Source organism: Stegodyphus dumicola, chromosome 9 (assembly GCF_044657685.1).
Source record: "Stegodyphus dumicola isolate Sdum_Otavi_A_Nest chromosome 9, ASM4465768v1".
In the NCBI taxonomy this organism is placed as follows: Eukaryota; Metazoa; Arthropoda; class Arachnida; order Araneae; family Eresidae; genus Stegodyphus; species Stegodyphus dumicola.
Genome location: NC_140776.1, coordinates 121578724 through 121693234, shown reverse-complemented (window position 1 = coordinate 121693234; position 114511 = coordinate 121578724). Strand labels below are relative to the sequence as shown.

Here is a 114511-nt window from a genome sequence, read left to right as displayed (position 1 = left end):
AAATAGTTTCAAAAATGATTTTCATCATTAATATGCAAACCGTTCATCTCTCAACAAAGGTTAACTTCAGTTCTTTGATATTTCACAATATTTAGGAAAAAATGACGATATATCAATATATATTTTTAGAACAAAGGCTCCTACAGAAAATGACAATGCAGTTTGAAATGAGCGGTCGATGCCAGGACCAGATACAGAAAGCTGGCTTACGCTACCTGCTGGTAAAAGGGGACAGAGGAATCGAGGAGGTTAGAGGAAAATTTCTATTTTAACCGCCGATTCGCCCACCACAATCCGTGGGTGGAAAGTACATGTGTCAAAAGTGGAGATAAGAGTTAAGCTTGCTGCTTTCATCTGGATTTTAACATCTTTCGCAAGTATCGTTCTCTAATAAAAGGAATGACAATCAGTGATTCTTCCATTTGCAGATTAAACTTAACAATTTATTTGCCAATGACAATGCATTGGCAATTTTTTGCCAGTAACTACTGCTAATTTAATTATTTGCTAAAGCAGTGCATTTTAATTATTTGCTAGAGCTTTTGCCTCCCGCTAAAATAGCTCTAGCAGATAATTAAATTACATTCCTAAAGCAGTGTAATTCAATTATTTGCTAGTAAGCTAGCGTGCGAGTATTCAAATGAAGTAGAAAGAAGTAGTATTTAGGGGAAGGCTTTGAAAGGTTATTTTAGACAGTAAGAGACTAAGACAGTGTGTCTTATTCTCCACCCCACATGCACTCTCACTCGCTTCGAGACCAAAAAAGGAATTTTTCATCGCAAGGCCCGCAATAGGAATACCTTAGGTTACTGGGAATTACTGCCTATCGCAGTAGAAACCCAGTATAACCACCTATATATCGAGGTGATTTTAGAGCTGTTATGCCTGCTTGAAAGCCACTTTGCTGAGCGATTAGATTTTTGTGGCGTTGCGTGCTTCTAGCCATTAAGCTTGTTTACGCCAACTTTTACGAGTCAGAGCCTTCCTCCCCGTTAAATTATCCTGTGAGAGTTGTTAGGCTAAACTTACTATATTTATTTCCAAGTTCATCGTTACCTGTTTGAGTTAAGCCAGAAGTATTGGCTTCTGTGCACGCCCAGGTAGGGCCATCTGTAACCTTATAAAGAATCAATAAAGGGTTCTTTACACCTTTTTTTTTTTTTTTTTTTTTTTTTTTTTTTTGATTTCATTTGACTTGAGGATAATTGTTCATACAGTCTTCTAGGTTTCGCTAGTTTATGCTTCCCAAGTCTACGAGACGTTAGAACACATTCGACTGCCTATCACCAGTAGACCTAATTATCATTGACCTCCTATTAAACTTCATCGACTCCCAGGTGTCAATACCGACCCGTTGGAAGCCGCTGTTCTAGTAAGAGTCTCTAGCTGTCCAATAAAAGTATATTTTGGTTCAGTTTGGAAAGAATAGGATCTCCAGATATCCGTATCGGTAGTTTATTCGAATATTTCAAAACGTTATTCAATAATTAGATCTCTCTATTTCTGTATTTTCGGAGGGAAGGGCTAGGCGAAATACTTATTTAAGTAAAGAATAATAAAGGAAATTTATTTTTATTTCAACAGCGATCATACAGTTTTAAAAAATTAATACTATAAACTCTCTGTTTCGCTTATTTCAACACATTCCCCCCCCCCGTTTGCACTGAGTCAGGTTTTTGCCAACGGTCAGTCACTTTTCATTGGCTCTTTCCAAGTGACGTATTTCCCCCTTTCTACGTCATCCTGCCAGTTGGTAAGCAGTATGCATTCTCGGGGTTGCCCCCCCCTTTTCGAGTTTCATCGTTTGCCGAAGAAGACGGCACGTCTCCAGGTCTGGTTTTTAACAATATATTTTTTCTCTTAAAAATTTCTTGGTCTTGGCAAGACCCTTGCTTCAATTCTTCTATTTTATTATCATTTCAGTATTAAATTAAAATTAATTTTCGGTACTTTTACAAAGTATTAACTCTTTAAGCTAGCAGGTCCACCCATAAGATCTTGTATATTTTCACTAATAGCACATCGCTATTTATTTTATTCTGTACATCGGCATTTCCATTCCATTATTTATTTATTATCCTTATTACACCTTAATGTCTTTCTTCAAGCGGACGCGTCGGGAAATTGGAACAGAGAATTGAGACTCAAGATTCTGACAAAGTTTATTTAATTCATTAAAAAGTTATCAATTGTCTGTTTCGGCGAAACGCGTGATGGAGTTAGCTTAGTTCGAAATTCATTAAAAAATATTTCCCCTGACGTGCCTTAATGAAGTTCGAATTGGGCTAATCTGCCATTTACCACTTCTTAATTTTTATTTTTAACTCGAATAATTAGTTAATACTTTTACTAATGTTTTAAATATACCTTAATTAGATTAGAATATTGCTTACTATTAGTATTGATTTTTACTTGTAAATAATCAAATGTTATTTTTTTCTCTTATAACACATTTCATTGCTACTTATTTTGCTTATGTTAAAGTTTTTACGGAACCACAGTATTTCAGCGGCTTTTTAGCATTCGTACTAGAATTTTTCTTTTAATTTTGCAGCACAAAATGCGCAAAGTATTTGACCACATAGGTCTTTTATCGTTTGGTTCTTTCTACTTTACTTTAAATTATTTCTCTCTCTCTCTCTCTCTATATATATATATATCTGATATAAAAAATAAAAATCAATAACTGACTTTGAAAACTACAGATTGGAGACTACCACCTCAAAAAAGAATTTACTAAGAAACATTTTAAAAGTAGTTTAAAAAATTTTAAAAAGTTTTCAGGAAATTGATCATCAAATTACATATGAAATATCCGTATTATTTTTCATTCAGTCTTTTAAATACCGGCGCAAAAGTAACAAGTAATATTATTTAAAATTATTAAAATCCCGTTTATTTTTAAAAATAATTCGAAATTATGATTGTTTTGAATATGAAATGTATATTCCTGTTCCCGCTTTGCAACAAAATTCTTGCCTATGAGTAAAAGGAAGCAGTGGTAGAAACATGCGAATAAAGTTCTTTTTTTTATCTTCTAAATATAACAGTAAGTTTCTTGTCAGTGTAGCAAAGTAAACCAATTGAAAACAATCTATCTATCTATATATATATAATTTTCAAAGAAATACGAGGAGAAAAACTTTACAAATTAAGGAATTTCAAAATTTATTTTAAAAGGACTTAAAAAGTCAAATCATTCGCTAGTTTTGGCGGAAAATGAAAATAAATTCACTTTTTAGTCATGGCCGCAAAAACTGCTGCGTAGCTGACTGGAAATGCGTAGACCGCAGGGTATGACCGGATGGAATTTTGGAAGAAGCTTGACCAGCTTGGTAGTTACACATAATTTATTTTTGCATGACGAATTGCTTAGCATATAGCTCCTTAACTGGTTAGGGATGCTAACGCGCCCCACGGTTTTATATACGCAATTACGTCCTAAGTAATGTAGAATAGCTACCAGAGACTAAGAGACACATTTCCAGTAGGAAGGCGAAAAAATATAAAGAGGCTGATTACTGCGATACTGCAGTATTATTCCGGGGCTCTACTGGCTAAGCTGTACTGTCTCTTGAAGGAAGTCGTGAATGATGAAAAGAAAGAGCTACTTTGCCTCTATAAGCAGCTAGAATCGTCCCTCATCTGGTGTCATCCACAGCACTAGAAGAAAATCTAGGTAGGTGGCGAGGGAGATGAGTGTTTCCCATTGTGAAAGTAGCGTCAACTTCTAGGTAACCGTGTCCAATCCGGGCAACACAAGAGAAAGGGAAATATACAGTATTTAAAAATTTACAATCATGAAGCGCAATAGGCAGTGCGGATACGTGTAAGTGAGGAGGGAAACCGCATGTCGGAGGATGTGTAGTTACTTGCAGTTCTATTTATAAGCTCGGAAATTCTGAATAGCGAGTGGGCAAAAGTTTACAACAATGCAGATATTGAAGGGAAAAGGCGACGTCAGGGAGGCATGCGTTGAAGGAGGTTGTGTGTTAATTAGAAATTTAAATGTCTATTGCCAATTAAGTGTCTTTCAAATTTTATATTTTGCATACACGCACATACAGACATGAAATATATATATTTACTTGTAATAATTTTGTGCATTTTTAAAGCAATTTAAATCTGCCATATTTAGCTTTTGATTGAAATAATATCTATATTTTTACCTAAAAATTCATATTTGTAATTACGCTTCAATTACGTCGGAGCCCACCAGAGCCCTAAAGTAAAAGGCCTGAGCACTTCTTTTATTTAAATAAACCAACCATAATTTCAGAAAAAAAAAAAAAAAAAAAAAAATCTTTTCATGTCGAAAATTTTATTTTTAGTAATAAAATGAAATTAAAAGTCGATTCTAAATGCATTCTAAATTCATAATTCTTCTGAATGCATATCTTTCTTTTCATGAGAAACAAACCCTTAAACGGAGGTTGAGCCTTTTATGGAAAGAAAAGTCATCACCCACGCGACAAACATGGCCCTCACCCACATAGTTTATTCTCCAGGAAGTGCAATGATTTTATGTCAGCGGATAAATTTTTCGTTTGCTAGTGGTTTCTCTCGTTAGAGAGCAACTTCAGGCTTTTTGGAACAATGTAACCAAATACGGGGGTCGAAAATTGTAACTTTGTTCTCAACTAACTCTAGGATTCAGAGTAAATTTGTTCTATTACATACTGCTTGACAACTAGAATTATATCGACAGGAGATTGTGATCAGAGAGTGTTGGACTCTTCACTCTTTGTTTTCCCACTAACACATTCTCCGTTAAAATTTCCTCTATATTCTATTACTGTTTATAGCATTCGCTCCATTCTCTTAGTGGTACTTTAACCGTTTTAACGTTTTTCATTGATGTACTGGAAAAAGAATGGACTCTGTTTCTATCATCCCTTGAAGTAGTACATACTGTATATTCAGAGCTTAAATTAAACCAGAGACTGGTGTAGCAATTTCTTAGTTTTTGGGTGAAACCGTAATTTCTGCTGGAGCCCTAAATAAGTCAAGGCCCAGTATTTTATGTTATTATTTAATTATTAACCACATATTTAATAATTTATTAAATTGTCATTTATCTCTTTACATTTTACTGAATTTTAATTATGACTATTTAATTATTTTAATAATAAATGATTTTATTTATTTATTTAATCTTATTCCTCTATCCTGACAGTTTTTTACAGGGCTCCAGGTTTTCTGTTTTTAGAAATTAAATCCTACATTTAATGCTCACTTATAAGACACTACGATAATTAACAAAAGATAATTTTGAACAACATTTTATTATCTATCTCAGGTATGAAGTTTTCTTTTTTTATCCCAAACGAGCATCCGTCCAGATGGGCTATTAGTCTTGAAACGACATTTTGCGTCATTTCACTATTAACGGTGAATCACTTTTTAAATTGTTGCCATCAAATATTATCGCCCTGTATTATATTTAAAGAAATTAAATAATGAAATATCTACGTGAGTTTCTCGCAGTGTTAAAAAACGACGGTGCCTAGAGCCATCAAATTTTGAATAACGTAATCCTCCACCCGAACGTGGGCAACTGGAGACCTGAATTTTGAATTTGTTTTACTGTCTATTTCATATCAAAGGATATTTTATTAACAAACTCAACGATTTTAAATAGAGCAGCGGCAACACTGTACGAAAAAAAAAAAAAAATCTCCAGTGCGCGAGACTGTCTATAGGAAATTCTAAAATATGCTGTTTGTAAATATTTTCTCTGTTTTGAAATATTTCTGTTGAATTGAATTTTATGTGGTTAAGTGCGAAGAACATGATATTTAATAAATAAAGGTAAGACACAAAACGTTAGCAAAATAGCCCCTTTGGGCGTTATATAAAATCTGAAAGCTTTCAGATTTTTATTTTTTTTAACATCTATGTTAGTGTTTGCATAAAAATTTAAAATCCAACTCTAACAAAAAACTTTTGTACAGATACAGTGGCTCCCAAAAGTGTTCGTACACTTATGATTTTCATTGAAATAGGGCTCTATCCATTGATTAAAAGTAAACTTTCTGAATGAGATTTTAATAATAAGATCTATAATCTATTCGTAACAAAATTACATGAAATATTTTTAAAATATAGCGGAACTTTATTTTTAAGAAATTAATAATAAAAAAATGACAAACATTTTTCTCTCAAAAGTCTTCGTACACTTCAAAAAAATCTTGACATATAAGTAATTATTTTCATTTTTTGTTAAATTAATATTAGTAGGATATCCTTTAGCATCTACAACAGCTTTTAAACGTCTGGGAATAGATTTTACTAGTTTTTTTTTTTTTTTTTTTTTTTCGTAATTTCTGTATCAATGTTCAGCCATTCTTTCTTCCATCATGGCTGCTTTGAGTTCGCTTTCCGTTTTGATGTCGTGTTTTCGTAAACCTCCAGCTCTTTGCAAATATGTTCTATGGGGTTTAAATCTGGCGATTGAGGTGGTGTTTTTAAAACCTGTGGACAATTATAGAGACACTACAGGTGAACGTTGAGAGCCGTATACTTAGGATCGTTATCATGATTAAAAATAAAGTTGTTTAAAATACCCAAATTTTGGGCTGATAATTTTAAATTGTCTCTTAAAATATTTAAATAAAGAGAATGATTCATTATACCATCAATAAATACCAAATTACCTAGTCCTGATGCTGTCATGCCCCCCCCCACACACACACACAAGAACATCTCCACAGCCATGCTTAACTGTTCCAACTAAGTTCTTAGAATGAAGTTCTTCATTTTTTTTTCCTCCATACAATTATTCGACCATCGGAACCAAAAATCTTAAATTGGCTTTCGTCAGCAAATAGAACATTATTCCAGTACGCTTCGGGTGTATTTATCATTGATTTTGCAAATGAAAGGCCTAAGCTCTCTGTTTTTCTCACTAACAAAAATTTTTTTACGGGCAGCACGCTCATGTAATCCAGGTTCTCTGAGAACTCGTCGAACAGTTTAAGGTGAAATTTAAGTAGAAAACTTTGCATTAAATTCTGCAGAAACTTTTACAGCACTCAAACGTGATTTTTTTTACAAATTTTCTAATAATAAATCGCTCATTACGTTTAGTCAACTTTCTCGGTCGACCTTTCTTACCTTGTTTTCAATCCGATTTTTTTCTTTAAAGCGTTTTATCACATACTGCACTGTAGAATGGGATAAATTAACTAATTTAGCGATATTTCGAATTGATTTACCACTACTATGGTGAAAAATTATCAATTTTCGAATGCTGTTTGTAATTTCTGTACGACTGCGACCCATTTTTCAATAATAAATGGAATATTATGAAGTAAACAATAAAAAATTAAAGCAAACGATTTTTTAAATGCCACCACAATGAAAAATTAAAAAAGCGGCAAACGATAATTCTAACTTTGATTTTATCCAAAAATATTTCAGTGTACGAAGACTTTTGTGAGATAAAATGTTTATCATTTTTTGATTATTAATTTCTTAAAAATAAAGTTTCGCTATATTTTAAAAATATTTCGTGTAATTTTGTTACGAATAGATTTAGATCTTATTATTAAAATCTTATTCAGAAAGTTTACTTTTAATTAAAGGTTAGAGCCCTATTTCAATGAAAATCATAAATGTACGAACACTTTTGGGAGCCACTGTATGTAAGATTATATTAACAGTCCTCAAACGCATCTTAGTTTCATTTAAATTTTACTTACTTTTAATGGATGACAACTCTAAATATTATTTTTGTGAATCTGAAACAAGAAATGAAACTTACCTTAACTGGCCTGAATTTCAGCAAAGTTTGGTCAATACCATTTAGAATCTCTGAATCTTTGCACTTGCTACTTAGTTTTCTTGTTTTAATGTTATAAACGGGCAAAAGTAAATATTTTTCATAATAAAAAAATTTTTTTGCCCTTTTTTATTACTTACAGAGAGTATATGTGCACAAGTAAATATTTTTCATAATGACAAAAATGTTTTTGTCCTTTTTTATTACTTACAGAGGGTGTCTACACATTTCTAGAGTAACTTAGATAAAGATTTAAAAAAAAAAGAGTTGTTTGGCAGTTGTTTTGGAATAAACATGTCTGACAAAAGCTTACTATTTGAAATGAGAAATATCGTCTGCTACTTCTAAATTTATTCTTCTTTCAAAATATCGCATATAAACAAGCTGTGGATTAAAAGATATTCTTTAGCGCTTTCCTAAGAGAAATAATTCTATTCCATAAATCAAAAACTTTGTAAAATGTATGGAATTAAAGTTTCTAAGTGTAAAATAAGCAACATTTTTAATCTGAAAGGGAAAAGTCATCAAGCATTTCTTCTACAAGTGTTAAGTCGTTGGTAATAACAGAAAATCCTCTGACTCAGAAATCAATTGCAAAGTCTTTAAATACATCTGTAACAGCAATAAGTAAAATAATTATGCAAGATTTATGATACAGTTTCTCACAAAAGTGATGGGACACTTGTACTTTATAAAAGGAAACTGCAATAAAATAAATTTAAAAAATATGTAAAATTTTTTGTAGGTGTGTTTCATACTTAAATTTAGTAACAATTATTACATAACATACATTTTCTCAAAATATTAAAATATTAATTTAATAAAAATACAATTGTTTAGAACGGAGCAGAAAATGGCTTACTTAAGTGATGGGACACTTACTTTTCCATCAAATATTTATCCAAAAATTTTACTTTTTAAAAGGTTTTTTAATATTTTGTTGGATTTCTTTTTACTTTTAAAACATGATTTAATCTTCTTGGGATGGATTCGACTAACTTTTTTGTGATTTCTGGAGTGATTTTACCCCATTCTTCTTGAAGCACCGATTTTAATTGCTGTTTTGAAGAAATGGTGTGTTTGCGAATTCTTGATTCCAATTCTTGCCAAATATTTTCTATGGGATTTAATTGTGGAGATTGTGGGGGTGTTTTTATTATTTCAGGACAGTTATACAGCAGCCAGAGTCTAACGTTCAAAGCACTGTGCTTGGGGTCATTGTCCTGGTAGAATTTAAAATCGTTATGAAGGTTCAATTTTCGTGCTGAAGATTTCAAATTTTGATTTAAAATGTCAATATACTTGTATTGAACCATTATACTGTCAATAAAAACGAGATTACCAACTCCAGCGGATGGCATACACCCCCATACCATAACTCCTTCTCCACTATGTTTTACTGTTGGCACCAAGTTCTGTTTGCGAAATTCTTCCCTGGGTTTTCTCCACACCAAGATTCTACCGTCAGAACCAAATATATTAAATTTACTCTCATCAGCAAATATTACTTCATTCCAGTAATCAGAATTCTTATTTATGTTGGATTTTGCGAAAGCCAGTCTGAGTTTTCTATCCTTTTCACTTACGAAGAATTTTTTCCTGGCTGCTCTACCGTGATATCCGCAGATCGAATTACTTTTCTAATAGTCTCAGGATTACCAATTACTCCATATAATGCTTGTAAATCAGCAGCAATTTTAGGAGCACTCATTCTTGGATTTTTTTTTTTTTAATATTTCGAACGATAATTCACTTTATTCCATTGGATAGCTTTGATGGCCGGCCAAATCTTTTATCCTGAAGCATATGATTCTTTTTATATCGTTTAATGATATTGAAAACTGTTGAATAACTGAAGTTAACTGTTTCAGTTGTTTCTCTAATAGATTTTACACGTTCAATATGCAAATTAATAAATAATTTTCAAATTCCAGGCAAAGTTTCTTTTCGTTTAGCATTCATGGCTGCACAGAGCTAAAAAACACAAAAATTCCAAAACAAACTGGAGAGAAATACTGAAGACGATTTTATAAATTATTGGCAATTGCTTTTGAGTAAAAATAAATACCCCAAAAGATATTTTTATTGCTTACTTCAGACGATTTTTGTTGCATAGTACGTAGTGTCTCATCACTTAAGTGAGCCATTTTCTGCTCCTTTCTAAACAATTGTATTTTTATTAAATTAATATTTTAATATTTTGAGAAAATGTATGTTATGTAATAATTGTTACTAAATTTAAGTATGAAACACACCCACAAAAAATTTTACATGTTGTTTAAATTTATTTTATTGCAGTTTCCTTTTGTAAAGCACAAGTGTCCCATCACTTTTTTGAGACACTGTATATGAAAAATCTAAAAAACATAATGTTCACCAGTTTTTACCAGTGCATATGACATCAACGCAAAGCAGTTTGACAATGACATTTGTTTGAAAACTATGAATCATGAGTTAGCCAAATGATTGCAACAAAAGAGGCATACCGAAAACGAAGAGAAAAAATATACAAACCTGGCTCCGTCAATGCAAAGAAAATTAAAATAATAAGTGTGGGAAAGTATTCAATTCAATTCGACCTAGTATTAAAGGCATGTTACACATCCACTCTAGAGAATAGTGGAAGAGGAATGGAAATCAGTGCCCCTGGAAATTTTACGAAAAGTTGTTCTATCATGGAAATCGCAAAACAGATATTTTAGTCCAGAAAAAAAAAAAAAAAAAAAAAAAAGCTATCAGATCGAACATTAAAATTTGAAACGGGTATTAGATCAACATACATATGACAAAAATCAAGAAAGAAACACTTGTTATTTAATATGAAACAAAATGCATAAAACTGATGCCTGCTAGAACATAAGACGCCGTATATCTCCAATAACGATTTTGTATTAAGTTTCAAGCGGAGTCGTATACAATTCAGGTTTAGTCCTTTAAAAATGGGAATTAATGATGTTGCATACAGTTGGCAATAAAAAGGTTCGTATACATTCAAGTTATTTAATCCTTTTAAAATGGGAATTAATGATATTGCATACAATTGGCAATAAAAAGGTTCTTCACGCGTAAGTTTGGTATCTTTAATAGAGCCACACTAAAATAATATCATCCTGTAATTTTTAGCTATTATACTTGTAGGTAAGTAATTCTTATATTTTTAATGGGTATATTTTGCTCATCCACCTAACACTACGTTTACACAGCATGAAAAATCTAGAGATGCATTTTAAGCAAGTAATATAAATTTAATTATTTCTTTTAAGCTTAAATTTTGTTATAATTTCAAACTGCTCACGAGGCAAAAAGATTGCAGAGGTTTCCCCCTGCAGTAGAAGGGAAATAATAGTTGTAGTTTCATCTATCGTTCTTTTCAGTAAAATGGCTGAGGCTCTATTCTTGAAGTCAACTTCGCCACGCAACGACGAATGTGGCTATGATGAGACGAACATCTGGAATGCTAAGATTCTTATTCTTTGTTTCTATCTGCTTCTCAGTTGGAAAAGCTCTGCACCCACAAATAGGTTGAAGGAAATGTAAAATCTTAGAATGGCAGTGTCGCCCTGTTTAGTAATCTCATTGTCTGCTCTTTCACAAAATCCGTAATTCAATAGGACTGAAGATTTTCAAGCTTTTTTACCTCTCATTTCAAATAATTAATTCCATAATTTAAAAAAATAAAATAATAAAAAAAACCGCCTTAGAGTTATGTTCCTGTACAATTTAGAAAAATTCGAAATCATATTATACTGGAGTTAATACATTTTTAGAAAGATTTTAAAAAAGATTGGGGAAAAATATGTAAATGGTTATAAAGTAAAAATTTTTGAAAAGAATATATGCAATGGCTCATATTTGTTTTCAAACACTTGTATTTTTGAAATTTATTTATATAGGTTTTGTAGTAAATATCGAAACTTATGCTTCGAATTTTTTCTAAAATATTATTTTTTTTTATCTCTTTTGAGTTTTGTTTCTTGCAAAAAAAAATATCATCAAAATATTGCTTGTAATAAAATATTTTATTAAAAAATGTTAATTAGTAACTCATATAATAATTCGGCCACTCGAAAGCTTCGTTGTTATATTTTGACAAACATGTTTCTTGTCATAATTTTTTGTTTCAAATAAAAACACATTACTAGAATTATAGTCTGCATTTGGAAATTACTTCTTGTTTAGTAAAATATATTAATAGTTCCATATATGAATATTAAAAGGTCCATATCATGACAAGACGCTATGAATTAATGACAAGCTCCACTATAAATTTAATAATTCATCAGTTTAACTATCTTTGATATTATAAAGCACCTGAAGCTGCAGGAAAATGTTGAAATTGCATTAAAGTCTGGACTATATTCCAAGTTAAAACTAAGGAATCGGACATTTATTCTATGAAAAATCAAACAAGACTGAAACGAACCTGCAGCGGATTTAGAAGAACGTTTGCGATAAAAATTAATCTTGAAGCTGTAAGCACATTCATTAAAGCACATGGATATAAAAGTCGATGAGCAAGAAGACAATTTTCTCGGCAGCAAAAATGAATTAAAATATGCCTGCAATTAAAATATACAGATTTATCATATTGGAACAATATTTGCAGACCGAGTCAAAATTTAATATATATAGGCGCCATAATTGAATTCCAGTGTTCTGAAAGCCGAGTGAAACATTTAATCTGAAAAACCTTTTGCCTGCTTTTAAAGCACGGGGGTAGAGGCATAATGTTTTGAGGATATTTTCCTGCTTCTGGAATGGGAAATTTAGTCAAAGCTCATGAAAAAAATAAATTTAGTTAAAGGATATCCAACGAAATACTAAATATCCCTTTATTTTCAGTTTTCATTAAATATAAACTGTTTATTTAACGTACCCGATTACTTAACATGAATTTATTTTCAGAAATTTTCAATTTAATTTAATTTCTTTTTTAACCAGAAACGGTTTTAATAACATTTTTCAAAATAAGCAGGTTTTTAAAAAATATGATCAGTAATAATGTGAGATAAAAATGAAGTCATTATAACATTTGCTGATATTTAGTAACTAATATTTCAAATAAAATTGAAAAACACATGTCCGAAAAAAAGATATGAGCCATCGTAATTTGAAACAAGAAATATCAATATTCCCGATAAAATTATTCTTGTTCCGCAATTCAAAACAATTGTGAAACGCGTGATATTGAAATTTTGAAATGCAAAATTAACAACATTATTAAATCGAAAAGCTAAAAATTTGCAAGGATTGTGTTTATACGGCAAGAAGCCTTCAAATAACTCGAAATACCAGAAAAAGCACACACTGTTTTTGATGTTTCTGAAGACTGTGTTAACAACTCGACGTACATATCAGTTACAAAGATTTTAAATATATCTGTAGCAACAATAAACCAAGATTTACATTTTAAAAAGTCTGGTGAAAAGAATGTTCACTGCTTTTTGCCTAAACGTGGCTGAAAAAAGATGTTATAGAGATATGTCTGAGTATCATTTGGCAAGAGACAAATAGAAATAAATTATCACATTTAATACATTTTTCCTCTGGAGTCGTGTTTAATTTATTGGCTGAGATCTGTGGCTGCGGGCGTAGCCAAGATTTCTTGAGAAAATTTTCAGTGCAAAATGAGATCAATTATAAGCATAATTATATATGTAAGTAAAAGAAGTCTTACCTTTTTTATTCAGTCTATACTATAATAATAGCTAATGCACAATTTTATTCAAAGTGAACTTTCCTAATTTGCATTCCTGCACATTTAGTGTATTAAATTTCATATTAATAACTGTTCACTGAAAGAATGCATTTAAAAATGGACAATACGCACTGTTCGAGAAATACTCTTCAAACAGAATGAATTTATCTTATTCACAACGAATTTATTAAAATTTTTTCATATATAATTTTTAGTGTTTGTTCACAATAGGTATAATCAGAACATTCACAATATATATTTTGAATCTTACACTCTCAAAATCAAAGGAATGCAGGCATCGAGATAAGAAAATATTAGATTCATTGTAACACTTCCAGTTATTCTCAGCTGAATAATACTCTTGAATTCTCTCAATCTGCAGGTGTTAGTAAACGCATAATTTTCGAAGCTAATTGTAGCTTCATTTTCTCGATATAAAAAGCAATAATATGCCCCGAACATTAATCCGAATATTATTGCGTTATAAGTTTCGCGAAAGTGAAATATATGCCGATTAAAAAAACTTATAAAATGAAAGCACAGCGAGATTTTCTACTAAAATGCAGCAGCATTTATACGCCATACATTTATAATTGCGAAACGAATGCAAAATAAAACATACGCAATGACATGCCCTCTTATGCACAGTTTCAAAGATCCAGAGTCACAAGAACAATAGAAGCTCATTGGCCAATTTTTGAAGCCCCTCCCTCAGTGGCGATACTAATTTGCACTTGTGAATTATGCTGCCGGGCTGGGGTGTTAAGTCGCTATTTCATCTTTGATGAAGTCTTAAAGAATTACACATATATTAAAATTTGATGGCTGTATAAGCCATTGTTTATCCATAATCCAAGGAACATATATGCATACATAAATGCATACAGTTTCTTGATTCCTTAATAAGACATGAAATTAAGTTCCAATATACACTCTATCACAAAAAAAAAAAAAAAAAAAAAAAAAAAAAAAAAAATCGACGTACCAAGTGGAATCATCCGACTGCTTTGAAATTTCGTATGCGTAAATGTTTCGTCGAAATATGCAAATGATTAAAATTTGGTGTCCAATGAATGAATAGTGCGATCTCCAGCGCATCGGAACTGCGCACCCAGCAGATGTACATAAGAAGCTGTTTTTGAACTGTTGTTAAAAAATTCTGCTGTATTACGATTTAGGATAATTCTCAACGACTGAAAAAAATACCTCGCCGAAGGATTCAAGCTCATTACGGGCAACTGTCAGAGTATGAAAGAGTTCGTATCATTGGATTGAAAGAGGCAAGTTAGGCAAATCAGAAAATCGCTCGTCATATGAATCAAAGCAATAAGGAGATTAGATGATGCTGGCAAGAATGGGTGGCAATGGCAGATTTCAGCGTCATGATGATAGCGGTCGACCTAGGGCCACAACATCCCGAACTGTTATGAGACCAACTGCTTTGTCTTACAACAGATCGAGAGGACAGAGATCAGATTATCAGATCAGCTGTCACAGCGCCTGATTCATCGCTATCAATCATTAGACATGCGACCACACACGAGTTCCCGCCATGACCATTCACGGACGGCTGATAGAGCAAAATCTACGCTCGTACAGACCGTTAAGCAACCTGCCACCTACGCCTGCACACTGTCGAGCCAGATTACAGTGGTGCTTGGCTCGACCAGGTTGAAATGATGCTGACTGGGGACGTATAGTCTTTAGCGACAAATCCCGCTTCCAACTGTGACGTGACGATCAGAGGTCCAGAGCAGAGTGCCGATCCTGCATTCACTATTGCACGCCACACAGGCCCTCAACCAGAAGTTATGGTCTCCTCAACCAGGAGTGCCATTTCCCTTGATAGCCGGACCCCTCTGGTTGTCATTAGAGACACGCTTACATTACAGCGGTACGTCGACGACATTCTGAGACCTGTTTTGCTACCGTTCCTTTTGCAGTACCCTGGCCTTATTTTTCAGCAAGATAATGCCAGACCACATACGGCACGTTTTGTTATGAACTGCTTTACAGCTTGTCAAACACTTTCTTGGCCAGCCAGATCACCAGATCTATCTCCCATCGAGCATATCTGGGATATGATGGGAAAGCGGCTGTATCTACCAGGCAATGTTGATGAGCTAGCCCAACAATTGAAGCAAATTTGGCAAGAAATTCCGCAGGAGACCATTCGCGAGTTTTGTCAGTCTATGCCACGCCGTGTGGCAGTTTGCATCCAGGCTAAAGGTGGGTCAACACCTTATTGAACACGTTACTTTGTAACTATGTAACTCTGAAATAAATCATTCACAATTGTCCTGAAACTTTAGTCATTTTCGATTCTGTACATAATCTTTCTATCCACCAATTGTTTGTCTGCATCGGACAACTCCTTCTTGGTGCGTCGATGTTTTTGTTATAGAGCGTAACTTTAAAAATCGTCATTTTTGCCATTTTCTGAGCCAAGTTTATTTTTAAAAAATACCTGCAGATGGTAAAGGACTTTAATAGAATACTAGTGACAACAATAATAATTAGAACCTTTCCGCAGAAAGCCCTTGTAAGAATTAAAAGTTTTAGCACTTTTACTGAAAGTTCTCATATGACCAAAACTGTTGTCTTAAAGACTATCTTGTTTGTTTTCTTAACCCAGTATTTGGATTTCTCACTTACAAGAAACGTGCAAGTTCTTCGAAAGACATACGTATGCGCATATACGTAATTGCTGTAACTAATACTAATCTGTAAAGCATAATTATTCAGTGTTAGCTTATGTTCTTGTTTTATATTAATTATACTGCATCGCTAATGTGATCGCGGTTAATGTTTATCTTTCGAATATTGTTATCCAATTGCCGAAATGCCGCCCGTTTGTATACGAAAGCAATGAAAATACTCCGCTTACTGGGATCAACAGTTAGGTTAATATGATCAATAACAGTATATTTTTTTTAACTGAAGTGAAATCGTCAAATGAGGTCAAAACAGATTATAAAATTTGGCAAGTGACAGAGAAATGTCGCCAAATAAGAGATATAGCAAAGAGCTGGGTTTCGATTTCAATCAATTTAAAATTATGCAAAAAAGCAATCCTAGATTGTGAAAGTGGTCGATATAGGTCCCTCTATTTCAGGATTTAAAAAAATTTTTAAAAAGTCTGCAGAATCCTCCCCTTTTGCTTGCTCCTTAAAAAAGGGGAGGAATCAATGAAAATGCATACTCAGTTTGTCTTTTTTGTCTATTTTTAATTTTATATTGTCATGTTTTCTTCCAGCGAGGGATACTCTCAAAGTATTAAGATTAGAGCTTTGGCATCGATCGAATAATTTCCAGAAATGTTATGAGCAGTTCATAATTAGACTCTTATTATAAAAGACATTCTGAACGGTTTATAAATATTTTTTTCTTATTCTTAATTAAAATACTGTGAAAGTGCCTATTTGTAAGTGTCTGGTTATATTTATGTTAAATTAGTAGTTAAATTCCACTGCCATTGTAAATCACATTTTTCTCTCATCGTTTAATGTTGTCCTTCGGTTAATGCAATCAAGATAATCCTGGAAAAAAGTGATCACATTTAACGGCGCCGACAATAATTAAATTTCGCTCTAGTTAAGACAGGCTTTATAACGAACTGCATCAAAAAATCAGTTTTGAATTTTTGATTAGCTGCCATTCCTTTGTTGAAATAAGTGGAACCCGATTGTTCCGCGTTTATGGTTAGTCGCACTTTCCTTCTGAAACATCTTTGCACAACTATGCTTCAAAAAATATTATTGGTAGTGAATTCTTAAACGGGGTTTTACCAAACCGACCCTGTGTTGTTACCTGAAGTTGTTGAACTGAAATAGGTTTGGTTTGGTTTATTTCATTATGGAAAAGCACTCGAGGGCTATTTGCTTATGGAGAGGGATGACTTCGTGGAGGACTTTTCGGACCTCGAGACGAACTACCAGTGTTCAGCGACTTTACCGCTCGGCCACTGGTGAGCAGAATAGAAATAGAAAGGTGTTTTAAGTAATGCATGAGAAAAAGATATATATATACAGTAAGACCCCGCTTAACGCGGGGGATACGTTCCATCGAAGTAGAGCGTAATGCGAAACAGCGCTAAGCGAGGCTATCTTAACATGTAAATAATGGGGTTAGGGGAAGACGGATAAAAAATGGTTAGGCATTAAATTTAATAATGTTTTTTTAATAAAAATAAAATCAAACATTTATTTCTTACAAAAATAAAAACAATATAAACGCATATACTTTTAAAAACAAATAAAATTCTCAGTCAGATCATTCAGTTTATTCTGGGTTTCCAATTTTCTGCCTTTTTGTCAAGAAGGCATTATGATAGATTGGCTTAATGGCATATTGCGTTCAATTTCGTCGTCAATCCATATAGACAGTCGTTTTTCCATTTCCTCTATAATGTTATTTCTAGAACGGGTAATTCTAGTTGCAGAGCTTGACGTAGTTGCAGTTGCCGATGACAGTATTTTTTCTTTATTCTTAAGAATTGTCCTTATTGTTGAAGTTGCCAAAATCAATGCAGCACTAATTTGAGATTGACGTTCACCAGAATCTAATCTTCTAATCACTTGCATTTGAGTTTCCAGTGAAATGCTTTTTCTGGTTGCTTTCTTTTCTTGTTTTTTATTATCACCCATGATAAAAACTAAAGATCATAATATTTGTCACTGTATTAATCGTTATAGTATTATACAAATTTAAACTTACAATAATGTCAACAAATGTTTCAAATGATAAAAATGCGTCCACCAAGCAAGAAACACAACTACACTGTTTCGGATATGTTATTTGGAAACCTAGCGCTGCGCACAATTTCGGAGAATCCCCGGGTTGAAATAAAAGATCGCTAAACCGAAACAACGCTAAACGAAACAGCGTTAAGCGGGGTCTTACTGTAAATCATAGTTAGATTTTTTTTATGGGCTTGCCTAAAATGGTAATACTAACCGCTTACGCAGCCAGACGTCTACGACAGTTATTATAACAAAGAAAAATATGTAAATATTGTATGAAGGTATGAAAAATATGTAAATTTTAACGAGTTCAGCTACTAATGAATACACATTCTTTTTAATAATTGAATTTGCTGATTAAAATTTAAAAAAAAAAACATGTTTCATTTTGCCAAATGGCAACAGTCTGGCGCATCGGAAATAAAAAATAATTTATTTCGAACATGGTTGCCACTACTTGCTTTTAGATTGCTGAATTTGTTAATCATAATTTACTGAATTCGAACAAAATATAAAATAATAATAATAATAATAATAATAAACTTCGAAATTCAAGATTCGGGCTTTGAGGTGCCCATATTCGGCTGCAGGACTACACTGGTGTGCAAAAATTAAGGACGAGACGGTTTTTTCAATATAACTTTGTACAAAAGATTTCCAAATCAACACATTTAATACCGTAAGATCCCCAATACGTAAGGACATGAGTAATGTAAGCAACACTTACTAAAAGAGAAATCAGAGGGATAAAAAGAAGCTTTATTGAAAAAGTAGCATGGAGCGAAATGCGACTGAAGGCCGAAACATCCCTGTGATGGGTGTCCAGCAAGAAACATCCGGTCTTTAATAGGGGATATGATCTTCCCTGACTGCTAGGCAGGTTTCACAGCGTCTGCCCATGCTGAGAACGAGGGTGTCAATGAGTTGTTGAGGCATTGCTGCCTATTCGTCTTGCAGCGCCAATCGAAGCTCCGGAATCGTTACTGGTGGTAAGGTACGAGCTGCCAAGCGTCTGCCTAGAAAATCCCATAGATGCTCGATAGGATTGAGATCCGGAGATCGTGCCGGCCAATCCATACGTTCAATATCCTCACTCTCTAAGAGCTGTTCGGCAGCTACTGTGACATGGTGCATTGTCGTCCATGAAAAGGAACTGCGGACCCATAGCGCTCTAAAAAGACGCACATATGGAAGAAGAATCTCGTTACAATAACGGGTGCCGTTGACTGAACCTGCGTCGAAGATGTGAAGGTCTGTACGACTACCAAGCATGATGCCTCCCCAAACGAGAATACCGCCACCTCCATACCTGTCGCTTTCAATAATGTTCGAGGGACAATTGTGGCTTCCCCGCTCTCTCCAGATGAGTATGCGATGAGAATCGCTACTCAGACTGAATCTGCTCTCATCTGTAAAGAGTACTCGTCCCCATTCATTGTCTCTCCAATTCAGGTGTTCCCGGCTCCACAGAGAACGCCTTCTCCGATGGGCAGGCGCTAGAGGTACACACCGTGCAGGGCGTCGTGCAAACAGACCACCACCGTGCAGTCTTCTGGCCACGGTAAAACGCGATATCTGTCGTCCAGTGGCCTGTGTCGTGTGTCTAGCGATTTCTCCCACTGTCTGCCGCCTGTTTCTTCTGGCCTGTAAGGCAATATACCGGTCATCTTCGGGTGTGGTTCCTCGTGGACGACCACTACTAAACCCCCGGATAGCCGTTCCTGTAGTTTGAAATTGTCTCCAAAGTCGTGAAACGATGCTGTGAGCAATTCCGAACTCTGCAGCCACACTTGTCACACTGCGGCCTTCCTCCAACTTCCCAATGATTCGACTAAATCATTGGGTAAAAGCGTCCAGATGTCGTCTAACAGATTGATTATTCGCCATTTCTCGCTGAGGTAGCAACTCGGAGTGATTTTAACTGCTATACGGCGTGCAATCTCTTTGCCAGAAATACTGATCTTAACCGACAACATGCTTTATACTACTCAGACACTCCCCTATTACTTCTACCTGCATATCTGCGCATGTGCTACCGTACATCACCTTACTTAATCTCCTGATTGGTCTTTCTGTCCGCTCTGACTCTTCGTTCAGCTGATATGCTAATTTTTCGACTTCGTCCTTAATTTTTGCACACCAGTGTAAGTGTATTCAAAGTTGGTGGCTGTAAGTGCATCGCTTTTTCCGTCGTTTGCAAGAAACATTCAAACGTTACATATATACAGATTCTTCTGTGTTTAACATTGCAGAGATAAAAGAACAAAAAAGCGAAATCGTTTTTCAGTATTTTATTTAAGCATAAATCATTATAACTTCTATAAAATACACATGTACTAATTCCACTCGTACCAGACGGTGTTTTACAATTCTTTACACGGGAACCGTTGATACATCATAAGGAAATACACAGCAGAGTAAAGAAAAAGAAGGTATAGGACAGGATAAGTTAAAACTAAACCGATACAAAGACAATCCAAAACAGTATTTATCAACTTTCGTGCATCCTTTTCGTTGACACCTAGAACACCCTTGGACAAGATGTGTTTGAAACAGGAAGATACAGAAACAGGATGAAGTTTAGAGTACTAGATATTTTTAAAAAAACCTTTTTATTTATAAATTTGCTTTAATGGACTCTCTTGTTTTTCAAAATGTTAATGTATGTAAAATGATCGAATTAGTTTAAGAAATTAAAATGCTTAAAATTAAATTAAAATTTTAATAAACGGCAGACATAAAAGAAGGAAAATTAAGTTCTGTGAATACTGTACGAGAATTAAACTGCTTAGTACTTGTAATCAAACCGAAAGTAAATCAAATTCGAATTTTGTGACGAAAGTGCAAGCCAAACGATTTCTTTCATTAAGATTAAATTCTTTTCATGTTTATTTGCTACTAATTTAGCTGTAGAAGATTTTCATAGGAAATTAAATCTGTTTTTAGACTAAATATCAGATTTTGAGAATTTAATTTTGAAAAAAAAAAAAAAAAAAAGCAACATTTTATAACTTACATTTTACGAATCCCATTTTTACACTAATACTAGATTTGAAAAAGCTATATTATTAAAAAAAGGAAAAAGAAAATTATGTTTGAAAGCTTACGTTTCCAACTAATTTGATTTCTTTGATTTCTTTTCTTTTCATTTTCTGTTTCTTTTTTTATTTATTTATTTTTTTTTTATTTATATTTTCAATGCTAAATGATTAATTTAGAAACGTCCCTGCAGCTTGCTCAGTCTGGGGTTCAATGGGCATTGCTCCCAGATCGAAAAACAATATTCGAGTATAGAGCGAGGCATGAAAGTCTATGTTCATTTGGAGTGGGGGCACTTATAAGTACATTGGCACCAGGGTCCTCTCAACAGAATCCAAAGTAAGAGTTAGCTGAATAAAGGCATGTCTGCTGATGTCCAAAGTTTGTAACTGATGAGAGCTATATCATCTGCTTATCCATTATTACTCATGGACTTGTTTCGGTATGAGCAATATCAACAACAGAAACGTTTCTAATTCCTTCAATGACAGACACTCTTTCGTGATTTTAAAATGACAGAGGATAAATTAGGAGAAACAAAATTAGAATCACAGTATAAATGGAAAGTACAAAGTGAAGAGAACATGAATTCAGAGAGTAATAAATCCAAGTCTAGAAGAAATATCATTCCTATTTCAAAATCGAAAGCTTAAAGAAAAAAAAAAAAAAGAAAAAAAAAAGAGGAATATAAAAAAAAAAAAGGAACGAAGTTATCAACTTTAGGTTTCAGGTACTAAGTTTATATGCATCGGTTTTATTTCATTCCTGTGAATTTATAATGAAAATTGTATTTTACGTACGACAACCTGGTTATAGCTGAAAGGCTGATACCAGACTAGCAATTACGATAATGGTACGTATAAAAGGTTTAGCATCCTATAACAATGACATCCAAACTAGCTCAAAAACAAGCCATAACTTTTTTTTTTTTTTTTTTTTTTTTTTTAATTTTAGATAGGTCGTTTTCAGAATAAATTCGTCTTTAGGTTTAAAAAAAGCTTATTTAAATAAATGCAATATTTTTTAACTAATTGCATATTTTTTTTTCTGATCTTGTAAAGTTTAATGTTAATTCAGAAAATACTTATAATTATCAACTATATCTAACAGTATGATAGTATCATGTAAATTAATTGCAGAAGTATTATTCTTCCTTCGATTATTCATTTATTTATTTTTAATTTATAGCTTGAGGAGGTAACTTAGAAGATTTTTACTTTTAAATTATATTGCTTTCTAATTAAGAAGAACTTTTTAAAATTTAAAAGTAATGATTATTATAGAATCTTAAATTTAGAATTTCATTAAATTAATGTAAAATTACGAACACCAGAATTTAAAAATATTATTAAAATATCATTATGTAAATTAATTGCAGAAGTACTGTTCTTTCTTAAAATGCAACGAGTTAATGTTTACTTTCATTTCAAATTCGAACGCTGAAGGATCTTGAACCGATTAATGATGTATAATATAATGAGGCACCACTGTATAAGGAAGTTCCTGACACGTTCTACATATCGCGTATGGCTTGTCACAGTTTGGAGATCATCAACTAAATAAACAATGAATTTCTGTTTACAGGCCTGCATGAGTTCATACACTTCATACATCTGCTGCACGAAATGCACATATTAGGCACATCTACAGTGCAGTGGATACTAAAAAAGCATTTTTTCCACCAATAGGACAGGCTAGAAGACACGATGTTAACAGGAAACTGTATATATAATATACAGTTCCGTTTACTCCGGTCTTATTTCACTTACACTTATACCCTCAAGCGTCTTCCTTCAAATCACACCCGAGGCAAAGAAGGAAAATATTAATAACACAGGAACCAGATTTTGAGGTAAATCAAAGGAAAGTCTGTTTGTGGAACACAGCCATGATTACCTCAAAATATAAATAGGGGTTCTTCGTCCAGAATAACTCGAGCACTTTGTACACACAGCGAATACCAAAATAATACATAAATATTAATTACATTGCTTTGGAAAAGGAAGAAGAAAGGACAAGAAAGCACGATTCTTTGAAGACTTGAGAATGTCGCCCTTGATGTGCGGTCTTTCTGACAGGTGGCACCAGGAGATGGGATAATCAGTGATGACAGGTCAGAAATCTGAAACAACAGGAAAATAATAATAATAATAATAATAATAATGTAACTAATGGAAGGAAAAGCAAAACTATTAAATATACTACGCGCTTGTGAGCCAGCCGCCTAAAATGGTTATTATATATATATAAATATAAATTTAAAAATTTGAAATTAAGATCATAAATCAGGCATCAGTAAGCTGTTTCAGCTGCGGGTCATAATCAGCCAAAACGTGTGTATTAAGAAGACATTTCGAGTCAGTGGTATTTTCATTTTAAAAATCTTTTTTGGTGAATAATAAAATAAATTTTGTTGAAAAAATAATGACATTACGCTTGAAACTTTAAACACAAAAATTAAAATTATAATTACTATAAAAACAAACATAAATGAATTAATTTTATTTTGCTCTTCAATATCAGTGGCTTCCTTGATACTGAACTTGTGACGTCAATTTAGTCAAGTCTGGCGTATAGTTAGTTGTCTTATGAGGAATAACAAGCATCTGAATTCACTGCTACCCTTCTTTCTTAAAATAAATTTCATGTGTGAGGTTATTTGCTCTCATTTATTAGTTGAACCGAAGGCGGACAATATGGCAAATTCAATTTTTTTTGGAGTTATGGATTATGAATCGGCGTTGTCAAATTTATCGATTTCTGTTTGAAATTGTGTTACAGTTTTTAAAAATGCATGCTCGTTACTGCAACTTTGTAATCAAACAAAACTGGCATCGTTATTATTTATTATCAGTATATTTTTAAGTACTCTTCAAGTTTTCATTTTATACTTATGGTTTATAATTCCTTTTTATATATTATACTTTACTTTCGGAACTCAGGTGGGTTACTTGAAATTATGAAGTGGGTCACTCGGTGACCCGAGTGTCATAAGTTGCCGAAGCCTGTCGTAAATCATTAAAGTCATTCAGTACACTGCGAAATTAATTGAATAATCAAGGGATAATAATTGATTCAAAAATTAAATCAAGAAAGCTGAAAATTTGAAGCCAAAAAAGCGTCAAAATTGAAGCCAAAACTAATTCGATAAAATACTGCGATTAAATGAATTAATATAACATTACTCTTTCAACAATTTTTATATCAATGTTATATTAATCATTTTTATTGCGTTATTTTATTGAATTGTTTTTGTTTTAGTTTTTTTTAATGAGTGTTTATCTTGTTAGACTGTTAACATTTTTCTTGATTTAATTATTACGCCTTCGCTATATTTATATTTAAAGATTCTAATAAGTCCATCCAGCAATTATTAACAATGTAGATGAAGAACTTCGGTTATTGATTTTTTAAATCTAACTTGTTAATCAATAACAGACAAGTTAGATTTGAAGGAAAAATTAAATATCATGTTTTGCCGAGTGGCAATACACAGGCAGGCTGGAGATAAAATTATTTATTTGCTGGAAATAGTAACACATTCCTTCCAAATCGCCAAGTTTGTTGAATAACTTTGAAAGACAAATATCTTACGCTTTGACGAGTAGCAACAAATTTCTTTCTTTAGAGATTTCTGATCAAATTTGAAAGATAACGTTACTGTTAAAACAGAAGTCTAAATATTATCTAAATCCTACATGATAAATAAGTCGACATAATAAGACATTTATTATCCAAAGAATACATCTATAACAATAGTGTTCAAATTTTTTTGCTCCATGCCCCCTTTTCCACCCTTACACTAGACCAGCGGTTCTCATCCTTTTGACTAACGCGCACAATTTAAACAAAAATTGAAAACCTTTAGTACCACCGCTACAAAGTACTACTACCACCACCACTCTTGAACAAAGCTCAGATCGCACAAATTTACGAATGTTAGAGAAAAAATTCAATCAGGATCTTGGGTTTTAATTTTTGAATTTAATAGTTAAAAATACTTTGCTTCTTTGCGTACCACCTACTTATCTCTTCGGTACCACCGGTTGAGAACCCCTGCACTAGACGATCATTCCCCCGCCTCCTTTCCAAACTCGAACAAGTACACATTTATAAAAATTTAGATTAATTTTGAATTGTGTTTTATAAATTAAAAAAGAAAACGTTGATGAAAAGTATAAGAAATGTTGATAAATACCAAAACATGAATAAAAGTAGTTTTTTATATCCATAAACTAAAACTAAATAAAAGTTAAGAAATAAAGTACTAATACTATTTTATAAATACTTAACCAGAAGATAAAAAGCTGATCGTATTCCTCCCTGAAACTATGAAATTCCACTCCTTTATAGAAAACCCGTGATTTATAAGATGCAACAAAGTTCCATGAAGCGAAAGACAGGTAAACAAAACAAGCTATTGCCAATTCGTGGAAGCTAAATTAAAAATTTAGATACGTTCACTTCCTTGCGAAATGGCACTTAAGACAACCTGGTGCTCAATCCCAAATCGAAATGTTAAAAGATTTCGCAATTAATTTAATATATAATTAATCCGGAAAGTAATAAGTTTCGTTTTTTAAACTATTGGAGGCACCGCTACTCATATATTGGAAGGACATTTGGAAAGCTGTTGGAGCTGGGACTAATACAAGGAAATTAGCGTAAAATTCTGTGCCAGTAGTCAAAAGACAAAATACAGAAAATACTAAAGGAAAGTTTTTCGTGTTTTACATCTTTAAAATCTACAATTTAGAAATATTACTTCCACAACTGAAAGATGAGAGTATGTAAAGGACAATTGAATGCGAGACTGCATCGGCACCTTCAGGATTTTCCCAACTTGGATAAGAGACAGTTTCTCTTACAACGTCCTCCACGAATGCATCTTCCTCTTAGGCAGATAATCATCGCGTGCATTTCTCTAATCAAACAAAAAGTAATAAATACAGCATTCCCGCAAAGGATATAAAAGTCGTTTGGCTAAATTTAATTTTAATTTAATCAATATCGAAAAAGTCTGCAATATGACGAGAATTACCGGAATGTGGGGGAAAAAAAAATCTCGATTTGGATAAAAGCGAATTGGCAAAATTCAATGCGGTATTGTATTATTTAAAAGTAGCTGTTAAAAGTTCACAGAATGCAAAGGACAAATTGAGTATTTTACTTCTTATAAGTAACTTTGAAGAATGAACTGTTGACAAGCCTCAAATATGAAACTTTTAATAGGCTTCGACTGTGACAAATACTACTAATTTCTCTTCGAAACGTGTGCCCGCTCGCCTGATATAATTCCGATTCTGAGATAATTTTGCTGTCGATACACTTGGTGCGATTGGAAGTGGAAGGTGTTTCTGTTTCAAGTTGTTGTCCTTCGGCAAAATGTAAGATCAAATGTATTTTTCAAATTTAATATGCCTGCTACTGATGAATAAACTGTGTTGTTTAAAAGCAATAGATGCAGTTCTTAGGATTGGATTATTTAATTATTCAGGATTATTCAGGATTGGATTATTTAATTATGGCAAAGCACATGAAGGCTATCTGCCTAAAGGGAGGGATGCCTTCGTGGAGGACTTTCTAAGGGAAACTGGCTCGTATACACATTACACATGGGGAAAATCACGAAAACGCCCATGCAGCCGGCCCGTTCGCGGAATTGGAACCTCGGACCAAACTAACAGTTTTCAGCGTCTTTACCGCTCGGCCGCTGGTAAGCCTGCAATTAAGTAGTATATTTTTACTTAAGAATAGTATATTTTTACTTTGGAGCTTGAGTCAGTTAAATAAAAAATGCATTTAATTCATGATATAGGTAATTAAAAACATACGTTATATATATATATATAATATATACATAGCCCAAGAAGTTATTAGTCTCGAAATACGGTTTAGCGTTTTTTAATTTTCATCGAAGTTTATTTACATTCGATAAAATGTAAGATATTTTTCTTTCAAATTTAATCTGTTTTTTATTTATTAACAGACTAGGTTATTTAAAAACAATGGTTGCTGTTCTTAAGAATATTTATTTATTTTTTCGCTTTTTAATTCGATTGATTAAAATAAAAATGTATTTAATTCGTGATAAATCTAAGTTAAAACATTAAATGCATTAAACGGAACCGTTTCATTAACATTAAATTAAGTTAAAAACATTAACGCTACTCCACTTGGGTCATCTCAAACGATAATCCCTACTGATAAACAATATTGAACTTTAAAGAGCGCTTTTGGGTAACCCTTTCAGTCTTTTTGTTTCAATTTGACTCAGGGCTTAATTTCTAAAATTAGAAGTGCCGGAGCCCTATGGAAGACTGTGAGGAAGGAAAGAAAAAAAATTAAAATAGCTAATAATCAAATAATAAATCTAAATTAAGATTAATATTAATTTGATTAAATTACGTAATTAAATTAAATTAATTATTTAAATAATAAATTTTAATAAAGAAAAATGTAAAGATAAAGAGAAATCTAATAAATTATTAAATTAATTTAGAATAATTAAATAGAAAAAAAAGTATGGGACGTCGTGAATTTGAGGCATCGTCTGTTATTATAATTCCACTTAGATGCTAAGAAGCAGCTCAGCCGATCTCTGTCTGAGTTTAAGCCCTGATTATACATAAAGTGTACTATTCCAAGGGACGACAGGTATATCAGTCTTTTTTTTTTTTTTTTTTTTTTTTTTTTTTTTTGCAGCACACCAAGAAAAAAAGATAAAACGATTAAAGCTCTACTAAGGAGAATAGTGAGAATTCTAGAAATAGTATGAGGGTATGGAAAGAAATTTAACTGAAAAGTGTAGCTTTGAAAATAAAGAGGGAGGAAATCAAGACTACCTGATCGCGATGCCCTGTCGATATAATTCTAGCCATTAAGCAGAAAATTTCCCTGTTTACTTTTCCTGACTACAACGTGAGAATAAATATAAGACTTCTCGATACAAGTGGCAGCAGTGGTTATATCATTCAGAAAGTCTACAGTTCTGCAGAAAGAAGTCCCTAGCATGGAAGGGTGTCACTTTTTCGTTCTTTGAGGAATACAAAATTTACCCGCTCTCATAAATTCATTGCATAGCCTGGAAGAATAAGCCTTTGACATATACTAATTGGGAGCTTTTCTTTCCTCAAAAGTCTCAACCTCTGTGCAAGGCTTGAGTGCGATGGAAAGATAGACTTGCATTCAGAAGTTAGAATCGGATTTTTAAGACATGTTTACTATTAAAACAAAATTTTTGTGCTAAAATTGTGGTTCATTTGCACAAAAAAAGTGCCGGCTAATCTTTGGAATATGATAACAGGTAGTTTGGCGACATTTTGGTAAGGTGATAAAGGTTACTAGCTAGGACTTTAGCAGTGTACATGGATAAAGTCAAGAGTGTGCGCAATGCCATTTTTGTGCAATTCTGGGATGTTTTTTTAAGTGAAAATAGGTCGACGTGTACATGGATTCCGTGTATGTGTAATTCTTAAAAACGCGGTAAGCAGTTTGCGATTCTGCACTTTCTCGCAATTTCTACCTAATTTTGGTCATGATTAAGCACTTTTGTTCTATAAAAGTTCTAGCATAAGCGTAATTCGGCTAGCAGATTGTTGGAAAAAAAATGTTGAGTAAAAAAAAAAAAAAAAAAATTAAAAAAATTGCCTTTACTTCGTAAAAACAAAATGGCGTCCAAACAAAAACTAGCAGGTTGCTGTAGCAGGGTTGGTAGCCAAAATTTCACAAAAAAAAAAAAAAAAAAGTTACCATAATCCAAAGATTAACCAAAGTGCCTGAGACCTTTTATTTAGGGTTTCGGTGTGCTCCGGCTGAAATTATAATTTATCTCGAAAACTGAGAAGTACCGGAGCCGGGCTCCGGCGCAATTTAAGCTCTGCTTTGACTTTAATTTTAATAATTTAAATTCAAATGTATTTATAAATTAGATACAGGGGATAACTTCTGTGGTTTTAAATAAAATATTCTTGTCCCACGCAGACGGAAGTTAACGGGCGAATAATAAATGAAGTAAGATTTATATTGTTGTATTTAATTTTTTTTCAATTTAATTAAATCCATAATTTTTTAACTAAAAAGGTTCTTTACTTTGGCCCAGAATTTGACTATTTAAAATTTTACGTATTCTTTATTTTTACGTGAATTATTATTATTAATCGCATAAAACTTGTCTTATTGTGGCTTTTATGCTATGTTTACTGCTCTTTTATTACTTCAGCTAACGCTCACTGAAACCTGATGAAGCTATTAGGTTATTAATAGAACTAGTCTGCGAATAATAAAGCTTAGACTTGTGCTGCCATCTGTTAGTAAAATATTGTACTTTTTGTCATCACTTCAAAATTAGACGTATTATAAAGTACATACAGTATCTATATATTATAGCTACATTTTAAGAAAAAGGTATCTAACAATCTAGTGAATGTCACTAGAAAAAAGATTTATAATTTGTGTTTATTTCGGCGAATGTTTTATTATTTTGAAAACTGCTAAAGAAATCATTAGGCATATGTGACGACTGAAACATGAAGAGAATAATGAAAAAAAATTTAAATAATTTATTTATGAAATATTTCTCCTTGTAATTTAAACACAAAGTTAACTATTTCTAGCCACTGAAATAAAAATATTGACTACGTCCGCGACAGGACTCGAACCTGCAATCTTCTGATTCGAAGTCAGACGCCTTATCCATTAGGCCACGCGGACCACGTTAAAAAGCGGGTCAAGTATTGATCTATTTCGTAAAGAAAAATTTATTAAATTGAGATAAAACTTTAGCTTTTGGACGTTTATTTTTACAAGTAAATTCATTACATAAACAAAAAATATTTTTTTGTGTGTGTCTGTATTTGCATAATGTTAGATATAATGATAGATATTTGTATGTTAACACAGTTCTTCGAAAAGATTGTTTGGTTGATTATAAATTTATTTAACGAAGAAAAAAAAATGTAGTGACATGCCAGTTTACGGAATTTTAATGCGTGCTCTATGCATGCAGATTAAAAAAAATAGACTTTATTATTAAAATATTGATTTTACCAATATTTAGGTTCGTTCAAGTGTTTAAACTATAGCCCAAATTGTGATCTTCGCCAACGGGCCAGCGGAATATTCTTTGCTGCTTCTTATTTTTAACTATTTAGGGCTGTACTATTACTATTATTATTAATATTTATTCTTTAACCCTTTTACGACGTTCTGAAAGACGTCAGAAGATTAAATGAATTCGCTTTCTAGGCATCAACATTTTCAGATTCTCTTACGTAAAATAAATAAATAAATAAAAATATATAAATAAAATTCATAATATATAGTTTCATTTTATTTTTAAGAATGAATTAATTTAACCCAATGCAGCTCTTTTGTTGAAAGAAGGATCTAAACGTAAGTCTCATTATTGAACGAAGTATAATATTTTACAAATTTAATTTTGTAAACAGTAAATATCAATAAAACATTTTTATGCTCATTCATGAAACGGGACCGTTTCATTTTTCATATATTATATTCATGATCCTGGATAATGAATACATTATCATTACTGTACTATTATTAACTTCATATTAAGTATTCAATACTATTATAGCAACTCTGAAAAATAATACGGGCAATGCATATTTCACATTCTCTCGATGAGCTTAAATTATCGCTTTTTTAGTTAGATGAGCTTAAATTATCGCTTTAAAAGTTTTATAACAATTTTCATACGTGTTGATTTCGAAATCGAATGAGAAATAAACTGAATTTATTTTATCTGGTCAGTAACTGGCATTTAAACTGCAAAGTGTATTATAGAAATATTCAAAATGTCTCGTGCTCCTTTTACAGAATGGGAATAAATGCAACGATACCATACAGGTAAATTGTTTAACGAAAATCGAAACTGAACAAAATATCAGAGTTTTTCTCTCTTATTGTCCTTAAACATCACCTCCTCGTCTGCAATTATTTTCGCAACAGTTGGGCATAGACATACTCTTATAGTTACAAAAATGTTGTAAATTATGCAAATATCCATGTTTTGGCATTTCTAAATTTCTAAAATATTTTCATAAAAATTACGAAATCTAACGTTTCGTACGGTCACTCAGTCCCTAAAATAAAAATTTAAAAAAAAATCTGATGTGGACATCACATGATCTCCTTGTACCGACCTGTTGAATTATACACGTGTTTTGCTGCACTTCATTTAAACTTATTTCCTCAAATTATGTTACTTAACGATCCCTCAAGGCAAGTGGAAAATGACATGAAAAACTGCAAATTTTGAAATCAAATATCCCGCCCAATTTTTGTCGTATGGGAGTCAAACTTCTTCTAATATTTTTATTTTTTTATAACGAGCATAAAACTTTCCCAAATATAAGTATATAGGAACCGGGACACCGCATCAAAAATTAGACTTCGTTATTTGTCGAAAGTTAATTTTTTTTTTTTTTTTTCATTTGAAATTGTTAAAGCATCAATATTTTCGTCACTTCTGTAATCAGAAGCATGTGTCTATAATCAACGATTGCGAAAATAAAGGCCGGGTAAGAATTTTCAAGGTTTGGGTAAGGGGTTTAACAGGTTATCCCTGGGGTTTAAGGGCTAAGAAGTTTAAGGGGTTTGGGTAAGAATTTTTTTAAGACGGCTAAGAGACGTATTTACAGTGATCACAAGTCTCGTTTCCTCCTAAGTATTACATAGATATTAATGAATTGTTGTTTCGTATAGTTACAAGTGCTTATATACATCTAAATCATGTCCGATAAGTCACGTACACCATGGAGGAACAGATGGTAATGAACATGTAAGCTCGCAAACGGTTCCATATGGAAAATTCAATGGGAGATATTCAGCATGATTTCACTGTGAAATTTAAAAAACCTTCCTTTCGAAAACCAGCAATTTTACGATGGAAGAAAAAAATCTTTGCAACTAGTTGCATAAAAGATAAGCCCCGCTCAGGACCGCCACTAACACGACTGGAAACATAAACATTCGCCAAAAGAGTTTATTTGTAAGCGGTCACAGGAATTAGGTGTTCCATATTCGATGCTACAAAAAGATATGACGAAGGATTTGCAGGTATTTAAACCTCCGTTTGTAAACGAATTGAGTAACAGTGACATGCAAAAACGTCAGCAGGCTTGTGGGCGAATACTTGATGTCTTTACAATTCTTCCCTGAAGGGGGAAAGTGTTTTTCCCGGACGAGTGTGTAATATAAGTGCAAAAACCAGAAACATTTAATTCCATATCTGCAAGATCGTGGACTGTTCGATCATGCACGGTTCTAGCAGGGCTGAGCACCAGTCTATTATGTTACTGCCATTAGATAATACCTCAGTGAGGTATTCTCTGATATAGGGATTGGACAGGGCTCTGTCCATTTGCCTGCTCCTTTGGAGAGGCCATCTCGAAGTCTTGATCTGATATCTTGCAGCAATGTATCATGGGTATTTATCAAACAAAAGCTGCTGCCACACGAGACAATTGATGAACTTAAGGATGCTGAGCGATGGCCATTTGCTGCCATCATGCTAACAGTGTTGAGGAGAATTTCACATAGTACATGGAGGAGAATCATACTCTGTTATGAAAACGATGGTCTACACACAGACTCTCTGGAATAAATAGTAAAGAATAGTCACACTACCTCAAAGTTGTCTACTGCCATGATCCCACATTAATACAATAAGACCATCTATGAATATGTGGACAGGCAACGGCACTTTGTGGTTACCTGTATATATACGTTGGTATTGCCGATTGTAATAAAAAAGGAATAAGGAATACACAGGACTAGATGTTATGGCACTCACATACAAAATTTCAACGTTCTACGACTCATAATTTTTCAGTTATGCGAGATAGATATACAGGTAGGTACGTACGAAATTTAAAAAAAAAAAAAAAAAAATTAAATCCATTTTAAATTTATTTTACAGTCCGCTTTGCGACAAAAGAACCCTTCATTCTGTCCATGCCTTTACACTTTACACAAAAAATAGTCAAAATGGAATCGGGAACGGTCAAAATGGGTATTGAATATACACCTAGACTAAGATGGCAACCCTCTATATCATATCTAAATTTAAAAAGCGAAAAAATATGTAATGTAACTCTGTAAAAATATTGATTGTTTTTAATTATATATATCATAAATTCAATGCATTTTTTATTTAAATTAGTCCGATTCAAAAGTAAAAAAAAAGTACTATTTTTAAGACCTGCATCTATTGCTATTCAATTTGTTAAGTAATAATAGACAGATTATATTGTAAGATCTAACTCTTTTAGCTATCAAGCAAATATACGATCTTAGTAATAAGCCAGACGACTTCTCGCACAGGCGTGAAGAAACAGCACACAGGGAAAGGGTTTAAATTGCCTTTTTATTTGATTAAACTCTAAGAAAAATGCACATTCTTCGTGCTCGCAATAACACCGACTTCTTGCGGTGGGGACTTGAGAATAATTTAACAATAATTTTAAGTAGCAAAGAGTAGTGTTGGACTATTTAAAAGTAACAGACTGACAAGAAACCTACACCGGCGATAGACTTTAATAAACGGTCAGAAGGCGTATCGGCAACGAAAATTAACAGCAGGAAGGCCAGAATAGCTGTGTGGTCTGTGCTGGCGAAATCGCGATTTGTCTCACTTTCGCGTTTTCGCCTGTTTAAATACTCTTCTTTAACTTAATCTGCATTTTGGCGAGGAAATGAGGAGTTCAACAAAGATAACAGACATTAAAATAATTGGTTATTCAGACTAAGGGAAGCCCTACAAAATGTGAAAGAAAAATAACTTACGTTTTTCTGAATTGCAATAGACTCGAGTGGAAAGTGAAACGATGCGTTGAAACAATCAAACCAAAATCGCGTTTCGAGACTAATAGAATTTTTGGGCTGAAAATTATAAAATCGGGCTACGCGTCTGAATTGTAAATAATTTACATGATTTTCGATATCATTTATTTGACTGTGGCCAATTGAGCAAAAACAGTATCGATGGACAATTTCTATAGATGTAATCACAAAACGCGAATAAGCACAGTATACAAACACAGTATACAAATTTCCCAGTGCTCTCTCAATGCTCGGAGTTAAACTCAATTCTAAACTGAACTAACAACTGATGCTAGCCCTGCTCTTACATAGCCTTCGTGCGGCCGCCGAAAAGTTTGCAGTACCTTCAACTTCTCGAAACTGCTGGAAGGCATACACAATTACAATTACATTTTTTAAAGGGCCGGATACACTTGCAGTTCCATATAGGGATCTGACCAAAGTGTCGCCAAATAATCACCATGTTTGGCGAGTTTTGGCTATTTCTCGCCAAATTTGGTCACAAAAATTAATCGCCAAAACCATCACCAGCTTGGCGTTTGCTGAAATAGCCATTGACCTCAATGTTAAATGGACTTGCTTCTGTAGCCTTATTTTTCCGGCAAAGCTTCACTCTATTGAGGCCTTTCATGTTGTTACATTATACAAGAGATACTACAATTCTACATATAGTTTTACTAAAATTATTTACATACACTAGAATTGGCAACAGTATATTCAATTATACAGAAAAATCTCTTAGGCGGTCCAGTTGCAGCCGATAACATTTTGGGACTATTTACAGAACCTGAAGAATGAAGTGTAGTTTGTGTATTAAGGGGTAGCGATGGCTTTTTGCTATCCCGTGCATTTTCTGCTAATCCAAAGTTCTACTGTCCAGTGTCTTTCTAGATTCTAAAAATTTGCCATCCCTAAATTTTTTAAAATTATCTAAAGCTTTTGTCGCCCTAAATTCGGATACCCGGTGTCTCCATAAATTCTAAAATTCTGATGCTCCGTGCTTCTCTAAATTCTAAAAATTTTGCCGCCCCTAAATTCTGCCTCTGCTGTTATGCCTGTTGCGTGCTAGCCCTACGCATGGATGAGTTTTTTTTAATAATAAGCTTAATATTAATCAATACCATAGCTTAAAATCTACGAATTCCAACTCACCAGTCTCAAAAGACTTGTATGCGATGATTTTCCCTGTCACAGACAATGATACTTCCTCCGCTGGTGACGGCAAGACCTTCTAGTCCTTTGAATTCGCCATCTCCTGCGCCCCAAGTACCGAAGCATCGCAGAAACGTGCCATCTGGCTGGAATATTTGGATCCGGTTGTTGCCACTGTCACCGACAATGATGAACCCTTGGTCATCGACGGCGATGCCTCTCGGGAATTTGAACTGGCCTTCCTCTGACCCCTCGGATCCAAAGGTGGTCAAGCTCCGGCCATTGACATCGAAGATCTGGACCCGGTGATTGTTGGTATCTGTGACCACGACCCGATTCGTGTTGGTGACAGCGATATAATGAGGGTGCTCGAGTTGGCCTGGACGACTGCCCATGCCACCGAACTTGCCTACGAAGGTGCCATCTGATTGGAACACCTGCAATAAAGAAAGCAGCAAAGAACATGATTAATGTGGTGAATTAAATAAGATTCGAGAATAATATTTTCATAAAAACTTTTTAAAAAGGAAACTTCCTCGTGTATTTTAGCACGTGGACAAAACATTCAGGAACACCATCTAATTAAGTTTTTCTGTCTGACGTAAACATAAAATGGAACTACAGAGGGTGTTTACACAATTTTAGAACGATTTCGAGGCCGTTTATCAGAAGCGCTTAAAATGCAAAGAACACTTTTTAAAATCTTTGATATGTTAGTCTATTTCTGGACAATAAATTTGCATTGTGATTTCCATGAAAGAAGGGCTTTTCGTAAAATTTCCAAAGGTATTCCAGAGGTATCATTCCTCTTTCACCACTGGTTTATCATTTTATTTATCGTTGCTAAAGATGTATTTAAAAACTTTACAACTGATTTCTGCGCCGGCGGATTTTCTCTTGTTATCAACAATTTAATTTCAGAAACATTAGTAGCAGTACGCACGTTTTTGGGGTACTCGTTTGGAGTCTTCTTTCCATGCAGAAGTAATGACTGACGACTTTTCACTTTCCAATAAATAATGTTGTTTACCATGGCCTTAGAAATTTTAATATCAACGTTTTTGAACTATGAAATAGGAATATTTCTCTTCAGAAAGCGCGAAAACACATCTTAAAACCCACCGCTTGTTTAAATGCGACATTTTGAATTAAGAACAAACTTAAAAGTAGCAGTAAAGGTACATTGCTATTCCAAAATATATTGTTACGAAATGTCCAGGCGCGGTAAGATGGCTTTCCCGCAAAACAGTTTTAGGGCTCCCACATTTGGCGAGAAATCGCCCATTTGGCGATATTTGGCGAAAAAATTGGCGATATATCATGGATGGATGGAGAACCTTCTGGAACGAATTCTTACCGGTTTAGCCCAGAATGTTCTCGATCACAAGCCGAAAGCTATATAAACCCTGCTGGTTCGCAGTCAGAGTGTGCCTCTCGAGAGGGCGAGTGAGTGCCTCACATAGTGCGAGATAGTTAGTCTCGAGTTAGTCAGTCCGTGCGAAGTCGATCGAGTTGACTGGCGGGCAGTGAGTGCCGAGTGGGTCGTCGAGTGCATAGAGTCTCTTAGTGTATCGCGGTTAGTGCATCGTCGGTAGAGTGCGTTAAGCTCCGGGAACGACTGAACAGAAGAGTCGGGAGCTGTGCTTTGTGTGTCGTCGAGTGCATCGAGAATTGCAGCGTGGAGAGTCTCGAGAGTACGTGGAGTTTCGAGAACAACCGAGTAGAGTTGAGAGCTGTACTCTGGTGCTTTGCAGTGAAGCTGTCTCGACTGTTATAGCCTGATAGTGTGAAGGCTGTGTCGCTGAGTTTCAGCGTGTTTACAGTAAATCTTCGACGACTGTAAAAAGTGATTTTGGAGCTGTCCTGATTAGTATTGGCTAAATAAAGTGTGTTTCGATAATTCATCAAGTGTCGTCGTTATTCACTCCAAATCTACGAACCCCGTACGAAACTTAGGGAAGAAAATAACGTAACAACTGGTGTCAGAAAAAAACGTAACAATATTTTTAAAAATTCTTTACCAAATTCGTTTTAAAATGTTTAAACACCCTGAGCATAAAGTCCTGCATTTATTGCTAAATCTCAAATATGAACTTCCGACTTCCAATATTTGCTTTTAAACTAAATTTCTTAGTCTGTTTTTATAAGCCTTGTTTGAAACAACAGCTTGATAATTGGTAGATTAAGTTGCTAATTAAAGTAATGTATTCGAAAATATTATCAGCCAAAGGTAGGCTTCTTTTACAAAACTGTGTGTGTGTGTGATTATGGCAAAGCCTCGAGGGCTATCTGCTTAAGAGGAGGGATGCCTTCGTGGAGGACTTTCTAAGGGAAACTGGCTCGTATATACGTTACACATGGGGAAAACCACGAAAACGCCCATGCAGCCAGCCCGTTCGCGGGATTCGAACCTCGGACCGAACTACCAGTGTTCAGCGACTTTACCGCTCGGCCGCTGGTGGGCTCTTTTACAAAACGCTTTTCGACAAAAACTGGCTCTTACTCATACTGCATTTAGAGGAAAGCTCAAAATTCTCAAGGAAACTTCATGGAACCGTTGAAAATGCACTGAAGTCTGAATTACATTTCAAGCTAACACCAAAGAATCGCAGATTTATTCTATGAAAAATCAAACAACAGCAAAAATTATTGTTGTATATCTTTCAGCAGATTTAAAAGACTGGTTTTCAATAAGAATTAGTCTGAAGCTTTTAAAACAGTCATTTAGAACTTACGCATACAGTGGACTATCAACAATTTTGTCAAGAAGAAAAATATGCCTAGCGTCCTCAAAATCTATAGTAAGCAAAGTTTTGGTATATTGGAACAATGTTATATTTGCAGTAAATTCAAAATTTAATATATTTAGGTCAAACTGACGAATTAATGTATGGCAAAAGTCGAATTAAGAATAAGAATTGCATTCGAGAAACCTAGTACTGTTACGAACGGCGGTATATAGTAGCGTGAGGATGCGTCACTGCCTTTGGAATAAGAAGTTTTGTTTTTATCCAGAATAATACGTATTGGTATGAATATGTAAGTACTCTGATCTGAGAAAACACTTGGAATGCAAAATATATTCAAGTTCTATCAAGATAATGTTCATAAACATATAGTCTTAAATAAGTTTTAGGTTATTATACAGTGTCCTGAAATTTAAAAACTTATCCATATTCCCAGTTCAAGCGAAAAGCATTCGCAATTATCGGGTACCCGCCTAAAGTCGCTAAGCCGGTATAACAGCGTTAACGATTTTCTAATACATGTGAGTTTCGAATAAGTAGCAGATGGGGAAGATGAGTAAGATGATAATGAAGCAATTGATTAGGTCATATCATAATTTCAAGGTTGAAAAGTGAAACCAATTCGTCCTAACTTCTTCAAGTGAAGACAATATAAAACCGACAGAGACTCCTAACTGCCACTAGTCAAATCTGCATAGGCAAATTTGGGAGCGTCAATGTAATGGAGTGTGCGATCAACCATTGCCAAGCAGAGTTTTAAAAAGGAAATGCCAGTGATTGTAAAAAACAAATTTCTTACAATAACTTCGAAAATTTGTACAGTAAAAAACCTGTATATGTAAATACATAATAGAAGCAAAAGCAAAAACAAAAACAAAAGCAAAAGCAATGGGAGAGGGGTAGGTATAACACGCATATTAGATATAATAACAATAATCCATATTCTTCGGACTTAATCCTGTACAGCATGTATGAAGTGAGTTGGAGAAAAGAATAAGAAGCATGATATTCCTGCGGAAGTTCTACTAAAAGCAATTTTTATGTACGAATGGAATAAAATGGAGCATCCTTACACGAATATGCCAAAGTGCATGAATGTAAATTTAGCGAAAGGATATTTAAAGAAATATTGAATGACCCGTTACTTTAATGTTTTTATTAAAAATTATATTCGTTCAAAGTGTTCGAATACTTATGTGAGTTCATTTTCAAAAATTTTTGAATAACCTTATTATTATATTTTATAATACTAAAAACATTTTGAATATCTTCTTTCAAAACAACCAGTTTTCACATTAGATTATCATTAGTATATGTGAAAAAATAATAAAATCATTTTACTAATCTTTAGTAATTGTTTTTTGCAAATAAAACTGAAAAACACAATTCTCCAAAAATAAATGTGAGTCACTGTTTTTGTTCGTTAACGAAAGAGGGATTTGTGACAGATTTTCGGGAGATTTATGGAAAGTTACGTTTATGTAATAATTATGTGAAGCTGCTTATTTTCAAGCTCCGAAAACCAAAGCTGAGGTTATTAAAAATTTAAACTCTTGTTTTCATATTTACGTATTTACTTAAGACAACTCTGATATAGTTAGGTAACTATGTCTGTAGTGGTAGTATCCTAAGCAACAGTGAATTAGCAGTTTTAGAGATGAAATGTTTGTAATCAAGCCATTATTACCTACACATAAGTTACGAAATGTAAGAAACGTTTCTAAAACTATGTTAAAGAAGTTAGGAAACTTTTTATTATTCTTACCTAGTGTTTTCAAGAACCACTAAGCTACGCATTTAAGTTTTAAAGAAGAAAAGAATCTAAGAAGTTGAGTAAAAGTAATGTTTCACAGTGACTCGCAATATTTTTCGGATACTGAAATTTGGAATTTTCTTTGGATCTTGCACTACGAGTCAATATTAAAACGTAGACATTGTTTTCTCTTTTAAACCTTTCTTGTTGTAAAATAAATATTCCTTGCAATAAAATAGTTTGTTTAAAAATGTTAATCAGTAACTCACATAACAAATCTAACTCTCCAAATTTTTGTTGAAATATTTCGGTAGATAATGTTTCTTGTTAGTCCAAAGGGATTTCAGTCCCGAAGGACTATTGCTTTCGTTTTGGCATTTTGCGTCGGACTCATAAACGTCGGTTCACTTTTCAAACTGTTGCCACAAAATGTTAGAGTCCTGCATTATATTTGAAGAAATTAAATAATGAAAAATCTGCATAAATGATTGTCTATTTCTCGCATTGTGATAAAACAATGGTACATAGAGCCATCGAATTTTGAATGACGAAATCCTACTGCGAATATGGGCATCTGAAATCCCAAATTTGGAATTTGTTTTATTATAGATTTTATATTTTGTAAAACTTTAACGAATTTTTGATTTACAAACTCAATGCTTTAAAAGCGAGAAATGGCAACGTTATATAGAAAAAAAATACTTTTATCTCCAGCTCGCGAGACTGTGTATATCGGAAATTCTAAAGATATGCTTAATTTAACATTATTTTGCGATATTGCTCTTGAACTGAATTTTATGGTTTAAGTGCAAAGAACATGATATTTAATAAATAAAGGTAACACTCAAAACGTTAAAAAAACGCCCCTTTGGACGTAATTTAAAATCTGAAAATTTTCAGATTTTTTTTTTTTTTTTTTTTATTATTATTATTTTTTTTTAATGAAAATAAATGACAAGAATTATCGTTTATACTTCTTTATCAAAATATATTATCAGTTCCATATCTGAAATGAACATGGCAAGATGCTGTAAGTTAACGACCAGTTCTATTAGAAAATTCATAATTCATCTTTTTAAAAATAGTAAAACTCTGGAATACATCTCAAGCTAACACCAAGGAAAAGCCGATTTATTCTACGAAACCATACACTGTTTTGATGGTACGATCCAATAACTTTGAAAATAATCCACTGCTTATTCTGAAGAAGACCGATTCCAAGTTTTAACGTTTCTTTTTTAAATGTAGGAAAAATACAGGAATGATAGCTAATTTAAATCCGTCTTCATAACAACAAAAGATTGTTTATCGAGAATCAATCGGGGTTACATTATACGAAAGCTCAGATGTTATGAGTGTATTGTCACAATATGCTTATTTATAAATGCCGCCAAATCGCACTACTTGACTGCAGTTTAACGGTAGACGAGAAAATACGTAAATACCATAAAATATTCAAACGTATTTAGTTGAAAAGCTAGAAACTAAATAAAACCCATATTCCAAGTTGAGAGTTTCAGCAAAATATTTTTATAATTGGAAACTCAAATGTATGACTGATGATCAAAGAAGGAAAAAATTCATTGTACTCTTTAAGCATTTTCATCCATTAAGCCAAATTAGCAGCAGAAGTCTGCTGCTATTACGTTTTTAGATACTCTTTTGCGGGCATTATTCCACGTAACTTTCCAACCTTCGCGTAAGAGCAGAAAAACATCCCTTGACGTTAAGTTACGTAAGATTTGACTTGAACTCCATCCAAAATCCGTGCGCATTAGCTACTTTGTTAGAAATTGTTTGGAGTAGGAGTAGAAAAGATAGCAAAAGACACGCTTCAAAGTATAAGTGAATGTATAAGGGCAAAATATAAAGTACTAATGTTGCTTAAAATGGTGATTACGTTCTTGTTAAGTGTACTGTTCTTTTATTGGACTTCATAAAATCTGCTTTAATGAATTTAAAGAAGAAAAAAAAATATTTTATCATGTAGTTTAAATGGAAATGAGATATTAAATTATTCTAATTATAGAATTTATTTATAATTTTATATCGCGAATAATAAAAGCGTGGGACGTGCATGATATATTAAAAAAGATAATGAAGCCATTATCTTTTTACATTTGACAAAGCAATTCAAATAATGGAAAGTTTTTAAAAACAATAGCTCATGCTTTTGACAGTGCAATTAAATTAATAGATTTCGTTACTTTGGCGCTTTTATTATTCGCGATATAAACTTCTAGACGAATTATTTAAATAAATCTATTATTCCCTTTAAAATGCATGATAATTTTTTTCTCCTTTTAGTGCAATCATTAATATACGCGTATTACGTAAAATCTTACTGTATAAACCTTCTATTTAAAATAAATGTGATAATGATGTTGCGGCGAGCATTTGAAGCTAAAAGGGGAAAAAAAAAGAATATTGTCAATTTGTTACCAAGTACGGAAAAAAAATTGTAAAATTAAAAGCAGTTTTCCCGCGAGAAACTCTTTTTCCTCCCGTTTGCTTCAGACTGCAAGACTTTTTTTAAACGTAGAAAATCAATCAATTAATTATTTTTTCCCCTATTCTGTTAAAAGAGAGCAAAAAATTAGTTTTGTAACCCTTGAAAATTTCAAAACTTTATATCCGATACATTTTTAGTTAAAATTCTGATAGGTTTAGTTTGTTCGTTAAGCGAAGATATGCGCAAAAAAAAATTTTAAACATTAAATAAAAAAATATAAATTGCATTTTGAAAATATGTCTTCACCACATTGCATTATCATCGACCAACAGTACAAGTGCAAAATTTGAATTCATTAGCTTATCAGGAAGTAGGTTAAAATCCATGATAAAATTACTCCAACCGCAGGGAAACAACATGAGTGTGTAAGGTGTCTTTTAATTTTATAACAGCTATTTTAATTTTTAAACCCTTTCCTTTCAATTCTTGTTTCCCACTTACAACTCCCTTCCAGAATAAACTTATACAATCGTTTTGAATGCAAATGAGTTAGGAGTAGTAATTATTGGAAGTTCAAACTAACTTCGATAGAAAGTGACTAGGATCCCTTAGTGGCGCATGTTTACCTTTTGGCTAATTCATTATGGAAGCTGTTACGTTGGCTAGTTTAATTGTGTCTAGCTTTGGCTAAGTCTAGTTTAGTTAATATTAAATTAGTTCTTATTTTCTTATTATGTGTTAAAGTCCGAGTAGATGCTTACCTTAAGCCCGAGAAGGGGCCAACTGTATTATTTATTTGAGTGAATAAACAGGTAATTTAACCCTTCTAGAGTCTACGTCTTAGTTGCCTGAACTCAGCGATAAGTCGCTACGTAGTTCAATAGGTTCCTCGACGTTTTATCATAGACAAAGGGAGAGGAACATCACAAGTAATCTAAAGAAAAGCTTTTAAAAAAGGCACTATAATATGTCCGTTAACTGCTGTGGTAATTTGACTGTTAAACTAATTATAACAATTTTTATTAACTCAAATATTAGAAAGACATATGAAAACTATAGAATCATTATTGTCATAAAAGCCAGCAAAGTTATGATAGTTTCATTAAATATTGCCAAGAAAAAAGAACAAAAACGGTGAAGATTTTTTTAATGATAAAAATATATAATGCTGCATTTTTTCATATCTCCGGTCTTTGCACTTTTCTGTCGATCAATTTCGAATGTTAAAATCTGTCGCCAAACAGCACGATTTAGCGCCAATGAGCAAGTGCGACATCGGCAACGAGTTTTCAAGATATTCGCTTTGGTTTTGTCTAACCCTGATCTTCAATAAACCACTTTAGATTTTTGTAAAAAATACAAACGAACTATTTCTTTCTTTTCCTCCCTCTTGTATTTGGGGAGGGAGATTAAAATTTGGAACTTATCTTCTGCAGAAAACAAGCAGGGCGGTACAGTGATACGTCGCTAAATGTCCACTTTAGAATAAGTCCAAGTTTATATACTTCCTGTTTGGAAGAGAAAATTTTTGCTTGTTGTATGAGATTTGTTTGGGGTACGATATAAGTTCGGAGACGGGACTGTACGCACTATTTTGTTTACATCTCTCGGGACAATGTTAAGACCAACTGTGTACTAGAACGTGGTAATAGATAATATATGTAGAGCAAACTCTAAAACCAGATCTTATGCCATATCTTCGCCAAATAAATAGATGTCTAAAGCCATGCAGGAAAGTACAGTCCCAACAAGCTCAACTGAGCTTTAACAGCATTGTATAGAATGATCAACAGTATCACATTTCTGAAACATGTACTTATGTGTTATCCCATTGACGGAAATTTCGGCAGCGGTTGCTACCCTCCAATCGTTACAGTGGAATTCTAAAAGACACAGGCATCCATAGCTGGTTAGTCGACGGGATAATACGCAAGTACCCTGAAACATTTTGAGGAAAAGGCATAGGCAAAGTTCAACTAGGTGAAAGTAGTGACCTGACAGAAGAAAATTGGTAAACAAGTACGGCAAATTTTTACTTATGTATAGTATATATTTCTCCCACTGTGTTTGTATTTTCGTATTAAACAATGTTATAATAATAGTAATAGGATTTTTATAAGACCAGATAATTACTTTCCCTTTATTTCTTATTGGAAAAGTTCGTTCGGTATATTCCCAGTTTGGTATTAGCCCAAATATCTGGAATGGATTAATGACGTATACCAATGTAACATTGTACTTTCAAAGTTACAGAATTGAGTATATTGGTGCCAAGGCCAGCGCTTAGCTTCTAGGTGAGAAGGCAAAATACTTAGAATTTAGTGAAAAACTGAGTGGCAGAATTTTGAAGTCGCGGAGTTTTGCATCGAGCGGCAAAATGTCTAGCGCCGTCCCTAACTGGTGCTTATTCTCGAAACTTTGAAAGAATTAGGGGTTGGCAAAACTGCGCTATTAAAGAAACGGTGGAATCCCACAACACAACTTGGTTTTCTTAGCGTAAATTTGTGGCAACGAATTCACAAAGAAGGTGGCAATTTTGTTGCTCCTTTAAATGTCAGTTAAGATTTTTTCCGCTTGAACGACTGGCGCTAATTTTAATTAATTTGTTCGTCATATAATTTCACGTCTTTTGATATGTGTCATATAATTTCACATTTATGATTTTATGTGCTATATCAATGTGTTGATGGCTTGTGTGGCTTGATATCTAATAAAATAAAAAACGATCTGTGATTATGTAATTGAAAAAACAGTGACTTGTTCTTTCAGACTTCCGTCGAAATGTTTAGTGCAAGTTTTGCGGCATCTCAGCTGACCTTTCACTTTCGACGGGAAAATGCGTAAGTATCTAATCCTTATACTAAATTGTTGCCCATCATTTACTAAAAAATCCTCTTTATTCCGTCATAGCTCTCAAAATACAATTGAATAAGTGTATTTTTCGATGAAAAGAGGTTGTGCGCCCAGAAATTAGATTTTTTTGCCACTTACCGGTTATCCGCACCCCCGCTTTTAACATTTGGCAGAACTGTCATGTTTTGGAGGCATATTCAAGTATGCACATGACAGCAGTCAATTCATGCATGCGGTATACCACACATGAGTTTGAGTATATACGTGGATTTACACATTTTATAATTAGCTGTCATTCGCTAAACAGCATCCACCGGTTGTAAAAATGTAAATATCAGCCATTTTATTTTCCATATTGTAGTCTTTCTCATACTATTTCTTATAAAATGGTTGTTTTTATTACCTTTTTGTGTACGGAATGTATGTATGAGACATAAAGATAGCCAAACAAATGTCTCCAGCTTTTTGCAAGGGTGCGGATAGTTAGAAGATACTTTTTTCGCTTACATTTAGAAGGTTGCAGATCGAAAAGAAAGAGAAAAGAATTATATTAGGTTGGTATACATGTATTGCTTCAATTCAAACATGACGTGCAATCAATGGTAAGCGATTGTGAGAATTTGACACTTCTACCGCATATGTGAAAGTTCATACACTACCGAATATGTAAAAGTTTGAAATTGCTTACCTGTATTCGGTGATTCTCTTTATCACAGACATAGATGAAGCCCAAGCTGTCGGTGGCTATACCCCACGGGTAGTTGAATCGACCATCTGTCCGGCCTTCGCACCCGAAAGCCCGGAGAAAGCGGCCCGTCGGATCGAACAGTTGGACGCGGTGGTTGTAGCGGTCCGAGACGATAAACTGACCGATCCGGTTCACTGAGACCCCCGCCAGGCAGTCGAAGTCCCCTTCGCCACTACCATAAGCCCCAAACTCGAATAAGAATTTACCGATGGAATCAAACACCTGAGAACAAAAAAATACAAACGGTGGTGGTTCGACCAAAAAAAAAAAAAAAAAAAAAAAGGAAACCTATCCTCCCTACTTACGATAGCGATCGAATGAGAATGGAAATAAGTATACTAGTACGCAAAAACCTATCTCAGCGAAATCTGGATGCAAGCAGAACTGCTCAACTGCAGTGTAGTATTAAGAGACAGTAACTGAGCAGCTCATCATCTGCTTGAAAGTAGACTAGAATCTAGTTTGCAACAAATCGCAAGGCGTTGAAAAACTTTAGTTTTGGCAAAAGCCTGTATAAAATCTTGTTCGGATTCTACATGGTTTCTGCTTGGATTCTATATGGTCCCTAAATGGTTTCTATATGGATTCAGCATGGCCGTAAGTGAGACATGGCGTAAACAATAGCTGAGCAACTTGGCTTAGATAGTAACTGTAACTCTGATGTGTAACTTAACATGTGTAACGTATATTACATAGAGTAAATGAGCAACTCATCATCTGCCCAGATATACATGAAAAGCTAGTTTGCAACAGATCTCAAGACGATAAGAAACTGCGTTCGAGACAGAAGCTCGCACAAGATCTTGTTTCTGATTCTACGTAGATTGCACACGGATTCTACGTGGATCCTACTTGGTTTCTACATGGATTCTATATGACTACAACTGAGACATGGCGTAGACAAAAACTGAGTAAGAAATATGTCCAGGAGTAGATAAGAGGCAAGTTTGGAAAAGATTTTAAAATGGTAAAAAATTTTGGCAAAAGCTTGTACATGATCTCGTTTCGCATTGTACCTGGTTTCTACATGGATTCTATATGGGTCCTACATGGTTTCTACATGGATTCTACATGGCCGTAACTAAGACATGGTGTGCACAGTAACTGAGGAACCAACTTACCATCTGTCCAGAAGCAGACAAGACACTAGTTTGTTATAGATCTAAAATTCATGAAAAATTGTGTTTGGGGAAAAGGCTCGTACAAGATCTCGTTTAGAATTCTACATGGATTCTATATGGGTGTCACACGGTTTCTACATAGATTCTACATGGCTGTGTTTTTCCCATCCAATCGCTATCTTATGAAGCGAGAATGAGTTCCCATTTCTCGAGAAGAAAAAATAGGAAATAAAAAATTTTTACTTGATATAAAATGATCTAAAGTTGTTCACAAGTACTTTTATAATATTTCTATGAAATAACTTGTAACAAGAATCTTTTAAGAGACACATAAGGAATTCGTAAGTAACAGTATCTGAGCACGGCCAAATTTGATAATAAAATGCAAGATTCCTTTTTACATTTTAATTAGAAGGGCGAAAATCTAAGTAATTTATAAGGTATCAAATAAAAAAATTTGGTAAATGAGTTAGCAGATGACTAATTTTAGAAATAATTAGGAAATTATTTCTGAACTTTTGCTTTAAGAAGCTGTAGTCTGTACGAAAGTAATCAAAGCTGGTATCTGCTCATTTAAAATAATAGTTAACAGCAATTTTATATTTCTGAAACGGACAAAAATTTCTTGTAAAATTTCGTATTGTCTGTTTAGCAACTATGCTTGCATAGAATATTACTTTGTTAACATGAGAACATTGCACCTAATGGTATACGTGATCTTCCTAAATAAATACCTTACAAACTAAATTATAAGCTCATATCATTTAGGATATGAGCATTTTATGTAACATTTTAGGACTATTTATTATTCAGCTTAATATGAAATTTATGTTTAACATTCGAACCGAAAATGAGCCAGAAACCCTAAGACACGACACACACAGATTACGCTTATTTTAGTTAAGACATTGACTTCTGTTAAAGAAAAATAGGCATCATAGGCAAAAATTTAAATGAGTGTGCATGTGCCCAAGATATATAGAAAACTAAAACTTGTGAACAACAAAAGATGATTTATGTCACCATTTCAGATTACAGTTAGTTTCTCTGAAGCTTGCAAGCAGCAAAAGAGAGAACATGAGTTTGCAGAAGAAAAGCAGTTATTAAAATTAAAAATAAAAATCATTCCTAGAAAGTTAAGGAAGATAATGAAAAATGTTGAATTATTAAATATATATATCCACCACAGTTTTATTTTTCTGTGCTCTTGCACACATACACACAAATCATAAGCAAAGAAAAGCAGGCAATAAAATAAATGTTAAGCATAATATAAAAAGCAAGGCATAGAATATTAAAAAGTTATTAAAAATCTCAAATCAATCATTTAAGCATTTTTTAATATTTCTTTGGTCATGGAAAAGTAATTCAAATAAAAATTCGAACAGTCAGCTTACTTGAAGATCACAAGAAGTTTTGAAGTCCATTAAAATGTTTTGCCGTTAATAATTAACGTAATTTATTAATTTTGTTGTCTTTTTCACCCAAATTAAGAGTAAAAAAAATTAAAACTATTTTGCCATCACTTTCAAATACAATACTGCTTTAAATTTCAAAGAATGCTGATAACTTTCGAATAATAAAAAATTTTAAACAATTATATAATTCTAAGTACACTTATAATTAATATTCAGTTGGGGAAATAGACAGACTTATATAGGCGAAATTTGGTGACAGTTGGACAGGTGCCAACAAGTATTTGTGTTTCTTTAGCATTGAAACAAGTTACCGTATTTGACCAATAATTGTATTTGCAATTGTCACCGAATAAATATTTCGCCAAGTTCGGTCTCCAGCTAAAGATTAGCCTCAGTTTCACATAAATAATCGAACAAGATTGTTTTTAAATATTTTAATAAAAAATAAGATTTAAATAGCTTACCTTGGTTCTTTTAATGTTCTGATTAATAGAAGTCTATTTTTCATTGCAATGATCAGTTATAGACAGCAAAATTCTTAACCGGTACTTGCAGCGCCACCTTACAAACTTAGAATTTGAGTAACACTAAATTTGAACTGCATTAGAGAAGGCAGTATATGTTATAAATTTTCTCTCTTCTTTCCGCATGCCTTCGTGGTATAATTGTTAGTATACTCGACGCGTATTCGAGAGGTCTAGGGGTCGAGTCCCGGCGAGGGCATTGCGCATTTCTTCAGTATTCTGACTCTAAAAGGTTCTAAAAGACTCTGTTAAAGATAAAAAGAAAAGGTAGTGAATGATAATTCGTCACCACTAGCATTTGGCGACTGGGTCCCCTAATCGCCAGTCGCCCTTTAAAAGGAGGAATATATAAAGTATTTTTCCCGTCGTTTTCGCATGCATTCGTGCTGCAGTTGGAAGCATACTCGATGCGTATTCGAGAGGTCCAAGGTTCGAGTTCCAGCCAAGGCACTGCACATTTTTTACATCTCCTGCTTCAAAAATCTTAATGATTCTACAAAGTAATTAAGTGAAATTTCGATTAAATACTAAGTCTTGTACTCTTATTATATTTTAATAATAATCTTTTAGAATAAAATTCAGCTCCTTTCTACGTCGACTCCTATTGCGTTTAATATAATATGAAATTTAGATTCACAACTGTTTATCTCTTTATTATATTTAGTTATGAAAGATGGAGAGGCATAATTAATTTTATATTCCATCATTCCTGCAAACAAGACAGAAATGAACTATGTTAGAAGTAAGTTGGTGAAAATGTTTGCAAAACTTCCGAAGAAAAATTCTATAACGTCATGCAGTTCCTTCTTGTAACACAGGCGCGATTAAGAATTCCTGGAGCGGGATTAAGCGGTTAGTGTCCCATTTCAAGCTTTTTCGATGGTGTAGGTAAGACCCATTTCAGCCCTTTCTTCTAAGGTCAACATTAACTTTGAAAAATAATGCGTAATTAGGAAATACATGTGAACTAACGATGACGCTTTGCCTCTCATGAAATTAATACTGTTATCACAGTTTTTTAATAAAACAGATTCATTATTTTAGTGACTAATCGTTTAAAACTGTTCGAGGAGACTAATGATCTGCATATTAAGAATTGGAATTTTTACGCCATTTGTCAGAGTTCCTGTTTAGTGTTAAATTAAAAAAATATATTCTGTTTCCTTGTCTAAAACCAGTTCTGTGCTTTCACCTTAATAAGCTCTCTCTCTTTTTTTAAATAGCCCAAAAGAGGGAGTCTCAATAGACTAATAGCCCATGGGCTATTAGCCTCGAAATCGGATTTTGCGTTGAATTACTATAAAAGTCTACATCACTTTTCATATTGTTGCCTCCAAATATAACCGCCCTGTATTATATTTAAAGAAATTAAATAATGAGAGAATCTGGATAAATATATGAATATTTCTTGGTGAATGAATTCTTGATATATGAATTGTGAGAAAAAACGATACTTAGAGCCGTCAGATTCTGAATAACATAGTCCTCCACCGGAATATGGGCCCGATTTTTGAAGGAAGTTCGAATTGGGAATTTCCAATTTGTTTTATTATCTATTTTATATATTGTAAAACTTTAATGAATTTTTTATTAACATACTCAACGATTTCAAAGCGAGCAGTGACAACACTATACGGAATAGAACATTTTTATTTCCAAAACGAAAGACTATCGGAAGTTCTAAAGATATGCTGTTTTTAAATATTTTATGATTCTGCTGTTGAATTGAATTTTTTGTGGCGTAAGCGCGAAGAAAGTGGAATTTAATAAATAAAGTTAACATGAAAAACGTTAGTAATAAAAAGATGAAGAAAACTTTTATACGCCATCTTACTAAGAAAGCTAAACATTGATATGATAAACTGAAAAAAGACTGAAAAAAATAGAAAAATGTATGCCGACACTTAACACTGCATCGAGAATTCTAAACGTATACTACTTTTAAAATTTTTGCGGTTTTGCTTTTGAATTGTATATGATCTGAGGGAGAAGGAAACGATGCTTAATAATAAAACTAAAAAGACTGGGGGAAAAGGGGGTTAGCAGGAGTGCGCACAACAGCAGACGGGCAGACTGTGAGCTCAAGTGAGGCGTAACAAATCTCAACAAACTCTTTTAAGAGACCCTTCAAATTGAAGCCTTTCAATTTTTTTATTATGTATTTATTTTCCCTCTTTGTTTCATACATAACATTATTTATTCCACATTACTTAATATATGTTCATTTTATTAAAAAACTTGTGCTTCTAAAGCAAACAAAGAAAATCTCTTCGTGAATAAACATCAGACAGCCAAGAAATTTAGCAGATTTAATATATGGTCAAAGATGTTAAGTCTCGTACGCATTCAATACAATTTTCAACCATGACGTAGGTTTTTTTTAAATATTTATTTAACAAAGAAACAAAAATTCCTTAATAATAGTAAATAAAGACTGAAATGGCATGATTTCTGATATTCTCACCGCGAAAACCTGCCAAAGCAAAGAAAAGGCTTGAAATGATACGATTTTTGTGTTCATCTCCAGAGTACCTGACATGACATAAGCTGAAATGGGACATCATGGATTAAACTGCGGCTAACAGAATGAAAAGTATAAATTAATATCTCTGCAACGTAATGTTGAATATAGAGCCATTTGTCACTGGAAGAAATAGCACTGAAAGTAGCAAAACAAGCATATTCTGTTAACAAAAAAACTTCAAGAGGTATGCCAATAGCCGTTATTCTAGTAACATTTCTCTCTGTCAGAAAGAGATAGTTTAACCCTATTGTCTCAATGCAGTCTCAATAATTTAATTTTTAGTCTTAAAAGGGTTAAATGCATGGGTGAGCCCTTTTTACTCGCTTACTTGCTAAGTATTTAAAATGGAATTTAAATTTTAATCCGTAGCTAAAATTCAGGAGATTAAGAATGGCAAAACAGTCTAATGGACTTACTCGCTCCCAGTAATATGCAAAACTGTTTAATTGATTGCATTTTAAAATGAAAGAATACTCATCGCAATAAAACTAAACTTACTTGTATTCGATGATTACTACTGTCAGCTACGACTATCGAGTTATCGGGGCCTACTGCAACTCCTCGAGGCCATGTGAAGTTGCCAGGTTCTGTACCCCTCGATCCTATCTTCAGCATCATTCGACGCTTCTGCAGATACGTACTCCTAGGATTTGAGAAGCCATAGGAACTACTAGACAATACTGGATCTCGACCAGAGGGTACTTCGTCATCAGATGTCTCACTATCACTCCTCTGATACAGGGAATGCGAACTACGACTTCGGGGCACAACGCGACCTGCCGCATTGCTGCCATATTTATTCTTTAAATAATTTGCCCAACAGCTGTTACTGCTGTTAGGTGTGTCGATCAAAGAAGACCTCGTCCTAGAATTGTCCTCGGACATTCGTTCAGATCGAGTCCGATATGTGGGAGGAGAAACTGGAGGTTTCTCCTCTTCCTCGTCATCTAAACCTAAGTTGGAATCATAACCCAGTCCTATTTCATGCGAACTCTTACTTCTTGCTAAGAAAGGACGCCGTCGAAATCGACTGGTATTGGAATCGTTTCCACTGCCTTCCGATGACAGCCGATCTTCTGTTGAATTCGGTGACACGAGAGGTGTTGTGTTACGACTTAGGCTATGATAATTTGTAGAGGAACTCGCAGAACTGCTATCGGTTGTGTCCGTGTCATCTGACCTTTTACGACTTCTGTGCCCGTTCGTTACACTTGTATCACATAAATTAGAGGATGATTTTGGATTCGTTAATATAGTATCATTCGAATGAGTTTTAGACTTGAATTCTTCGGATTCTTCTTCCTCTTCATCTTCAGAAGTTCTCTCACTTTCTTCTTCTTGATCATCGGAATCGATGGACAGTGCTGTTTGTTTCTTGACCTCAGTATTCTTGGAATCAAGAGAAGATGGCAGTATTGCGGTTTGGTCTGATGTGTTTGGTCGATTTTCAAACACCTGATCTGTCGATTCTGCAGTTTCACTTTCTTCACTGCTCTCACTGCTAGATTCGTCTTCTTCTTCATCTTCTTCGTCCTCTTCATCTTCATTACTTTCAGGAGCATTACTAGCCACTTGCGGGATGTCTTTCACTTGTGTTCCATTAGCAACAGCTGGCTCTTGGTCTTCTTCTTCTTCGTTCTCTTCTTCACTCTCTTCTTCAGATTCCGATTCTTCCTCGTCTTCGCTTTCGTGCATCTCTAGAAGACGCGGTTCGGGTTCCGGCAGCCTTCTCTGTCGGCTGAAGAAAGAAGACTGCACAGGCTTTGGAGTCTCCCGAGCTGTTTCGTACGCCTCATCCTCGTCTTCCTCATCGTCAGAATCGCTGTCGTCTTGACGCGCGGGAGTCGCTGCTCGTGGGGGCATTTTCTTGTCCAAGGGTTTTCTAACGCTGTCTCCAGTATCTAATGATGAAGTCTTGACCAACGACGCACGACCGTACCTGAAATAAATAAAATTAAAATAACAACACATTTTAAAAGGCGTGACTTCCTTGAAGTAATAAAATGATAATAATCCTGTAATCTATATATCCAGAAAAGATATAATCGAAAACATTTTCATTTTTAGGAAGGCAATTTAAAACTTGTTGCTTAGTGTAATAGGATAAGCTAATATAATAAAGTTAATGGTAGGTATCCGAGGTCAAGTGAGCAAAAAAAGAATAAATAAATAAATAAATATGTAAAACACATATTCTGAGTTATTCGTACCCAAATATTTAATGCGCTGCTAAGCCAAATAAAACAGTCATATTTAACACTGTAGAAAGCAGTTTGTTTCTTTGATGAATTTTATTTGCGGAAATGCATTGTTAAAGTCTTCAGTTAGCTGATGATATCATTGAAACTTTTAAATTTATTATTTAATCTTTATGTTATTTTGTATTTATTGCTATCAAATTTTGAAGACACTGTTCTCTATAGTACATACTATAAGTTTATTAAAATAATTAAACTTTGTAAAATGGTGCGAAAATTAACTTGTATTTTTAAATGTGATATATTATCATTAAAATATATGTTTATTTTAGGTCAATTTATTTACATAAATTATTTTACATAATTACATAAATATAAATACATATTAATATAACATATATATACATATATTTTACATAATTACATGAATTTATTTTAGATAAATTTGCTTTAGTTATCGCAATAGTGATCTTAATTACGGCTAAGCACTCCAGTTCTCTGTGCTTAAGTGAAGGGATCTTTTACATAGTTTTCTAGATTTGTTTGGTTTATCTGATTTTGAAAAGCACTCAAGGAGTATCTGGACTAAGAGGAGGGATGACTTCGCCGAAAACTTTATGAGGGAAACAGGCTCGTAACCACGTTATATAGTATAAGCCATCTGGAAGAAAATGGCTCGATTTTCACGGTAAATGAAACAGCACTGGGAGGATGTGGAATTAAATCAAAGATCAATTAATAAATTTCGGTAGTCTTATTCGTTGCTTATTTTATTTAGTTAAATGTATCTATAAAAAGATGCATAATTTCAAAAAAAATATAGATGATAAAATATTTGGTTATGCGTAAAAGTGATATTCGGCAAGCCAGTTTAGTTTTGGTGAAAATGATTTAATGATTAATTTGGTTAATTTTAATGACTATTTCTCTTCTTCTGTTGCATTGAAAAAAATAAATGATTTTGTCCTGCGTTCTGCAGAACAGCAAGCAGTGCAGTATTTTCAAAATTACGGGACTGGTTATACAGGTGTGCATACTCAAGATATCGAAAGGCTCTGATGTTCGTAAAAATGGCGTAGTGATAAAACACCGAGCAATCACCATGTAGGAATGGAATTGAATTAGGACTAAAGAGTTTTGCCCCTCTCCCTGAATGACTGGGAAAAGTTTTAATGAATTTGTCAGCTAATCTGCATGCCTGAGCTCATATTCATTTCAACTTTTTACATACTCGTATCCATAGTTTTTATGTATTGATTAAAGCATGAAGAATCTATATGCATCTATGTATGTTCTTCGGACTGTGGCAAAACGACAACACTTAGAAATACCAAATTTTGAACACAACATTACTTTAAGTTTAAATATTTAAATTACATTGAAAGATAATTATTTATCTACAATCAATACCCAATTTACAGAGTTCGATGTTTACAGTTAACTCAAAATAATTGTAAATATGAGGGTAGTTAAAAACACAAAAAATAACCCATGTTATAATTAAAATAAAATACGGTACTTGTGTATTATCCGTCGATTATGAAATTGTTGCCAAGTAGCGCAAATTAGCTCTAATTCTAGGTAAGCGTGAGGTAATAATACATTCAAAATATATGCGCTTTCGTGTGATGTTACTCCGACTGGTTCTCAATATAACGTTTTGTTTTTAAGAACTGTTGTTGCTGTTGTTCGGTATTTGGGTGTTTTCCCCCCCCCCATCCTTTTGTAAAATATATATATATATATTGAGTTGGAAATAAAAGTAATGTCGTTTTTCTACTGTGAAATTAAACTTTTTTTTCCTACACAAAAAACTAATTTTAATCAATCAAATATCTCCTGTTCTATTCGATGATCTTTTGCCATCTTTCTGCTATCTTCATGATTCTGCGCGTATATAAAGTTTCATCTTTAACAGAAAAAAACCTCAACCAGATGCGATTTGAGGTCATCGTTATTTTTGAATTTTTTTCCATTTAAGATGCTTTGCAAGCTTCGAAATAAAAGATGATCCGATGGTGCAAGGTCGGGGCTTTAAGAAATGGAGAGTGAACATTAATGCGGACAAATCCCAAATTCTGCTCATCCGGCGCTACAAGAAACTGGATAATATCTCCACTACTGTTACCCTATTTGGCACACCAATCCCGCTTGTAACTCAAGCTAAATATCTTGGAATCACCTTCAATTGAACTTTCACCTGGTCAACGCACATAAATATTACAAGGGGGAAAATCTTCGGAATCATGTGCAAGCTTTCTCACCTCCTAGCTGAATCTTCAGGTCTTAGCCTAAATAGGAAGAAAAGAATTTACACGGCGATCATACGACCCATTATAACTTACGCATCTCCAGTCTGGGCAAATGCCAAACAGAACGATTTTAAAAAGCTGCAAGTTATCCAGAACAAGTTTCTCAGGATCATCACAGGAGCTCCGTATTATATCAGAAATAAAAACCTGCACCGAGACCTAAAAATTGAATATGTGAAAACTTACATCAATAAGCTCAACGAAAATTTCTACAGAAAAGCAAATCAAAATAGCATAGCGGACTTTCTAATATTTTAAATTACGAAATCATAGAGGATGATTATTACAATAGGCCCTTCACTGCCCACACCATTAATATGTTAAACATCTCAAAGTGCCTTGCTTCTATCCACCAGCGCTGCCTCCTGATTCGCCAGCCCCTGATCCCGGCTTTCCACCTCCGGACTTTGAATTTCTTTTAGCCCCCATCACCGCCACCAGAGGGCGACACACCTGACTGCTGTTATTTTCTTCTTTTTCCTCCCGCTCACTGCTCACTCCATGGGATTTATTCTGGCATTTTTCATCACCAAGCCCATTGTGGAATTACATCAGGTTTACAGGGAAGTACTGCGAATGCAGTAGACCCCCTGTATAAATACTTCTGTATCAAAGTATCAAGGTCGGGGCTATATGCGGGATAGACATAACTTCCCAACCAAGCTCCAGTAATTTAGCATGCGTTATTAAAGATATGTGATACCTCTAATTGTCATGGTGAAACATGATTTTTTTTTTTTTTTCCAATTTCAGCTTTTTCTCTTTGATTTCTTCTTCCAGTTTTATAAATTGTTGGCAGTAAACATCTGAGTTGTAATTGTAACCAACTGATAGCATGATCTTTTTCTGATGCACTTTAGCTTCGATATGATTGGCGCTGATTCATCATGCTTGGATCATGATATTTTTCCGTTAATGCTATTGTAGACGACCCATTTTTCATAATAAGTAATAATTCGTTTCAAAAAAGGTCGACCACATTACGCTTGAAATGCGTATTGCAAATACTGATTAAGTGTTCTTTCAATACATGCGGAACTCAAATATTGAGCTTCTTAACAAGTCTAAGACATGTTATGTAATTTTCAATTGCTGTTTGTGATACGCTCAACCTTTTTTGCAATCTCTCCCACAGTAATATAACAATTCGATTCAATTATGGCTCTAATTCTGTGATCATAAACTTCAGAAGGTCGGCCAGAACACTGGTCATCTTCGAGTACAAAATGCCAAAAATGAAATTTTTTAAACCAACTCTGAGACATGCGTTCTGTTAAGCAATTAACGCCATAAACTTCCCATATCTCTTTGTGAGCCACAGCCGCTTTTTTACCTTTATGAAAATAAAAAAGTTTAATATATTGGAAATGTTTATTATTTAGTTAAATATCGAAAATGTTTATTTTTAGTGTCGAAAAGATTTGTTTTATTTCAGAATGTCGAAAATGTTTATTTATTTTTATTTTTTTTTTATCCTATGTTAAAATTGATCATAAACTAAAAGTTGTAAACAAAAATGCACGGAATTTGTTTCTAACAAAACAAAAATGGACGAAAACCTTTTTACTAAGAGGAAAATCGAAGCGGGTCAAATACTGATTGTTCATTAAATAAAGAGAAGTCAGGTCCTTCGGAATTCCGGAGAAACGATTGGTACAGCTTGGTGAGGTCTCAGCCATCTTTCTTGGTTCGATGGTAGCCAACTTTCATGGTCGACGGGGTAATACGTAAGTACCAAAAATACTATTTAAAATTTACCCAAATCTTTAAGCATTTATTGTTTGGTTATGCATATTAAGTCAGCATTCAAATCAAGAAGAACACTATGTAAATGTTCGGATAATAAATGTTATTCAAAAATTTTTAAAAAAAGTTATAACTGGCATTACAGAAGATTTAGAAATAGCCATACACTTGATTTATTTTTACCACTAGCTGCCTGAAATATTTATTACAGGAAAGGGAAAAAAACATATAATCATTTTAATGAATGCAGATAGCGTCATTTAATGGGTCCAGATAGTGATTAATAATAATAAATACAAAAAATGCATTTATTGCTTTTAAATCGTTAAGTTTATTTAACGGAGAGATTAAATACAAAAGAAAAATGAAATTTCTTACGTTTTGCGGAATGTCATTACACTGGGAGAAGAAGATAAAAAAAAAAAATGTTTTATTTCTAGTAATGGCAATATATTTCTTTTAAATCGCCGAGTTTGTTGATCAAAATTCCATTAAGTTCACTCAGAACATAAAATAAACAAAAAAGCAAATTGAAAATTCGGGTTTCGAGTGGAGGACTATCTTTAACCCCTTAATGCATTCAACTGAGTTAACTTGGTTACAGCGAACTAAATTATTTCAGCTCACTTGAGTAAATACATACAAGAACTCCCCGTTCCCCACCCAAGGTATGAATGCAGTAGAATATAACCCCTGAAGTTTTCAGTAAAATAAAGAAAGAGTTTAAAATAAAGAATAAAAAATTGGCGTAAAGAAGACCCTTTTCTGAGGGACTAAAATTTGGTGGCTCTGGGTGTCGCCATTTTCACACTGCGAGAAAAAAAACGTAACTACGCACGCAGATTCTTATATTTCCTTATAGAGATTGAAAATTTACTTTTAGTGGATGATTTAAGAGTTTATACATTCAGTATTACATACGATTATCTATCTTTAACCCCTTAATGCACTCAACATGTCATTGCGAAGAAAGTCGATTTTTCAAATATCATCTGCCTCCTCACTAATGTTATCCCGAGCATTTTGCTTTTCCTTTGTATGGTGTTTTCTATAGACAGTTTGATTTTACGCTAATGATTTATTAAAGTAATTTTTCCATCATTTTGCGATAAAAATTTTAATTCTTTTAGACAAGCCCGGTTAATCGGATGTTGACTGTATCTAAATTTAAATATATGTTTGAGCATCATTATCATATAAATACAGTTTTTGGAAAATGTTAAGATAAGGGTAAGATATTCAAAAACATCAGAATATCATTTATAATGCTTAAATTTGAAAAAATAACAAATTATTATTTACAAAAATCTTACAATTTATTAATTTAAGAATTTTTTATAAATACATATATTTAAATAATGTCAATAATATAGCTCTCTAATATTATGCTTATTAGAAAGATAGACATAAAGAGACAGTACATATAAATATTATAAATATAGATAACAAAAATATTTAAAGGAATGATATTACCGAAAACTTGTCTTAACGGCAGGATACATGTCGATTAATGACTCGTTGGGGATGGTGAAACCAGTCAATTGTCTCATGACAAATAACCTTACCTGGTATGCACCACAGAAGAGTGACCGATATTGCACACGCAAGATGATGCGAAGGAGAATACATATTGCCAAGCGTTACTCGAGAATTGGTTTCGAGTCTGCTTACCTCAAACATTACACCACCTCAAACAACTATTATCGAAATTTAGACTTAAAAACGAAAAATGAGGTCTTGGATAATAGAAGAGTACTTGGATTTTCTCACGTTCCCAACTAGTTAAGTAATTAAACATAAGCGATGGACAAAGACTAAACTACTGAAAAATGAATAACATTCATTAGAGAACGTCATTTGAACTTTCGAATGCACTATCAGGCTCTTGATAAAGAATAATTTAATGTGTACAAATGTTCTAGACTTTTCACATATGTCATACATATTTTTATAATTAATCGATCTTGTAAACTTGCCAAAACAACAAAGTATTGTATCCTCCTGTGATTATATTTTATATCAGTTGAAAACGTAAGAACAAGAAGCTTATACTTCATGACCCACTGCCGCTCGAATATTGGGCTTTTAACCCTTTCCGGCATGCTACCTTTTAAAGTCAGAGTTTTGATTTTAAAAAAATGTCCGCGTCTAATTAGGCCTAGAGGAGTACACAAGTAAAATTTTGTGAAGATAGCACTTATCGTTTTAATTCTGTGGGTGTGCCCAAAGTGGCACACTGATTGAATACAGCTTCGAAAAGAGTGCTGAAACTAGCATTGTTGTCAATGAACTGACCGATGAAATGCTGAGAAACAAAGAATACAGACTTTCAGTTATCCCAGATTATCGGTGAGCCCCGTCTGGGCACACCTAGGGTTCGCCGTTTGATTTTAGGCAAGATTTCAAGGTAAAAATTTAAAACTAATATAGAATAAGGAGATTAGCATACAGTCAGAAAAATAACATAGGAATTTCTTTTCAAACAATTCCTTTTATACCCTAAAAAAAATCTGGAAGGTTTCTTTGAAAAATGAGGGTCTTAAAAAACTAAACATGGCTAAAATATATGGACTGGTTTGTGTTGAGCTGCCATCTACTATAAATAAAGAAGGTTCAGACCTATATGTCCTTTTTTATTAAATTTTTCTGTGCGTACAGAAGGAAATTTTTATGTATATCCAGACCGGACACACTGCGCCGCAAAGGGTTAAAACTGGATTCTGAAACCTTTTTCTTAGTTATTAATATTATTACTCAGTTATTAGATAGTAGGGACAAAATATCAATCTACCGTATGAATGGCTTTGAAATAAAAGTGTTTCAAATCTAGGTTAAAATCTTAACAAAAATATCTTATGTGGACACCAAACTTCCTTGTACGCCTATCAAATTATACATATATATATTGCTGCACTTTATTTAAACTTATTTCATTTGAAAGTGAGCTATGATCCCTCAATTCAAAGTGCCCTTTTGGCATTACTGATTGCAATAAAAAAGAAATGTGCACAACAAGATGTTATAGAAGTCCCCCATGTACCAAAATTTCAACATTCTATGACTAATAGTTTTCGAGTTATAGGAGATACGTACGTACAAACGGCACACTAAAACTAGTCAAAAGTCCCAAATACAATATTTTACGGCGAACCGTTTTTGAGTTATGCGACACAGTACGCATGGAGGTCAAGACGGAATTAGTCAAAATGCATTTAGGAATAGTCAAAATAAATATTTCCGTTGAAATCTGAAAACAGAAATTTTTTCCCGATTACAATACTTCCTTTACTACAAACAAGGAAGTAAAAAGAAGACAGCTCTTCAAATTGGCCATAATGATAAAAATTTGTTGTTCAGTATCAAATCATCCAGAGCAGTGGGCAAAATAAAATATTCTTGAAACATGCAAAATAAATTTTAATGCAGAGGACTCAGCCCTGAATATCCTTAGTAAGTTATTTCTATTAAGGACAGACTTTTCATAAAAGATTTTAAAATTCCATTCGTATGAAATTTGTTCGTGAATTTAAAGGCGAATAATATCTGGAGTGAATAATTTTAACATTATTAAATGGAATCAATTAAATGGAATCGAATCAATATTTTGGTCCAAAAGGAATTACTACTGATTTCATAAAAGCAGACTATCATGGATCATGCTAAATAGACCATGGCTTACCAACCAGGGAGGAAACAATTTAAAATGACCACAGCCATGTTATGTACAAAAAAAAAATCAGACATTTGTTCCTCTACCATGTTAGAGTTCGGTGAATGATATCTTATGATGAGTATCGAACAACGTAATAGGAGTAGGTGAACAGTGAAGCGTGGAAAAGGAACTTCATAACATGTTTGAACATGTGTGTGCGCGACGTAAAAATATGCTGTGGCGTGAGGGTAGGCAGTCCTGGGCCTCTGATCGGAAGAGGGCTCCGAAGAACCTTAACGTTACACCTATATGCAGGAATGTAAAAAGAGGTACTTTATATTCTGGAAAGTTAATTACTTATACATGTACCGTGTTTATATATATAATTTTAGTCGAAGGAATACAAATTTATTCTTCTGATTTTAAGACTACGCGCTCACTAAGGCTAACTCTACTTAAATGGCCTTTTACAGCGTGGTAATCGTGACAGCAAAATAACTTTCTGATAAGGCCAATATTTACTTATACCGTACCAGCTCGGACTCTCAAAATTCAATGGATAAAATTATATGTAAACAAGTTGCTAAGAAACATAGTCAGTGCGCCATGGTTTCTGCGTTACATCATTATATTAGATGATTTACAAATAGTGCACTTGCATGACTATATTTTAACAACTCTCCATAACTTCTTTAATAAGACTTCATTACGAAGTTCATTAAATGAGTATCCTGCAAATTACTGCACTCATAGAGCATGATTGTACAATATTAAATAAGTTTAAATGACTAAGGACAGTGTATCACGATCTCAAGAGGTGAAATTTGGCCAAAAGTAATAAAGAAATTATTTTTAGGGCTTCAAATTTTAATGTAATATATCGTTTCTTTGTGTTTGCACATACATGGGATCGAGCTCATACTTGTTAGTCATTATATATACATAACTAAATTAATATCAAGTGTACATTTATTGATGACTCTAGCTAGATTAGGACTATATTTGATTCCAGGTTCATTTTATCATTTATATCCTCCACCGTATCACCCAATTCGTCAATATGGTGCAATGCTGTGAGCATTATTTCATATTTATCGGGCATCTTTCTCAGACAGTATAACCAGCAGTCAAATTAAAACCACAGGCGGCCATAGGGCTGAAGAAGTTCCATCTACTAAGGTAAGCAATAAAAGTAATCTCTTCATAAATAAGAACACATTCACCAAACTTTACTGTCATACTCGGTTTTTTGCGTGTGGGTTTGCAGAATATCGCTACAGATTTATAAAACAGTAACATAGAGTTAAGTAATTTTTTAAATACGTTTAGGCAAAACAAAGGAGAGAATAGGAAAACTTTTAATGAACTCAAAAGTAGGAAAATAAATAAGATCAGTTAAGGTCTCTAGTCAGTATGAAAGTGAGTTAAAATAGTTGATGTTAGAGCGAAAGAGAAAAGCTAGAAAATAGTACTTTAAAAAGTTAATTCGGGGAAGGGTCGTTAAATTTCTCGTAGAAAGTAGCGTAGAAGAAACTTTACATTTCCTATTTTAAACTCACGTAATAACTCATGTAATGGAACATAAACAAATGATAAATTATCCTTTTGGTTTGGCTCTATATTCGAAGGGGGGATTTCATTTTAAATCAGTTGATTCGTTAATTTACAGAGATTATAATTCGAATTTAAATGAATAAACATAGAATTTCTTTCCTAAGAGGATTAACTGAAAATCTTGAGGATTCTAGATATATAAAGGATGTTTACGCATTTTTAGAACGATTTCCGGGCCATTTATTTAATATTTAAAATGTTAAGAGTAGTTTTTTAAATGTTCGATCTGACAGTCTTTCCCCCTGGACTATAAATCTGCATCGTTAATTTCCATGACAGAAGAGGTTTTCGTAAAACTTCTAAGAGATATTGATTTCTATTCCTCTTTCACTAATTTCCAACGTAGTGGCTTTGCTCTTAGAAATAACTCTTTTCAATAGATCAAAGGCACAACTTGTTGCTTTGTCTCGATGAAGTTTCACTCTTTGAAAATCATTAGAATATGAAGAAAATACAAGATGTAAAACTTTTTCTTGATATTGAGTAATATCTTGGGTGGGTTGATCTTAACATTTTTTTCCACTCTTCATATTTTTAATTCCCTACTGTAAGAGAATTCGGCAACATCATGAACCCCTTCCTCAAACTTTCTTTGCATTGACGAAACCAAGTTTGCACTTTTTCCTCTTCGTTTTCGTTAATAAATAGACCGTTTTTGTTACAGTCATTTAGAAAGCCCATGCTTCCTCAAGCATCATAATGTATTTCCATTTATCGACTGTTAAATAGTTTTCATACAGGATTCTACAAATTTTTCTGCATGGAGACACATGCCTCCGCAAAAGCTGGTGAGTATTATGTTTTTATCTTTTTTTTTTTTTTTTTTTTTTTTTGAGTTGTAAATCTTGGTTGATTATTTTATTTGAGTTGTAAATCTTGGTTTATTATTGTATTCATCTGCTACAGATGTATTTAAAGACTTTGCAGGTAATTTTTGTTTTGCAGATTTTTTCTTGTTACCAAAGATTTTAAATTTAGAATCATTAGAAACAGTATGGACCTCTTTCGGGAATTAGTTTGGAGTCTTTGGTCCATGTACAAGTAATGAATGATAAATTTCCATTTTCCGATTAATAATGTTACTTGTTTTGCACTTTTAATACCATGCATTTTCACAATGTGTTTGAATAACGGAATTGGACTGTTTCTCTTCGCAAAGCGCAGAAATACATTCTTCAACCCACAACTTATTTACATGTGACATTTTAAAAGAATAAATTTAAAAGTAGAAGAATTTCGCTTTTCAAATAATAAGCTTTTGTCAGAGATTTTTTATTGCAAAGCTTTTGCATTTTTAAAATTCTTTATCAAAATCATTCTAAAAATGGGTAAACACCCTCAGCAATTAACGTTTTTAGAGGATAAAATGTTTCAGTGGCTACGCAAAATTATGGCTGATAAGGGACTAATTGTCATTATGTCTATTAGTCTTCAATAATTAATAATTATATTTTCCTTCGGTATTTTTAATGTAAAAATTTGAGTAAAATATAAAATAAATACAACTGGAATGGAAGCCAGCTAGCTAATGTAAAATTTAAAATTACCCCCAAAACAAGCTTAATTTGGTGCAGATTTTTGAAATGAGTTTTATTAATACGTCAACTTAAGTTTGTTTTTTTTCTGTCTAATTTTAAACTGAAGTTTCTGGTATGTGTGGTATGTGCATAAATAAATTTATTCCTAGAAACCGAACACTGAAAAGAAATAAAATCGTAGGGGAAAACATTTTTTTGCAGTTCAAGAGAAACCAAATAGCAGCATAAAAAGTAGCGAAAATAAGTATAAAGTTATTGCTGATACTAGTTTCTTTAGAATTCAAGCGTCGTAGAACGCAGTCGGAGCACCAGCGGCCGAGCGGTAAAGTCGCTGAACACTAGTAGTTCGGTCCGAGGTTCGAATCCCGCGAACGGGCAGGCTGCATGGGCGTTTTCGTGGTTTTCCCCATGTGTAACGTGTATACGAGCCAGTTTTCCTTAGAAAGCCCTCCACGAAGGCATCCCTTCCCTTAGGCAGATAGCCCTAGTGTGCTTTGCCGTAATTAAAATACAGATACACACGTCGAACGCAGTCACGATTATTATACTGTCTACTATATTCGCCGTGAAGAAAGTGAGATTTTCGATGAAAAAGCTCGTTTTTACAAATATTTGTGCTGAATTGGTTCATATGTTATTGGGAGGAAATATCACAGCGATTTTAAATTGTTTTTTAGTGTCAGACAATGGATAATTTTCTTGAACAGACCAACTGCTGCGTGAGGACAATGTTGAGTCTTTTTTTTTTTTTTTTCTTTGAGCCACGTTCATTTCTCATTTGCCAAAATAAACTCGTTTGGTTTATTTGATTATGACAAAGCACGCGACGGCTATCTACCTAAAGGAAGGGATGCCTGGAGACTTTCGAAGGGAAACTGGCTCGTATACACGTTACACAAACTACCGAAAACCACGAAACCATGATGGGAAAACCACGAAACCACGATGGGAAAAACCACGAAGATACATGTAGCCAGCCCATTCGCCGGGACTCGAACCCCGGGCAGAACTACGAGTGTTCAGCGACTTTACTGCTCGGCAGCTGGTAGGCTTCCCCCAAAATTGAAAAGAATATATAATGTAGATCTTCTTGAAAGCATATTATCATTCATTGGTCAAATTATTTTAACAGTGATAAGCAATGATTTGTTAAAAAAATAGCAGAAGAATAGTGGAAGGATTTTTTTAGCCGATGCGTGATTCTTGGTAATAAATTTTACTTCTCTTGCTTGTTAAATTTCACTACATCTATTATATAAAATCAGGAATAAAGGTATAATTTCTGAGATGTCCTTAGATTCCTGTTTTTGTTTTCTAGATATAAATTATATGATGATGCACAGATATCCTGATATAATTTATATCTAGAACATATGATGATAATAATCATACGATGAACAGAGATTTATGAATAACTGTAGAGTAAAAATGAAGGGTGAATTTAAGAAGATGGCGTGTTAGAAGAGATTTGTAAGTAGGTAAGTAGTATTAAAAATGTTGGAAATTTAATATACGTTAGTAAAATTTTCAAAAACATTTGAAACGATTTAAGCGATTTTTTTAACATAATTGTGCCAGAATATCATTGAAATACAGTGTATAACTACGCCGGTTTTTGTTTGCTATAGTATAACATGATTATGTACCGCGTTAATATACCATGTAAAATCTGAGTAGGCATTTAACATCTTTGATGGATATTATATTTTACATTCCTAAAAGTTTACATGTTTCGAAAATGGACATTCGAAACAGCCGATTAATTAGTAGTTTGATTAAAAATCTGCCCTTTCGTTCTGTATATCTCTGTAAACAAAATTACTGACGAGAAAGGTCAATAATTGGTCAAATAAATTTGTTACCTTCTTTTTTTAATCTAAATCCACAGTAGCTGTATATTATTTATTTCTAGGATAATAATTAAGAGCACGGATAATATCTCTCGTACTATAATAGAATAAATTAACGTCTTCCTTATCCACTTAATTTCTTAATCAATCTATGTTTTTTCAAATATATAATTGGTAAAGAAAGTTTTGGGTTATACATTGAAGTATGAAAGATAACACTCCAATATATCTCAACATATCTTATTTCGTTGAACTCGTCTTTTGAATCAAAAGTCTACTTTTTATAACCTAATGCAATAAATTTTCTGTACTTGGTAACTTAATTACATAGGTAAACTTATCTAAAGTATCTGGTTTCTGATAGATTCCTTGTAGAATTTGCTAAGAGAAACTGATACTTAATTTCATTGCACTGGAGGAGAACCAAGCAAAACCGAAACTCTTCTCGTCTTGCCCTTGATATAAGGCCAACGGCTAAATGGACTTCCAGCAGATAGGTAGCTAAGCCTTCGACGGCTATCAACTTTTCACTTAAATCTAAAGTAGGTTGATTCAATGCCCTTCATAATAAGCTAAACGATAAAAGGACTTCGAATAAACAAGGCATGAAGTATCCGAGGATTCCCTGTTTTATCAAAACGCTTTCATAGAAGAACTTTCAAAGAAATTCAGTTGCCTAATATTCATAATATGCATGGAGAAAACAAGCAGTTTTCAGCTGCCCTCCTATTCAACTATAAAAAATGAAAACTAACCTCAAATAATATACTTCATTGGTGGCTTTTAAATCTTTATCGAACAAAAGACAAGAAAATATCACTGCTTGGAAATAAAATGATGCAACTTAGCTGAAGAACTTCAGTTTCTGAAATAATAAATATCTTTTAAAGACCACGAATGAAGTAAGTATTAAAAATCAAAAACAAAATTTCATTCTTAGAGTTAGACTTTATGAGGAAATGTAATACTTCCCTTAACTTCTAAAAATGTAATATTTCGGTACTATTTTTTATTCAGAAAACAAAGCTAAAAACCTTTTGAGTTCTGCAAGCCTTTTTCTTCTTATATATTTGATCTCTAGATTTGTACTGATCGCATTGTTTTTAATATATAATATTTATATCACAATAGCGCATAGCATAAACTTTTACAGTGGCAGTTATTTAAAGACTTTGCTACACGCCGACGTGTATTATAAAAGCCATTCTTTTAAATTTTTTCTCGATGATATTAATGATCTATTCATATTATTTTCTCAGATATTCTCATAAAATAATTATTCGATAATTATGTATTTTGCCTTCGGCCGTTTTTGATAATATTTGCGAAACAGAGCAGTTTATTACCAATAATGGAAAAGCATGGCATGACACACACTCATAAGAATTTCAATGTTATGTTGCCTTCAACAGAACAAGAAAAAGTGTATTTTCCAAGTTGCGACCATGTTTTCTGATGCACATACTTTCAACGGTACAAGACTGCGAAGTTTTTCAAAATGGCGGAATGAAACATACTGTGGAACAGCGCGACACCTCTTTGATTCGTATTTAAGTGAATTTATGTCATCGAATTCCTAAGAAAGGTAACAATTTTGCTATTATTTTATATTTCATTAGGGATTTTTGACGGCCGTAATAATTTGTTCCATTTTTAATGAATTTCTTAGTCAAATAACTCCTCGTAATTTTTTATGTTTCAAAATGCCATATTTGTAATTTAAATCTGTTGCTTATCCAATTAAATAAAGAGCGATACGTTATTATCTAAGTAAATAAATGAAATCTACTCCTTCAAACTTCCAACAGAATCGTTAACGAAGTTTTAGTAGGATCTCTGCCAAATTTCATGGTCGGCGGGAAAATACGTATTTATTGTTCTCTTTACAGCTTAATACTTACTATGTAACTTCTTCAAAGTTGTCAGAAATTTTTCTTTAAAAATTCTTAACTGTTGCTTGCCACGTGATGATAATTCTTCAAAAATTAATTCCATAACGCAAAGGTTATGCATTTGAAAATAATTGTTGATTTTCTTATTTTCTTCTTACGGAGCATTTTTATATTAAAAAGAAAACTCTTACTAGTTTTTCTTATGATAGTTTATATGTTAACTTTTCTGAAGCTGAGGATAAAAGCTATTTTCTAAAGGTTTTAGAAATTTCTGATAAACTAGCAAGGAATGTTAGAAAAAATAGAAAAAAGAGAAAAAAGGTGGAGTAGGTGAAAAGCTGCTAGTTTTTAATTAAACCTCAGATCTCTTGCAGAAATGGAATATTCATTGGTTAGTAAAGCATGGTTCTATTCATAAACTTGCTTCAGTTAAAAAAAATTCCAATTTTTCTTTGAAATGAAAAATGTGTGAAATGGGTCTACGCTCCCCGTCAATCTTAATTTTTAAATTATATTACTGTAATAATTATGACATCTAAAACTTGTGTGCATATCTGAAAATCCACTGACTAGGACATAAATAAAATTTCACAATTTGAAAATCCATTTGTAGATTTTGAAAATCCACTGGCAATATCTCAGTAACATTTTTGTTCATTTAGCATTATGTTATCTGTGTCTTATGTATTTTAGCACTGCAAAATCAATTAATTTTTAGTTGAATTAATTGTCTATCCAATAGTATGTCTTATCATATAAATATAACTGATATGAAAATAAAATACCGGGTGACCCAAAAGTCTGTTAACGTTTGAAAGTTCAATAATTCACTGAATGACGTAGGTAGAGAGGTTAAAAACTAACATAAATGCTTGACATGTCGTGGCGTTTTAATGAAAGCACAAAAAAAAAAAAAATCTTAAAACGGCCAATAGCTGACGCTTCATGTGATAACAAAAGCAATAATTAACATAACGATTGATTCTTAACAAAGTTTATGTTCTTTATAACAAATATTCAACATGTCGGTCGTCATTCATCAACAATACCTGTAAGCACTGTACAGCATAATTGTAGGTATGGTGAGAAATTGTCGTCGGATGTCTTATGGAATCTCTAATGAGGTCAGACGATCGCTGTAGACTTGCGATTTCAGATAACCCCACAAACAACAATAACACGAATTGAGCTCTGGGGACTCAAGAGGTCAAGTATTATGGAAGTGGAAGCTCAGCACGCGATCGTTATCAAACGATGTGTGCAAGACATCTTTCACACGTGTAGCAATATGGGGTGGAACTCCATCCTGCATAAAAGACATACCTTCCAACAGATGTTTATCAGCCAGCCTAAGATGATGCGATTCTGTAACATATCTGCATGTCTCGCACCTGTCACACTGACAGTTTGAATAGCAAAACTACGCATTTCGTCGAAGAAAAAGGGTCTGATCTTCATTGACGTGATAAATCCCCATTACATTGTGACCAACACTCGCAGGCGAGGATAGAAAAGTGAAATCACAAAAGGACTGATTCCCTTTCTCACTGATTCCTTTTTCTCAAGCTCATTTCATACACGATTCGCATCCCGCGTCACTGGCATTTTGCTGCCTAGCGCCATATGCTGATCTTTTTTCCCCTTTCCCCCTTTCTCTCCCAATAAAATACCATGTCTTTTGAAGCATATCTCTCAGTTTTTACCTGTCTAGCTACATTATCCCATGAATTATTGAATTTTCAAATGTTAACTGACTTTTGGATCAGCCGGTGAATTACTTTTCTAGAGCTCTTTTCAGGAAAGTTTTAAAAAATTTTAATCGAACTTAAATTTAGAAATTTCATAAGTTTTGCATTTGTTCACGTACGCAAATTTTGCATGCTGTCAATTATATTTGTTTCGAAAACTGAATAGTAAAATAAAGGTAAGGGTTTCTTTCACTTGTAAACGATCCAAATTTAATTTTTGGCTTCAATAATTTCTCTGCACACTGGAAAAAAAATTTTAGGTAAAAAATTCCTGTTGGTTCAGAAGTACTGATCGCAACTTCATCTTCAAAGGTGCAATACTTCATCATCCGGACAACACAGTCCTAAATTTTGCAGTTCTGGTCTATCCGTTTCTACTCTATACGACGAACCGAAGTACTTACAGATTCTTCATTTTATAATAATAATCTAACAAACTAATTATATTTGGGCTTCTTGATAAAACACATAGCTTATTTCTATTCCGTTTGAACTATACTATTTTCCCTTTATTTTCCTAGTATATGTAAATAAATAATGTAAACTTATATATAAAATAATTATAAATTATTCGATAAATGTATATTTAAAGCGTTAAATTGTATATTAAAAACGTTAAAAACCCACTGATAAATTCTCAAACCCAGTTTTACTTGGCTAGAAAGAACAAGAAGCGATTCGTATAACTGGAGTCTGTATGAATGGGGCTCTATTCTATTAAAAAAATAAAATGGGAATTATAAATTATTCAAGATTAAAATCAAAGTTATGTGACCATTAAAATTCAAATAAAAATATTAAGCTGTTAGCAGAAACTTTAAACAAAATTATGTATATCTTTACAAAAGTCAGCTTAGCTCGGAATCAAATTCAACCATCTGCTCAACTTTCTAATCCATAACAATATGTTTAAAACTTATGTATATTATAAATATTGCCCACCATTCAGTCTTCAACCAAATATTCGATGCTTGTTCTTTTCATAATATTGTTTAATATACGTCACATATATATTTTCATAATATTGTTTGATATATACTATTACTATAAAAATATTTTTACGTCTTTACTTTTTCATGTCTAATTATGTGCCGAAAAAACTATAAATTTTTCATTACTTGGAATCTAACAAGAAATCATTTCTCCTAATGTAATATTTCAAATCCTTCTGATTAGCCTTTGCTTGTATCTAATGAAAAGCATTTATTTAGCACTTCAGAGATCCTAACACATATTATTTGTGTTTATGTCGTATATGTCCTGCACCCTTTGTTTTAGTGTCATGTAATCTATTTATTTTATCCAGGAGGACTAACTTTCTAGTCTTCTAAATACGTCTATAAAGTGGCAAACTGTTCAATGAAAAAATTTTGTTTGTTTCAAAAGGAAAAGCTGTGGGTGGGCGAGGTACTAAATTGGTAATGAAAGGGTAAGAATAAGTGGGAACTTCGGGGCATTCAGGGCTGTAAGACTTACCGCTGCCCCGAAGATAGTTGGATATATACATCAGAAATTTCTTCTAGACTACTATTACAGGAGAAGAACAAATTAGTGGAAGAATCAGAACTACAACAGGAGTCGTCATTACTTGTTGGTTCGAGGGCAGATATCGTAGGTAGAGCAAAAGGCCTGCGGCAGAGTGGGGAGTAGCGAGAAGTGGGGCTTCTGGTACCATCAGGAGAGGTTCTGGAAACTTCGTTGTTCCGAAATCTGGTGTAATTCGGCCTTTCTTGACCAGTGATGTCGTCCAGAGTAAGACGTCTCGTCGGTGTAGATGGCCTACTGCTTATGTGAAGACTTGCCGGTCGTTGACTGACATCTTGTTTGGGCTCTTGCTCAGTTTTATCTGGCAGAGGCCTATCGTAACGAGTGTCACTCTGGTGGCGGGTGTAAGTGTACCTACGAGGTGTGCTATCATCCCGAAGCCCCACAGATTCCTTACTATTCCCCACCTCCTTTTCGTTTGGTTCTAACTCTATATCAGTATTCGATACTTGCCTGGAAGAATTCCTTGAAGACTCGTTGGCTGGCTCGTCCAGACTAGTTGTACCGCTTAGACGTCTCCTGCTTCTGGAACTTTCAGAATTCCCCACAGTTTCTGGAGCATGAGTGGATTCAGTCTGATCCGCTGGGGTAGCTCGAGTAGATTCCGCATTACTTTCCCTTCTTAGTAAAACATTCGAAGACGTTTCAGGAGGAGAAACGGTTGGTGTTGTCGAAGAACTAGCTTGTTGATTTGCCTTTTTTTGGCGATCAATATCATCCTCGCTTTGTTGTCGAGATGTTTGCCTCTTAGGTTGGGCTGCAACAGGCGCAACAACAGTAGGTGTAATTGCTGATGGAGTAGTTACCTTTTCTTTGTCAGATGTCGATTGTTTTTGCTTTACTTCGTTTTGGTGAAGTCTTTCCATGATTTTTGGTGAATCCAAAAGCCGCACTACTCCACTCAAAGGACCTTTAGTGGCATCATCAACATCAAAAATTTTCTCCCTTTGTTGCTGTTCGTCGGCAAATCTTACAGTCCTTCCTTGATGGGGCTCGGGATCACAATCCTCGTAATCACGAGGGTATCGATTTCTGTGACTATACTCATCGGCATTGCTATCCCGCCACCGAGAGCTCAAAGAATTATCTTCTCTAGAATAACGGTTCGAAACTCGATCCTGATAATCATAATCTCGAGATCTCTCACTGTACCTGCGATAACCATCCGTTTCGCGACGTCCGCGACCTAGTAATGGTGAAGTAGGTCGCCCACTGTCTCTCTCACTATCTATTCGCTGGTTAATGTCCGAAAAAGAACGATTGTCACATCTACGAGCGAATTGGGCCGCTAATCTGTGATCACTTTGGCTTCTCATCAGTGCATTTGATGGCGGCATGAGAGACTGCTGCGTAGGTATAGGATTCATCGGTGCATTAATTTTTAATTCACCGAAATCTGCAATGTTGCGATGCAGGACATCAGGATCAGCACGGGGTTGGAATTTTATTCTCCTTGAAAAGTCAGAACCATCTGGGTCGAAAGTGCGCAGAAAATCGAGCATTTTTAGAAAGATTTGCTTATATTCCAAAAGTTCTAAATCGGACCATTCGAAATCATCTTTAATATATTTGTCTACCAAGTCACAGTTGCTCGTAATATTTGAAACTTCGATTTCCAAATCTTCTTTGAGTTTGGTTATCGCTTTCATCTCTGTTTGTGTGTACATTTCTAAGTCATGCTTCAGCTTATCTTCCGTGACTTTAAGGTCCTTAGAATACCTTCGAACTATGTCTTCGATCTCTTCTTTCACCTGATTACAATTAAACTGCAACTTTTCTGCGTTCTTTTTTGTTTGGGTCAGTGCCTCTGACAATCTGTGCAAACCTCTCCTAACCTGATTGTTGATTCTATTTATTTCTCTACGCAATATATCTATATGAGCTTCCTTGCAGTCGGGGCATATTTTCTTTTCACAATGAGCGCATCTTTCGACATTGGCTTTTTCACTGCAAACGCTACAGCGTTCCATCATAGATGGCGGGGGTTCTGGTTCTTCACCAGTGATATCTCTGTGAAGTTCGAGGAACCTCATAAGTGTTACGTTTGTTGGAAACTGTTGGATACCTTGGTAGGGTATACGATGTTCAGCCCGACATTCTGGGCACTTAATTTGTCGACGCGCATAGTCTATGAGGCCCTCTAAGCAGGGTTCCATACAAAATGTGTGCTGACATGGTAATAATTTAGGATTTCGATACCTGTCCAAGCAGATAGCGCAAGTTAGAAGCTGGTCCAGCTGACTCCAAGCAGATGCCATTATAAATTCTTCTAGTTTGTGACTGCACTATGATAAATTTTTGTTATTGAATTTTTCTATGGCTCTAATATTAAACTACTGTTTACAGTTTCGACAATAACAGTGACATAAATAATTCAACAATAAACATTTTCTTATCAGAATTAAAATAAGTATTCTATTATTACATGCCTACGCACTTCCGATAACTGTTCACACGATCATCACTACGCGTGAGAGAAAAAGTAATTTTGCGCAAAAAAAGTTTCAGAAAATGTCTCTACAAAATTGCTCTCTAAATGGAAAAATATTTTGCATAACGTTAGTATCACACAAGTTTGTTATAAGTGATGCAAGTTATTTCGAAGCATTAGTTGACTCTCAAAAAACGTTGGGTTAAGTTTAAAAAGCAGACGAAAACAAGCATTTACGATACTCCAGAACATCTTCTTCAAATCGTCAGTTATTCTCGAATAAGAGCTAGTTATTCAAGTCCTCATGGCACGAAGTGGCACAGTATTCTGCGTTCCCATATTTCCATTAATTGTATGGCACCCGAGTTCGCGAGCACTTGAAAACCATCATTGATTTTAGAGACTTGTAATCTTTTTCTTTTCTTTATATTCAGCTTTTATTCCACAAAATCTGAAAAGAGAAATTGGGATTATTGTTAAGAGAAAAATAATTTTTTAGCATACAGTTAGGAATATAAAATTTAATTAATTCATATATTACTGCAAAAGTGAGAAAATCAGATTATATGCAGATAATTTAGTTAGGTATCGACTTTTTGGGGATCGATGAAATTTTAAAGAAAGTTAATGACGATCAAGGGTTGACTGGGGGTCAACAATCGAATATGCATCAGCAATGGATCAGCATAATCAAAATCCAATTGATCAAATTAAATACTAGTATAATTTATAATTAATAGTTTATTGATATAATGCTATATCATGTAATAAGGAAGAAATCATGTAAAATAAATATAAAGAGAAAAATATATATGAAGAAAATATATTATGACGAAGGTGCAATGTAAAAACGCAAAACGCCAGAAAATTTAAAAAAAAAAAAAAAAAAAGGTAAAACTTCTTCAGGAGATATATTTTCGTATACAAAGCCATTTTCAGAACTTAATGTTTGCATTTAAGATAATGAAAATCTGAGTGTGCCAGCATAGCTGATAGGAACGCTGAACTGCGATATAGTATTTGATTTTGACATTATGATTGTAAGAAACGTTGATTAGATTAAAGAAGGGAGCTCAAGCACAAGTCTTAACACATGAGCACAATTAAGTTTGGGAATTTAAAAGCTCTCATTGAGAAATATCCCAACATAAAAGTTGTTACAGAACCAACATTCCTGACTTTTTCCTCTTCTTACCTAATGCAAGCGCGTCTTAGTTAAGTCAATAATTTACTGATGAAATCAAGAAACAGATTAAATATTTTTGAACGAAATGATACCATCAACACCAAGTTAAACAATTTTATGCCAAATATTGAAAAAAATTGAATCGAAGCATCAAGTCGTATCATTCATTGGCATCGAACTTTTGTGCGATTAAAATTCTGTGATTTTATTTCTGGAAGTTTGTTTACATTTGTATAATTAAAAATAATAATGCAAAAAAATAATAAAACCTAAATCTAATAAACTTTTTTTCGAAAACTTTTGTTGGTATTCTTTATCTAATTGCTATTTTTATTTATTTATGTGCAATTATTTGTGTTACGATTATGTTCTATGCTGCACTTAAAAGAGAAAAAAATTAGGGCTTGATGAAAAAAAAAAACAACAACATTCTTTTAAAAGAGATCGATCTAAGAAAAAGTTTGAGGAACGCTGATTGACATTAACATTTCGGACAGCGGCGTAGCCAAAGTGGAGCAAGGGGGAACTTCTGTCCCCGGGCGGCGCAGCATCCAAAGAGCGCCAGACTAATGTAGCGAAATTTTAGAATGAAATGTTTGCCATGCCTGAAAAACAAGAGGAGGCGCAAAACTTCAGCTGTCCCCGGTTGCTGAAAGCCTTAGCTGTCTGTGGCTTTGATTTCGGGGGAGGGGTAGACGCTACCAGAAAAGAAATAATGACACGAATAATTGGAAAGTAATTAAGAAAGTATTACATTATGCATTTTGAAGTAAATTTAATTATTTGCAGATTAAATTAACCGATTCGTTAAAGTGCCTCTCATTAGTTGATCTGCATATTACCTACATCAATGGTCTAAAACTCACGGCTCGCGAGAACAGATCAGTTATGTATTTACTGAAAATACGGCTCTTATAATATCAAAGAAATACGGATATGGACCGTGTTTATGTGCGTCATTGCTATTGAAATTTAAAAAAAAAAAAAAAAAAAAAATGAATAAGAGGCTGGGACTCTGTCTTTTTCAATATATGCTTTTACACCAGGTCATGTGACTACGATAAGGTAGGAAAATATCCTAAGCTGGCACAATTAGTAAATTTAGTTTGCTAGTGGCGCTTCAGTATTTCAAAATTTCTGCTTTGCCGGTCAAGGTTGAAAGATGAAGTTTCATGTGTGCTATTAATTATAAAATTTTAATTCCTGTAATGAATGCTTTTAATTATTGCATATGGGCCGCCGGTAAGAGAAACGGTTTTATAATTTTAATTAAACGTAACTATAATTTAAATTAACTTTAATTCAAATAATTTGTTAATCAAAACTATTGCAAATTTTTATTACAAAAAAATCGCAGCTGTTTCGAAAGTGTTTATTCTTCTCCCTGCATACGATAAATCATTTAAAAATTTAAACAAAATTAAAAAGTTCTATTCACAAATGTAAATTTAATTTCTTCTTTTTAATCCCAAACAAATATTTCGCTGATCTTTTTACTGATTTTAAATACCGAAAAACGTCTATGAGATCTTTTATAGAAAATAAATACAAGGATACTTGCTTAGAATTCTTTAGGGGTTATAGCTTAGTTTTCTTTAAACTGGATCTGATATTTTCAGTAGAATTCTTTATTTGATTCTACACACATTATATAAGATTTTGTACATGACAGCGGCCCACCAGCAGCCGAGTGGTAAACTGGACCTTGATATTTTTGTTGGGGATTCGAATCTCGTAAAAAGAGCTGTCAACGTGATACAAGCCAGTTCCCTGTAGAAAGTAGTCCACGAAGACATCCCTACTGTTGGACATATAGCTCTCAAATGCTTTATCATAATCAAAATAATCCAAACCAAACTTTACACAGCAGCTTTAGAAATACTGTTACTGTGGATTCTTTACACAAATCTCTATAGAATACCTACGCATATCTTTATAAAATCTTTCTACGTATTAAATAATGCTAAAAAAGTTTGCAGAGACATTAAGATCTTTTTTTTTTCGGGGGGGGGGAAGCCGGAAAGATGAAAAATGAGAAATCACCTTCTCCGGAAATTGAACCACGGACCTCTGGAATACCAGCCCAGCATGCAGAACCACTACACCACGAAGGCATGCTAGGAAGGCGGGAGAAATACCTGATATACACCCCCTTTTAAAGGGCGACTGGAGTTTTTAGGGGAACCAATCCCCAAGTTCTAGGTCTGGAGAATCCTCATCCAACACCCTTTTAGTTCGGGCGCCACTGTAGAGGCATTAGTTTATTATTTTTGGAAGCCAGAGAGATGAAAAATTAGCTACCGCCTTCGCCGGTAATACCGGCCCAGCGTGGCACTATACTACGAAGGCAGGAGAAATATAAGTTTATCATTGGAAATTTTTTTTAGTGTGTGTGTGTGTATAGAATTCTATAAGATATTTTTTGGTGAGTGTGGAGTTATCTTCAGTCCTACTAATTCAATTCCATTAAGGAAAACTGACTTTTTTGGAGCTATGGTATTAACCTAAAAGATAAGCTGAGGATCTTTTACTAAAGGGTATCATGGTAAAAAATTTCACAGTTTGAAAGGCCTGACTTATTTAATGCATGTTTTAAAACTACAAACTTTGGTCTACAGCTAACCCCGTCTCTTATATATAGTCACGTCGTGTATTTAATACTATTCGCATATAATCATTCGCTACTGTTGTACAGGATACTATTATATAGTCGTGAAATATGCTCTTATGTAATCGCATAGAGCAGTGGTCTCAAACTGGAAACTAAAAGCGAATTCATTTTAATTATGTAAATATTTATTGCTAATAGGATGTCGCAAAGAATTCAAGGTTCTTTGAATGCTGAGTTTAATTTATTTTCATAACGGTTAAAAACGAACGTGAATAACTCAGCAGAAAATCAATTAATAAAGTTAGTTAATTTACATCGCGATTTAAATCTTCCTCAAAGTTTTGAAGCTACAGGTTTGATTAATTTTTATTCGTTCGTATTGATACTTTATTGTTAAATGAAAACTCTCAGCTGTGATTTCTTCCACTAAGAATCATTGATTGTTCGTTAATACATTTATATAGAAACAACTTTCTTTCGCAGTTAAAAAAAAATAAGAAAAGAGCCCGATTGACCAATAAACATCTAAAATCCGTGTTAAAGATAATTTCTAGTAATTTCTCTCCAAGGCTACAAATTTTATCGATGAAACGCCAGCATCTGTCAGGATGTAGTTTTAAGAGGAATGTAGTTTTTATTAATTATAAAAAAGTGTATAATTATTTACAAACAAACATATGTATTTTTATTTTCATGTCGAAGATAAATTTAATAAATTATAAAGTTACATCAACCATGGAAAGTGAAAAATATGCAATGCCCTCGCCGGGACTCATATTCCGGATGTCCCAAATCCGCGTCAAATGTGCTTCCAGTTGCACCATGTAGGCACGCGGAAAGGAGAGAGAAAATACCTTATAAAATAATAAAAAGAAACTAAATTGTCGTTACGGTCTCGCGATTTTATGGAAAGTTTTCTCTGAAACTTAGAACGTTTACATAACAAATAAATTTATCAGAAATATTTGAAATGAATGTCGGCCTGAAATTTAATATTTAGCGTTCAATATGTTTGAATTACTAAATGTAGCCGACAAAAATGTCTTGCAAGTACTAAACGTTAAATTTCAGATAGAAAATAAATATAAATTCGAATTATATTCCTTTGCGTTATTGTTGTTTATGTTTTGGTAAATGTTTGTAAGACAGTCTTAAAATTTAGTCAAAATATTTTTCATTTTTTTGATAAAAACTGCTCTTAAGAGAAAAAAAATGAATTCTGACCCATCAACTGACCGGGCATTCGGCCATCATGCAATTTCAATTTCAGACCAATGATATGTTGTATACTAGCATATAGTCGTGAAAGATACTCGTATATAGTCCTAAATAATATACTATAGTATTTAGTCATGAAAAATACCTGTTATAATCGTGTAGTCTGTCTGAAACATCCTGTCTCTGCATTCTGTGGCACTTAAAACCAAATTTCCATTACAAAGGATAGTGGCATTCCACGTCAGTTAAACATAAAGCGATGACTCAAATGTCCAGAATAAAATCAGTCGACTTTAATTGTTACTAGTTAAATAAGTGGCTGTTGCTTGTACCTGTGCAATGCATCTCAGCTGCAAAATGAAAGCCAACTATCACGCAATCTCAGTGAGTAATCGTCATTTCAGAACGCCTGGCAAGAGACATTTTGGCAAAGACATGTTTTTCAGTTAATTGAGAAGTTGAGAAATGGGAGGCGTTCCGAGTAGATTACACAAGAATTCAAAAGAAGTTAGTGCCTGGATGTTAACGAACTGCCGCAAAATGGACGACATGGAAAGGTCAATGTCAACCAGAAAGCTGAACATGGCAGACCATCCCCTTCACACTTCGGAAGACACCGAGTGGTTTGAAACAAAGCTATCGTATTATGATCAACGTTCTGAATGACAAAAACAGCTGAGTTTCTATTTTAGTAGCTAAATTTTGGCAGTTAAGAATGATTTTAAATTTCGGTGATTGTTCCACTGCACAATGATGCTACTTATTACTCAAATGATTTACCTAGATCACTATTAAACTTAACAAATTCTGAACTGGTGATATATAATATACATTCTGCACTATTATCCAGTACAACGGATGATGCATTGATGTGTTCCGCATTATTTGTCCAGTACAACGGTTGTTTACTTTTTTGTCGAGTACAGCAGATGATGCACTGAGGTGTTCTACATTATTTGTCCAATACAACGGATGACGCATTGATGTGTTTGTTCTGCATTGCTTGTCCAGTACAATGGATGATGAATTGAACAGAAGTGAGTTCGAAAGACATTTCTTTTCTTCAAAATTAAATTTATAGGGAATTAAAAAAATCGCTTTTAAAATGCCAAATCAGAATAAATATTGCTTCACTATTTAACAGAAGAAACTTACATTACGCCCCCCCCACACACACACGATTCAGATAAGTTAGCAACTTAAGGTTCCAACAATTCCATCTGAAGATAAATTATTATTATTATTACGAGAGATGTTTGAAATTTTAGGAATTTAAGAATAAATATTTATTTCGTCAATTATCATCAATCTCACATTAGTCTTTTTCAACATAATCTTCTTTCAATTCAATACGCTTATCCTAACGAAAAATTTATTTTCTAAGCCATTCTCAAGGAACGTTTTCGGTGTGCCCTCAATTCCACCTATTTACGGTTTCCACCTATTTTATCTCCACCTATTTACGGGATGGTTAAATTCTCAAATTAATCACCCCGTAAAGGCTTTCACAAATGTGATTATCGCCCTGAATTTTATTTAACGAAATTAAATAATGAAGTATCTGCATGAATGTATGTATGTTTCTCGCATTGTGATAAAACAACGGTACCAAGAGCCATCAAAATTTGAATAAGGTAATCTTCCATAGAATATGGGCATGTGGAAGCCCTAATTTGAATTTGAAATTTGTTTTATTATCGATTTCAGATTTTGTAACACTTCAACGCATTTTTGATTAAGAAACTAAACGATTTCAAAGCGAGCAATAGTAACACTGTACTAAACAAATTGACATTTTTATCTCTAGCGCGCGAGACTCTGTATCGGAAATTCTAACGATATGTTCATTTTAAAATTAATTTGCGATATTGCTGTTAAACTGAATTTTATAGTTTGAGTACGTAGAACATGATATTTAATAAAGAAAGGTAACACACAAAACGTTAAAAAAACATCCCTTTGGACGTAATTTAGATTTTTTTGTCTTTTATATTTTTTTAAATATTTGGTGCAAAGGGGCATTGTCCCTGAAGGACTATTGTTTTCGTTTTGCGATTTTGTGTTGAATCACTATAAATGTCCGTTTCACTTTTCAAACTGTTGCCACGAAATGTTAGAGTCCTGCATTATATTTGAAGAAATTAAATAATGAAAAATCTGCATCAATGTATGTATATTTCTCTCATTGTGATAAAACAACGGTACATAGAGCCATCGAATTTTGAATGACGTAATCCACCTACGAATATGGGCATGTGGAAGACCAAATTTGAAATTTAGAATTTGTTTTGTTATATTTATCTATTTATTTATCGATTTCATATTTTGTAAAACTCTAAAGAATTTTTGAGTGAGAAATTCAAGAATTTAAAAGCGAGCAATGGCAACACTCTACGAGAGGGGTGAACCTTTTTATCTCTAGCGCGCGGAACTGTGTATCGGGAATTCTAAAGATACGCTCATTTTAAAATTATTTTGCGACATTGCTATTGAATTGAATTTGATGGTTTAAGTGCAAAGAATACGATATTTAATAAATAAAGGTAACACACAAAACATTAAAAAAACGCCCCTTTGGACGTAATTTAAAATCTGAAACCCTTCAGATTTATTTATTTATTATTTTATTTGTTTCATTTCGTTTCCGTTCCTGACGGTCTACTACAGGGTTGCGGCATCTCTAGCTTCTGTAGAAAAAACTAAGTTAGAAACTAAGCTTTTAGACAATTCACGAAAGTTAAAATATTTAATTATGTTCAGTATGCATTCAAGTTGGCTGATGCTAAATCCAAACTGATATTTTATTAGTGCGGAATCTCGAAAGCTCCGTTATTCTCTGTCAAAAAGTGCATCTGCTTCTTCTTTCCTTCTTCTCGCAGCAAAAATAACATTCAATTAAACAGATAAATGTTTTTGGCAACATCCTTGCGTAGCAACCGTCTGTGGGAGGATTTTATGATTCCTGTACATTTCCAAGATGAGATAAACATATTTTCGTCTCCAGGCCTACAAAGCAGGTATTATTTTGGCAAACGTCTTGCTTCGCAGTCAGTATAATTTATCCCTTCCTGCTGCTGTTTCGAGTCGCTTAAACTCAACGACAAATCTTAATGTTGTGAATGTTTTGCACGTCTAGTATTATAAAAGACATAATCTTTTATTTTTATCAAGTTGATATTGGCATCAGAATGGATAAAATTTACGATTACTGGTATATTCCATGAATGCCAAAATAAAATAATTTTTGTCAAAGCCAAGTATTTTTAATAAACCTATGAAAAGTTTATATTCGAAAAAACGAAGAGAGAAAAACTGTGTGTGGCGTAGATGCGTTCAGCTGATCAATGCTTATTAATGTTTATCAATGTTTTTATACGAAACATTGTAACTTTACTGCTCTTTGCTACTCGAAGTTTAAGTTACGTTGTAAAATAAAATAATCAAGTAATGAACCCACCTTTGTTTAATCTAATAATAGCGAGTTAATAGTGGAAGTACTCGATGCCAGTTACGTTAGATTGAGAGTAATGCATCTAGCAACAGAGAGAACGATACCGCTGTAATCCTTCTCTAATAACGATGAAAAAAAAAATACAATTTATAGTCATAAATTTTTCGGTCTGATGCGATATGGAACACACATTAAAAATTTCGTTAGAAAAATAAACTAATTCTCTCTCATTACATCGGCAACAATGGCACGCAGTTTTGAATGATTTTCGTCTTTCTAATCAAATGGTCGTAAAAGCTCAAGTTCCAGGCTATATTTCACCTATATTCAATTTTAATTGATTAAATATGGCAAAAAAATTATCATAATTGATCATAAGTCAGTAACGCGAACAAACAAACACACAAACAGACCTTCTTTATATATACAGACAGAGAGAGATTTTATAAAACTTACCAATTTTTGATTAACAAACTGTACGATTTAAAAGCGAGCAGTAGCAACGCTTTTCGAAATAAAGCATTTTATTTATTTTCGAAATAAAGCATTTTATTTATTTCGAAATAAGCATATCAAGCAATAACTCTTGAAATGAATGCTTTCAGTTATTATATTTGTAACTCTGATAAGAGAAAGGGTTCTTTAATTTTAACGAAACTTAAATACTATTTAAAATATATTTATTTTTATTTAAATAACTTCTGAAATATAAACAATATTGAAATTTTGTATCCGAAAAATATTACTATCTCTTCCGAAAGCTTTTTTTTTTAATCCATCGTCCGTATAATTTTTAAATTTAGTTAAAAAAGTTTTATTCAAAAAACAAAAATTTAATCTATGCTTTTTAATCCCCCAAAAAAATATATTGATTTTATCAACAATTTCTTTTAAGTACTCTAAATCTTAACTTCTTCAAATGCATTTTTCAAATGCATCAATCTAGGCATATTAGATATCGTGGGGTAATGCTAAGCTTCCGGCCTAGATGGAATTCCCAGTGAGAACATCCTAGAGAGCGGTCCCAGAGTCTCCCAACCCTCTTTTCCTACCACCAGCTTCTGGACAGAATTTCGCCACGCCGGGTATTTTGGGTGCCCACTTGACGCGCACACACATATAAATATTTATTTCTTCTAGGGTATCGAACCTGTATCCTTCAGTATGACACTCAGCTACTCTAATGACTTTCCCATTTCGGCAGCCAAATCCAGCAGTAATAATAAATGTAGTGACAATAATAAAATTTTGTAACAACGTGAAAATTGTAATATTTTGCTTTTTAATATCTTTTTCTTTTAGTTTTGCTAACCTCTTGCGCGACTCCTAAAATAGTTATTATAAAAGATTTAAAAAAATGTTTGTTCTTTAGGCTTTAACGTTTGTTAAAAAAAACGTTTAACGTTTGTTAAAAAAACTTAAACGTTTGTTCAAAAAGGCTCTTTTAAAGTTTAATATGATTTATCAGTATAAATTATCAATAGAGATGTCTCAGCGAAATATTTTATAGGATACTAGATGAATATAGATTTAGACTAATATGGGAAAGTTCTATATCATCTGGATATTTGAAAAGTGAAAACATAGATAATGTAATTCTATAATAATATTTAATGTTTTTAATTAGATTTATCATGCATTTTTACATCACTGTACGAAGCAATGTAGTCTTGAAAAATTTCGGGTACCTGATTTCAACAGAAATATCCATTTTGACAGTTCCTGAATCCATTCTGACTATTTTTTGCATGACATCTGTACGTACGGACAGAATAAAGGACTCTTTATAACAGAACGGTTTGTAAAAGGGATTCAAAATGATTTTTTGCGACATCCGTTCGTATCTCGATGGCTCAAAAACGATTCGATGTTCTAACGAAAATTGAAATTTTGTATATAAAACTGCTATAACATCTAGTTGCTCACCTCCCTTTTTTCTTATAGTTAGCAATGCCAAAATTTTATATATATGTACACTTTTGATAAATATATATTTACTTATAGTTGGTATACTTTTGGTATACATATTTTAATATACATATATATATACTCCCCTTACCCGGCTTAAAAGTCACTGCCCGGTCTTAATATTCGCAATCGTTGATCACATATATTTCCAAGATACAGAAGTGTTTTAATTGAAAAATGTACTCCTTTTCTGGAGATCCGAAATTAAAAATAAATAAATAAATATTTTTTTTAAAAAATATGAATGATTTCAGATTTTACATTGAGCTCAAAGAGGCGATTTTTTAACGTTTTGTGTTACCTTTATTTATTAAATATCATGTTCTTCGCACTTAAACCAGAAAATTCAATTCGAAAGTAATATCGGAAAATAATTTTAAAATGAGCCTATCTTTAGAATTTCCGATACACAGTCTCGCACGCTGCAGATAAAAATGTTTTTTCGTACAGTGTTGCCATTGCTCGCTTTGAAATCGTTGAGTTTGTTAATAAAAAACTCGTTAAACTGTAACAAATTATGAAATCGGTAATGAAACAAATTCCAGATTCCAAATTAAGGCTTATAGATGGCCATATTCGGTGGAGGATTCCGTTATTCGAAATTCGATGGGTCTAAGTACCGTTGTTTTATCAAAATGCGAGAAACGTACATACATTAATGCAAATTCTGACTTATTGAATTTCTTTAAATATAACATAGGGCGATTTGGTGGCAACAATTTTAAAAGAGAAACGGACATTTAAAGTTTCCGACGCAAAATGCCAAAACGAAATTAATAGCCCTTCGAGGCTAACGCCCTTTGGCCTAAAAATCAGTTTAGGAAAATAACGAAATCTAACTTTGAATGCGGTCTCTTGGTTCCTATAGTTATACGTGGAATACACTTCTCATGAAAAATAAAAATCCAAGAAGTCTATGTTTGACTCACATAGACCGTGACATGACATTGACATGACAAAATAGACCGGGATATTTTATTTCAAAATTTGCAGTTTGGCATGTCTTTTTCATCTTTCCTTGAAGAATTGGTTAATTAAATTCGAATAATTGGACGAAACAGGCGTATAAGAAAGTCATGTGATGCTTACATCAGATTTTTATTTAAATGAATCTGATTAAAAAGGAAAAAAAATATTAATTTTAAGAATACCAACTGTTTTTTTAATAACATAGTTTGTTAATCAATAATAGACGGCTTGAATTTGAAAGATAAATATATTATATTTTACCGAATGGCAACAGACTCGAATGAAAAATGAAAGGACACTGAGTCGTGTTTCCAGATTAATAACCTCGTCGGCTAATATGTATATAACGCAATTCTATAAAAATATTTAATGTTTTTATTTAGCTATCTCATAGATTAAATGTATATTTATTTAAATCAATCAGATACAAAAGTAAAAAAATACTATTCTTAAGAATGTGCTTCTACTACGTTTAAATAGCTTGGTTTGTTCGTCAATGGCAGACATATTAAAATTTGACAGATGAATGTCTTCCATTTTTTTAATGACAACAGACGTGAATAAAGTAAGAAACAACGCAAAATCACGTTTCGAGAATAATAGCCGTTTGGGGATAATTATTCTTACTGCGTCCAGCTAGCATAATGTTACATGTCCATCTAGTAGTTAATAAAAACAACGATGGAGAATAGCGTTTCTTGCTCATAAATAACCTAGTTTGCTAATCAACAAAAGACAGGATAAATTTGGAAGAAAAACAGAACACTTTGTCGAATGACAACGCAACGCACATGGATGATAAAAGATTATTTGATTTTTGGCAAATACCCCGACATACGAGAACTCGAAATTACGTGGTTCCTTGTTTTTTCAATCATTTACTATTAGCGCTGTAGTTAAAAAATATAAAAAAAATTAAAAAAATCATACATGTAATTTTTGTAAAAATTCAATTTTATTATACGAAAATGAAAATAGGAAAAGGTCAAAAAGCAATACATTCTTCCTCCTTTTTATCCAATCCTACTACCAAAAAACATAATGGCCTTCCTGATACAGCCGTGAGCTGTTCCTATCATTAATTTTCTGAAATGGTTTACACAGAAGCAAAAAACGAATGCTGACGACTCCGAAAACGTCAGCCAAACAGACTTCTCCAATAAAGAATTAAGTTTCGTCTGAGCCAACGGTTCAAGGTTCGAATCTGCAATTGGTATCATTCCAAATCTGAGTGACCTATTTTTCGTTTATTTTCCGTTGAAGCGGAAACATTACATGAAAATCTCATCATATCAACATATATTTGTTATGTAGTGGATTTTATACTTAAATATTGAAACATAGGCTCAATTTTTATTAAATGTATTATTTTTTCTCTATTTTATCCTTATTTATTGGAAAATAATTATCATAAAAATATCCCTTGTAATAAAGTAATTTATTCAAAAAGTGTCAATCAATAACGCGTATAATAATTCGGATACTCCAAAGTTTTGTTAAGATCTTTAGAAGACGATGTTTCCTGTCATAATAGAAACTACATCGTAAGAGGCAAAGCGCATCGTTTTAAAGGAAACTAATTCGCAAGGATCATCGTCTTTGTTTGGAAATTGTTCAGCAAAATACTATATTGAGAGTTCCATATCTGAAGTGAACATGGCAAGAGACTAAATTAGTAACAAGTTCTGTCAGAAATTTAACTCTTCATCATTTTAAAGATGGTGAATAAAATGATGATGAATAATAAAATGATGAATAAAATGATCTTTAAAATGATGAATCATCTTTAAAATGATTCATCATTTTAAAGATGGTCAAAATATCCAAAAATTCCTTGACGTAAAGCATTCAACTGTCTTTGATGAATTTAAACGATGAAAACTGAGTGAACTGTTTAAAATACATTGAAATCTGGATTACACATCAAGCTAAGAAGATGGAATCGAAAATTTATTCTACTAAAAATCAAACAAAATCGAAACATTAGTATATTATAAGTGATTATAATAATTTTACGATAATAAATAATAAATTACAATAACACTATAATTAATATTTACTATATATCTTTTTATCTTCGAACTAAAGTATATGTACATTAATATACACAGAAAGAAAAGACATTTCTTAATAATTATATGATAATAAAAGATGATTACACTTAATTAATTAATTATGGTAATTATATTATAATAAATCATTATTATATTTCTTTTCGATTTTTTGGGCTAAAATCTATATGCATAATTATACATAGTTAAAGGGGGGAACTGTAAGACTTCCAGAAGAATCATTAGAGCTCACGGCTACAATCGGCGATCAGCAAAAAGAAAATTCTTTGTCAGCCAGAAACGAAGAAAATACTCCTGGTGTTCGTACAATCTATGCCTGCCGGTCACAAAAGATTTATCCTATTGAAATAACTATATTTAAGTCCGATGAGAGAACTGCTGCGAAGCGAATGCCAAATAAAAAATTAAAGCTGAAAAACCTGTTGATTGCTATTATGCATGAAGGTACAGACATAATGGCTTGGTATGTTTCGTTTCCTCTGGAATAGAAAATTTACTTTTCATAGAAAATAATATAGATCAGTTTAAGCATATAAATATTCTCAGTGTTCGAAACCTAAAAGCATCTGCAAGAAAACTTGGAATGTAAAATGCATTCATGTCTATCAGGATAACGATGCTAAACTTGCAGCCCTAAATGTTCGCTGGTGGTTATCATACACAGCTATCCTGCCGCCCAACCGGTATAATGGTTAGCTTCGCCGGTGTAGTGGTTCGTGACGAAAGGCCCGGGTTCGAAAACCGGAGATGGCATGGATGTTGGTAAATGTATAGTGTCCGTGCAGCATCGAAGCACTCTAAACATGCGGTGAGCCGAAAGTCCTCTCGAAAGGCTGATGGTCGGGGAAGAGGGGGGTTAAGAGACCCTCGTGTCCAAGGGGGGGGAGACCTTCGGCCACGTCCCTCCGGGGTGCTCATCATCAAAATTGGGGGCGGAACTGAGCTAAATCGCACTGTCACCTGTAAGGTGCTCAAGGCTGTTGCCAACGACAGACCTAAACTTGCGCTCTTTGCCACGAGGAATTTCGAGGGCTTGAGCTCTGACTATAGATCAGACAAGTGACCATTAGTAACAACAACATACAACTATCCCGAAATTGTCGAAACTCCTCTCATATTCTTCGGACTTAAAACCTATCGAATATGCGATGAGTAGGTGAAAAATGTAAGTAAACATGACATTTCTTCGAAAGCTGTATAAAAAGCATTTCTTCCTGAGGAATAGATCAAAATGTAACTTTCTTACTCGAAAAAATTAGCTAAATCCGTGACAAAAGCGCGTGAAAAGTTCAATTTTAGCTAAAGGATATCTAACAAAGTATTGGATTTTTCTTTTTTTTTTTTTCAAGTTTTTATTAAATTTAAATTGCTTGTTCAAAGTGTTCGAATACTTATACAAGTTCAGCTTCATGACTTTCTGAAGAAACTTTCTTTTTTAAATCAAATACGTTTCGAATAAAGTTTTTCGAAAGCAATCAGATTTAAATAAGATGATCTGTAGTATACGTGAAAGAAAAACAAAGTCATTTCATTTGTAAACTCCTGCTAAAAAAATAAGCAAGAAAGGCAAAACACGCAATAAAACAAAACTGTTTAATGTAATATACGTGAAAATGATCCAAGAGGTTGGTGTGGTATTACTAGACCACATAACAAACAATAAAGCAAAGACGTACAAAAATACATGTATCACTACCATCTCATTGGCAAACGGGTCGGAAGAATGTGCAATGAGAACATCACGCTAATAACGAGTATGATACCCTCTAGCTGAAATGCCTGCTTGACATCGGCGAGGCAAACTGGCAAAAGTAGCGTTGACCACTTGTTGTGGCAGTAGCACCTATTCTGTAGTAATGCATGTTGGAGCTCGTATTGGGAGCCTGGTGGCACACTGTGACCTGCTATGCGCCGTCCCTACATGTCTCACACATGCTGTATGGGATTCAGGTCCGGGGATAAAGCAGGCTACGGCAGATGTGGAATGGTTTCACTGTCCATATAATTCCAGACCACTTGAGCTCTGTGCGGGAGGGCGTTATCGTCCATAAACATGGCATCGTTACCCAGTGCCGTGATAAAAGGACGCACAAGAGTGTGTAGATTTTCGTCGCGATATTGAACGGATGTGTCGGAATCACCAGGAATCAAGTAGAGGTTGGTCCGGCCGTTCGTTGCTATCTAAGCCCATACAAGTAAGCCTTCTCTTCTGTAATGGTCCCTTTTGGCGACATTTTGTTCTCGATAGCAGGTCCTTGGCTCTCGCCATATCACTGCCCTTCCAACCTTTCGAAAATCGCTCTGGATGTTAAATCGAGACTCAGCAGTAAAGAGAACGTGGCTCCACTGATCTGATGTTTAACTGAGATGTTCAGTGGCCCAAATCAACCACGTTTTTATATGCTAAAGGAACACAAACCACAGGTCGTTGGTTGTACAGTCCACATTCATGCAGTCAACGCTATACAGTTTGACGGAATACGGGCCGTCCTGCAGGTGCAGAGACTTCTCAAGCCAGCTGTAGTGCTGTTAGTGAACTACGGCGACTTGCACATAGCAACAGGAAGCGACGGTCTGCCGTTGTGGTAATCCTGCGGTGGCCAGATCCACGTCTTCTACAAGAGTTTTGATCCCTTTGATAACGATTCCACAGCCTATTGATGACACAACGATGCACATTCAGCTCTCTTGCAACAGCGGATTGTCTTTCACCAGCTAGCAACATCCCAACTACTCTCCAACGCATTTTCATTGTGCAGATGGTGTCTTCAGCTCATGCTGTCTGCTTTGTTTATCTCGTATTACCCTGAGCTGCCGCTGCTTGAGAACTGACGCTTAGGTCCGGCATGCCCTTTTTTTAAGGATCGTGGTCTGACTGCAGGATTTCATATGTAAACTGTTTGTTTTAATTTCGCTTTTTACAGCGCATCTTATCTTTTAGTGTTTGTTATTTATTTTTTGAGCAAGAGTGTATTTAGTAATTGTGCAAAGAAATGTAAAAACCGCACGTGTTCTAAAACCAATGCCAGCCACGATGGTTACGAGAGGGGAAAAAAATATAATTTTAAAATGTTGGAATTAATTTTTTTTTCGAAAATAAACATTGTTTAAATTTATTTTCCTATCAGTTCCTTTTTACAGTTTTTTAAAGCCAGGCCATTGCTTAAATTTTTGGTACTGGTTAAACTTTCACGAGCAAGGCTCAAAGTTTTTGTGTCACAAATTACACAACCTCAGCATGCGTGCCATTGGCTACTCTGGTTGTTGGCAAATATATTTAATCAACTTATCGAAGTAAATTCCGACTGTTATCGTTTATTCATGCAACAAAAAATGTTCCCAAAATCTTGTCATGTAGTATCTTACACCAACTATTCACTTTAAGGCTGCCCCGCTTCAACTCTCAAGTGACATGAGGATTTTCATATCCCCCAAATCCTCATACGGATGTGCAAATTAACTCGAAACAAAACTTTGGGAAAACCTTAAATGTCCGTGAAATAGCAACACAAAAATTTACATCTCTGTTTCTTGTAGGTTTCTAGCAGTAATAGAATAAAGTTATTCATGAATTTTGTGGACAACTTATATATCTAATTATTCATTTATGCGTAAATTATATAGTATTTTTATTTGACTAAGAAACTTTTTTTGTATATAACTGACATAAACTTTCGTAACACGCATTTCTAAATTAAGAAAGTAAACACGTACGTTTGATACATAGTTTTAAATATAAGTAATATAGCATGATAAAACCTTTTATTTTATATTTAATTATTATGAAATATAAATCGATACTTATAGCACCTGATTTATTTCGGTATGACTTTAATTAAATGAGGCAACTTTTTGGAATAAATAAAAATATTTAACTAATTATCTCATATTACTAACTCTTAATAAAATATCTGACGTTAACAAAAACAACGAAATAAAAGTTACTAAGTGTGCGTTAGAAAAATCTAATTAGATTTTATTTATTTGTTTGCTGCTGCGGGTATGTGTTAATATAGTAGTAAGCTGATTAGGCTGACCGAACATGTGTTTTGGCAAAGTTACTAAAATTTTTCAACGAGTATTGGAATTCGGAAGCATAAAACGATTAGGAGCTCAAAAGGAATTTCATTAAAAATTCGCACTCGCATCCTACTCCTGAAACAACATAACTCAAATACTATCAAATAAGGTGATAATTAAATAAGGTAATAATTAAATAAGGTAATAATTAAATAAGGTAATAATTAAATAAGGTAATAATAAAATAAGGTAGAAACTGTATGTATGCATTTATGTAGGTATGTTCTCATTTCGGCGACTCCTAGAGATAGACAATTTTAAATGCATGAAGTCCTTCACCCGAACATGTAAACATGGAAGCCAGAAATTTGAATTTTGAATTTGTTTTTGATTTATTTCATATTTTGTACAAATCTGGTGACGTTCGGATCAACAAACTCGACGAGAGGTGACAACATTATTCGCACCAGATAGCTGCCGCTTTACAATTACATCTTTCAATTTTAATCAACAAACTCGCTTAATGTTATTTATTGAAAAGCCACTGCGTGAAATAAAATACTTTTATCTTAAAATACCAGCGTGTTAAGTAAAACGGGAGACATTTAACAATTTAATTTAATCTACCTGCTATAGATTAGTCATGAGATATCTAATCAGGAATATTAAATGTTTGTTTTGAAATTACACTATCTGGATCCACTAAAATCATATTTTCTTTTTCATAATAACTGTTTTAGGCCACTGGCCGCTGAACCGCCTAGTTCATAATAAATTAATATATAATATTAATAATAAGCTTTAGGTTAGCAATAAGCTTCTTTGGGTAAACGGAAAACATAAACACGTTTAAATATCAGAAATTTCCAAAAATTTTTTGCAGCAAATATTCGAGTTGCTTGTCTTATAAGGAAGATTAAAATCTGTGACTGTTGAGTCCATCAGCACATTATCCGATTGTTGTTTAAAAAAATATGATAGGTTCACCACATGACTTACTTGTATGGTGTATTAAATTATACCCATTTTCTGCTTCACTTCATTTAAATTTATTTCCTCAAATTATTCTGACTGAATTAAGCGATCCCTCGGGGCAAGTTGAAAATGATATCTAAACCTGCATATTTTGAAATTAAATATCGAGGTGAATTTCCATCATGCGATAGTCAAACTGCTTTTATTTTTTTTTTCCGTAACATGTATAAAATTTTCCCAAATATAAGTATAGGAACTGGGAGACTATATTAAAAGTTACATTTCGTTCTTTGTCCAAAATTAATTTGTTTTTCTAAATTTTAAATGGCAAAAACATCAATATTTTCATCATTTAAAACATCTCTGTAATCAGAAGCATATGCCAACGATCAAAGATTACGAAAATGAAGGCCGGGTAAGGATTTTAAGCCGAGTAAGGATTTTTAAGCCGAGTAAGGGGGTGTTTATATTAATATATATATATGTGTGTGTGTGTGTATGTTTGGTACTGCCGATTGCAATAAAAAGAGCAGGGGCACATTTAGATATTATAGTAATACCATATACAAAATTTCAACATTCTACAATTAATCATTTGTGGGTTATGTAAGATGCATACGTACATACGTACGTACAGAGATCATAAAAAAAAATCAATTTTAAATGCATTCTTTTACAATCCGTTTTGGAATAAAGTGTAAACTTTATTTTATCCATACGTACAGACGTCACGAAAAAAAAAAAAAAAAAGTCAAAAGGGATTCGGGAACTATCAGAATGGATATTTTCTTTAAAAATCTGATAACTGAAAATTTTCGAAATTAAAAAGCTTCCTTTATTTAGTGCAAGGAAGTAAAACAAACACTTGAGTAATGTAAATAACATAATAAATCAAATAATGAATTAAATAATAATAAATAAAATAAATGAGTATGGTCAAGCAAAGTGTTGAACTATTAGTATAATAAGTTATGAAAATATTAAATAATTATAAGAAAATCCCACACAGGAAATATTTAGAAATTGAGTACTTACATTGCTTGTTTAACGGAGCACTTGCAATCCCATTCGTTCTGTGGGCGATGCGGAGGTACTTTGAAGCAGCAACCTTCTTGGGGATTTGTGGGAAGATAGGCTGGCATCCAGTGTCAGACGCTAAATCGGGACGAGGCGCTAAAAATAAATTCGACGTCTTCACCCTCTCTCGCTCTCTCTCTGCGACTCCCAAAGTTCAGTTCACTCCCTCACTTCTTTGACGTCAGGCCTTGCTGACGATGCGACTCCCACAAATAAAAACTGCAAACCGCTTACGATTTTTAATGCTTTTTTATGTAGTTCCTTGTTGCTTCTATTTGATTGGAAGGGTGTCTTTCTATCCCGTTCGCTTCCGTGTCACGAGACCGATGCGTTTACCTCTCTCTCCGTGTGGCCCGGATTTGTTGAGTCTGCAGTGGATCAGGTGAACTTTTTCTGCAAATCATCGGAGAATCCACATTAAGTCCCAAGAAAGAAGTCCAGTTGGATTAATTTTTCAACCGCCAACATTGAGGTTCCTCGTATGATTTTGTTTACGAGCTGCATGTAATGGACTCTTTTAAAGGTAATCTTTATGGCAGCCAAGAAATTAACATGCTGGCATGTCATACTATAGTTCTCATATCCATGTCTTTGTTAGAAAGTCAATGCGTAGAATGGCTTAGGCAAAGCTTTTGGTGCCACTATCACGGTCTGTCAAATATTAAAAATGGCCTTTGAACACCAAATTAAGTCATGACACACATAGCCGAAGCCCGCTATACCTAACCCGGGTTATGGCGAACCCCCTGATATAACAAATAAACTTTTGTGTTCCACCCAAATTCCTATACACTTAATGTTGTTAATAGTGCTATAGAGAACTTTCAGAGGTACGAAAATCGCAAACTACAGAGGGAGATCTACAAAGGACTACAAATTTGTAGAACAAATTCGAAGCCGTTTAATTAGCATTTAAAATGTAGAGAGTATTTTTTAAATGTCCTTCTGGCAGCATTTTTTCTGAACTATATATAAGTCCCCATAGTGATTTCCAAGATAGCAGGGCTTTCTGTCAAATTTACAAGCTACTAATTACAATTCCTCTTCCACTACTTTACAGAGTTTATGAATCGATGTCAGTTTGCCCTTAGAACTTTTACAAAGACCAAAGACACAGTATTCCACAGATGAAACATCAGGGGACTTTGTAGGAATGCATTGAAAAGGTATATATGCAAAAGGTGTATCAGTTTTCGTTTTCTCAAACAATGCAGTAGTATTTTTAGAAGTATAATTTGTTACTTTGTCTTGAGGAAGTTTCACTGTTTGAAAGTCATTGGGATGCAGAAATGGAATTTCTTCTGTAATTGTCGAACATTGTTCTCTTGAAAGTACGTTGAGTTGATATTAACATTTTTCTTACTCATTGGAGTTTTCTTATACACTGGAAGAGAATCCTGGGACAATTATAAAATCCTCACAAAAACTTTCTTTGCTCTGATGGAACCAGTTTTGTATGTACTTTCCCTTAGTTTCCGAGAATAAATAGATCTTTTTCTTTTTTATTATTACTATTTCAGTGATTTAGGTAAACTCATGTTTCATCCAGGGTCACAGTGTGTTTCCATTTATCTCCATCTAAACAGTTTTCGTACAGGATTCTACAAGTTTTTCTGCGCTGAGCCACATGCCTCCGCAAAAGATGGTGAACATTTTGTTTTTTAGTCTTTTAAAGTTGTGAAAGCTTGGTTTACCATTTTATTTATTGTTGTTACAGATGTATTTAAAGATTTTGCAATCGATTTCTGCATCGCCGTATTTTCTGTCGTTATCAATAATTTGGCTTTGGAAACATTAGAAACAGTACATAAATTTTTCAGGTATTCGTTTGGAGTGTTCTTTCCATGCAGATAATGTAGAAGTAATTATTCACGGTTTCGCCCTTTCCGATTAATAATGTTAATTATTTTGGACTTAGAAATTTTGATATCGTACATTTCACAACGTTTTTGTATTTTGAATATACTATAATGTTCAATGTACTTTTAATTATGGAAGAGGACTATTTCTCTTAAAAAAAACAGAAATATATCCTTCAATTCATAGCTCGTTTACTGGCGATATTTTAAAAAATATATAAATTTAGAAATAGCAGACGCTGTTTCTCATTTCAAATAAGAAGCTGTTGCGAATATTGTTATTCCAAAAATTTGCTTTTTATTAAATTCTTTATCTAACTGGTTCTAAAAATGTGCAAATACCCTCTCTATATGGATATATTCGTTTGAAACTTTTTCGTATTTGTTTCCGCAAGTTTTAATGAAAAACTGACTAACCCTTAAAACCGTCCACGTATAGGATATTAGGATTCACACACCTGTAAAGAACAAACACATTTACACTGCTTTTCTTTTATGTTCAATCCCACTTTTCTCTGTGTCTTTCTTATCTTCCCACAGACTGTGACTTAAGAAACTGTAACACTCAATTTAGGAGAGCGAGGATACAATAAACCTACCTTAATACACTTTATTATAGTGCTCTCCGCATATGGTATATGTGATCATTGAACCAAAGAAAGTAAATAAGTTTTCTGATTATGTTCAAGTACCTTGAGTCGTCAGGCAGGACTCTATCCAAAGCTCATACTATGATGGAAATTTTAAAATTATCGCTATTCCGAGAGAAAGAGAAAGAAAGGAATCTTATCAGTTTGCGTTATATAGTTGATTCGTCTTTTAGAAACTGATATTTAAATCTTCGAATTGTTTCCTTTTATATAGTTTTACTTTTTTGTTTTAAGTAAAGGAAGTATTTTGTATTTCAGATTTCAATTAAAATATCAATTTTTACCGTTCTCGAATCCCTCGTCTATCGTTTTGTATAATATCCTTACGTACGGACAGAATAAAGGATTCTGTATTACAAAACGGATTGGAAAAGGGATTTAAAATAGATTCGGAATTGATTTTTTTCTTGACTTCTGTGCTTATGTATGTATGTATCTCGCGTAAGTGAAAAACGAACTTTGAAATTTTGTACATGGACCTGTTGTAACATTTGGTTGTGCACCTCCCATTTCTATTGCATCGACAGTATCAAAAGTGTATAACGACCAGTAAGACGATATATATATATATATATATATATATATATATATATATATATTCAAGCGCCTTACTCGGCTTTTATTTATGCAATCTTTGGTCGTAGATATGTACTTCTAATCACAGAAGGGTTCTAAATAAAGAAAATATTCATGTTTTGGTGATGTCAAATTTAAAAAAAATTATTTAGGAAAAATAAAAGATATATAAATTTGAATGCGGTCTGGCGGTTCCTATACTTGTATAGGGGTAGGGTTTATACTCGTTGTGAAAAGATAAAAATACAAGAAGTTTGACTTCCGTACGACAATAATTATTTATTAAAATTTACTGGAATATTTAATTCCAAAATTTGCAGTTTTGGATGTCATTTTCAAGTTGTCTCGAGGAATCGGTTAATTAAGTTAGGATAAGTCGAGGAAATAAGAATTTAATGAAAATGAATTTCAGCAAAAAATGTGTATACTTTAATAGGCTGTACAAGAAAGTCATGTAGTGTCCACGTCAGATTTTTATATGCAGAAAGACTACCGCTTTGATGCTGCATCGTAAACTATCTCCAAAATAAAATATTTCAAACTATTTTATGCGAATAACGTAGTATTTGATGTTCAAAACATCTTTTGGGAGTTGCGGTAGAGTTGCAAATAATTTTTAATTTATAAATAAGGTATTTTATAAATTAGATGCATTTTAATTCGTATCATTATTTATAATAGAAAGTAAAATAAAATTTCAAATTATTAACTAGTTTTATTGCTTTCGCTTTATTAAGTAATATAAATGAGATTTGAAAAATAAGATGCTATGTCATATTCACATACAATATTCTAGAATCTGGCTTAGTTTGTTAATCCATAACAGGAAGATTAAATTTGAATAAAATACCTTACTGTTTGCCTATGGCGATACATGTCTCTTTTTTTTTTTTTTTTTCATCAAAACAAGAGCTAAGTATTATTTTACCTGCAGCGGTGTTTTATTTCAGTTAATGATGAGTTTGTAACTTGAGCTCCCGAATCGATAAGTGCTTTTCTTTTCTTTTCTTTCTTTTTTTTTTTTTTTTTTTTATTTTCTACTAAAATACCAGCATATTGTAACTCTTGAACGAAACTGACATTATTAACACTATTTTTGTTTTTTCCCCCGTTCCCTTATTTTATTCGGTTTGTTTTTTTTTTAATCGTTTTACTCAATCCCTAGCGAAATGAAAAATTTCTCCTTTTCTCCCCACAAATATTATATGATTTCTCTGGCGCGACGGAATCCCATGCGGTAGACTTCACGTTTATTTCGATGAAATGAGTCATTCTTAATAGTTTGGTTTCGAACACTTGGTACTTTTGATTCTTTAGGCTGAAATTTAGGGTTATGTATTTCAGACAGTGATTTTCCTTGGGATGAAAAATATAAATCACATTTTTGCCCTAAAGTGGTTGGATTAAACGATATTTTTCCTCCGTGAACACGTATACATTCTTTCGTTTTAAAATCCAAAGTTTCATTCAGTTTAACAATTAAATCACATAACTTTTTAAAGTCATTTTGTGTTTCCCTAATCTGACAATAGTATTCGAATGTTGCGGTTAATCGCGATGCAAACATTACGGCGACTCGTTTGCTGCTCGTTGAGCGTGTTTAATGGCGTTAAGAATTTCTCTTGGTGTTGGTTGAAATTCAGCTAAAACAAATCTTTTAGTTTTCGTAATCCCACCATTCCTCCTCAGTTGCATACGATAAAACATTATTAGTTTTAACCCTTAGCAAAATAATTATTATCTCAGCTTGTAAGGCTTCTGGAACTTATTTGGTGGCAAACGCTTTTTCCAATGGAATGAAAAACAAATGCAATGCCTCTGGTTGCTCAGGAAACGAGATTGTAAGCGTTTCAATACTTTTATTAAATTTTCAACTCCAATCTGCGCATTTCTTCAATCATCAGATACTGACTGTGTTTTCAAGTTTTCTAGTTCAGTCTGCTTTTTAATTTGGGCTAACTTAAGGCGTTCGATCTCTAACAGAGAGTGTTCATTACTTATTTTAGGGGCCTGATCTTAGGCGATCGATTTGACCATGCAACGAATAAATTCAAAGTTCTTTTTGAAGACATCCGAATTTTCAATAATTTTTCTAATGCCAGCATTTTCTGACACATTCTCTACAATTTTTTCAGCGATTACTTTTAAGTCCCTCTTGTCTGAGCGACTTAAGCAGCTCGTTTTAAAAACGAAACAGAAGTAAGAAGTACTGTCTTGAAGAAAGAAAGAAAAGAAAAATTTGATTTTGAAGCTCATCAGCTTTCAGCCCCTAAAGTTGTGGGGACGATGTATTATCATGAAACAGAGTACTGGTTCCAAGTATCAGGTTTCATTTTATTCAGATCTATATCTGTCCAGGTCTGATCGCCTACGCATGATCAGTAAACGCCTTGTTTTTTATGAAAAAAACGTTAGCCGCTTTTAGAAACGTCATCTCATAGACGATAAACTCAAAAACTATTGCATCTTTCGAATTCCGTCACGCAATTTAATTTTTTATAGTACTGGCAAGAAATTCAAGATGAATTTAAATGCTTTTAATTCCCGTGTGGCTCGATTCCCATATACATTTAGATTCTTCATTATTTATTTTTTTAATTATTCATGGCAATAACATTTGGTGGCAACAGTTTGAAAAGTGATACGAACCAAAAAGTAAGGTTAAATACTAATTGCACTTCTGGTGCTAAAACATTATAATTTATATTTCAGGTTGCCATTAATCTCTTCGACCAACAGTCTTACCACAGTCAGGAATGTGATTTCTGAGGCTGTGAGCTAGTTGCCAATGCGAATGCCTTTTTCAGTTAATTTTTTACTTTGCATCATGGCTTTCGCTATGATACATATCTGCCTTCCAAGTCCATTTTCGAAAATTTGGGAAAGAGTAAAATATTCCTTTCTTGAAAGGATGCAACAGCTTCATTTTCACTTAATGGTGAATTAAAAAATTCATTACTTTTAATCCCCAAAACACGATTTGGTACTTACATGTCAGCCCCACCACTTTAGTAGAAGTAGCCAAATTTTCAGAATGTGCCAAACTCTGGCAAGCATGCGCCCAACAGTACCTCAGGCACTATGCTCATAACAATGCTTCAGTGAAGCTACGTCGCCTTTTCCGTGAGAATTCTTTTTTTTTTGCGTTCAATTTTAAAATATGTGCTTATGGCACTTGTCAGCAATGGAAGAAACCACTGTAAACTTTCTGCAGTATTACGGTATTTTGCTACAAAGTAACTGAAGAGGAAAGTTTTGAATCTGTTGTTAAAGATATGAAATTTCCTTCAATCGAAAAGAAATAAACACCAGCTCGTAAGTAGGTTTGTTGATTGATTTTCGAGATGCTGATGCCTAATCAGAAAGAAAAACAGCATCTTGTTATGCATTTTATATGCATGTAAATAATTTTAGTAAAATTATAATTGTAGTAGTTCTTGTGTAAGTAGTATGAAAAGCATCATAATGCAAATCATTGCCGGAGTTGGTGTATTGAGAATAAGGCAAAGCACACTAGGGCTATCTGCCTAAGGGGAGGGATGCCTTCGTGGAGGACTTTCTAAGGGAAACTGGCTCGCATACACGTTATACATGAGGAAAACCACGAAAACGCCCATGCAGCCAGCCCGTTCGCGGGATTCGAACCTCGGACCGAACTACCAGTGTTCAGCGATTTTACCGCTCGGCCGCTGGTGGGCCAAATCATTGCCGGAAAAATAGAGTTATAGGTGTACGTCCATTTAACATTGGTGAGATAGGGCCCGTTGTAGTATCTATTATATAACGTAACATTAAAGACCTCAAGAAGGCCTGAAACCGCCTGAAAAATAATGTTAGAAGAGCAAGTCCATTTAATATTGAGTAAAATGGCTATAGCACCAAACTGGCGATGGTTTCAACTCCTAGACTTTGTCACCGAATTTGGCAAGAAATCGCCAAACGTTCTATGGTACGATCGCTGTGTAACTGTAACTCGTCCGATCCCTATGTAATTGTAACTGTATCCTTCCTTGTGTAACTGTAATTGTGTATGTTTTTCAGCAGCTTCGAGAATTCGAAGGTGTTGGAAATTTCTCTTCGGGCAGGGGGGGGGAGGAACTGCATAAGACCGGCGAGATGATCAGTTTTCAGTTGAGTTCATAATATTGAGAGATCTCCGTGTGAGCTTCGCTTTTAGATTCGCTTTGCATTGCATTGTGTTCAATTTTTTTAGTACTCTGAAGTGTCAATCTGTCCTACTGAGAAGAGCTGTATTTGTTTTGTGAAAAGTTCCAGAACTGTACAGTTTTTTGTTGTTTTGGGAAAAATAAATTTCATCAAGTAATTATCTGTTCTGTGTGCACTCAGTTCCTTACGAACACTTACGTACGTAACAATATACACTCTAAAACGAAAAAAATTGACGCACCAAGAAGGAGTTGTCCGATGAAGACAAAATTGGTGGATAGGAATATTATATAGAAAATAGAAAATGATTAAAATTTCAGAACAATTGAATGGTTATTTCATAGTTATAAAGTAAGGAGCTTAATAAGGTGTTGAACCACCTCTAGTTTGGATGGAAGTTGCCACACGGCGTGGCATAGACTGATAAAGCTCCTGGATGGTCTCATACGGTATTTCTTGCCAAATTTGCTCCAATTATCGGGCTAGGTCATAAACATTCCTTGGTAGATGCAGTCACCTTCAGATCATATCTCAGACATGCTCGTTGGGAGAGAGATCTGGCGACCTGACTGGCCAAGTAAGTGTTTGACAAGCCATAAGACAGTTCATAGTAGAACATGCCGTATATGGTCTGGCATTATTTTGATGAAAAATAAGGCCAGGGTACTCCAAAAGGAACAGTTGCAAAACAGGTCTCGGGATGTCGTCGATGTACCGCTGCGTTGTGCCTCTAATGATGACCAAAGAGGTCCTGCTATCAAGGGAAATAGCACCCGAGACCATAACGCCTGGTTGAGTGCCTGTTTGGCGTGCAATAGTGAAAGCAGGATCGGTACACTGGTCTGGACGTCTCCAGAGACACGTCTTCGATGATCGTCACGATACAGTTGGAAGCGGGATTCTTCGCTAAAGACTATACGTTCTCAGTCAGTATCATTCCAACCTGATCGGGCCAAGAACCGCTGTAATCTGGCTCGACAGTGTGCAGGCGTGAATGGCAGGTTGCGTAACGGTCGGTACAAGCGTAGATTTGGCTCTATCAACCGACTGTGAATGGTCATGGTGGATACTTGTGTGCGGGTCGCACGTCTGCTAACAATGAATCAGGTGCTGTGACAGCTAACCTGACAATCACTCTGTCCTCCCGATCTGTTGTGGCTCTAGTTCGACTACTACCATCATGACGCTTAAATCTGCCATTGCCCACCCACTCTTGCCAGCATCTTCTAATCACCGCATCTTCGACTCATATGACGAGCGATTCTCCGATTTGCTCAACCTGTCTCTTTCAATTCAATGAGACGACCTGTTTTAAACTCTGGCAGTTGCTCCTAATGATCTCGAATCCTGCGGTGAGGCATTTTTTCAGTCATTGAATGGTATCCTAAATCGAAATGCAACAGAAATTTTTAACAACAATTCACGAAGAGCTCTTTATATACATCTGCTGAATGTGCAGTTCCAATGCACTGGAGATTGCACTATTCATTGATTGGACACCAAATTTTCATCATTTGCATATTTGGTCAAAAAATTTATGTCAAAGCAATTGGATGATTCCTTCTTGGTGCGTCGATTTTTTTTGTTATAGAGTGTATTTTCGTAACAATATTTGTTTATGTGGTAAATGAATTTTTGCAGTTGAATTGAATGGTCACTTAAGTCTTCATTCTTTCCTTCTTCAACAAATTCTTAAGAATAAAAAAAAATCAGTTCTTAACAGTGTTCTTAACAGTCCATTATCAGGGCTGATGAACGGAAAGCAGATCACGCATAATTGAAAACCACGGATAAGCCAAACAATCAGTTTTCACGCATACTCTGAGTATTTATTTCTTTAAAAAAATGGGTAATTTTACGGTTTGTTTTAGAAAGTTTTAGTATTTTTCGAAGTACAGTTTTATCATTGTACTTCATATGATCGACGAAGTCCAACAGAACGGAAATTATTGCTGTCTCTGCCTATTATGTTCTTGTGACATTTGAAACGATATCCGCATCACTCCAACATTCAAAGCCCGGCTCAGGGAATCGCCATCGAACTATTCCCAGATGTTTTCCTGATCGACATTTTCAAAGAATTTTACATTTCAGTTTTTTGGATTACAACTTCAGTTATTGAGTATTTGTGCTCGACTTTTCACAATGATATAAAGTTCTTATTTCTGTATTAACAAGAAACTTTCTCCCCAATCGAGATAAGTGTTATTGATTGTTTCCCTCGATCAAGCTTTTGGTACTCTTGCGTACAGCGTTGAGTAAGAACGCGTAGGCACTGCCATGTAGGGATAATCCGCAAACCGGAAAATTTGCATCCATATAATCGAGAATAACAATTCGTTCTGATTATGGCTTTTGCTTTCTTACAACGTTTCAAACTTAGAGATTAGCCATTGATCCCCGGCAAGGTGTTTCTAGTGAATTTCCCTAAAAAGGAATAATCTTTAGTAATCGTAATATTCTTTATCATATTTGAGTGAAAATAAAATCTTAGATTGCCCATAAAAATATTGTATTGGGACATTACATGAATTTTAAGTAATGTAAAGAAAATGAAGAGATATGAAAATGATATAAATAAAAGTCACATAACATTCATTTAAATTTTGATTCAAAATTCGTCATTGTATTATACAGGCATTGCGAGTACCAATTTAATTTGGTTACATGTGACGGGAAAATATTGCGACTTTTTAGTGCATATTATAAAACCATGTAACGTATAACGGTTTGTTGCATACATTTTGTTCTAGCATTATGACTGAAATTCGTTGAAAAAGCAGGTAACAGTAGCAAACTATTTAAGGAGTTACAAAGCTTTCGACAAGGCTCCTGTTGTATATATTTTGACGGGGAGAAAAAAACTTTCTTATTCCTAGTATCTTTTCCTTTCACGTGTTTAGGATGGCCATCGTGCATTCTGTGTCGTTGGGCTTGCACTCTTGGCTTCTCGTCAAGGGCAGGTAAACCCCGACCTACTTCCGCTCTTCAGTTGTTCCCGTACTCTGCTCAAGAGATGGAAATAGAATCTTCTTCTTTTGGGATGAGGGGTGAGGTTTTTGGCCGTTTAACGACACAGTTGCCACGTCGCTCGGAAATGTTTGTGATGTTAAACCAATCTCATGGAACATTTTCTGGTGAGCAAGGTTATCGGTAATGGATTTCATACAACACACACGCATAAAAAGGGAGAAATAAAACTTACTTTGAATAGCAAATCCACAAAAAAATGAGCAGGCACCTTTCTTGGGAAAAAATGAGCAGACACGTTTCTTGGAAGTTGATTTCGGTCTAAATGTTCCATTAAAAACTTCTATATTTTTCTTTACAAAATATGTACACGGTGTTCAAAAAACGTTGCTACAGACTTCATTTTCTTAAATACTAATTTTAAGCACCACGAATACCTTATATACTCCCCCTTTTTAAAGGGCGACTGGAGATTAGGGGGCCGAATCATCATGTCCTGGTGGTCGAAGATCATCATCCACCACCTTTCTTAGTTCGGACGCCACAGTAGAGTCATTAGGATTTTCGATGCTGAGAGATGTGAAAAATGAGCAATGCCCTCGCCGGAACTCGAACCACAGACTTCTTGAATACGTGTCAAGTGTTCTGACCACTACACCACGAAGGCATGCTAAGAAGGCGGGTGAATACCTTATAAGCCTACAGTGGAGCATATACAGATCCACTAGATACGTAGTTATTATATGTAAGTATTTAACTATAATATGTACTAGATAAATAAACTCAAATTAGGCTAACGTTGCTCTCTGTGATACTTAAACCATGGGTATGGAAACGTCTGAACCACACTATACAATTTTCTATCTTATTTTGAGAAACTTAATAACTAGGAGTACGTGTCTATGATTCAAGAAAATAAAGCATTTAGTAAACTTTCCGCGAAACATAGCGTTCTTTAATTTATATGGTCACGCAAAATGAAGCGGAACATCTAATTCATGTGTTCTGAACCTTTCTGCCCTAATGCATCTCTTTCACCATTGTTAGATCATTCCCACTTACAACTCGAAAACTAAATACCTACATTTATTTAGATTATTTTCTGATATGTTTACAAATTTAAAAAAAGCATAGAAAATGTTGATGCATACCAAAACTTGAATAAAAATAGTTTGTTATATTTATAAACAAAAACTAAATATTTAACAGCTAAATAAAAGGCTGACTGCATCGCCCCCCAAAACTATGAAATCCCCATGGTTGAGAGCCACTGATATAACTGGTATTCGTTAATCTCTTCCTTCCTATTAAATAATGAAGATTATGTATATATGTAGGTTTGTATTCTTCGCACCGTGAAAAAACACAGTAGTGTATAGAGCAACTAAATTTTGAATACAACTCTGTAGTAGTAGTCAAGTAGTCTCCCGCCCGACCACGAGCACTGCGTAACCAGAATTTTGGAAATAAAACTTGTATTTCTAAATTGTACTGTTACTTTAGTACTTGTAAAATTTAATTTCTGAATTTTTGAAAATCGCTGGACTTTTTTAGACTATTTGCTATTTATTTGCTATTTGCTATTTATGTAATGTTTCGAAATTTTCATGGTTTATAAAACAAATTTTTCGTCCTCTTTTAAAATAAAATAAAAATGATAGAAATATCGTAATTGAGAGATATTCTGCGTTTTTTTAAAAAGATGTATTGCAGTCTGAAGCAGACGTAATTAATAGCATTTGGAGTAATTAATAGCAAGACGTAATTAAAAAGCATTTGGAGTAATTAATAGCAAGACGTAATTAAAAAGCATTTGGAGTTTGCGTTTAATGATGAAGCGTTTAATAATGAAGTTTGCCTTCATGGAGCACTTAATGTCGCAATAAAAGGCCTGAAGGCGTAATAAAAGGCCCACATGGCGCAATAAATCGAGAACCATAATTTATTATATAACTCAATGGGAATAATTGATTAAATAATTGTATTTACAGAATTCATATATAATTTTATACCGCAAATGATAAAAGCATTGGGAACCTAAATAACGAAAACTATTAATTTAATTGCCAAATGTATCAGCCATTATCTTTTTTAATTTGTCAGGGGCGTCCCACGCGTTTATTATTCGCGATATAAAATTGTAGATGAATTCTACCAATAGAATTGTTTAATCTATTATCTCCATTAAAGTATACAATAAATTATTTTTCTCCTTTTAGTGCATTAATTATTACATCCATTTTAAATAAAAGTTTATTGTGTAAAAACTTTTTGTATAATTATATTTTATTTATGTTATTTATTTTAGTTAATTAGTTTTATGTGTCTTTTTTGCAGAATTTTTTAAAAAAAAGGTGTTTTTTCAAATATGATGTAAAAACTGGAATAAATGTTTATTTTATATATTTAATATATCTGTATTATCATTTATTATAACGAAACATCCAAATCTGCTTTAGTGTTTTTAAGAATTTTAGAGCTTAAAAATGGTCCGCGATGAGAAAAGCTCGGAAAACACTACATTAGAACCTGGCCGACCCATGTAAGGGGTCAACAGTCATGTGGTAACGCACTCTTCTCAAGGCTTCTGCTCCGGTGGAATAACCTTTCTTATTGAGATAACAATGGAAATATAACGATATGCGTTCAAGGTAATTTAAGATTTTCTTGACTTTCATTTGATTCAACTTCTGTGGAAAATACAGTTTTTGAAGTGATTCAAAGTCGATATATCAAAAGTTCGTTCTTTCTTGAAGGGTTAAAGTAAAAATTACTTTAAGTGAACAGCCATTAAACTATTGTTTTATTTATAAATTATATTTTCCTATATGGTCTTTTAAGTTAGAAATCATGTTAACCTCTACTTACATAACACTATGTTTTTAATTTCTAGAAGCTTTAAGTCCTGTGAAGAACTATAATTAAGAATTAGATCTGTCAAATATACTAATTACATAAATTACAAATACGTGCTTAAATTTTAAAACATGGGTTGTTAAAATCTTTATTATAAATGTGTCCATCCTTTGTAATTATTAGTTATTCTTAAGATGAGTAAAAATCATCGAAATGCAACAATCAAGCGGCTAGTATCTTTAGCGCGTATGGACTGCTAGTGATGATAAAAGCAACAAAGATTTAGTGGGCATTGAAATTTACAATAAATAGCCTTTTGAAAAGCCAGGACGTTCGGGTAAAATAAAGGACCTTTTTTTTTTTTTTTTTTTTTTTTTTTTTTTTTTACAAAACAGATTGAAAAAGGGATTTAAAATGAATTAAAAATGGATCTTTTCTTGACATCTGTATTATGTATGCATGTATCTCGCATAACTCAAAAACTATTAGCCGCAGAACGTTGAAATTTTGCATATGGGACTTTTATAACATGTAGAATAACTCCCTTTTTGTTGTATATATATATATGTTACGTATAGTATAGTATATATGTATGTTAAGTTATATATATGTAAAGTATATATATGTTACGGTGAAACACCGAAATCTGGAGAATGTCGTCTTTCACAGGTGAATGTCAACATTCACATAGTCTCTTGGTGTATGTCCGAAATATTTTCAAAATACTCTTATTTCTGACTTACACCGGTCAATGTCGACATTCACCATGTACTAATGGTGAATGTTGAACATATAACAATATTATATTTTCTTCTACGTAATTCAGTCTCGAATAAACGCACTTGAAACTTGAAATAAGAACTTAAGAATATGAGAACCTAAAACACACAATACATTCAAAATGAGAAAGGAAAATAATAGAAGTTAAAAACTTACTTAATTATACAGTACGTTCTAAATGAAAAAATAAAATAACAGTAATAAAAAACTTACTAAATTATGTAATTATGTATATTATTTATTGCAACAACTTAAACTATTATGGCACTTAATGACCTCTCTTTTCGACTTTCACCAGAGCATATCTGTGATTGTCGACATACACCGGTGAGGGTCCGAATATACAAGAATGTAGTGAAATATTCGGTCTTTCACCGACGTATTTGGTGAATGTTGATATTCTCCAGTGAAAGTCGACATTCTCCAATTTCGGTCTTTCACGGTAACATATACATAAATTCTTTCGGTATTAATAAGGAGGCTGGTTATATATATCGTAAATCCAGCCCTCTCATCCGGCCTTAAAAATCCTTGCTCGGCCTTTATTTTCGCAATAGTTGATTCTAGTCACATAATTCCAATTATAGAAGTGTTTTAAATTGCGAAAATACAAGGTGCCTATAATTAAACAGCCCTGTTTCAAAGCTGTCAACAAACGAAACCAATGATTAGATAATTTTGAAATTTTATGGCGGACTTAAGGAACGAGAATTTCTTTCAGCGAAAGAAAAATTAGTTACAAATAGCGTCACCAGAGGGCATTATATAAATAAATTACACATTTAGGCACACTTGTACAATAGTTTTAAAATTTTACAAATTTTGTTGCACAAAAACATCTTTAGTTACCATCTGAAATCGCAAGATGGCATGTTCCGCAGTTGACCGAAGTGTGTGTTGAGAAATGTTCAGCACGTGGCGTGAAAGGCTGACTAGACTAGATCAGGTAAAGTTCTTGGATTCTCCTGACTTACCAGATGTTTAAAATGTCCTCAAAGTCAAAAATTGCATGGATTGAGGTCTGGGGATCGGGAAGGCCACACATTACTAAAGCGGCGGCTAATGGCACGCTGTTCTATAAAATGACATTTAGAAACATTTCGTAGCACACCGTGTGTGGGGGAACTCTCTGTTGCATTAAGATTGTGTGTGCTTGTGGTAACGGAACAATTTCGCTCTCTAACAGCGATGCATATCAGTGCCCGGTGATCGAGCATTTGACTGGGCCTGTGGAATTTTCTCAAAAAAGAGGCCGAAAATAAATAACGTAGGAAATCCACACCATACTGTCACTATTGGTGAATGCAATGGAACCTCTAAGATAGGACGCGCACTTTCTAATTCCCAGATTTGGCAGTTGTGAGTATTCACTGCACCGTCCAGATGAAAATGAGCTTCGTCTGTCCAGATGATATTCCAAGGCCATTCCGAATCGATCTCAAAGCGAGCAAGAAAGTGAAGTGATAACCGGAGTCGAGTGGAATATCGGAGGATATTCCACAAGCAAGATCTTGCGGAGAAAATGTGATTTATCCACCTCCTCTACTATACGCCAGACACTGATGCTAGACTGAAAGTTAGAAACTGCGTCCTCTACGACACGAAGCGCAACCTCTCCTACTTCTGCAGAACAGGTATTCTTCCTCTTCCAGAACTATCAGAAAACGATCCTATTCTTCAAACTTCGTTATCATTTTTCGAAGATTTTTAACATTCATTGCACCTATTAGAAACCCCTTCAAGATCCGAAATTTCCGTACAGCAGCTACTGCGGAATTACTGTTTTGATAAAACAATTTACTAACAAAGCGAAAGATCGTAAACTTATTGTCATTGAGAGGAAAAGCACATTGAAAACAAAGAAAAAAGTCAAAATGTTTCTAGATTCCATAACCTATCTTCCTCGGTTTCTGCTCCATGACGTCTACAAAGATTTACATTTTTACTACAGGTATTCAAAGTTAAACGCCTTCTGGTGACACTCTTTGTAACTATTTGTTTTTTCTGTGGAAAAAATTCTCATCCCTTCATTAAGTCCGGCACAAAATTTCACAAATTTCTAATCACCGGTTTTCCTAGTAGGCAGCTTTGAAATAGGATTCTTTAATTATAGACATCCTGTATTCATGTTTTGGCAATGTCAAATTTAAAAAAAACTTTTTAGGACAAGTAAAGGAATCTAATTCTTAATACGGTCTTTCGGTTCTTATACCGTTCTTGGGAAAGTTTTATGCTCTTTATGAAAAAATAAAATTATAAGAAGTTTGACTCAGGCATAACAAATATTGAAAAGGATATTTAATTTCAAAATTTGCAATTTTTGTTGTCATTTTCAACTTACCTCGAGGGATAGGTTACTCGAATTAGAATAATTCGAGTAAATATGTTTAAATGAGGTACATCAAAAAAGTATACAATTTAATAAGCCGTACAAGGAAGTCATGTGGTGTCGATATCAGGTATTTTAATCAGAAATTCATTATGTTCAGGCAAAATGTGAAATGGGCTAAAAGCAGATTTAAAACTCAAAATTAGGTCTTCGAGGTGCACATGTTCGTGCAGAGGACTGTATGTATTCAAAATTCGATGGCTTTAGGTACCGTTGTTTTTCCTCAATGAAAGAATAGTGCATACATACATACATACATATGTACACACAAATTCTTCAGGTTTCAACAATAAAGATATAGGAATTGAAGTGATTATGGAAATTTCTCATCTCTATGTTTTGATATGTATTAAATTTAGCTGCTTACTGCACCATTTATAGAAATTAGAATGCACTTTTAGTTTGAGCATTTCCCACCTCGTTTAGCGTTGTTCCCCCTGAACTTCCTACGTCGATCATCTCATCGTTTCTTTTCTAAAACAATAAAATCCTCAAAATCTATTAACTTTTATCAAATTTTCCTCAAAATCATGTGGCAAACAAAATAGAAGTTTCAGTTTCCTTTTTGCTACTCCGAGAAAGAGTTCAAGGACCAGCTGAGGTCATCGCTGGCGTGCTCGAGGACTTCTCTTGGCAAAGTGTCTGGAGACGATTGGGGCAGCAGACAAATATTCCTTTGTTCTTTTAACCTGCTTACAGAGCCCCCAGCGATATGTTTTGAAAGGGTTTTGAAAACAAATTGGAATTTAGAGCGTAACTGAAACTTCTATGATACTTTAAACTCACTGTCTGGTGGAATTTTACCAAACCGGAACGATGACCTAGATGGCATCCGAAATCATTTTCTTTGTCAAATCATTTCTTCCGTTGCTTTAAATGCAAAGTAGTCCATGAAAGCTAGCTCGTGCAAACAATTCATTAACAAACCGAAGGCTCCCATGCTTTGCCTATTTACAAACAAAATTCCATGCTAGTGGTAAAAGTACGATGCATTACGGAGAGATATTAACACCTGATGTAGACCTCATATTACATCCTCTAAATTTTTTTCATCTTTTCATATTAACATAAATTTAAGTTATTACAGTCAAACCACGCAATAGCGAACCTGGCTAATAACGAGTCAGATATAACGACCGAATGATTTGGTTCCGTCTAATTTCCTGTACTTTTAATGTTCTATACTGTTTTAACGTACTTCCAAAAGTAAAAAAATTGGATATACGAACTAGAGGAACTTTTTGTCCTTTCCAATCTCCCATACACCTAATATCATAATTTTAGCGAACTTAAAATATTAAAAGCTTTTTTAAAGATGTCAAAATCGGATATAACTAGATGAATGGCTTCGTTCGAAAGTTTTTTGTATTTTTCCTAGAGTTTCTGCAAGTTTTGAGGAAAACATTTACTAACCTTTAAAATTATCCACATTTAGGAAGTTAGGATCCACATTCCACACTCCCTCCCTAAAGGAAAATATCTTTACATTGTTTTTCTTTTACACTCAAGCACACTTTTATCTGTGTTCTAAGCGAAGATTATGCGAAGCCGGTGTGATACCTATTCTAGGAAAACGAAGACACATTAAGCAAATCTTAGGACACCCTATAGTGTTGTTTCTGCATAGTGTACACGACTGTTAAATTAAAGAAAGTAACTGGGTTCTTTTATTCTATTCAAATTCCTTCACTGAGTTGTCAAACAGGGTGATGATATAATAGTAATTATGAAACTTTCGCTATTCGGAAAGAGGAAGCACTGAATCTTATGAGTTTGTGTTATAGAGTTGATTTGCTTTTAAAAGAAAGAAATTTGTTTATCCTTATTGGTTTCATTTTGTTTTGGTATGAATGCTGTTTGAGTTCTGGGTTCAGAGTGCATTCTTCAGGTTCTTTTGAACGGCATAAGTTAGTCTTTACAAAAGCTATTGATTTTTTCCTTATAACCATGTATCTTAAATAAAAGGTAAATTCGTCAGTACTTTTTGCTATTGGTTTTTATATTTTTTGGGATAAATTTTACTTTTTTTATCGAATTGGATATAGCGAATCAAACTTTCAGCCCTTTGAAGTTCATTGCAGCGGAGTTCGGCTGTATATTTTAACTTCCTGTCTTTTTAATTTGAGACGAATGCCTCATCCTCCGCATGATTCTGTTTATATTTGCACAAATGTGTCATAGTGTAATCATTATAAAACAAGTGGTTTTGCTGAAGTATAATTTATTTTTAAAAAGTAATTTAGTTTTAGTTTACATGATTTATATTCTATTATCAGATTAAAAACAGGTTAGCAAACAAAAATTTTCAGAAGTATTGATAGAGGGTTGTCTAAGTAGCCATTGGCTAAAAGAAGTTTTACCATTAGGTCGAATGTTAAAAAAGAGAAAGCTGGAATGCCATATAAAAAACTCTCTTGTAAAAGGATTTAGATAATGAATAAATTAGTCTTTTTATACTCGATAGGCAGGCAAATATAATACAGAAATTCCTGCACGAGTTTCCTTTTCCTTCACATCACATAATAAGCAAAATGTGAATTTTCAGTGATAAATTTATCCTTTATTTTTAAATTTTATCTTTCCTGAGTTTCATTTCTTATTAAAAGCCTTACGAAATGGTAATAAATCAGCAAGATGGACAAATGATTGCTATGTTAAATTGCTGGAGGATATCTGCTTTGAGGATGACAGCTTTCATAGAAGATTTCTTAAGGAAAAAGTTAGTTCAGAAGTTTTGTTTACGCGTGAGAAAAATGAAAACATGCTCTATAAAATTATCCCAGTTGCTTCGAAATCGAGCAAAATTAAGTCTTAGGTTGGCCTTGAGCTAATGAAAAACCATGCGTTTTGAGGGAGACTGATACGGAATTTTTTTTCTTCTCTCCGCAAAAATATTCACAACTAAATAATTAGAATATTTTTTTCTCCTTCATAGAGACCTTTTCCTCGTTAAGAAATCATCAGTCTTCTTTAAAATAGATAGAGTTAATATATAAAACCAACATTAGTCTAAGATTTTGCTTGGTTTCAAATTAGAAGTCAATATGCTTCTCTTTTAATTACTACAACCCGAGTAATTAATGCTATATTAATTACATAATATCAGATAAATTAGTTACCTTATATATTATTATAATAAATCTTCAGCGAGTTTCAAAAAAATTTTAAGATATCTTAAAGTGAATCTTTATTTCATGAAGATTTATGAATAATATTCTTTCTATTAATTCAATAGATACGAATCAGCATTTCAAAACTGAAGTTATTACATCTGGAAAATTTCTCGGATCTTCTGGTACACTAAATTCCCTGTTTTCGAAGTGGTGATTAATTATAATGCATGCAAAATTATAACATTATATTTACATAAAAACTCTGAATGGCAAACATATAGATGTTTTATCTACTCGTTCGTTTCATGATTCATGAATTAAAAATAATTATAATTTAAAGTACATTACAGTCGTCGCCGCTTAATATGATCATGTTTCTCCACGGCTATTTTAATAACATTACAATAAGAGAAAATGTATCCTTCAAAACAACAATGGAATTTAACTAATTTAATATAACTACAACCAGAAAACATATAAATAGACAATTACAGAGCATTTTAATAAACAAAATACCAAAATTCATTTATAAATAACGTTTCTCGAAATTACTTGACCAATGTTTTACCCCTGATCGTAATATTCGGAAGGTATCCCTCTTGGATAAAATATGCCAATGTAAAATTTTTAATTTATCAAAAAGGAAAGCTTAGTTTGTGGTAGATGTTTTCAGAGAATGTTTTTTCTAACGGAAAGGAAACAGTTGTGCATGTATTTTCTTGTTCTTGTAGATTTGGGACCATTATCTGATTCCTTCAAAATCGATAGAATTATTGAAAAATCTACGTCCCTCTAGGACTGTTTTGTTTGGGTGTAGTCTAGTTTTAAATGTTTGGCTAAAATTGAAACCAAGATGTTTGCCGACTTAAACCGTACTTGGCGACAGTTTTTTTTTTTAATTTGGCAATTTTTATAGTGCATTTTAAACTTAATTGGTGACTTTACGTTTTACTTGGCTATTTTATTTCAGTTTAAAAAATGTATTTCATAATATTAACCGACCTTTTTGATCCCATTAAGCGATGTATTTTCCAAGTTTTCGTATACAAACGGGTGAGACTGCGCCAATTCGATAACAGTACGCAAACAATAAGATTAACCGGGATTACATTAATTTTATAGATGCAGCAGACGCGAAAAATATGCAATACCGTCGCTGGGTCTCGAACGCTGATCCTCCCGATTGCTAGCCACGAAGGCACGCGGAAAAAAAGGGACAAAATACCTTACACATTAAAAGCGGCATATATTGTGTGCAAACGACAATATTGACCGCGATGTCTCGCATAACTCAAAAACTTATATATTTCTCTTATGTATCTCCCATGACTCAAAAACGATTGATTTACCGTAGAACGCTGAAATTTCGTACATGCGACTGTCATAACATCTAATTATACACCTCCCTTTTTTATTGTAATCGGCAGTACAAACACGTACTGCCGATTGCAGTACCAAAACATATAAACACTTTCCCCTTACCCGGCTTAAAAGTTTTAAAGATAAAAATGTTTTCACGTTTTCTCAATTTCAAATTTAAGGAAAAATTAACTTTGGACAAAGACGAAATCTAACCTTTAATGTGCTCTTCCGGTTCCTACACTTATACTAAAACATTTTATATTCGTTATGAAAAAATACAAAATACAAAAAGTTTGACTCCCATACGGCAAAAATTAAC

At 33.6% G+C, this 114511-nt stretch overlaps 1 protein-coding gene and 1 non-coding gene across 5 annotated transcripts; both read right to left on the bottom strand.

Annotated features, from left to right (window-relative positions):
- Nucleotides 1-20499: 20499 nt before the first annotated feature.
- tn (tripartite motif containing protein thin) lies at nt 20500-93639 on the bottom strand. 4 transcript variants are annotated; one of them, XM_035352802.2, is made up of 6 exons: nt 93429-93623; nt 71424-74374; nt 51896-53336; nt 45751-46032; nt 35258-35694; nt 20500-23384 (listed from the first exon to the last, which is right to left on the bottom strand). In XM_035352802.2, the coding sequence occupies exons 2-5, from the start codon at nt 73748-73750 to the stop codon at nt 35263-35265; spliced, it is 4482 nt and encodes a 1493-aa protein (XP_035208693.1). In that variant the 5' UTR covers nt 73751-74374; nt 93429-93623; the 3' UTR covers nt 20500-23384; nt 35258-35262. The 4 variants fall into 4 exon arrangements, with proteins under 4 accessions (XP_035208693.1, XP_035208695.1, XP_085680157.1 ...); XM_035352804.2 differs by having other exon boundaries at nt 71946-74374; nt 93429-93614; XM_085824031.1 differs by lacking the exon at nt 93429-93623 and adding an exon at nt 79084-79227.
- TRNAR-UCG (transfer RNA arginine (anticodon UCG)) lies at nt 29902-29974 on the bottom strand. The gene has a single exon. It is a non-coding gene; the product is annotated as a tRNA-Arg (tRNA).
- Nucleotides 93640-114511: the final 20872 nt, after the last annotated feature.

Bases quoted from the DNA above. Each gene is read 5' to 3' on its own strand.
- tn (XM_035352802.2), bottom strand. From the start codon at position 73,750: ATGGCATCTGCTTGGAGTCAGCTGGACCAGCTTCTAACTTGCGCTATC. The intron at 53,337-71,423 runs GTAAGTCTTACA...TATTTATTTCAG, and splicing joins CAACTATCTTCGGGGCAGCG to GTACGGTCGTGCGTCGTTGG. The intron at 46,033-51,895 runs GTAAGTTTAGTT...TTTTGTTCTCAG, and splicing joins GTAGTAATCATCGAATACAA to GTGTTTGATTCCATCGGTAA.